At 40.2% G+C, this 144,179-nt stretch overlaps 1 long non-coding RNA gene across 3 annotated transcripts; it reads right to left on the bottom strand.

The window, feature by feature from the left end:
- Window positions 1–36,180: 36,180 nt before the first annotated feature.
- Window positions 36,181–137,017, bottom strand: LOC140738964 (uncharacterized). Of its 3 annotated transcripts, XR_012101496.1 has the most exons (5): window positions 136,437–137,017; window positions 113,193–113,310; window positions 59,612–59,687; window positions 41,844–42,166; window positions 36,181–38,333 (listed from the first exon to the last, which is right to left on the bottom strand). It is a non-coding gene; the product is annotated as an uncharacterized lncRNA (long non-coding RNA). The 3 variants fall into 3 exon arrangements; XR_012101494.1 differs by lacking the exon at window positions 36,181–38,333 and having other exon boundaries at window positions 41,690–42,166; XR_012101495.1 differs by lacking the exons at window positions 36,181–38,333; window positions 59,612–59,687 and having other exon boundaries at window positions 41,690–42,166.
- Between the last annotated feature and the right edge of the window lie 7,162 nt (window positions 137,018–144,179).

Here is a 144,179-nt window from a genome sequence, read left to right as displayed (position 1 = left end):
ATGGCTACGTTTATCCCAGTTGTAAACTTCATATATTGCACTTGAGAGTTTCTTATGGACGGAAGTAATTTATTACATGAGTGGTAGATGGTGACGATAACGTGTTACATTGTATGTAGTTACAATTCCTTGGGCTCCCATCTTGACTGCCCCTTCTTATCCACATCCCCATCTGCAAAATGACTTCTCTGCTGCAAACAACGAGTAGATGTTATTTATATTTTTGGCATCTTTGAAATGGAACATTGATAAATACTGGATGACATGTGAAGTAAATGTACAGAGTTTTTTTGGTAGTGAAGTGACAGTCAACAGTTGGGAGCTATGTTCAGCCTACTGGAGTGTTTCCAAGAGCACAGTTAAGCTCAGCCACCCTCCTTGAAGCAAGACGTATGATCAGGATATGCTTGTGCTTGCAGTGGCATGTCCCCATGATGTTGCCCTTTCTTCTTAGGCCAATCCTCATTCACTTCCTGCCTCTCCCCATGGGATTTACCCTCCTCTCCTGCCTAGATTGCTTCAAGGAAGGGATGAGGTCTCCAGGTTGCTGAGCACGTTACATATGAAGTGTCCCTTTGGAGCACAAGACTCGTATTGGAGACATGAGCCACATCTTAAGAAAGACTAGTGCCATTATCCGCCAGCATCCCTGTTGTGCTATGGCTCTCATTGCAGCAGGAACTGATAGATTAGATTCAAAGTTACAGTTTATTCACCAAATGTACATCGAAACATACAGTGAAATACGTCATTTACATTAAAAACCGATGCACCCGAGGGTGGGCCGAGGGTGGCCCACAAGTGTTGCCACACATTCCAATGTCAACATAGCAATCCCACAATGCTTGGCAGAACAACATAGAACACAACAAGGAAAAGCAGAAAAAAAATAAGGCCCGTTCCTCCCTCCCACACGTGCACATGCACAGTCCTTTAACCCCAGCCACCAGTAAACACAGAGCCCTGTGGATGTCAGGAGTCATGGAAATTGTCTTGTAACCCATATTTCACTCACAGGAAGGTGCTGCTGACAAAAGCTGTCTGGCATGGAAATTCTCTCCGAATGAAGGATTCATGTGGACCTCCAGGAAATATGATGTTGAAGATATGAGAAAGGCCCTCTTCTCACCAACGCTTATGAGGGCATTGACTGAGTCTAAACACTTGCAGTGCATGGCAATTCAAGTGATCTGCTGTGGGCATTTCACAAGCACAGGTAACTGTGGCTTGCAATCTGGAAAAACTGGCCATGCTGATTAATCCATACTCTCACAAATTCACGTCCTCTGTCCTTCTTTCATTTCTTCAATTTCACCTTGTGAGTGGGGACTATAGCCACTCTGCAGCACCCAACTACTACTACTCCTGCTACGATTGGACCTCCCCATTTAGCTGCAGGACTATCCCGTCAGGTAAGGTAAGGCATATGGATCTAGAACAGCTAAGTTCAGAACCATCAGTCCCACAAATGGAGCCTGTTGTAATGAGCCTCACTCAGAACAATAGATTACACTCTAGAAACTTTATGCTTTTCTGCTTGTTTTGGCAATTCAGTTAGAAAGATATTAATTGACTAATACTGAATGATACAATACTCTGACTGGATTATATCTGCCACCTCCTTTGAGCTGTCTGATACAATAAGTTGTGAAATCCAGTAGCCACTTAGAGCATTGCTTCACTCCATTTCAGAACAACACCAATGATTTCACAGAGCTAACACCTAGCCAAACCATATTGTGAGCTGGAAACAGTGCCATCAGTCAATTCCAGATGCATATTTAGTTTCATTATATATCTCTTCCACATTTCTTTGCTCTGCTCTGAAGCACCAGTGAGGAATAGATTGCTCTTCCCAGATGTTAAGATCTTCAAAGAACATATCACAGCAAGAAAGAGAAGCTCTCTTAACTGAAATCAAACAACATGTTTCTGTGTCTTACTTCACTGGTGGGTTCAGTTACAGACAGGCAGACAGACAGACATACTTTATTGATCCCGAGGGAAATTGAGTTTCATTACAGCCGCACCAAGTATAGTGAAGAAATATAGCAATATAAAAACATAAATAATTAAATAATAATAAGTAAATTATTCCTAGTGGAAATAAGTCCAGGACCAGCCTATTAGCTCAGGGTGTCTGATACTCTGAGGGAGGAGTTGTAAAGTTTGATGGCCACAGGTAGGAATGACTTCCTATGACGCTCAGTGTTGCATCTCGGTGGAATGAGTCTCTGGCTGAATGTACTCCTGTGCCTAACCAGTACATTATGGAGTGGATGGGAGTCATTGTCCAAGATGGCATGCAACTTGGACAGCATCCTCTTTTCAGACACCACCGTCAGAGAGTCCAGTTCCACCCCCACAACATCACTGGCCTTACGAATGAGTTTGTTGATTCTGTTGCTGTCTACTAATATGCCTTCATACAGATAAAAATATGTCCTTTGGTTGCTGCTTAGTTTTTACGAGGAATAATTTAATCACCCAAAATGATTTAAAACTATGAAACAATCTTCTATTTGAAGTACAGGCCAAATAAATAAACATTCTGGATGTTGGGAGCCTGAAGCAAAATTGAAGCAACTCAGAATGTTGGGCACCTTCCACACACAAAATGCTGGAGAAACTCAGCAGATCAGGCAGCATCTGTGGAGGGGAATGCATGGTTGATGTTTCAGGCCGAGATCTTTTGTTAGGATCTTCCACACAATATGCATTATAATCTGCTCGGTTCTCTTCACAGGTGTTGTCAGTGGCATCACAATTCATTTTGGAAGTTCAATCTTTTGTATTTAGATATAGCAGGGTAATGAATTTGCTCTGAGAGTCAACATTCCCTTCTAATTTCTTTTACAGCTGCGCGGAGCAACCATTGCTCTGAGCAGGAAAGGTTTACATGGCCTAAAAGCAGCGTGCACTTTAAAAGTTTTTTTTCTAATATGCATACTATGAATATTTAGATTGAAAAGTGATTTTATTTATTAAAGTGTACAAAGAAATTCTGTACAACAAAGAAAACCTTTTATGTTTCATAAGCTTTATCTCATCTACCGTAGATGTCGGATTATAAGCCGCTACTTTTTTCCCACATTTTGAACAGCTTTGAACACTGCGGCCTTTACTACGGTGCGGCTAATGCATGGTTTTTTTTCATGCCGCCAAAAACATTTTGCCTCGTAACAGTAGACCAATAAAATTGATGAGTAGTTCACAGAGGTCCAATGAAATTGTACGATAAATCAAGCGCACTTTCACAATTAAATTATTGTAAATCAGTCATTTGTCCTCACCCTCATCAACATGGAAAACACTTGAAGAAAAGCATTGTGCTGCCTTTATGGCAGTTATTTAGTTTATAATATTTTCGCTTAGTAATTCATTTGTTAGTAATTTCTAAGTTAGAAGTGTTTTAACTATATTTGTTTTCTGTACTACATCCCGGGATGCTATGACGTCACACCCGGTTTCGCCGCGTCTTGTGGGAAATACCGGTTTGCGATAAACGGGAAGGTGGGGGGGTGAGCGGCATTGGATCTGAGCGAACGCTGCTTTTAAGTTAAAGGCGATCAATAACTTTTCCTGGTAGGCTGCAGTATATATATTTTTTTACCAGTCGTTAGGAGATATTGGAATGTTGTTCAGTAAAAAAGTATACGCAATGTAATTTGTGTTACCGATACATATGTATATTTAAAAGTTGCCGCGTTACAGGCACAGTTCGAAAAAAAGCATTTGCAATATGTATTTGTTTATGTTACCATATGGATTTAATTAAAAGTTAAAAAATCCTCACGTGTAATATCTTTCTGTGTAAATATCTCATATTACAACGTGGGACACCTGCGGCCTAAAATCCGGTGCGGCCTAGAATCCGGTGCGGCCTGTACAAGTACAAAATTGATTTTCTTTCTAAAATTAGAGCCAGCGGCTTTTAATCAGGTGCGCTCTGTAGTGCGAAATCTACGGTATTTTCATGCAAATCCATTGTCTATAAACACTGTCCAGATTAATTTTATATCCAGATAAAAGATACACCTTAATCCTCATTAAATCATCCAAATGTTCCACTTCTAGTCTGTTCCTAGATTTACATTCACTTGAATTCATAAGACTGAATCCACATTTGCAGTCAACACTAGAAGCTTGAAATATTCCAATGATGTCAACAAGAATTGACAGTTCTTCAAATTCCTTGCTGCTAAGCATGGAGCTCAATATATCAGTGAACGTCTTATTTGAATTAGTCTTAACTTGCTCAGAAATGACAAATATTAAGTCACAGTATTGCTGCAATATTTGTGAACCAATGCTTTCGCAGTAGTTCATAAAAGTAGCTGAGTATATTTTTGTCAGTCGTACAACATTTTCTTTTCCAAATTCTAAATCAGTTTGTAATGATAACGAAATTAATTTTTCCTTGTTCTAACAATTTTTAATTCAAAAACTCTTGTTAGATTATGATTTTTCAAAAGATTGCCAGAATTCACAACACAAGCAAATGATATAAGACAGCCAAAATAACTGACAGGCACAATGGCAAAAATAAAATGTTTTGACTAGATGGTGTCCACATTCAGAACCAGTGGTTTATAAACAATGAGCTACCGACTTGCATTCTGTGGTTATTGTTACAATTTGTAAGAATGTTGTAACTTGAAGCACTGTAAATGTAAATACACTGATGGCCTAAACAGGGATGGCCAACCTACAGTGCATGCGCCAAAAGAGGTGCACTGGATGATTAGAAGTGGCGCATTGCACCCCAGTGATAATAATAAAAAAGTAAGCCTACTCATGCAAAAAGTATTAACCCAAAACCGATTTATAGAAAAAAAAATCTATAACAGGAATTCAAGTAGCTTAGAGCTAGAAATGGGTCTTACTGAGAATAAATCTAAAACTTAGCAATTATTTTAGCGATTTAATTATTTTGTGCACATCTTTTGGTGAATGTTATCTTCTTTCACATTAATCTGTTTTCAGTTTAAAAAATGTTCAATGAGTCAAACTAGGAAAGAAGGACTTTTGTTTTGCAGTCATTCCATAACTGTTCAATGCACGTTTGATACTTGTTTGATCCCGAGGCGCCAGGCGTCTGCACCAGCGGTGCGTCGCAGGTTTTTGCCAGTCAGTTTACAATTGACACTCATGCGCTACAGAGTTGTGCTTTGTTCATCCTTTGTGAACATTTGCAGTTTTCTACTTTTTAGAAAATTAAGCCTTGTTTTTGCATTCAGTTACCCAACACAGTACAAAAGAAAATGAGCAAAAGTAAAGCAGAAAGTGATAGTAAGCGTGAATTCAAAGAACAGTGGGAAAATGATTTCTTATTTATAGCGGGTCCGTCAGGAAAACCGATGTGCATTGTTTGTGAAAACACTTTCTCACATAATAGAAGACATGATCTTAATAGGCACTATGAAACACAACATCAGACTGAAATAGAAGGAAAACTGAAGCTAGTGTTTGGGTTTGAGTTACAGAAGGAATATGTGATTAAGAAAAAGGAAGAAATCAAAAGAAGACGAAACATATTTGTTAAAAGATGTTGTGAGAGTTTGGCAATGACAAGCATCCTATGAAATTGCTTTAGCATTGGCCAAAAAATGGAAGTCTTTCTCTGATGGAGAAGTAATTGTTAAGCCTTGTCTCCAAATATTTGCAAGATGTCTTGGTGATAAAAACATCAAAAGGAAAGTAGACACAATTGCTCTGTCAAAGCAAACAGTTATGAGATGAAACCAAGAACTCTGTCATGATGTATCTGAGCAACTGAAAGACCTTGTCCATGCTTGTACTTTCTTTTCTTCAGCTTTGGACGACTCTGTTGACATATGTGATGTTAAACATTTTTTATAAGAGGAATTGATGATAATTTTAGCGTCTTTGAAGAACTTATCGGTCTTGAGTCGCTTCATGGAAAAACAAGAGGATCAGACATATTTGACAAAGTAAAATCATGCCTAGAAAATCTACAACTAGATTCTAGTAAACTCATCAGTGTTTGTCCTGACGGAGCGCTGTCAATGATAGGTAAAGCCTCTGGGACTGCAACTTTGCTTGAAAAATTTTTAGGTCATCCTCTACTAAAATATCACTGCATTATACACCACTGTGTGGAAAAACTTTAAATTTACAGCATGTTATGTTACTAGTTGTGAAATGCATGAATAAAATTAGGATTAAACAGATGAGAATTCAGAGAATATTGTGAAATGTTAGATGTGGAATATGGTGATCTTGTCCTTCATTGTGAGGTACGCTGGCTTTCTAGAGGAGAGGTTCTGAGTAGATTTTGGAAACTGAAAAATACTGTTCATAATTATCTAGAAAAAAAAATGAGCCGCCTGAGGAAAGAGCCATTTTATGTGATAACAATTGGCTATTTGATTTAGCATTTTTAGTTGATGTTACCAGCCATCTCAATGATCTAAATTTGAAACTCCAGGGCAAGAACAAATTGTTTCCTAGCTAGTAAATGATATCAATTCATTCAAGATGAAGTTAAAACTATTCACCTCTCAGTTAGAAAATGAGGATTTGAGCCAGTTTCCGCACTTAAAAGAACAGAGTGAATGTGCCGAAGATAATGGCAATTTTACAAAATATGTTGAAAAATCAGGTTATAGCAAGAGTCATTGAAAGTTGTTTTCATGATTTTGCTAAAGAAGAAGACTGCATACTTGCATTTATAAACCCATTTTCACTTAGTGAACAAAAAATCATGAAGATACCTAGTAACATACAAATGGAAATTATTGACTTGAAAGCAAATTCATTATTGAACATGAAATTTGATGAGCTTCCCTCAGTCCCAAATGCTTCTGACATGATTAATTTCTGGCGATCATTACCCTGTAAACATTTTCCAGAACTAAGAAAATTTGCCCAGAGTTATATCTGTTGTTTCCGAACAATGTATAGATGTGAACAAGCATTTTCAGCCATGAAATTGATTAAAAACAAAACGAGGTCATGATTGACTGATTCAAATTTGAAGAATTGTCTGCTGCTCTCAGTAACTAATTTTACTCCAAACATTAAAAGCTTGGCGAAATCAAAACAGACTCAAAAATCTCATTAAGGTAAGTAATGTTTATCTTGTTTTTATATTAAATCAACATATCATATAAAAATGCTAAATATGTCTATATTAACATATTTTTACAAGAATTGAATGGAGGTAAAAGAGTTGTATGGCACATCTGAACTTGTGTGTGAAAAAATTGATGCATGGAATGTAAAAGGTTGGCCACCCCTACCCTAAAATGTTCAAAGTATAGGTTGTGGTACCCTATTAATTAGAAAATTGATCAATTATATTCATTAATACATAATTAATTACAGGGTATTTTATAATTATATTAATTCAGATTTCAAAATTATATTAACATTTTATAAAAGAAAATTCCAGATGCACAGCAACAAATATTTTGTGCACGGTTGCATTTCAGCTACTGAGCAGCCGTGCACACACGCCGCTTAGAGGAAACAGTGGTGCAAATAGTCTCAAAGTATCCTCGGCTTTTTTTCCCCGCAAAAACAGAAGGACAGAGCTCTAACACTGCAGAGCATGAAATCATTGGGAGGATGTGCTCATAATCTTGCAAATGTTATTAATATGAATTAAAAACTATTTAAGTAATTGAACTTCCTTTTACCATAAGGACAATAGTAACATGATAATAGTTACTCTTGAGTTGACACACCTTTCAGTTAGTAAATTATTACATAGGTCGCAGTAAAATTACTCAGAAAATCAGTAAGCTTTACACTACAGCTTTACAGGGCAATGCACTTTCTTCAAGAAAGGACATATTTTAATCGGTATAATATTGTTTATCAGAGTTTAGGTAAAGCAAAAATGTATTTGTGGGAAAAACAAACTTTTAGAGCATCATTATAGAGTAGCAGTTAGAGTAACGTTACTACACCCCTGGTGAACTGGGGGTTCCAGGTAATATCCTGTCTGTAAAGAGTTTGCATATTCTCCCCATGACCGTGTGGGTTTCCTCAGATGCACCAGTTTCCTCCCCCATTTCAAAGACATGCTGGTTAGTAGACTAATTGGTCATACTCGAATAGTTAGGTAGTATAGGCTCATTGGGCAGGAATTGAATTAAAAAAAAACATTTACTTTTCAATATATATTCCCTTTTTTATAACAAGCCTATGAATGCTTGAATGATCTGTAAAGTCATATTTCTTTATGTTCTAAACCATTTTGTTTTAATTCCCCTCATGAGTCTTTCCTGCTCTTTGGAAAGTGTTCTTGGCTGGCATGCAACTCCACATGCTTCAAGTCATCTTTAAGTGCCTGGCCAATGAATATCAGTAGCTATTCCAGCACAGACTGCATTCTATTTGCACATGTGGCTCTTCAGCTGGATTTCATTGCTGATGAAGAAGAGGTGGGCAAACTTTGGCACAATTTATCTCACACTTTTCCGATGATATTCACACAGCTTGCTGTTCCTGTATGGATGGCCAATGTTCGAATTTTTAATAGAGTGAGCATTAAACGTGAGTCTTCCCTAATCTTAGTGATTCACTAGTGAATGGTTAAATTCAGTGAACTACAATGTCCTCTTCTTTCCTGGTTTCACTGGTAACCAGGATGAAGGTTTAATATTCACATTGCAGTAGCAAAAGATTGTAAGGACAAGGAAACAAGCTCAAAGCAACATTAGCTTGACTCATCAAGTTCAGGATAAAAATTGAATTACCAAGAATTGAATTTTTCTTATTTTGCTGAAGACCTATTTTGCAGTTTGTGCAAGCTCCAAATTGATTTTCAAAATAAGATCATTGATTTGGTGAAAAACAGCATTAAGATGGTTTACACTCACACTGAGATCTGCACCATTCCTGATCATGGCCACTCTCCTGCACAATAATCAGAGAAGGGCATCAGCCCTTAAAAGTACACTCCCCAAGATAACCACACTGCAGCAATACTCACAACAGCAGTCATGAAGGAGAAAGTAGCTGCAGGAAAAAGGGAAAGAGCCCACAGATTCAGACAGTGATTTAGAAGTATGCATTTATGAGATCAATGTCAGGAGAGAGACTCTGTGTTTTGGTAAACATGAGTTTCCACACAGTAGGCTTATTCAGAAAGTCAGAATGCATGGGATCCAGGGAAGTTTGGCCAGGTGGAATCAGAAAGCAGAGAGTCGTGGTGGAGGGAGAACATTCAGATTGGAGGGACGTGACTAGTGGTGTCCCACAAGGATCGGTTCTGGGACCTCTACTTCTCGTGATTTCTATTAACGACCTGGATGTGGGGGTAGAAGGGTGGGTTGGCAAGTTTGCAGATGACACAAAGGTTGATGGTGTTGTGGATAGTGTAGAGGATTGTCGAAGATTGCAGAGTGACGTTGATAGAATGCAGAAGTGAGCTGAGAAGTGGCAGATGAAGTTCAACCTGGAGAAGTGTGAGGTGGTACACTTTGGAAGGACAAACTCCAAGGCAGAGTACAAAGAAAATTGCAGGATACTTGGCAGTGTAGAGGAGCAAAGGCATTTGGGGGTGCACATCCACAGATCCCCAAAAGTTGCCTCACAGGTAGATAGGGTAGTTAAGAAAGCTTATGGGGTATTAGCTTTCATAAGTCATGGGATAGAGTTTAAGAGTCGCAAGTTAATGTTGCAGCTCTATAAAACTCTGGTTAGGCCACACTTGGAGTATCATGTTCAGTTCTGGTCGCCTCAGTATAGGAAGGATGTGGAAGCATTGGAAAGGGTACAGAGGAGATTTACCAGGATGCTGCCTGGTTTAGAGAGTATGGATTATGATCAGAGATTAAGGGAGTTAGGGCTTTATTCTTTGGAGAGAAGGAGGATGAGAGGAGACATGATAGAGGTATACAAGATATTAAGAGGAATCGACGGAGTGGACAGCCAGTGCCTTTTCCCCAGGGCACCACTGCTCAAAACAAGAGGACATGGCTTTAAGGTAAGGGGTGGGAAGTTCAAGGGGGATATTAGAGGAAGATTTTTCCCTCAGAGACTGGTTGGTGCGTGGAATGCACTGCCTGAGTCAGTGGTGGAGGCAGATACTCTAGTGAAATTTAAGAGAGTACGAGACAGGTATACAGAAGAATTTAAGGTGGGTGGTTATATGGGAGGCCAGGTTTAAGGGTTGGCACAACATTGTGGGTTAAAGGGCCTGTACCGTGCTGTACTATTCTATGTTCTATGTAATTGGAGATGGGTAGATCCTGCTTAGGAGAAGACTCTGACAGGAAGAGTCTAGTAGAAAGAATCCTTGAATTGAGCTATATCAGAAACCTTCTTGTTCTGTCAAGGTGAACATACACATAGGCTCACACATTCTGCACACTCATATTTGTTGCATTAAGTGTCATTATTTCTAATATGTTTGTCTCTGAAGTAATCAAGTATCAGTACCACAGGTGGATGTTGGTGTACAGTAGATAGGTTCTGACCGCTATTCTAAAGTTGCTTGCATGGAACGTAAGGGCTTTTCTGTCATTTATTTTAATAGATAGAAAATTGTTAGGTAATGGTTAGTTGAGAAGTAAATTGCTTTATGGCAGTTGAAGACACATACTACAAAGAAGATCAGATGATTTCAATGGGATAAACAGATATGAATTTGATGAAAGCAAGGTTGGAGTCAGAGTGAGTAACTCCATGGTTATTATTCATAATATTCATTATTATTATTATCATCATTATTATTCACTAGCTCGACACATTGTGCTGAAAATTGCTTGTTAATGCTAAATGTTCTGTGGCTTAATTCGGCTATTTGTCCCTGTAGTGCTGACTGTAGACAGTACAGCCTATGAACCTCCCTTTGCAATTTTTATATCTATTGCATTTGATCCTCTACAGAGTCCACAGCGGAGTACCGACTTATAAAGATCACTGGTGAATCTGTTCACAATCCAGCACCTAAAGAGCCCATTCATTTCAATGGAGGTTTTTTCAGCTGGTGAAGAATAAAGGCATATCACGCCTTTTTAAATTATTTGTTTGCCATAATGCTTTTAAACTATAGCTTTAAGGACATTTTAGTAATTATTTTACTACACTCTTAATATTCTAGATACTTCTGAAAATCAGGAATATTCAGAAGCATTCCAAACACTTGTGAGTTTTGACAGATGGCAAAATTGGAAGCACCATTTTGTTGTCCACCACATGATTTTTTAATAGGTTCCAAGATATCAGGCTTCACTCAACAAGATGTCAGCCAATGAACCTGAGTTTCTGCCACTCATTATTTCTGTGTCATGAGGTTTCACACAACTTCAGCAATAGAACACTAATTATGGAGGTAAAGACAGAAGCATGTGTGGGTATATTGAAAGTATTAATATTTAGATAATTTCAGGATTTTGGATCATTATTTCATGTCTAGGGGAAGAAGAGAAAATGATTCAAGTTACTACACTATATATCATTTAGGAACTCCAGAATAACTCCAAGTAATTCTCTCTCCACTGGGGGCAAAGAGAATTCAAAGGAAGAGCCACTATAGGCTGCTTGAGTTCCAGTTAACAAACATTTATCATAACTTCAACAGTACATAAAATTCATCATCACAGAAGGAAGTAAACTGCAAAACTGTTGAGAGAAAAAGATTTCACAGGGGCTTTGATCAACCACAACGGAAGAACCTTCTCCCATTAGCATGAGACAAAGAGCGAATTCACAGGAAAGCAGCATCCATCATCAAGGACCCTCTCCATCCAGGCCATGTTCTCTTCTTGTTGCTGCCATTGGAAAGAAGTACAGGAGCATCAGGACCCACACCACCAGGTTCAGGAATATTTATTACCCCTCAACCATTAGGGCTCCTGCCCAGAGTGGGTAACTTCAACACTGAGCTGATTCCACGACCTTTGGACTCACTGTCAGGGACTCTACAATTCATATTCTCAAAATTTATTACTTATTTATTATTAAGAAATTTGTGTGCAGTTTTTCACTGATTCTGTTTTGTTTCTTTGAATTTACTGTAAATGCCCACAAGAAAATGAATGTCAAGGTGGTATATGGTGACATATACTTACTTCAAACTTTGAGAGCCAGAAACCAGAGGACATCTAATCAACAAAGAAGTTGGTGGGGAAGAGGGGAGAATTTCCTTAATTTGGAAGTCATGTTGATATAGAATGTATTGGCTGAATTGCTGGTGGAAACAAATTGAATTTAAACTTTCAAATGGAAATCTAATATCCACATTGAAAGAGAAATGGGTATTCACCATGTGGCAAGTGAAGGGTATTGGGCAGAAGAACAACAGGCCAGATTACCTCTTCCAAAGACATATGATCTTATGTAATGAAATACATCAAAGCTAGTCAAATATTTAAACCAAAATATACACCTCTCCATGTGAACAAAGTTTAGCAAGAATGCATCTAAGCGTCCACTTTAACAACTAAATTAAAGGAATTTGCTGTGATTCCAGTGGCTGTTACTTGAAGGTACATGTCTTCATAGGAAATTACTCAGGCATAATTTTTCACTGTTATAAGGAATATTTTCTTCAAAAGTTGTAACAATTTAAACTTTAAAAAACTGCTATTTGTAGAAAATTTGCTAAAATGGCCTCACGTAATATTTTTTCTCAGAATATAATGCGACTTGTTCCTGAAAACTTGGTTAGAAAGCTTTTTTCATTTGTTACACTTGTCAATTTTATTTTGCTTAACAATACCAATTTAGTCAAGTCTTCTTGATCATTTGTTTATGATGACAACAGACAGGAATCACAGGTCAGAAGCCACAACCAAACAGATGCAAGTGCATTGTGGACCAACAATTACCGAGTTAGACTTACCAGCCGGCTGTTACTAACAGTGGTTTGAGCTGTCAGTGGGACTATTAGTTACAGCTAGTTAACAGTGTCTCTGTTTAAATAGCAGCAACCACAACAACCAGCAAACATTGTTAATACTATAGCAATAGTCTGCAACATTCAGCCTAAAACAGACAGCAACTAGCATTATCTCTCACTTCTAACAGGCAGCAGTGATTAGGAAAGTCTACCAGCAATGAATAAAGTAACGCCAGGTGAAATTAACAAATTACTAAACAGCTAAGGCAAACGAGATCTCTAGACTGAACTCTGGAATGGGAGGACTGATGTATTAACAGAGATTGAGATCTTATATTTACTAGAGTGAGAGAACCTTAAAATCCTCATAGAACTAGACATTGCAGATACAGGGAGAATATTACTTATGGTGGGGAACCAGAAGTAGGAGTCACAGCCTAAGGACCTGAAGTAAACGTTTTGGGATTGGGATGCAGAACAAACTTCTTTTCCAAGAATAGCGAACCTCTGGAATCTTTTGCCACAGAAGGCTGCTGAGGCCAAATTATTAAATGTATTCAAGAAAGTGATAGGTGCAGTTCTTTAGGCCACTCTCTTTCCTCCACATCATTCAGATGGTTTGAGGCCAAAGAGAACTCCAAATTGTCAGCTGTCATGCTTAAGTAATTCCATAACTTACACAAACCTGTTACATTTTAAAGTTTTTTTTTAATTAAGTAGTTAACAGTCTTCATGTTTTTATAGTCTATAAGCATCAGACATGTTTAAAAACTTTAACAGTTCTGGCTTTGAGATTCTATACAAAATTTTGCCCTCCATCAGGGCCTTCAGGATGCTCTGGGATGTCTCAGCACCTGAGGACTTGATAAGTTTATGGGGTGTAGAAGGCCTGTTTGCTCAGGTCAAGTGGGTGCAGTTGGCAGGGTGAAGGGCTGCTCGTCCAGAAATTGTGTTGTCAAACTTGATTTGGTGGTTTCTCTTCACCACCATTCATGTCCCAGCCAAGACAGTGGAGTGTTGGGTAGAGCAGGCTTCAACTTTGTACTCTATACTTTTCTTGGATACAGTTGGGGAACGTGATTAAAAAAGAATGTTAATTCATGAGGTGTGTGATTGTGGTTCTTATAAAGCATTCTTAGTTATTGGAAACCTTCCATCTGCAGCAATTTTGTTATTACTTCTCAGCTTTTCCTGCCACAAATGTATTTAATTTTTGTTCCATGATCTGGAACAGGTGCTGTTCATTTATTAATACATGCTACGAGAAACTATTTCCTAGTATTATTCATCCATCCCATTATGGTGTTTTTAACAGTACTAAAATAGCAGGCCCATAGAATTGGATTGCTGACAGGGGCAATATTTTTGTGGTACTTTGAATTGTTTAAACATCAGTGTTGAATTTACTATAAAAATACATTTGATTTTGAGTTTTTATTTTGCAATGATCTGGGATCAAATGTTTACACAGAATCGAGTGATTGTATTGGCAACTTGCATTGAATCGAGTCAACATCAGGTAAATGTAATGTGAAAATTCTGTCAATAAAATCTATCAAGAAATTTCGTGCATCCTGTGGAGCATGTGGGTTAATTCTATATTCTTTGTAATATATACCCCTTAATGAAGCTGGAAGGCTCAATAATTTCCACAGTATAAAGATCTGGTTAAGCTGGGTCCAGAAATGAAGTGGGAAATCTTCATACTTGTTGATACCATGTACTGACATAGTTCTCATCAATAAATCCAATAAACCAGCTTGTGCATTAAAAATATGTTGATATGTATTAGCTATTGGTTAGTGGTTAAGCTGAAGCCTAAGACTAGTCAGTTATTCAGTATTTTATTTCTTACATAACTAGACAATGGCAAATAAAATGGTGACACACACACACACGCACATATATGAGTTATATAAGTGTGTGTGTGTGTGTTATATATTGTATGTACATATATTTTGCATCTATCAGCAGACTCTGATAGACAGGACCATACTAGTTTCTGCTGGCCATTACAAATAGTCCCCTTTGGTGCCTAGTCGATTAAGTGGCAGTGAGTCCTAAATCTTGTAAAATTGTTGTTAAATATGGAAATTCAGGATCTTCTATTAGATTTTGAAGTTCAGATCTGCAGATAAGTTGCCCTGAGAGTCCAGCAATGGTGTCCAGTGTCAGCATCCAGTCTTTCTGGTATTCACCAATATTATACTGAAAAAATTTCTTCTTAGGTCTTGTGCCAGCTCAAACCTGGCACAATATCAAATACTCCACAATTTCAATTTGGATTGTAAGTAAATATTTTGGATGCAAAGGTTAAAGTAATTTACTTCTTTTTAACAAAAACTTTAATTTGAATGCTCACTTCAACACCTCAGTGTTTTAAAAAATAATTTGTCATTTACAGCAATTAATTGCAACAGCTTTTAAATACACTTGAATGATCAATATTAAAGCTATTAAAAAAACTTCTTCAGCTTTTAAAGTTAACATGGTCTTGTCCTCAAGCTTGTTGAAAGTTGTCAGGGATTTGTCAGTGTCAGAGCCTTCTCACTGGATTGTAGGAGGCCATGGTACTGCTTGGATGATACACCTGGACTCTGGAGTGAAGCAGGTCAGTGAGATTGCACTTTGCATTTGAACAATGTACATGCAGGCATGGGAGGTGATGGGAGAGGGAAACCCTATCCCAGTAGGGCCTGGCTCTGAGGAAGTTTTCACTTTCTGGTAATAACTTTTCATGACTATACATTCACATTAAGTTCTTTAATTTTTGATATCAAAAATGATAGTACATTATAAAATTGCATTTAACTTAAAATTTGTCTCTACATTATCTCTGGTCATGCCTATCCTTATCTCTGGAGCTGTCATCAATGCTATGTCCCTATCAAGCATACTGATTAGCAGAGAAAAGGGATGGATTTAATTTACTCAGACCCTTTTGTACCCTCACTCATTTTGCATTAATGGACTGATCTTCAACTGTGTCACTTCCGTGATTGAGAATTCTCTCCCCCAATCTCTTTATAAAAACTTCTGAACAAAATTTGGTTCCTTCCAGTCTTCCTTGTAAGCCATTCTTTTTGCACCTTGGAGTACTTCCTTATATTAAAGGCTTCGTATAATTCCATCTTGCTGGTCACTGTGATGAAGTGCACTAAGTTTAAAAAATTTTAATACCTAGGAACAATTTGTTTAGTGATGTCATAGCACTCATTTCAGCATTCTCAGTAGGGCTTTAAATTGCTGACCCATTATATCAGCTTTATTATAGAATGAATCCCTCTACCTTGATTAAGTTTTCTCAATCATTGTCCATTTCTCCTATTGTCCACTCTCCTCTCCTATAAAATTCCTTTCTCTCTAGCCCTTGACCTTTCCCACCTACCTGGCTTCACCTATCATCTTCTAGCTAGCCTCCTTCTCCTCCCCCCACCTTTTTATTCTGGTATCTTCCTGTTTTCTCCTCAATCTTGAATAAGGGTCTTGGTCCAAAACATAGACTATCTATTCATTTTCATAGATACTGCCCGACTTGCTGCATTCCCCCAGTATTTTGTGTGTGTTGCTTTGGGTTTCCAACATCTGCTGATTTTCTTATGTTAATGGTTAAATATACAGTACCTATATTCATATAAACAAACAGGCCGATAAATTAATCATGACTGGAAAGTCAAATTATAATCATCTTTGGTATAAACGAATACTGATCTCTTTAGAAGGAAGGAAATCTTGCAGCAAATCCAAAGAAGAATTGGCAAATATTATCCATGGTTGGAAATATTGCAAAGCTGTGATGGCCTGTGAGTGTACTGATGTTTAGACTTACCTAGGGAGATGTACAATTGTTCCCTCAGTTTTATATGTAACAAAATCTCTTGTGCTTCAAATGTTACATCCTGGGTAACTACTAAAATGTTTTTATATAAATCTCTCCATTGATTACAATCAACAAATTTTGTCAAAGGCTTCTTAGCTGGCTAATTTTTGAATATATAAAAGTGACTTCAAATTAACATGGTGCAGTCTAGTCTACATAATGGACACTATAACTGAAATGTTTTGAATGTCTCGTACACAATCCATTTCAAAATTAATCTCAGGTCAAGTTACTTTATTATCAGTCAAAGGCAGAAGGCTACATAGTTGAGATTAAAGTTCTATTCCATTATAAAAAAAACTTCAGACACAGACTAATGTTTATACACCATTTCTGAGTAAACCTCAATATAGTAGAGACTATTCAACGAAACCCTGGAGATATGATTGAGTGGTAGCTTCAGAGAGTATATGGAACTGAATACTGATAAACCCTCCTGACTTTGTACAAGCTCCAATACCATTTGTAAGTATATTGGGGGGAAAATTTTGTCATATTTCCCATGTTTTGGTATAACATTAGAGCTATAATTGTGCCTTGTAATCTTACAGCATTTAGGAGACAACTGGAAGTGTCTGAAAATCGTACAGTTGCAAAGTCAGTTTTCAATGAATTTGATTCACTCCCTAGGATATCAAGGAATTCTGGGAGCACTGGATACAGCAAAGACTGCAAGCCCAGGCAATATCCCAGACTTGTGCTCTAACACTGGTCATTACTGTAGCATAGCTATTCAAGTAGTTGCAATACTGGAATCTCACCAACAATGTGGATAATTACACAGTTGTGTCCCTTTCATATCAAGCAGGAAAAATTAAATCAGGCTAATTGCTGCTTAGCCTTACCTTTAAGTTTGACAAGCAAGTTAATGCAGTAGTAAAAGCCAGTTTTTCCAGCTTCGTACTATTGCCAAAATCAAGCAGTTTCTCTCTTTCAAAGATCTCGAGATAGTCATCCACGCCCTTATATCCTCCCGCTTGGACTACTCCAACTCCCTGTATACTGGGATTAGTCAGTCGTCCCTGTCCCGTCTGCAACTGGTCCAGAATGCCGCAGCCAGGCTCCTGACAGATGCCCGGAAGAGGGACCATATTACTCCTATTCTGGCTCCCTCCACTGGCTGCCAGTATGGTTCAGAATTGATTTTAAGGTTCTCCTGTTTGTTTATAAAGCCCTAAATGGGCTGCCCCCTCCTTATATCACAGACCTTCTAACCCCTTATTCTACTTCCTGGTCCCTCAGGTCGGCCTATTTGGGGCTCCTGGCTGTCCTGTGATCTAAACTTAAGCTCAGAGGTGACCGCACCTTTGCTATTGTAGCCCCTAGACCATGGAACAGCATCCCCCTCCCTATCAGATCTGCCCCCTCCATCGATTCTTTTAAATCCAGGCTCAAAACTTACTTTTATTCACTAACGTTTGAATCCTCCTAATGTGGCTGATTTTTGGCTTGTGCCTAAGCACTTGTGTTGTTTCTTTTGTGCCCACAAGCTGTTTGCCTTGTTGGTTACGTTTGTGTTTCTTGTATTTGCTCTGATCTGTGCAGCACTTTGGTCAACGTGGTTTGTTTTTCAATATGCTATATAAATAAATTTGACTTGACTTGACTTAACTCAATTTTCAGCAAAGTGATGAGCGATATCTATGATAGTGTTGGTGAGTGATACCTACTCTCCTTAAGCCTGCTTACCAAAGTTGATTTTCACCAGAGCAGCTTGACTCCAAACATTCATACACCTTAGGTCCAGACAAAGACAAAGAAGTTGAATTCCAGTGAATGAGGAGAGCTTTGATGCTCTTGATATCAAGTCCATCTCAGCTGGAGCCCTCCTAACTACTGAGCACACCTACATGGAGTGTTGTCACGGGAAAGCAGCATCCATCATCAGGGATCCTTGTCACTCATGCTCTCTTATCACTGTTGCCACCAGGAAGAAGGTTCAAGGGCCTCAGGACCCACACCACCAAGTTCAAGAGCAGTTATTACCCCTCAACCATTAGGCTCTTGAACCAGAGGGGATAACTTCACTCAACTTCACTTGGCCATCATTGAAAACTATGGGGTTCTTCATTTAACGTTCTCAATATTTACTGCTTGCTTGCTTATTTATTTATCTATTTATTAATTAATTATTAATCATTAGTTCACTTTTTTCTTCCTTTTTATGTTTACACAGTCTGTTGTCTTTTGCACACTGTTTGCCCACCCTTTTGGTCTGGTCTTTCATTGATTCTATTATGGTTACTGGAATTATTGAGTTTGCCCATAAGAAAATGAATTTCAGGGTTGTATGTAGTGACATACATGTACTTCACTAATACGTTTGCTTTGAACTCTGGGCACTACATTTAATAGAGTGTTGCATCGGGGAGCACCGATCACAACTCCCTGTGCATCCAGGAAAAAACACATGTACATCAAGATGGTTGGAGGTTAATGATCCCAGTCCTACGATATCACTCCAGGAGATACCAATGGCAGTGTTCTAGGCATAGCCATCCTGTGGCACTTCCATGACCTTCCTTCCATCGTGATAGAATAAAGATTGATGATTGCGCTATGTTCATTTCGATTTCCATCCACCTCTACATACAGTAAGACGTTTTCATTGACACCCATACAAAATACTGTAGGAAATCAGCAGATCAGGCAGCAGCTATAGAGAGAAGCTTCAGGTTGAGACCCTTGGTCAGAACTGGAAAGGAAGGGGAGAAGTATGAATAAGAAGGAGGAGTGAGGGGAAGGAGTGCAAGCTGGATGGTGATAGGTGATAGTCATTGGGTATATTTAAATCAGAGCTTTGATTAGACTCTTGATCAGTGAGGGTGTCAAAGGTTACAGGAAGAAGGCAGGAGAGTGGGATTGAGAGGGATAATAAATCAGCCATGATGGAATAGCTGAGCAGACTCGATGGGCTGAATGGTTTAATTCTGCTTCACTGTCTAATGCTCTTATGGTTTTATAAGCTGAAGTTAGGTGAAGGGGGGAGGTAGGTGGATGAGAGTGGGGGGGGTAGTGGGTGAAGTTAGAAGCTGGGAGGTAGTAGATGGTGAAGGTAAAGGGTTGCAGATGAAGGAATCTGATTGGAGTGGAGGAGAGGCACCACAGGGAGGCAATAGGCACATGAGCAGAAGAGAAGTGGTAATATGGAAATCAGAAAAAAGAATGGAAAATGAAAGAAGGAGAGCGGATAAATTGCTGGAAGTTATAAAGTTCTTGCTGTTGAATTAATTTCCAAGCCTGATCTCAATAAATTGACTTAAATTCCATTAGCACTGTCTTTAGTTACACATTGCACTTATTAGAAGCATAATCAAATGCCTTCATGGAGTCGTTTAAGGGACATCCATGGTTATTTCAGTTTACATCTTGCCATACATAAAAATTTAATTGATAGTCCACAGAATGGCAATGGCAGGGGTGGTGGGGGATTGATTAATGCAATGAAGTTCCTGCAAAGAAGTATTCCAGTAAGCGGATACTTGGAGGAAATAAGTAGCCATATTTAACTCCTGAAACCTAAGTAAAAGCTGATATGACGCATTAAAAAACAAATAATGAAATGGCAGAGGAAAAGAAAACAGAGAAAAAGATATTTTAATGAAAGGCAACACGAGTGAATCTGCAGATGCTGGAAATAAATAAAAAACACAAAATGCTGGCAGAACTCAGCAGGCCAATTGATGAACCCTCCTGATGAAGGATTTCGGCCCAAAACGTCGTTATTACCTCCTTCCATAGATGCTGTTTGGCCTGCTGAGTTCTGCCAGCATTTTGTATTTTAATGAAAATTTGTCTGACCTTTGTAATATGTTGAATGATCCACTTCTGCTCTTACATTAACTTAATTTAAATGTAGTTCATCACAGATACATTACTTTACAAGCTTTCTTGAAGAAAAAGTCTAAAGCCTTTATTGGGTCCATGAAGATTACCAACCATGCTTAAAGGTGGGGCATTGAGTTATCAGCCGTGAAACATCTCATAACAACTGGTAAACCAGCCCACAGTGAGAATTTTCCAAGGCAATATGAGAAATTATTCCCTCCTTGTCCTTAATTTTTTAGGGGATATTTTTTTTCTCTCTTGATGCAAAACAGAAATGCAGACACAGCTTTAATCTTCAGCGTCCTCAGCCCTATACCTGTGTAAAATCACAAGAAAGGAAAAATGAACATGCACATTCATCTTCTTTAGAAATGACAGAATTCCTTACATAATCAGATTATTTACTAAGTATTTGAGGCCCTTTAATCATAGCTCTTCAACTGTGAAAAAAAAAAGGTCCTTTCTGGACACAGTCCTTGACACAGCTTAAATTGAAGGCGCCACTGTTCAGCAGGTAAAAATTAAGTAAATAGTTCAGTTGTTAAAGGCTTGATCAGTAATCCTGAGGACACAATATACAATACCCATTCAGTCTTAATTTTGCTTTATTAGAGCACTTTGTTACACAAAGCAGGAGTGAACGTAGATCAGAACGAAGTAATTATATGCAATGTTCTATAAAAGTTTACCCGAATGCAAAACAAAACATTCCTAGTCTAAAGCCTTATGTCCAACTGTTAACGTTATCACTGATAAATGTATTCCTATGATTTCAGGTTCGAAGGACACATCCATTACAGCAAGTCTAGTCTTTAAAAAACACTTTGAAGTTTAGTTGAATGTGTTTTGCAGGGTAACCAATGGGTTGCTAGATGAAATGTTAATTTTTTGGAAGTTCAAACAAAAAGCTAAAAGCTTAACAAATTTTACTCATTCATAACATTTCCATTTCAGTGGGACTTTCTATATTGTAGTGGAATGATTCAAGCCTGTAGTAGAATAAGAGCCCCGAACCTAATTAAAGTTACATAATGTTACAAATATGCTAATTCTTCATCATAAAACTCTAGTAAGCTATTTCCTTATATTTATGTTTATGAAATGTATAATGTAAGTATTGTTTTCAATTATGATTTATATTCCTACTTATTTCGAAGTGAGATTTTCAGATAGTATTATTAATTTACATAACACAACTTTCCATCTATTATTCAGTTATCAAAACAAAATTTACTTTCGTATATTGCTCTTAAAGTAAAATAAAAGTGAGAATTAAAGAGGATATAAGGACAGTCAAGTACTTAAGTACTGGCAGGAGTTACAAAACGCTTGGTCAAAGAGATGAACGTTAAAGGAAGATCTTTAAGAGGACTGAGTTACAGGCCTTAAGGAGTTCTAGAATGCATAACACAGTGACTGAATACACTGCCAAAACTGTCGAGGAAAAAAGAGTGAAGCATTCTTGGAACAGCTTGTACGAGAGCCGACCAGGGACAAGACTATTCTGGATTTAGTGTTATGTAATGAACAGGATTTGATAAGCGATCTCGCAGTAAAGGAGCCATTGGGAGGTAGTGATCACAATATGATAAGCTTTTATCTGCAATTTGAGAAGGATAAGGGCAGCTCGGAGGTGTCAGTGTTGCAGATGAACAGGGGAAACTATGGAGCCATGAGGGAGGAGCTGGCCAAAGTTGACTGGACGGATAGCCTAGCAGAAAAGACAGTGGAACAGCAATGACAGGTATTCTTGGGAATAATGCACAAGGTGCAAAATCAGTTCATCCCCCAGAGAAGGAAGGATTCAAAGGGGGGAAAGGGGCCACAGTGGTTGACAAAGGAAGTCAGAGATTGCATAGCATTAAAAAAAAGGAAATATGACAGAGCTAAGGTGAGTGGGAGGACAGATGATTGGGAAGTTTTTAAAGAACAACAGAACTTAACTAAAAAGACAATACGGGGAGATAAAATGAGGTACAAACGCAAGCTAGCCAGGAATATAAAGGAAGATAGCTTTTTTAGGTATGTGAAGAGAAAGAAGATAGTTAAGAACAATGTTGGGCCCTTGAAAAATGAATTGGGTGAAATTGTTATGGGAAACAGAGAAATGGCAGAAGAATTTAATGAGTACTTTAGATCTGTTTTCACTAAGGAAGACACAAGCAATCTCCCAGATGTATGGATGGGCCAAGGACATAGGGTAACAGAGGAAATGAAACAGATTGACATTCAGAAGGAAACAGTGATGAGAAGACTGATGGGACTGAAGGCTGACAAATCCCCAGGTCCAGATGGTCTGCACCCTAGGGTACTAAAGGAGGTGGCCCTGGAAATTGCGGATGCATTGGTAAACATTTTCCAATGTTCCTTAGATTCAGGATCAGTTCCTGAGGATTGGAGAATGGCTAATGTTATCCCACTTTTTAAGAAAGGAGGGAGGGAGAAAACAGAGAACTATCGACCTGTCAGCCTGACATCGGTGGTGGGAAAGATGCTAGAGTCCATTATTAAGGATGAAATAGTGGCATACCTAGATAGCAGTGATAGGATTGGGCTGAGCCAGCATGGATTTACCAAGGGTAAATCATGCTTGACTAATCTGTTGGAGTTTTTCGAGGATGTAACCAGGAAGTTAGACGGGGGAGATCCAGTGGATGTAGTGTACCTCGATTTTCAGAAGGCATCTGATAAGGTCCCACATAGAAGATTGGTGGGTAAAATCAAAGCTCAGGGCATCAGGGGGAAGGCATTGACATGGATAGAAAACTGGTTGGCAGATAGAAAGCAAAGGGTAGCGGTGAATGGGTGTTTCTCGGAATGGCAGGTGGTGACTAGTGGGGTGCCACAGGGCTCGGTATTGGGACCACAGCTGTTTACCATTTACGTTAACGATTTGGATGAAGGCATAGAAAATAACATCAGCAAATTTGCTGATGATACTAAGCTGGGTGGCAGTGTGACATGTGATGAGGATGTTAGGAGAATTCAGGGTGACTTGGATAGGCTGGGTGAGTGGGCAGATACTTGGCAGATGGCGTTTAATGTGAATAAGTGTGAGGTTATCCACCTTGGGAGTAAGAACAGGAAGGCAGATTATTATCTGAATGGTGTAGAGTTGGGTAAGGGAGAAATACAAAGAGATCTCGGAGTCCTTGTTCATCAGTCACTGAAGGTGAATGAGCAAGTGCAGCAGGCGGTGAAGAAGGCTAATGGAATGTTGGCCTTTATTACAAAGGGAATTGAGTACAAGAGCAAGGAAATCCTCTTGCATTTGTACAGAGCCCTGGTGAGACCACACCTGGAGTATTGTGTACAGTTTTGGTCTCCAGGGTTAAGGAAGGACATCCTGGCTGTAGAGGAAGTGCAGCGTAGATTCATGAGGTTAATTCCTGGGATGTCTGGACTGTCTTACGCAGAGAGGTTAGAGAGACTGGGCTTGTACACGCTGGAATTAAGGAGATTGAGAGGGGATCTGATTGAAACATATAAGATTATTAAGGGATTGGACAAGATAGAGGCAGGAAATATGTTCCAGATGCTGGGAGAGTCCAGTACCAGAGGGCATGGTTTGAGAATAAGGGGTAGGTCATTTAGGACAGAGTTAAGGAAAAACTTCTTCTCCCAGAGAATTGTGGGGGTCTGGAATGCACTGTCTTGGAAGGTAGTGGAGGCCAATTCTCTGGATGCTTTCAAGAAGGAGCTAGATAGGTATCTTATGGATAGGAGAATCAAGGGATATGGGGACAAGGCAGGAACCGGCTATTGATAGGAATTGATCAGCCATGATCTCAAAATGGCGGTGCAGGCTCGTAGGGCCGAATGGTCTACTTCTGCACCTATTGTCTATTGTCTATAAATGATCAAGTGGACAGAAAGTGCCTGTAAATTTAGAGAAGATTGCAGAGATCAGAAAGCCAGAAGGACAATTCCACACAATGGTGACAATTTGGTACCTGAGATGTGAGCAGACTGAGATCCAGTGTAGATCAGCATGCAAATAATGGAACAGGTGCTGAATTAGATGCGGTGAGGGAATTGACTTCATATCTACATATTCATGTGAAATCTAATCTTACTACTGACATTTTGAAAACAAATGATGCCCTCAACAGGTTAAATATTTCAAAATGACATATCCATTAAAATAATTGGCAATTTTTATTCTTTGAATAGTTCAATAATTATTGAAAACTTTCATGAGATGCTGTTGATGTCAGTCTGATATGAAAATATTAGGAGTGGAAGGCCAATGCTACCACCCACACCCCATGTTAATGCTAGGGAAGCACTGCAGGAGTTCTACTGTGCCATCTGGGACCTCAAAGCCACTCACCCCCTCCCCCCCCCCCCCCATGGTGTCTTCATTGTTGCTGGTTTCTTCAATCATGCCTGCTTAAAAACAGTCCTCCCCACTTTCTGCCAGCATGTCAACTTCATAACCAGAGGAGAGTATACATTAGACCTGGTTTAGACCAATATTCATGGAGCCTACAGTGCTGCCCCTTGGCCTCAGCTCAGATACCTCAGACCACATATCCATTTTGCTGATCCTTGCACACAGACCAGTGGTTACATGAGTTCACAGGGAGTTCAGGACCTGGCCAGTTGGTGCCACCTCAGTGCTGCAAGATAGCTTCAAAAGCACGGACTGGAGCATATTCAGGGAGGCAGCAACCTAGGATTGTCACGTCAACATTATCTGTGTTGGCAGCAAAATCTCCAGCTCCTTCATGCTGAGTACCGGAGAGCCCCAGGGCTGTGTGCTCAGTCCACTGCTGTTCATGCTGCTGACTCACAACTGCACTGCCAGAACCGGCTCAAACTGCATCACCAAGTTTACTGGTGACTCTGTTGTGGCCGGCCTTATCAGCAACAATGGACAGTTCGCTTATGATACTACCCTAACCCTCAGGTTTGGCCAGCTTCGTTAATCTAGGGGGAGACAGCCTCCGGCCTGGCCAAACTTGAGAAATCTTGTTTGGGGATGCTGGGTGATGTGTTCCCCTGTTACAAATCAGTACTACGAAATAACAAACAGTACACAATATGCAATTAAACGATTGTGCTTTATAATTTTTAATCTGACTGTAGAGTTAGTAAAGAAACAAAAAGAAAAGGGCTCATTTTAATGAAACAGTCTAATGCACACGTTGGAGCCCACTGTTTTCATGCCCGTTCGTTCTCCATCGATTTCCCCCGGCCGTCGTCGACTCCCAACCACATTCCAAGTCCGCTCAGTCCTGCAGCCTATTCTGGGATCTTCTCTCTCCATCTTCTTCTGAAACAGAAGCCCGTGAAAGCCCTTCTCTCAGGTACATAAGAAAGAAAAACACCTCCCCTTATTGGCCAGTGCACATTCCAAAGCCCCCATTATCTCTAGTCATAACCCAAACACTGCAGCTACAGAGAAACCATTACATTAGCAGTGAACCCTTTCCCAGGATGTTACACTACAGTGGTTGGCCTTATCAGCAACAATGGATAGTTCGCTGATGATACTACAGTGGTTGGTCTCATGAGTAGGGAGGAGGTAGGGAGGCTTGTCGAATGGTGTGAGAACCACAACCCGAGCCTCAACGTGGACAAGACAAAAGAGATGAGTGTTGACTTCTGGAAGGCACAGGTTGACCACAACCATTGCACATCAATGGTTCTGCCACGGAGAGAGTGAAGGGCATAAAGATCCTTGGTCTACACATAATGGAGGATTTAACCTGGACCCATAACAACTCTGCACTAATCAAGAAGACACAGCAGGATCTAGAGTTTTTGAGGAGACAGAGGTGTACAAGCTTCCCCGTTCCTATTCTAACAACTTCTTACAGGTACACCATCAAGAGTATCCTGTCTGGCTACATCATTGTCTGGTAGATAAGTTGCAAGGCTTCAGACTACAAGGTCCTACAGAGGATAGTAAAAGCCACGATGAGTTTGTTACCAGGAGCATTGCAGGCGAAAGGCCCAAAAGTTGTTGAGGATCCCTACCACCCATCCCACAATCACTTCGACCCATTACCATATGGAAGGAGGTTCATAAGCAATAGGACTAGGACTGCCAGACTGAGTAACAGCTTCTTCCCTCAGCCTGTGAGACTAATGAATACCCTGTCACCATTGAGGTCTCATCACTAGGACAGTGAGCTGTTTACTATTTACTGTACTGTTTACTGTTCACCTGTTTTGCAAAATGCATGCGTTTTGAATTTTTTTCACTTATTTATAGTAATATTTTCGTTTATGTGCTCAGTGTGATAAATTTTGTGGGTGCACTGTGGTCTGGAGGAACATTTTTTCATTTGTTTGCATATATATATAGAGAGATGACAATAAACTTGAACTTGATGCTAATAAGCTGATACAATTTCTGTGTATGCAAAACACGCACCCAAGAATTCTCACAACCCAGGTATGGTTTGAATATCTCATTGCTGTTTGACTAACTAACTGTTAGCAACGGACAATCTTGTTAACAGAGCCATTTGTACGTATATATTTTGGATTGGGTGTAATTGAATCTGCAGCGAGAAACTTCTTCTGCTGTTGTGTGATTTTTGCAAGTCACCATTTATAGGCACATCCCTGTAAGAAGCCAATGAAATAACACCAAAGCAAACTACCGCAGATGTTAAATACCTGAAATTAAAAAGAGGGAAGTGCTGAAATTACTTAAGAGTTCATGCAGCATGTGTGAAGAGAGAACTGGAATGTATGTTTCAGTTCAATGACTTTACCAGAAATGTTGCTCAGCCACTTGATTATTTCCACAGTTTTCTGTATTTATTTGAGACATTCCTTTGGCTTAGACGTGTTCAAAATAAAATCAAATGTTAATGAATTAATTTTGCTTAAATCAAAAAATTGCTGGAATAGAATATGATACATTTGGCCTGATCAAGTTGTTTTTTTTCTACATGGGAGCAGACATTCAAAAGCTGAAGCGTCTTGATTTTGATAATGACCACTAAGTTCACTGTAGCTGCACCGAGCTAATAAGTAAATTTCTTGAGAAAAGTTATTCATGGCATAAACCAGCCACAGGCACTGCCTGCTCTACGATTCATAATAAAGCTGAAGCACACACTTCTGAATTTTCCTTATGAGACTCTTGAGCACCAGAAGCCTTTGTGAACTGAAAATGCAAGTAATCTACAAGGCAGCCAACTGACACCAATGTTCAAATCTAAATTCTTATTCACTCTCACATTTGAATGATTATAAGGATGTGGTTGTCTGCTGCGGTGCACATGAAGCACACTTGAGACAATATTTCTTGTTCAAGCCATTGATGTGTTAATAGCAAAACTGGAAGGCTATGAAGGAGGCTGAAGCAAACATGAATATTGTTACATTATTTAAATACAACAATGTGGGATCAACATGAGGCTTCAAGAAAGGAATGCACTGTAAAAGGAATTAGATGTTTTATGGAAATTGCCATTATCTGGGTCCATTGTTTTCAATGTATAATTAATATAAAGCACTTGACTTTTGCTGTCTCAGAAGAAATACTGGTAATTGAAGCATCAGATGCTTTTTTTCTTATTCTTTTGTAAACATGTTTTCCTCGAGTTCTGTTGTAACAAGAATGGCAATTTGTTTACAGAAGGAAAGCCATTTGGGTTGCTGCTCATATTTAATGCCTTTACAAGTGATTCAGGTAAAATGTCACATCAGTTTCTGAATAATACCTTCGTGTTAAATGGATAAATTTTCACTAATTAATCCTTAGTTGGATGATTAATATAAAGAAGTAGCAATAGTATTTCATACTGTAAATCAGTTATGTGAATCTTTCTTTCAAAGCTTGCCATGTGACAACTTACAATACTAAATAGTCTATCAACACTGTCAGCAATCACATCATAATAGCTGTAAAACTGGGAATTGTCCCAACAGTCATAGACTACTGCTATTCATTAGCTTCATTTCATGTCAAAGAATGATCTCCTGGAATCTGAACACATAACAGGCTCTAGAGTTTAGGGAATAGCGCAGAAAGGAAAAAAACATCCAGTGAGTGGCAGTTCTGTGGGCAAAAACGCCTTTGTCAATGAGAGGGCTTGCCAGAGAATGGTTCAAACTGACAGGAAGGCAACAGTAACTCAAATAATCACACATTACAACAGTGGTGTGCAGAAGAGCATTTCTGAGCAGACAGCACGTCACACCTTGAAGTGGATAGGCTATAGTAGCAGAAGACTATGAACATACACCCACAACCTACTTTATTAGGTACAGGGGGTACCTCTTATTAACTCTTGAGTTTAGAACAGTGAAAGGATCTCCCCAAAATTCACAGCATTTTTAAAGACTTAACAGACTTGATGCATGGTGAGTGTTTTCCCTGATTGAGGAGTCCAGACCCAGTTTGAGAATAAGAGGTCTGAATTAAGGAGAAACTTTTTCATTCTGGTGGTTCCTTTGATGTTGTGGAGGCTCAGATGCTGAGTTTATTCAATACAGGAGTGAACAGATTTCTGAAAATTGAAAGAAGCAAGGGATATGGTGATTGTGTTGGCTAATGTTGAAGTGAAGATCAGCTAACAGCCAGATGACCTACTGCTGTCCTATTTCTTATATTCTTCCTTTAAAATTCCACAACATGCAGGTACAGCAACCTCTGATTGCAGAACAAACTATCCAAGATTCTGCTTATATGGTACATAGTTGGAACTATGAACTGGGGCAGAAGATTAGATTTAAATTAATGCAGAAAGTGGAATAAATGCAGTGGTCCCTATTCCTCAAGTTTTCAAAGACACAAAGTACTGTGCAAAAGTTTTAAGCACATATACAGAATGTAGCGAGACTGCCTAAGAATTTTGCACAGTACTATAGTAATGTTATGTGTTGCACTGTACTGTTGTCACAAAAAAACAGATCTTATGATATATGTGAGTAATGATAAACCTGATTCTGATATGTGGACTGAGAGTGGGAGGGGAGCAGGGAGAGGGGAATCATAGTTGGAAACACGGGAAGGGAGAGAGGAGGCAGCAGGAGACACCAAAGATCAATAAACCAATTGGTTGGAATCAAATTACCTTGCCTGTTCAAATCACCTGCTACTCCTGCCACACCTTCTCTGCCACCTGTCCCACACCCCTCCTGCAGCACACAACATCACCTTTCCCAAAATCCTTTGCTCCTGCCAGATTTCCAAACTCACTCTCCACTCCACCTTGTCAAATACAGTCCTGTGCAAAATTCTTAGGCATTTTAGATTATGTATATAAATAAATAATGTGCCCAAGACTTTTGCTCATACTGTAATTACAAATGTTACTTCATGCAGTTGCTTCAGTTGCAAAACTAGGTAAGGCAAACCCTAAGTCCTCAAAATGATGTTCATAGATTTACGTTGATAGTTCAGAGTATACATTTAACACATTCTTTTTGTTTGATTCCTATAGTTATATGTTTAGATCTAGGCAGTAGAAACGAGATGCTGCAGAAGGCTCCTCGGCATCTCCTAGACCATGTCACAAACGATGAAGTACAAAGAACCATCGAGCAGCTCTTGAGACACTACGAAGATCTACTGTTCACAATAAGGAAGAGGAAACTGCGTTGGTATGGCCACATAACAAGATTAAATGGACTCTCAAAGGCCATTCTTCAGGGAACGGTGCAGGGGAAAAGGAAAAGGGACAGTCAAAGGAAGAAATGGGCAGACAACACAGCAGAGTGGACTGGAGAGAGCTTTGCCACAACCCAGGCACATACCCACAACTGTGAGAGATGTACAGCGTCCCTACGACCCAGGTGGGTTGGAGGATCTGCAACTGTAACCGTAATCAGGATACCTTGCAGAAAGATCATTATCCAGAAGCACAATCTCTGTTTCTCCCTTCACAGACACTGCCTGAACTAAATGAATCTTGCCAGCATTTTCTCCTTTTGCTTCAGAAGGTTTTGGTTTGGCAGAGGAAGCAGTCATAGTACAACCACAACAAAAATGTGGGTGGATTAAAGTAACTGGAAGGAAATCTGCAGTCCGTGTGCTTGATCAGTGTGCAGTCATGCAATTGATTCAATTGTAGAATTGATGCAAATTCCAAGTACTCAAAGTGTTGCTCATTGATTTAGTTTGGTATATATTGCAAATAATAGCAGAAAATTCTATTATAAAATCAAAAAGATATATGCAGATGCTGGAAATCTGAAATGAAAACATGCTTTCAGGAAACACTCAGGAGCTTAACCTTATTTCCTTCTTCACAGTTAACGTTCAGGTTGATGGCAATCCATGATGAAAGCTCAGGATGTTCTCCTTAACAAACACTGTCTGACTTGTTGACGGTTACAAATACAGCATTTTCAATTGACGCCATTCTTGGAACGGCAATAGGTTAATCCACAGACAGTAGAACACTTCATTTGATGTTCAATTTGAGCCCCCCAAAAAAGGAAGAAGAATGGTTGAGCATACAGGTAGAAGAGAATGAGTGGATCAAATTTCAAACTAAATTTATTATTGAAGTACATATATGTCATCATATACAACCCTGAGATTAATTTTCTTCCAGGCGTTCACAGTAAATAGAAAGCAACAAAAAAGTAATATTAAGAAGAAGAAATAAGGTATAATTATTGAGAACATGAGATGAAGAGTCCTTGAATGTGAGTTCACAGGTCATGAGAACAGTTCAGTGATGGGGTGAGTGAAGTTATCCTCTCTGTTCAAGAGCCTGATGGTTAGGAGCAATAACTGTTCCTGAACTAGGTCCCATGGGTCATGAGGCACCTGCACCTCCTTCCTGATGGCAGCAGTGAGAAGAGATCATGGCCTGGATGGTGGAGGTCTCTGATGATGGATGATGCTTTTCTGCGACAGATATGTAGATATGCTTAATGTGGGGAAGAGGGCTTTATCAGTGATAAACAGGGCCATATCCACTACTTCTGTAGGTTTTTCCATTCAAGGGTATTGGTGTTTCTGCTGCAGGCCATGATGAAACCAATCAATATAGTGTCCACTGCACATCTATGGAAATCTAACATAGTTTTAGATGACATGCCAAATCTTTGCAAACTTCTAAAGTTGTGCTTTCTTTGTAATGGCACTTACATGCTCGACCCAGAACAGGTCCTTTGAAATAACACCGAGGAATTTAAATTTGCTGATGCTTTTCACATCTGATCCTCTGATGCTCATGATCTCTGGTTTCCTCCTTTTTGGTGTTACTGACATTGAGTGAGAGAAGTTGTCGTTGTAGTACCATTCAACCAGATTTTCAGTCTCTCTTCTATATGCTGATGTGTCAACACCTTAGATTCGGCCAACAACAATGGTGTCATCAGCAAAATTAAATATCGCATTGGATTGAAGCTATACCTAGCCTCACAGTCATAAGTCTAAAGTGTGTAGAGCAGGGGTCTAAGCACACAGTCTTGAGGTGCACCTGTGCTGATGGTGATTTTGGAGGAGATGTTGTAGCCACCCCATACTGACTGGGGTCTACAGGTAAGGAAACCCAGTTGTACAAAAAGGCTTAGGTCTTGGAGCTTATTGATTATTTGTTGAGGTAATTATAGTATTGAATGCCGAGCTGTAGTCAATGAAAAGCATTCTTAAGCATGCATCTTCACTGTCCAGATGTTCCATAGTTGAGTGAAGAAACAATGAAATGGCATCTGCTGTTGACCTGTTGTGATGGTAGGTAAATTGGAGTGGATCCAAGTTACTTCTCATGGGCTGAAGTTGATGAGTTTCATCACCAATGTCTCAAAGCACATCATTATTTCTTGGACCTAAAGCAGTGGTCCTACATACAGGTGCTCAATGACTGGTTGGGTATTTTGCTGCATTCTCAGAATTGGTGAGCTTTGTTTTACTGAGTAACAGGCCAGGGTTGTTCTTGTATGCTGTGGCATAATTGCACACTGATTGGCTTTGACAGAAGCCCAATTGCAAGATTGGAATAAATTCCTTTGTTGTTTTTGTTCAAAACCTGCTCTATTTACACTTGTGATCCCTACTAATTAAACATTAGTTCTTTGTGTTGCTTTTAAGTAGTTCCATTTTTGTTTGATTGAGCTGCTTAATATCAAGATATTTGGTACAACAATCTGCAATTTGGCAACTTTTCTGTACTGTCTAGAAATTCAGAGCCAAGTGTAATTTTGATCCAAGCAAAATCCTGATCCAAATATAACTGTTCTTGGCAGATCATTGTGTGTTTTTCAGAATTCAAGAAAAAACATGAAATATTAGAACCTCATTCAACATCTTCCTTCCTAACACTACTGTGTTCAATGTCTATGTGTTCATACATATTAAAATGTGAAGAGTAACACCTGAGAACCTGTCATACACAATATTACGCATAAACAAATTTTTCTATCTCGGATGACAAACATTGTGATATCCGACTGCATTAAACTATTAAATGCCATTTTCTTCCTGGTTATAACACTATTAAAAGCTGTGTACATACATCTACTGATGCCTCTGGACACATCTTCAGTGATGTTCCTGGAATCATCAGCTGTTTTGGGTCTTTCAACATCATACACCCTCTTCCGGGTGACCCAGCTCGGGCTGATTGTGTCCAGATGACTAGCTACTTATGACTCCATGGCTCCCCTCTCTTGAGCCACAGCCACCTTGAGGCCCTCTCTGCCACATCGGTGGTACTGCGGATGGCTCCCCTCTTCCTCCCTCCCTCGATGCCCAAATTGCTGAAGTCTCTGGCTAAAGAACGGGCTGTGAATCCCCTACAACATATGCTAGGACTTAAATAAATCAAAATCCTTGAGGAAAGAATATAATTGTGTATCCTGTGCATAACATCTCTAATACACCTGCACATTACATGACTAGACTTATTTGTACAATAAGTGTCTGATACCATTCATCAAAAATGCTACTTCAAAGTCTTGGCTGATAGACAAATGCAATATGAATAAAGTGTGTGAATAATCTTGACTGCCATCAAAACAATTAGAGAAATTACTCTGTTTGCTAAGGCTCTGACTACTGTAGAATTTACACTTGCATGTCTTATGGTACAAAATATAACATACATTATATGGTAGCATAGTACTATGTGGAGTGAAGATCTCCTGAGAAAATTATGTCTGTTTGTGCATGGTAAGTATGAGGACGTGTCTAAGATCTTACATTTGGCCTTTGCAAAGTAGCAGTCAGATCACCATTGTATACAGGTTTGATAATGTATCAGCAGTTGTCCTTAGTGAGCAGAGTGAGTCAAGTTCAGAAGAGGGTAGCTTCGAGATTTGGCTCAATCTCACTTTTTCTTATTTGCATGGTGTAAGTAGCTGGGCTTCTCCCACAGCCTTGGTTTTAGCAATGCATTCCACAGATAACTCAGTATAATCTGAGTCTAACTACTGCTTTAACTTATTCGGTCTCACTCTGTCAGAGTTATTCTTGTTGTTTTACCAGTCCCTTTTATATAATTGCATTCTTTTTGTCAACATTTCCTAGATACGCTGTTCTACAATATAAATACAACGGATACAGCAATAGTAACACAAATTCATTGCCTTAATTGAGATGTTTTGGATGCGTCATGCACTTCTCTGTGGTTTATTTATAAAATGTTCATTTGGCTTACAGTAGATCACATCTACCATCTGCCCAAGACTCACAAACAGATTTGTCTGGGTAAACCAATTTGTTTAGCCTGCCCATGCCCAAACAAACCTTATCCTTCCCCAAGTAAGGCGACCAGAATTGCACACAGTACTCCAGGTGCAGCCTCACCAGTGCCTTGCACAGTTGCAGCAAAACCTCCCTGCCCTTAAACTCTAGAAGTGAAGGCCAGCATTCCATTTGCTTTCTTGATAGCCTGCTGCACCCGCAAGCCAATCCTTTGCGATTCATGCACAAGCACGCCAAGTCCCATTGATCTCAGATGAATGCTGTTGTATCAGAGGCAGATGAGGCAAATCTCAATGGTTTGCTGTACCCAGCCTTGGCTATTAGTGGATACACCAGATGCATGGTCAGACCAAAAGGTTTTATGATTTTCAGAATGGATGGATCCATGAACTCTGGTGAGGAATAAAGGTGGCGGCATGTGCTTTTTGGTCAATTCCCTTTGTTGTTTTGACATGGGGGTTATGTCAACCTCTTGTTCCCCTGACTTAGTACACCTAATGATTAAATGTAGACCATTCTATTTGCCTTGGGAATTCCCATCCTTAATCCTGACTGCAGTTTATAAAGCACAGATGGCCGACTATAAGAAAGCACTGGCAACACTGCACAGCAGACAAGAAACAACCCATTCCGACGCATTTCAAATTATAGTCTGTGACTCAAACCATGCTGGTTTGAAGAAAACTCTGACCAATTAGCACCGGCATGTAACCTGATAAAAACGAGGTCCCAACACACTAGACCACTGCTACACTATGATAGGGGATGCCTATCGTTCCTTGCTGAGACTATATTTTGGCAAGTCTGATCATTCCTACTACCCGCATACAGACAGAGCCTAAAGAGCATGGCTCCAGAGGTTAAGACAACTAAGAGGTGGTTGCAGGGGGCAGAAGAACAGTTACAGGATTGATTTGTGTCAATGCACTGGGCTGTGTTCAAGAATTCATCTGCAGACCTGAATGACTACACCAGGGTTGTAAAAGACTTTATTAAAACAACTGTAGATTAGTGTGTCCTCATGAAATCATTCAGAGTCTTCTCCAATCAGGAGCCCTGGATGAATCATGAAATCCAGAATTTGCTGAGGGCCAGATCAGAGGCATTCAAGTCTGAAGATCAAGAATGCCACACGAGGTGCAGGTATGATCTCTGGAAAGGCATCTCACAGGTGGCGTGGATATTTTAGACTGGACTGTTTTATTTTAAGTAAAATTCCTACGTTCAGGAATCATATGCACTCAGTGACTTCTTTATTAGGTACACCAACTTGTTAATGCAAGTATCTAATCAGTCAATCATGTGGCAGCAACTCCATGCGTAAAGCATGCAGACATGGTCAAGAGGTTCAGTTATTGTTCTGACCAAACATCAGAATGGGGAAGAAATGTGATCTAAGTAACTTTGATTGTGGAATGATTGTTGGTGCCAGATGTGGTGGTCTGAGTATATCAGAAAATGCTGATCTGGGATTTTCATACGCAACTCTGATCTAGAATTTTTATGCACAACAGCCTCTAAAGTTTACAGAGAATGAAGTGTAAAACAACAACCAAATGATCAGTTCTGTGGGTGAAAATGCCTTGTTACTGAGAAAGAGGGGAATGGCCAGACTGGTTCAAGCTACAGGAAAGGAACAGTAACTCAAATGACCATGTGTTACAAGTGTGGTGTGCTGAAGGGCAGCACCGAACACACAATATGTGGAACCTTGAAGTGGACTGGCTGCAGCAGCAGAAGACCATGAATAAGTATTCAGGGGCCACTTTATTAGGTAGAGGAGGCACAGTACCAAATGCAGTGGTCACTGAACATTTGTGGTTTGAGTATTCGCCATGCTTCAGTGTCCTGACTGTAAACATCTCCAAATAACTGAAGGAAATAAGAAAAATGTGGAAGAAAAACATAAAAGCATCAGATGTTTCAAATGTCCTGTGTATATTTTTTTTTACGAACACCAAAAGTCAATCATAGTTTTACATAAATTATATATAGGAAATACAGGACTCAAATAATGGCAATTTCCATAAAACACCCAATTCCTTTTACAATGCATTCCTGTCTTGAAGGTTCATGTTGATGCCACATTGTTACATTTGAATAATGTATTGATGTTCATGTTTGCTTCTGCATTTTTGTGTGGTCTTCAGAATGATGCTATTAACTTGTCAACTGCTTGAACTAGAAGCATTGTCATGGTTCAGCTCGTGAACTGTAGGAGGCTACTGGCTCCCAGTGATGATTCAAATTAGGTTGTTGATTGTGATTTTGATTCAAACATTGATGTCATTTGACAGCAATTTATCCTTGACAGTCTAATTACTCTGTTACATAGGTGGGATAGGTAAGATTACTACATTCAAACCTTTCCTACTTTGTTCTCTCTCGACATGCCCTGCAAAACAAAGAGGCGAGTCCTTCCTTCCCAGCCCAGACTACAAATATCCTGGAATCAGGGAATGCATTTCCAATATTTTTCTTTCTGGATTTGCTCAATGGCCTATGGTATGCAGCACTCTGTAAACTGAAACCGTCTTGGGATCCTTTTCTGGTACCTGCTTTGGGAGTAGACAATGATTATTTCCTGCTTTTCGTAAAGCTGACCAACGCTACACACATTCAGAAATTTAACTTTGGCCAACTCCATTACTGAGCTGTACCACAAGGAGCCCTAGTGGCAAATTGACTCAGTAATATGGCTTTGCTGGAATTTTGAACTGATATTTACAGCATGCCTGCCAACACTTCCATTAAAATACCCAGTAAGCTCTTTTTATTCATTTGCTCTGAGTTGACCAAAAAAAAACATTGGCTGTTTCATACAAGCTCATCCTAAACAATATTTTCCCCCATATCCTTCCAGACTGGTGCCAGTGCCTCAGTTACCTGGTAAGAGACTGGGCACAAGGTGCAACTCTGAGCTGTTTTGTCTTTTCCTTAGGTTTAGATTCAGTATAAATGAGGTTAATGCACTTGAATCTTACCCATTTTGGGCTAGCACAAAGGTGGAGCTAGAAGAGCCTCATATCTCCAGTGGTACGAGCTCATTCCTGACTACGGCTGCTGTCTGGGTACAGTTTAACATGTTTTCCCTGCGACTACTACTGGCTACGCTGGTTCCTATCCACATCCCAAAAAGAATGCAGGATGTTAGTTACTATACATCCGTAAATTGTCCCAAGTATGTAGGTAAGTGGTAGAATTTAGGGAGCAGTTGTTAAGAATGTTTGCAGAACAAAATGAGTTAGGGTTGGACTCGTATCACAAAAGCCATGCCGAATACTCAATTCAGACTTGGTGAGCCAGAAAACCTGTTCCTGTGATCTAACTCTGTGATTTTATGATTCTAATTCAGCTTTCCTCTGGCACTGAAATAGGTAAGGAGCATCATCACTTCCCACTATTTGCTCCTTCCCTGATAATCAAGTTGGGAACATAAGGGATGTCTCCAATTCCATTTATAGAATAATGAATCAGAGTCAGGTTTACTATCACTGACATACAGTACGTCGTGAAATTTGTTGTTTTGCAGCAGCGGTACAGTGCGATACATAGAAGTACTATAAAATTCAATACAAATTACAAAAAAGAAAAGTATTAAACAAGTAGTGCAAAAATAGAGCGTAAAAGTAATGGAGTAGTGTTCATGGGTTGGCTCATTGTCCATTCAGAAATCTGATAGTGGAGGGGAAGTAGCTGTTCCTGAAATGTTGAGTGTGTGCCCTCAAATACCTGTACCTCCTCTCTGTTGGTAGTAATCAGAAGAGAGCACATCCGGGGAGACTGGGTTCTTTAAAACTGGATGCCGCCTTTTGAGGCACTGATTTGTGAAGTCATCCTCAATGCTGGGGAGGCGAGTGCCCGGAATGGAAGTGCCTGAGTCTGCCAACCCTCCTCAGCTTTTTCCTGTCCTGTCACAGCGGCCCCTCCATAGCAGACGGAGATGCACCTAGTTGGAGTATTCTCCACAGTACATCAGTAGACAAGTCTCCTCAAACTTCTTGTGAAATATTACACTCAGCAGATGACAGCTCAGAGCAGCAGAGCACTTCCTCGTAACAACCAATCGTATCCAGCAAGATAGAATTAACAGTGTCTTTGAACAAACACCTTTTTGTTGCTAGTGCTAAGTGGATGCAAGAGTATTGGTTGCAGAATATACTCACTTCAGAAAGCTAAAGGAAGAAAACCAAATGTTAGGATTGAGGACCATGGTGGGTGGAGTGGGGGTGGGGGAATAGGAATAGCACTCTACTGACTGTTGCATGCTAATGGCAAAAGATAAGCCCATTCTTGTCCAAAGTAAAATAAAATAATGCACCCTTTAGGCTTTGTGGTTGCTAACCACCTTTTGCTATATTAAATACAGTGATTCTAATCTATTTAGCCTAATGTCTGCACACTCGGTGATACATTGTAAGTGTTAGTGAGCCAAAGGATAAATAATAACATGGACTACATATGATCACAGTTAAAAGGTCCATTACTTCAGACTCTCTCATGCTCCATTTACATTTTAATGAAAAAAAATTGAGCAAAGCATCTCCAAAGCTCCATCTGAAATGAAAGCCAACAAATAATAGGAAAATACAGCCAGGGTTCCTGTAATATGCCAACAAATGACAGATGCCCCATGTTTAAATAGATGAAGTTGTGCTTATTGAGGTACTATATGCAAGGGTGCTGTCTTGTATATCAAATCTATGTATATGTATGTATTATTCACACTTCTATGTAGCAAATCTATTTGACTATTTATTTATTGCTACACAGGGCAGAATAAGCCCTCCCGGCCCTTCAAGCCGTGCAGCCCAGCAACTCCTGATTTATCCCTAACCTAATCACAGGACAATTTACAGTGACCAATTAACCTACCGACTGGAATGTGCTTGGACTTTGGGAGGAAACTGGGGCACCCGGAGGGAAACCCATGTGGTTACAGGAAGAACAGATAAACTTACAGACAGTGGTGGGAATTGAACCTAAGTCGCCGGTATTCAACAGTGCAAAAATTTTAAATTTTAAAAAGGTAGAGTTCATGGGTTCAATATTCATTTGGAAATCAGATGGCAAAGGGGAAGAAGCTATTCCTGAATCATTGAGTGTTACGTTCTCACAGAACTTATAGGTTAAAAACATTGCCAAATCCCCAAAAAAGGTGATGAATTATTTGGACAAACTCTGTTCTTCCTGCCACCTGAATAACTGAGGTCATCCTTCTATCTCCTGCATGGTGAAAACATCATTTATTTTTATAAGAATTACATAAAAAGAACACTTTATCCACCTTCTTATCTGAATGTTTATGTGCAGTTATCATCCAAGTTTAAGCAAAATTGATTTTCAGATGCAATTACCTCTTGCGTGAATTGTTTCCTTTGTTCTTTGGAAAGCTCGGTGAAGGCAAGTTGAAGACAAATTGCTTCAAAACCATTACAGAGGCAACAGACATGCTTGATCGCCATGCTAGAAATATGCTTTGCAATCTGATTTTCTGAACCGTTTTTGAAAGACGCTTTGTACTGCCAATACGCAAGACCAAATGAGCAGGAATATATAAAACGAATTATATCTTTGGAGATAATTATACAATATGAAAAGGCATTAAGAATGACCATATAAGTAATGAGGAGGTATTTTGTGCATGGATCTTATAAATATTGGGTTTATTTGAATGTATATCTGAGTATTAACATTGTTTTCTCTTGAATTATGTAAGTTCAAGAGAAAGGTAAGTTCTGTTGTTATTTTTTCTTATCAGAAAAAGATAAGAAAAGATTATTTGAATTGGGCGCATTATTTTAGAAACTGTTCAGTAAAACTTAGATACTTAAAAAGGGAAAGGTCCATTCCTCTAGACCAGGAGTTCCCAACCTGTGGTCCATGGACACCTTGCCGAATAATATTGGTCCATGGCATAAAAATGGTTGGGAACCCCTGCTCTAGACTCAGTGCTTCAGGTTCCTTAAATTGTTTACACTTCATTACAAAAAACTGGGGAAGTCTATTCATAAAATGAAGTTTCAAGGTCAGTGTGTCTTTTTTCCCTCCAGGTATTTAAGCCTTTGCATTACCTCAGCATTTTTCTGTATACCTTTCTGTAAATGGATCACTTAACTTTTTCTGTCATTCAGATGCTTCCTGCCTTTTGGTGTAGACTACTGCAGCGATCTACTAGTTCAGAAGAATGAGGGGGATCTCACTGTAACCTATTGAATATTGAAAGGTCTAGGTAGAGCGGATGGAGAGTGGATGTTTCCTACAGTGGAAGAGTTTAGGAACAGAGGGCACAACCTCAGAAGACAAGGACGTCCCTTTAGAGCAGAGCTGAGGTGAAACTTCTTTAGCCAGAGGGCGGTGAACCTGTGGAAATCATTGGTACAGATGGCTGTAGAAGACATGTCATTAGATAGATAGATAGATAGATAGATACTTTATTCATCCCCATGGGGAAATTCAACTTTTTTCCAATGTCCCATACACTTGTTGTAGCAAAACTAATTACATACAATACTTAACTCAGTAAAAAATATGATATGCATCTAAATCACTATCTCAAAAAGCATTAATAATAGCTTTTAAAAAGTTCTTAAGTCCTGGCGGTAGAATTGTAAAGCCTAATGGCATTGGGGAGTATTGACCTCTTCATCCTGTCTGAGGAGCATTGCATCGATAGTAACCTGTCGCTGAAACTGCTTCTCTGTCTCTGGATGGTGCTATGTAGAGGATGTTCAGAGTTATCCATAATTGACCGTAGCCTACTACATTGTGTACATTTAAAGCAGAGGTTGATAGATTCTTGACTAATAAGGGGTGTCAAAGGTTATGGGGAGAAGGCCTGAGAATGGGGTTGAGAGGGATAATAAATCAGCCATAATTGAATGGTAGTGTGGACTCAACGGGCTGATCCTACGTCTTATAATCTAATCTGCATTTAGGAAAATAAATACCGAGCCATCACCTGTTCCTCAATTGCAGATTCATGATTCACCACCTGTGGGTGAGATGAAAGTGGAGGAGAATAGGAACCATTTTGATTAGTTATTAATAACTTTAACAGACCAAGCAGTTTGGATGAACTGCCTTCCTTATCTAACTGTTCGTGTGAGCTTAAAAACAAAAAAAAATGTAGTAGCCAGAAAAATATAACTCTGCTTCTGTGAGGAAGGAAGAGAGAGTTTTTATTTGAGGTCAACAATTCATCAATTGTCTGGGGGGTTGTCAGTGTTTAGATATTTTAAGTTCTGCGAGATGCATATCTGTGCAATAAGATTGTACCTACAGATGAAGAGTCAAATGGATGTCTCAATAGGTACATTTAATGTCAGAGAAATGTATACAATATACATTCTGGAATTCGTTTTCTTCGCAAATATCCATGAAAGCAGAGGGGTCCCCCAAAAAATAAATGACGGTTAAATGTTAGAACCCCAAAGACACCCCCAACTCCTCCCTCCCACATATAAGCAGCAGCAAAGCAATGACCCCCCTCCCCACCAGCATAAAATGCATCAACGCCCCCCCCCCAGCACTCAAGCATGCAGCAAAGCATCAACAAAGACACAGACTTGCAGTACCCGTTCATCCAGTAAGTCGACATACCACAGGTTCTCTCTCTCCCTAATAAGGGAAAAAGAGGTGTCCCCGTTTCACAGTGAGAGGGTAGACATAATAAAGCAACTTGCCGATTCATAGTGTTAAAAGTCCATTGCATCGCTTTTTCCGAACTCTGTCTCCAAAGAACTTGGGTCTCTGGGCACACAGCCAGCAGCCAGCTCGTTGCTTTCGATCTTCCGTCTCCCACGATGCACCTCGTGGCGGCACCAACCTCGAGTCCGCCCACTTCCAATGCCATGAAAATCTGGCACTCTGAAGCCGCACTAGTCTTCTAGGCCGCATCCTTGGCATGTCGAGAAATGGCCGGTTGTGAGATCCCAAGAGCGGGTCTCATTCCCGCAAAGAACCAAAGTCAGCATGTAGCTCCAGGCCAGAACCCTTCAAAAGAACCCTGAAAAGGAAAAAAAGAGATATTAAAGACAAAAATTATCATGTGAAAAATGCTACATTATCATGTGAAGAATGGCACATATAGATTTGATACATGTATGTGACAGCACTCTTGTACATAGATAAGCACCATTTCAGATATTTAAGCATGGTGCAGCTTTCATTTATTGTTATATTACAGGAACTGTGCCTCTCCTTTCATACTGTTTGTTTGCTTTCTTTTCTGATGGAACTTTGGAGCTGTTCTTGCTCAACCTTTTCAACCTTTATTCATTAAAAATGTAAATGAACTATGGGAGTTTGAGTAAGGGAGCTTTTAACTCTGATAACTTGTAGTCCACATTGTTACTTATTTAGTAGTTCATGAATGTTGTGTTTCTTGAAAGTGAGAGGTGATTATGATTATAATGAATAGATACGAAAGACATCTGCAGTCTCTACTTTAATGCTTCCAGCCGGAGTTACAAATAAATAATGGAAGTATGTACACAAACAGTACACATGCCCCCGCCAATGAGGACATCTTCGGAAGGCGATGCCTCAGAAAGGCGGTATCTATCATTAAGGAGCCCTACACTGAGTGTGTGCCTTCAGGCTTCTGTACCAGCTTCCTGATGGTAACAGTGAGAGGAAGGCATGCTCTGGGTACTGGGAGACCTTAATGATGGATGCCGCCTTTTGGAGGCATCACTCCTTGAAGATCACTCCTTTGCAGGCCTTTTGTATAAAGCACAATATTATTTTGGCTGGAACTCAGTTTAGGAGAAAAATACCTGTATGACTCAATATGATTTTGAGTCTAGTCTCTCTACCTATGAAGGATAGTGAAGGCTCACAAGATTAATTCCTGCATGGAGGCTGGGGTTGAGACAAAATAAGTACAATGGGTTTAACATCTTGAGAACTTTAATGGATTTGGCCGGATAAGTGCAGGAATGATGTTTTCCCTGACTAAAGTATCTGGAGCAAGGTATCAAAGTAAAGAGTTGGACATTCAGGGCAGAGGTGAGAGGATTTTTCTTTTCATTCAGCGAGCAGTATATCTTATGAACTGTCTATCGAAAAGTAGGCTGCAGAATGTCTGACAATGCGTCCAGTATATTCAAAGCAGAGATTGATAAGGAATGCGTCCAGTATATTCAAAGCAGAGATTGATAAGGAATCATGGAAAATAGAGCTGGTGCCAGCAAATGGGGCCATAGTAAAAGTTAACCTATGATCTGACTGAAAGGCTGAACAGTGTCAAATAATCCCCTCTTGCTTCTATTTCTCATTTTCTCCACCATCATAGAGAAAGTATGTCTCCATAGATCAAGTTCACTGATTGAGATGGCGAGCTGCAGGTGACAGAGGAGAGGCACTTAGGAAGTGAACTATGTCGGTAAGGGACACGCACAAAATGCTGGCGGAACGCAGCAGGCCAGGCAGCATCTATAGGAAGAAGGATAGTTGATGACTCGGGCCGAAACATCAACTGTACTTCTTCCTATAGATGCTGCCTGGCCTGCTGCATTCCACCAGCATTTTGTGTGTGCTGTTTGAATCTCCGGCATCTGCAGATTTCCTTGTGTTTGCTATGTAGGTAGGGGGCTCAGGTTAAGATGTTTGGGAAGAGTTGAGACATTGAGAATAGTTTCAGTCCACTTGGTGTGATCATTAATAATTGATGGATGTGGTGATTTTGGAGTGAGATGATCAGGATCCTGTCTTGTTGGGAATGGAAAGAAGGTTGAGGAATTGAAAGGAGAGCAGCCATGAAGGATAAGTTGAAGTTGACTTAGCAGAAGCTAATACCAGCACAAGGTTTCATGGGATTTGATTCTTTGCAATGTGAACCATGCATTGAAAATGAAAATCAGTACAGGATTCTGAATGTTATTGTGCATATAAGACCATAAGACATCGGAGGGAAATAAGCCATTTGGCCCATCAAGTCTGTTTCACCATTCTATCATGGCTGATTTATTATCCCATTCTCCTCCCTCCTCCCCATAACCTTTGATGTCCTTATTAATCAATAACTTATCAGACTACGCTTTAAATCTCGGTTACACAGTACATTGTGGTATCAGATGTATGAATGAGTTGGAAAGAACATTATTGTGTTTGGGATCTGAGTTGTAAGTCCTTGATTTTATTTAAGCAGAATTTCCTTCCTAGAATTTTAATCACACCACAGAAAAATACTGGACTATGTGATAGAATTTTTAAGCCAGTGTCTTTAAAAAAAGTGCATATACTTATCCCAACTATGCAAAATGTCAGCAGAATCCAGTTTTCTCTGGCACAAGGTTACAGAACTATTAACGATCCATGTGCAGATGAGGTGTAAGTATCTGAATACTCTGCAGTTAAACATTATGTTTTTCACTTGTGCAATTATTCAGATGATAAAAATAAGGAAGAAAAAGCCCACTAATACTTCTCAAACTTACAAATTCATTAAGTTTCCATCAGGATCCAAATTGATAACATTATTTTTTTCTTGTTGTTCTTGGCATTTATCTGAATAGGAGCAAATAATGTGTGAATATCTGAGAAACAGGGAGTCATATAATGGTATGGAGAAGAAGGAGCCAATATAATCCATTCTGTTTTTATTTGTAGAGCTCTTCAATTAATTTGACTCCTCCACTTATGCTTTATAAGACTGTATATATTTTCCTTATGTAACTGGATAATTCTGTCATAATTTTAAGCATCTCTATCAAATCTCCAAGCTATCTTGTCTACTCTAGGAAGAATAAAGCAGCTTCTCCATTCTGTTCACAGAATTGAGATTTCTCAGCCCTGGTACCACTCTGTTAAACTTGTGGCACAGCCTCTGGAATCTTTGTAAAATGTGTTGTCCAAAGCTGAATCATCAAGGACACCTGTCATCCAGGCCATGCTCTTTTCTCACTGCTGCCATCAGGAAGGAGAAACAGGAGCCTTAATTCCCCACCACCAGGTTCATGAACAGTTATTACCCTTCAACCATCGTGCTCCTGATCTAGTGTGGATAGCTACACTCACGTCAACACTGAATTAATTCTGTAATCAATGGACTCACTTTCAAGAACACTACAAGTCATGTTCTCAGTATTATTTATTTAGTATTAGCGCAGTTTATCTTCTTTTACACATTATTTGTTCGTTAGGCTTTGTGTGCAGTTTTTCATGGATTCCATTGTGTTTTTTTGTTTCACTGTAAATGCCTGCAAGAAAATGTATCGCAAGTAGTATATGGTGTCATACAATATAGTGTACATAATTTGATAATAAATTTACTTTGAACATTAAACGTATATTCCAAATGAGACCCATTAACATCTAGAATGGAATAATATAATCTCCTTGTTTGAAATCACAACTTCTAACCCAAGTACAGGCAATTGATATGAATCAAAATTGCATCTCCAGGTGAATGTTGTAAATTGTCCACTAGTCTTTAAAAACAAACTTTTGCAATTATTCTCTATACAGTGTACTTTACATTCTACTAGACTGACTTTGTAATACCAAGGTCTTCAACTTTGCTAACAAATCTTGTATGATACATTCTCGGTGCCTCTTGTATGAAAGACTTTTTATCTCACTCCAAGGACATTGAATGTTCATTCACTAATCTATGCCTGAAGAGATGGACAGATGACCCAACCAAACCTTTGAGTTAACTCCTCACTTCCCCAACCTCAAAGCAAGTGTCAACTCAACACCACTACCTTTTCTTGGAGAGAAATAGATGGAAGCTTTGCACTTTTGTTTTTATGATGAGCATCTGCACATAAGAATAACTGGATTTATATATGTTCATTTTACGGATTTTTGCTGTAACATCACTGAGCTTCAAGGAAACTTGTCTTTGATTTATATAGCTGTTTTTCTTTACAATTTATGATCACCAGTCTCTGACTATTGTAAAACACTTCACCAAAAAACCCACTCTGCATTTCACCTAGACTTCTCAGTATACAAAATCTTGTTTAACAAACTATTTCTAGAAATGCAACTTTTTAAAAGTTTTTGTTGTATTTCTTCTAGCTAGATGCAATTTCAAGCTGAAATTATTTAACTAAACTGATTGGCATGTTGATCATTGCCGACTGATCACATCTGTATCTACAAATAAGGCAACGCCTCATGCAGGTTCCCCAATGGCTCTGATACAATAATTTCCTCACTCCTTACCAGAGCAAAAACTAAACACTGGAATTTTACTGCTTTATATTTATATTTTAGTGTGTGCAGTAGTGGGCTGCTATTGAAGGCAGTATCTGGCTCCATCTGTAACCTAGCAGTCACTGTTACTGAACTGGTTATGACTGGAAAGATCATACTTGATGACGCCCTTTTCAAGAGACCCATAGAGGGCTGCAAGCTAGCAACTCGAGTGCCTTTGGCACTGTATTTAACTCAAGTGTTAGATGTGGGATCTCATCTCTGGGGGCAAAGCAGAAAGTGCACGAGATGATTGCAGAGAGGTGCAGATTGCGTACAGTACTTTGGATCAACCTAGTCATTGGGAATAAATCAGAAGAGAATTCCTGTCCATTTAATTTGTGCTATTTACTGAATAGCCCATTCAGTAAAATATGAATATGAGGACATTGGTATTTTGAAGTATAGAAGCATGGAGCCACCTTGCAAATCCCAGGAATAATGAGCTTAAATCCATCTGTTTGTGCCTGTTATTCATCAGAACTCAAAAGTTAAATCTTCTGAAAGTCTAAGTAAAGAATTACTATTATTATATAGATATAATATATAAAGATAGATCTGGTCCTCGGGTTAAGGTTCTAAACTGGAAAAAGGCCAATTTTGAAGAAATGAGGAAGGATCTAAAAAACGTGGATTGGGTCAGGTTGTTCTCTGGCAAGGATGTCTTTGGTAAGTGGGAGGCCTTCAAAGGAGAAATTTTGAGAGTGCAGAATTTGTATGTTCCTGTTGGGATTAAAGGCAAAGTGAATAAGGATAAGGAACCTTGGTTCTCTAGGGAAATTGGATCTCTGATAAAGAAGAAGAGAGAGAGATGTATGACATGTATAGGAAACAGGGAGCAAATAAGGTATTTGAGGAGTATAAAAAGTGCAAAAAAATACTTAAGTAAGAAATCATGGAGGCTAAAAGAAGACATGACGTAGCTTTGGCAGTCAAGGTGAAGGATAATCCAAAGAGCTTCTACAGGTATATTAAGAGCAAAAGGGTAGTAAGGGATAAAGTTGGTCCTCTTGAACATCAGAGTGGTCGGCTATGTATGGAACCAAAAGAAATGGAGGAGATCTTAAATTGTTTTTTTGCATCTGTATTTACTAAGGAAACTGGCATGGAGTCAATGGAAATAAGGCAAACAAGTAGTGAGGTCATGGAACCTATACAGATTGAAGAGGAGGAGATGCTTGCTATCTTCAGGCAAATCAGAGTAGATAAATCCCCAGGACCTAACAGGGTATCCCCTCAGACCTTGAAAGAAACTAGTGTTGAAATTACAGGGGCCCTGGCAGATATATTCAAAATGTCATTATCTACGGGTGAGGTGCTGGAGGATTGGAGGATAGCTCATGTTGTTCTGTTGTTTAAAAATGGCTCTAAAAGTAATCCGGGAAATTATAGGCTGGTAAATTTGACATTGGTAGTAGGTAAATTATTGGAAGGAGTACTAAGAGATAGGATCTACAAGTATTTAGATAGACAGGGACTTATTAGGGAGAGTCAACACAGCTTTGTGCATGGTAGGTCTTGTTTAACAAATCTATTAGAGTTTTTCAAGAAGGTTACAGGGAAAGTGGATGAAAGGAAGACAGTGGATGTTGTCTACATGGACTTCAGTAAGGCCTTTGACAAGGTCCCGCATGGGAGGTTAGTTAGGAAGATTCAGTCGCTAGGTATACGTGGTGAGGTAGTAAATTGGATTAGACATTGGCTGAATGGCAGAAGTCAGAGAGTGGTAGTGGAGGATTGCTTCTCTGAGTGGAGGCCTGTGACTAGCAGTGTGCCACAGGGATCAGTGCTGGGTCCATTGTTATTTGTCATCTATGTCAATGATAATGTGGTAAATTGGATCAGCAAATTTGCTGACGATACAAAGATTGGAGATGTAGTGGACAGTGAGGAAGGTTTTCAAAGCTTGCAGAGGGATCTGGACCAGCTGGAAAAATGGGCTGAAAAATGACAGATGGTGTTTAATACAGATAAGTGTAAGGTATTCCACTTTGGAGGGAAAAACCAAGATAGGACATACAAGGTAAATGGTAGGGCACTGAGGAGTGCAGTAGAACAGAGGGATCTAGGAATACAGATACAAAATTCCCTAAAAGTAGTGTCACAGGTAGATAGGATAGTAAAGATAGCTTTTGGTACATTGGCCTTTATAAACCACAGTATTGAGTATAAGATTTGGAATGTTATGGTGAGGTTGTATAAGGTATTGTTGAGGCCAGATTTGGAGTATTGTGTGCAGTTATAGTCACTAAATTACAGGAAGGATATTAATAAGGTTGAAAGAGTGCAGAGAAGGTTTAAAGGGATGTTGTCGGGACTTGAGAAACTGAGTTACAGAGAAATGTTGAATAGGTTGGGACCTTATTCCCTGGAGCATAGAAGAATGAGGGGAGATTTGATAGAGGTATATAAAATGATGATGGGTATAGATAGAGTGAATGCAAGTAGGCTTTTTCCGCTGAGACTAGGGGAGAAAAAAACCAGAGGACATGGGTTAAAGGTGAAGGGGGAAAAGACTAAAGGGAACATTGGGGGGGGGACTTCTTCACACAGAGAGCGGTGGGAGTGTGGAATGAGCTGCCAGATGAAGTGGTAAACATGGGCTCACTTTTAATATTTAAGAAAAACTTGGGTAGGTATATGGATGAGAGGTGTATGGAGGGATATGGTCCAGGTGCAGGTCAGTGGGACTAGGCAGAAAAATGGTTCGGCACAGCCAAGAAGGGCCAAAAGGCCTGTTTCTGTGCTGTAATGTTCTGTGGTTCTATGGTTCTATATAAAGACAAAATATGAGCTGTTGAGAGTCTTGCTGTACACCACACTTCACCCTCAGGAAGGATGAATAAAATATTGATCAGATGTAAACTTATGCTCGCAGTCCAGACAGATAATGTTTTACCTGTCCAAATAAATTTTCATTTCAGGAAATTAGAAACTACTTGGGTTTGACTCGAATTTTTAAGTAACATGTCCCCTCCAAAGATCTGCTAGATCAATAGAAATTATGTTCTATTTCTCCTGAAGAGACATGTTGAATGCATGTTGAATGCAGATGAGGAAGTTAGCTGGCAGGGGATAAAGTGTAACTCAGTGTAATTCAGTGCAGCACCAAGCACTCCACTCCCCTGGAAGTACATTATAAGTGTAGAAGGGCTGAGGACAGGCAATTGGATAGTACTGGGGATGAAGAAATGGTTGAACTAACTTATAGCGTGAGCTTCAAGAGCAAAGCCTCCAGATCACAAGTTTAAAGCAAAGTTCAGAAATGCAGGTAGAAAGGTCTGTAGAGTGTGTATCAGAGCAGAAGAGAGAAGAGGTATAGATAGATAGATAGATACTTTATTCATCCCCATGGGGAAATTCAACTTTTTTCCAATGTCCCATACACTTGTTGTAGCAAAACTAATTACATACAATACTTAACTCAGTAAAGAATATGATATGCATCTAAATCACTATCTCAAAAAGCATTAATAATAGCTTTTAAAAAGTTCTTAAGTCCTGGCGGTAGAATTGTAAAGCCTAATGGCATTGGGGAGTATTGACCTCTTCATCCTGTCTGAGGAGCATTGCATCGATAATAACCTGTTGCTGAAACTGCTTCTCTGTCTCTGGATGGTGCTATGTAGAGGATGTTCAGAGTTTTCCATAATTGACCGTAGCCTACTCAGCGCCCTTCGCTCAGCTACCGATGTTAAACTCTCCAGTACTTTGCCCACGACAGAGCCCGCCTTCCTTACCAGCTTATTAAGACGTATGAAGAAATCAACAGCAAGAGATGTGTTAGAAGAATTTACTTTGTGCTGCAAGGTTAGGGAAATTGAAGAGATTTTAGGATGGAGATGACTGGTAGGTTTGCCAATGTGAAATGGAAAGGATAATAGATAGAGAAATAGCCAAATGAATTGCTGGATTGTAAAGAGAAGAATGCAAGGTGAAACTAAAGATGGTAAAAAAAAAGGTAAAACTTAACCTGTGCAAGTTAATTTAGCTCAGGAGATACTTCTTTGAGAAATGTTTTGAATTCTGAAAACACAGCATAATGGTAACAACTTACCCTTGCAATTTCTTGACCTTCCTCATTTCTTCACACAATGCTCTGCATCTTTTTAATGATGTTAGAAATTTAATAATGTTAACATGTTTTTCTTGTTCGTTTTGTCACAACCATATACACATAGAAACACGTGGAAAAGCTGTTACAGCTGACAAGGGCAATTGTCATCCATTTCAGTACTTTCACTATTGTGAATGTTGATGACTAGTAACTGAGACTCATCTATTTCAGGATAATAAATTGCCAGAAGCTGAAATTCTTATTTCTGTCAATTATTAGTGATTGAATGGGTGATGTAAAAGACACTAGTGTTTTATAAAGTAATGTTCTCGTGGATTCAGATCATTGCCAGCATAATACTGAGAGCATTACTACTTGTTATTCTGCGTGGACTAAACAGTTCATTTGGAAGGCCTCCTGCAATGCTTCAATGTATTACTGCTTCTACGGAAGTTTCTAATTGCCAATACTTAACCTACAAAATGGTGAGTGCTGAATTCAATCTTTTAAGAACTTTATTTATTTTCTTCCTGCCTGTTGAGCTCACTCTTCTATAAAATACAGCCCTTAGAAAGATCAATCAAAATGATTTTTGTAAAAGATCAAAATAGTGACATTGGATAAGCCTTGAAGAGTACAAAGATTCCTGCTGGCTTGGAGGCAAGCAACTAACTTACATAAAATAATTGGTCAAGAAGCACCTGTAGGATGACAGAAACTATCGAAGATTCAAGCAACACACACAAAATGCTGAAGGAGCTCAGCAGGCCAGGCAGTGTCTATGGAAAAGAGTATAGTCTACGTTTCGGGCCGAGACCTTGCGGGACATTCAGAATTATTGAAATTATTGAAGAATTCAGAACCATTGAAGATTCAGGCTGAGACCTTGCATCAGTCTGAAACATCAACAGTTCCTTTCTCTCTTCAGATGCTGCTCCACCCACTGAAGTTCCTCCCGCAGTTTGATCTTCCCACCATATTCCAGAATCTGCAGTCTTTAGCTATATAGTATGCACATTATTATTGTTATATTTTCCCTGACCAGAAGAGTGAAGTTTCATAACTATCAGACCAATCGAAGCAAAATAAAATCACCCCCTGTTCATCGCATGTACCGGGGTAATCGATTCCCTGTTGCTACGGGAAAATTTCTGGCATTCTGCTCTAGCAAAGACAAACACAGTTTCTGCTACTTTTTTGTAAGTTCCCTGACGAGACAATTTCCAGGCATCTTGTGTTTAAGTATGCCTGGAAGCCAAGCCGTTCATTTTTCCACTAAGTAGTCAAATACCAATCAAATTTAAGCTAGATTCAGGTCTGTATTGTGATACAAATGAATTTAGTATCCCCAGTTTAGATCTCTGAGGCAGAGAGGGCTTTCAATGCACTGACTGGGGTGGTTCAGGTGGCAGCTCACCATAAATTTCTCAAGGCCAATCAGGGATGGGCAATAAATGCTGCCAGAGAATCTCACATTCAATATATAAATAAAGAACAAAATTACATACTTTTATTCCTTCTACACAACAGAATGCTATTGTTACTGGAATTTATAATTGCTTCTGAAATTCATGCTCAACAAATAATTCAGAATCACACAATTATGTACTTTTAAACACCTTGATAAATGTTGCATTATCAAAATTTGACTTATGCTTATCATAATTTTATTAATGAACTTAGTTCTATCACAATTTAAAAGAAATCAACTTTGCATTTCCCCTAGGTTCCAGCATCCTGCCAATCTCTTACTGAATGTTATTCTTATCTCTGGTATTAAGTTTGCCTAAGTAACTGCATCATATCCCGTGTGCATTCACCAATTCTTTAAGTATGGTGTTGATGACACTTTCCTTCATCTCCTTTCACTGTTTCTATACATCTGGTCCATAAATTGAGATAAATTACTCACAGTGTAAGTAATCTGTGCCACATCATCAATATTATCACAGGGTCTGTACACTGACAAGATTTTCTTTAAGTAACAAAAGAAAAAATTAAATCTGAAACTTGTCCTTTAAACCTACAAAATAAATGCTGTTTCAAGATGACAAACTGTGAATCCTTAAAATATGTTTGATGGTTGAAGTATGAACAAAAAAGAGGGTAAAGATAGAATCATGTTTTCACTTATATTCTATGACTCTCAACATTCTCCACTGTGTAGAGAAAGAAATTTGCATTTGTTGTTGAATGCATAAAATTGTAATGTGCATGTGTGGAATGCTATTTCTGATCTAAATGGCTCTGAATGTTTATCTGAGAGTGTTCCGTTTTAACATCGGCAGATTACAATGTTTCTGACATGGCACAGGTGCAATGCTTTGTTCATAGTAACATGTGATTTTGTGTTTATCACAATGGGCAAAAGTTGTTTTCCGTTCAGTAACTCTGAATGATTTGCTAATTTTCTGGTAGGATGTAAGAAATAAATTTCTGAGGGTAAGGTTATAGTGTAATTTCAAAGTACCTGATCCTCACCCGTTACGTTAATCTTCCTATTCAAGCAGATGTATAAGACAAAAAATGTTTTTAAGTGTTTTACTCCAGGGAAATGAAGAAATATGGCAATGCCTGTTGCTTTAGCTGTTACACTGACTTGTATAACAGCAAGACGTAGTGATATATAACTTTCAGGTGCACACAATACTTGAAAATGACTGTGTGCAATCCCTCTGCTAAACTTTCCTTCAAACTCTAGCTACAAACAAATGATCTTCTGTTCTTTTAAAATTGCTTAATTTTATCCCTCACAAACTGTAATCAGCGTATTACAGCTTTGAACTGGAGATGGTAAAGAGTTTGAAGGATCAGAGGAACAGTATCTGAACTTGCCCAATTCAATTCAATATAAAATCGGTACTTAGATTCTAAATAGCTAATTTTTGCCAAATAAGAATGGATGATATTTTAATGATGAATGGAAGGAAATTCCAGTAATTACTTGAAGATAAAAGAAAAGACCAAGAGAGACTAAACGGGGGTGGTCCTGCTTGACAGGTAAAGGCTTGTTAATCACAGCTGATGTTTCAGAGGAGATGCAAGTTGGAATAAGACTGGGAAAAGAGGGAAAGAAAAAAATCAATACTGAACAGAGAAACAAAGGACTGGTGTCACTAGAATTACGGTAAATTAGAATATTGGGAGGATTTTTATCAGCAAAGCAAGATCTAGAAAATTGGAGACATGTGCGTACATAAATACATGAAAACATCTGTGCATTGAATATAGCTCTACATTCACCACCTACCATGCTCCACATAGTCATCATGTCTTGTACATCATAACACAAACACTTCCCAATTGCCCAGACCATGTGAGAACCCAACAGAAGCAAAAACAAAATACAAAACCACTGCACAAACACAAGAAAATCAAAAGGAACACACGCCAAAATGCTGGAGGAACTCAGCAGGCCAGGCAACATCTATGGAAAAGAGCAAGCAGTCAATGTTTTGAGCTGAGACCCTTCATCAGGACTCCTGATGCATTGTCTCAGCCTGAAATATCAACTGTATTTTTTTTCCATGGATGCTGTCAGGCCTTCTGAGTTCCTCCAGCATTTTGTGTGTGTTACCACTGCACAGACTGTAGCAAACAACGAGGAAATTCAATCCAGTCCCTTCAGGAGATTACAGTTGTCTTAGAAAATCATGCATTGCCAATTAATGATACAAGGTACTTACTGTTTGTGTCAGTGGAGCTACGTCCACAACAGAAACAGGTCCAATCCTTTCCGAAAAGAATGTAATGAATCACTTTCTCAGGTTCTCTGAGGGGAAAGCCTGAACAAGTTTGTCATAGGAATTGCTTCCTATTTCAGACTAATTCAACAGTTTTAGACACTCTCTGTATCCACCACATGTAAGTTCAAAACTGGTCTCAGTGTCCAGATTCAGACCTAACCATTATGATGTGCATGATCAAAAGTCAATATCCAATGTAGCTGATCATTTTCTACAGGAGGTTATCACATATGGAACCTCTGTATATGGAAATAACAGAAAAAGCCACATTGGGAAGCAAGATTTCCACTTCCCGTCTCAAATGAGTTCCATGATTGACTATGACATTTATGCTATTCTGCAATTTTGGAATCTGATCATTCAAGAAACATCCATGAATGCATGATACTGGATTTATTTTCATGAATAACCAGTATTCACACAAAACAGTGGCCTCTTCTACTGCCCAATCAGGCCGTTCTCGGGTTGGAGGTGGTACATCTCATATTCCATTTGGGTAGCCTCCAACCTGATGGCATGAACGTTGATTTTTCTATTTTCCAGTAATTTCGTCCCCCTTTCGTTTCTCTCCATTTCCATTCCCTATTCTGTCTCCCTTTTTACCCCTTCTCTTCTTATCAAACAATAGGCACCTATCATCCACTGTGAAGTCCCTCCTCCTTCTGTTTTTTCCATGGTCCACTCTCCTCTCTTATCAGATTCTTTCTTCATTAGCCCTTTAACTTTTCCACCTGTCACCTCCCAGCTTCTCACTTCATCCTCCCTTCCCACCCATCAACCTTTTCCCCCACCTGGCTTCATCTATTACGTTCCAACTTGTACTTCTTCTCTTCCCCTCACCTTCTTATATTGGATTCTTCCTCCTTCCTTTCTTATCCTGATGAAAGGTCTCACCCCAAAACATCCACTCTTTATTCCTCTCCATAGATGCCGCCTGGCCTGCTGAGTTTCTCCAGTATTTTGTGTGCATTACACAAAACAAGAAACAGCTTTCTTAATCACAAACAGCTAAAAAAAAAAATACACAGCAGTCCAGATTGAACAGGAAACTTTGCTTCATGTAGTCCACAAGTGAATACTTCATTACTGCGATCATGTGAAACGTTAAACAATTATGAAGCATCCAATGTTGAAGGACTTCTAACATTTGCGATTCCAACAAGAGTCAGGACCAGATTGTGGAGAAAGTGGCCAATGGGTAGCGACAACCACAGTTTAACAAGAGTGGCAGTAGGAATTACGATCATTTAAATCCACTCCATCATTCAATAAGTTCATTGCTAATCATTTCCCTCAAGTAACAGATTTGAATTCTGAGTATTGATTTTGCCACCAGTTTTGAAATGTATGGAAACTATTTAATGGTTACATTTCTACACTGGAAGACACAGAGTACATCATATATTTGACTTAAATTCAAAGTAAAAAATAACAATGCCCTCATTAGACATTGAAAATGCATGATTCTAAAAATATTAATTCTCATGACTGTCAGCAAAAGACACACAGCTGGCAGTAAAAAAAAAGTCTTTATTCAGCACACACAAGCTGACTGTATTTGGAGTCATCCTGGGAAGAGGTTCCATGACCCAATATTACATAACATATTTATATGCTAAAGATCAAAGGTTATTTTCTATAGCTACAATGCATTCATAATGCTTCCTTTCAGTTACATATAATTTTCAAGTGCCTAGATTTTCACACTAACACGCCCAAAATGAATGTTAATTCATTCAGTGCTGTCCCTGAGCTGGAGACATCTCAGGTCAATGGGCTGTTTCCTGGTTTGCAGTCAACCCCATTCTGCAGCTCTAGGAAGACCATTGTTCGGAGCTGCATTTTAAATTCAATCTACAGTTCACATCCAGATCTGAAGATTGGTTGCTGTTGAAATTAATATTTGCTATATTCCATAATTCCAAAATACACACTAACATTAATGACAGAATATAACCCTGCAGATAAAAAATCCTGAATAAAAAAAGTGGAAGAATGCAGACTTCTGTTCCTGTTGTGTAGGGAGGGTAATATACAACTCGACAGTGAGAGGGACTGAATGGAATATTCAACTGCTGTCAAATACATGAAGCAGAATTGCTCAAAACTTTCTCTTCTCCGGGTTATACAGACACACAGAAGACACTTAAAGATAAAGTTAGCACAGGAATGTCAGTTACAAAATTGTGCATCTCTCTAATAACTTTTCGCACTGCAACATAATTGAAATAAGAAGTTATATTTATGAGCAGACATATGAAATACTGAGATAATTCCCACTAGGGCAAAGAAGACTAAAATGGGATTTAATGGAAGCTGTTAAAATTATGAAAGGTTTTCATACTGTTAAGAGGGAAAGACTATTTCCTTGTGCTGGGTGTCAGTGATGAGAGAGCAACACTTGAAAATGCCATTAAGAGTGAAGGAGGAAGTTATAAGAATGTACGCTGAAAGCTGGTGGAGGGCGGAATGTTTTGCTGCAGATGTCATTTTAAGGCAGAAGCTGATACATTTTTATGGAGCAATTGAATGTATTTGAAAGGGAATAATGTAATGTATGGCACAACAAAGAATGAGTAAGGCACCTCTGATAGGTTTGATTTAGCAAAGAGACAACACACAGACAGCAAGGGTTGAATCTGTGACTCCAAAAATAAGGCCACAGACTATGTCTTTAAAATATCTACATACTTTTATCAGGCTCTCTTTGGAGTTTGTGCACAAAGCGTAACGGAAAGCATATCACCCTTGTAATAGTTTAAGTGTCCATTTCATCCATTATCATGATACTGATGACATCTTCCTATTTCTTGAGTAGCACACACAAAATGGAAGGGAATAAAGAGTTAACAGTTTGGGCTCAGACCCTTCATCAGGTCTGTTAATTTTATTTCTTTTCATACCTACTGCCTGACGCTCCAGTATTGGGGGGGGGGGGGGGTGGTGGTGGTGGTGGTGGTGGTGTGTGTGTGTGTGTGTGTGTGTGTGTGTGTGTGTGTGTGTGTGTGTGTGTGTGTGTGTGTGTGTGTGTGTGTGTGTGTGTGTGTGTGTGTGTGTGTGTGTGAGATTTGCAGCATCTGTGGAATCTCATGTGTTTACGCTTTCCTGTTTCCTGCAGCTTGCTCATTACAATTATTTCAGCATCCAACTAATGTTAATCACACTGTCGACTAGCTGATCACAATGAAGCGAACTAGCACCTCTTGGAGAGGTAGGGTAATGTGAATGGATTGGGTACTTGCAGGAGATGAATCTGAACTGGAATGCAGTGAGAAGTGGCACAGTTTATGAGGCAGTAGCCTCCTATCCTTCCTCAAAATGCAATGGGGGCCATGGAGGAGAAGTAGGAAAGGAGGGGAAATATTCTTTATCAGCAGAAGTAAAAGGTCTTCCAGCCCAGACTGGGAAGTGTGTAATCAGCTAAATGGGAATGCATATTTCAAGAGTTCAATTACCTCATTAAAGTGGACTCAGTCGGTGAACCAAGCCTCAAGTGACACATTCAGTCAGCTTAACTTTGGTCAGAGTGTGCAGAAATAGATCTGTCCCTTCCTCTTCTTTTCCTTTCCAATTAATTCTTGGATTCTGGTAGTAGCAGCCAGCATTTATGCATCACCCCAAGATGATCTTGAGAAGCACCTCAGACCTTGTGGTGAGAGCACACCCGGAGTGGAGTTGGGAAAGGAGTCCCTGAATTTGGACCCAGTGACAGCTTAAAGCGACTATGATTTTGGGGTGAGCTGCAGCCAGTGACATCCTAAACATCAGCTGCTCTTCTCCTCCCAGGTGGTAGAGATAGTAGTTTTGGGAGGTGTTGGTGGGAGTTATGTGACAGTGCAGTGTGCAGCAGAAATCCTCACAGCACTCATGTGAATACTGCATCAGAGCAATTCTTCAGAGGTTGCCACATCAGTCTCTGGGGTCTTCTATATAGCTTGCAAGCAGCAAACGCAAGTAGGATGTGCATTCTTCCTGCCAGTAGTATTACATAAAGTGTTCCTTTCCCTGAGTCCAGGGTCTGAGCTGTACACCAAAGTAACCAGATGCATCATCACATGGGATTTGAACCTCGTGGCCACTCTTTGGGTTGCCACGGTGGCTTGAAAGCAGCTGGCACAGACAATCAGTGTAGGATTATGGTACTAGTACTGGAATTAGCATCTGAATGCCCTGTATAGTTCATTGCCTAGGACCACGCCAAATGAATGCTGAAGGGGATGTCTAGTTAACATGCATTCAATCGCACCCTGCGCCATTACCGAAGTCAACTGTCCGAGAGAAGAAAGGTGATTTATTTTTTACCTGTTGGCCTTTGGGAAGTGCAGATAAAATATATTTGGCTCCCTTTGACATGGTAGTATGAGTGCTGTCTTTTATTCAAAGTGGATGGCAAACTTTGATATCATACAATTGTTTCCAGCTCCAAGCTGGAAGGGACCAATTGCATTGAAGTTCATATAGCCACAAGCCTTTACCAGTCACTAGCAAGGCAATCCTTGCCCAGCTTTGAGGTTGCAATTGGTGCTGACAGCATATTTCATCAAGGATGTTGTTAGCAGTTCAATTAGGTATCAATCAATGACATCTCATACATTATTCCTTGGTGATTTTTGATCCTTCCGGGTAGCAAGATTCCTTTCCCAGCAGCCTCTCCTGCTCTGCATCCCTTCCCTTCATTTTCCCAATCCGGATAGCGAACAGAGGGACACACGTGACTGAAAACAACGGATTTGTTCAGAAGACTCATGTGTTAAAAAAAGAAATTTCAGATGCCGCCACTTCAGTCTCTGGACCTTTTATAGCTTGAATCAACAATAGGAAGCAGCAAACACAAAGAGAATTGCGGCGTGTATGAGAAGAAATCAGTCAATAAGTACGCTTTTGCTCATTCATGATCACTTTAGGTACTGCTGGGGTAAGGTTCTCCTGTAATTTTAAGGGAGCGTGTTGACTACGGCAGTGAATTCAAAAATGGGAGAATAAGAGGGGCCCAACTGGGGCATATGTCTTCCATCTAACCTTCTAAAGAGCATGTGCAAGCTGTGGACGCACACCTTCCCCTTCTGACATTACACATGTACAGTCCTTCGAAAGCTGACCAGGTTATTTCCCTTTGAAACAGTGCCTTATAATGTTTGACATCCATCTGCAGTTACTCAGGTTTTCTGGTACTGCATTGATCTTGCAATTCTGAAGCTGACTCGTAAAACATAACATTCTCCTTAAATGAACATTAAAAATTAATAGTTTGGTACTGAAATGATTTGTACTGTAAAGCACTATCTGTTAAGGAATGTATAAAAATGTATTTACACTTATTCATGCAACTATTATAGAAATGTATCATTTCATATTGTTAGATAGTAAATTACAATGGCAAAATGCAGTTTGCCAGAGCTACCATTGCACTGACAATGCAAGGCTGATTCTTACAGGTCCTCACCTAGGTGCTACATCAACTTCTGTGCTTCAGTTCCTGGGGAGGGCCACTGCTGGACCACAATAGGCATCACCCTGCACTGGAGAAGAGAACCAAATCTTCAGATAAAGAGAGGAAATGCTGAAGAAAAATATTAAAGAAACAAGTCCTGGTCAAAATTTACCTCTTTGTTAAAGTTCAGAGGTCATTTAATCAGTAATTGGTCTGAAGTTGTATGTTCATAATTTTTAAATGTATTATAAAGAGTGGATGGGTAGCTGGTTTTCTATTGTTTTGCTTAACCTCAATGTGTCCAAGCACCAACTGAACCAGTGTGGATAACTTCAATCATCTTAACTCTGAACAGATTCTGGTAATGCCCCCACTTCATCAATCCCCATTCCCATTTCCCTCCCTCACCTTATCTCCTTACCTGCTCATTACCCCCCCCTGGTGCTTCTCCCCCTCCCCTTTCTTCCATGGCCTTCTGTCCTCTCCTATAAGATTCCCCTTTCTCCAGCCTTTATCTCTGTGGTGAACTACATATACCTGTCTGGACACGCCCCCCCCCCCCCCCCGCTGACTGCTCCTGTGGCTCCTCCCCCTGACTGTGGCTCCTCCCACGGACCCCGGTATAAAGGCGATTGAGGCCTGAGCCCTGACCTCAGTCTCCAGGATGTAGCATGGTGGTCAATTGCTGCTTGTTCTTTCTTCCAGTCAATAAAATTGATGCACCATCAATAACTCTCTGAGACGTGAGGCGAGATATCGGCTGGTACAGGATATCATAGTTTGCGGTGGAGTGTTCTATTCTCCACCTACAACTATGATATCCTGTACCAGCCGATATCTCGCCTCACGTCTCAGAGAGTTATTGATGGTGCATCAATTTTATTGACTGGAAGAAAGAACAAGCAGCAATTGACCACCATGCTACATCCTGGAGACTGAGGTCAGGGCTCAGGCCTCAATCGCCTTTATACCGGGGTCTGTGGGAGGAGCCACGGTCAGTGGGAGGAGCGACAGGAGCAGTCAGCGGGGGGGGCGTGTCCAGACAGGTATATGTAGTTCACCACAATCTCTTTCACCAATCAACTTCCCAGCTCTTTATTTCACTTCTTCCCCCTCTCCAGGTTTCACCTATCGCCTACTACCTTGTATGTCTTTCTCCCCTCCCCCACCTTCTTACTGTGACTTCTAATCTTTATTCTCCAGTCCTGATAAAAGGTCGGGGCCTGAAACGCTGACCGTTTAGTCTTTGCCAGAGATGCTGCCTGGCCTGTTGAGTTCCTCCAGCATTTTGTTTGTGTTGCTCAGATTCTGCAACCTGTGGACTCACTTTCAAGGACTCTACAGCTCATTCAGAGAATTATTTGATTTTTTTATCCCGGGATTTGCATAGATAGTCTTCTTTTGCATGTTGATTTTTCATCAGTCTGTGTGTGTGGTTTTTCATTGATTCTATTATATTACTTTGTTTTACTGTGAATGTCTGCAAGAAAATGAATCTCAGTACGTATATGGTTACATACATATTCTTCGATAATAAATTTACTTGGAACTTTGAACCTGGAATTTTGAAATTCCTGCCATTAGCTTTAAGGACACCTACAATGAGTTGAAAACCATCAAACATAATGTTACACTGTTACATTTTATTGCACTTTTGGGAGCGGGAATGGAGGAATATTACAAAACTGACATGTGAAACATATGAAAGTACAATTTTTAGATGCTTTACAGGAAGATTTGGGCTATTGGACTTTTTCTGAACTGGATCAGATTTTTGTCTCAATCTGTGAGAAGTCTGGTAATGATTTGCCAACAATATGTTTTGCAGAGGAATGGATCCGAGACGTTATATGCAGCAAAATCACACCTGAGGATAATTAATGCTACTTTCCCCTCACAATCTGTTTGGCTAAATTGAATCTCCTACTGTAAGTGTTTCACCTTGACTACTTGCTTGAGTTTTCCAGCATCTGCAGATTTCCTCGTATGAGCAAGTATTGTTTATTCCAAGCAAGGAGCATAAGTCTGGAAAACATGGGGCTTGAGAAAGAATCATGACAGGGTTCCTTTGTTACCTTTAGCTTCTGGAGAAAAAGCAAAATACTTCAAGCAAAGTATTATGGTCAAATACAATATCCTTTCCGTGATTTCCAAGCATAGTTGGTGTGCAGTGGCGTAACTAATGTTACCTCACATCTCCAGCAACCTGGATGTAATTCTTACTTGTAATGTAGTCATTGGGAGCTTACATACATTTCCTGTGACTGTGTGAGTCTGCAGACGTTTGGCATGTCATCAAAAATGCTGACAAACCTATAGGTGTGTAGTGGAGAGTATATTGACTGGCTGCATCACAGCCTGGTATGGAAACACCAATGCTTTTGAACAGAAAATCCAACAAAAGATAGTGGATTCACCCCAGTACATCACAGGTAAAGCATTCCCAACCATTGAGCACATCTCCATTGAGACCGTGGTGGGTCTCATCAGCAAGAACCACGAGTCAGCATACAGAGAGGAGGTGCAGCGGCTAACGGACTGGTGCAGAGCCAACAACCTGTCTCTGAACGTGAACGAAACAAAAGAGCTGGTTGTTGACTTCAAGAGGGCACAAAGTGACCACTCTCCGCTGAACATTGACGGCTCCTCGGTAGAGATCGTTAAGAGCACCAAATTTCTTGGTGTTCACCTGGCGGAGAATCTCACCTGGTCCCTCAACACCAGCTCCATAGCAAAGAAAGCCCAGCAGCGTCTCTACTTTCTGCGAAGGCTGAGGACAGTCCATCTCCCAACCCCCATCCTCACCACATTCTACAGAGGTTGTATTAAGAGCATCCTGAGCAGCCGCATCACTGCCTGGTTCAGAAATTGCACCGTCTCGGATTGCAAGACCCTGCAGCAGATAGTGAGGTCAGCTGAGAAGATCATCGGGGTCATCTGTACCTCATAATACGTTTAGCAATTTATCCATTTGCATCTTGAACTTTCATTTTGCGACAGTCCTTACCCAGAAAATAGTTTTCAATTTCCTCAGCAACTCTGTTGAGCATAAAAGGGATCTAATTGAATTAAGACATTCAATCACAATATTGGGTTGGATTGGAAAAGAAGTGATTTGATTAATATAAAATACAACTTAAAATATCTTTTGCACAGAATCAGGGGGTGTGGGTGCACCATATGTGCCTGCACAGCATATCTACTGTACAACTGCTTCCACCACAGACAGACATACTTTATTGATCCCAAGGGTAATTGGGTTTCGTTACAGTTGCACCAACCAAGAATAGTGTAGAAATATAGCAATATAAAACCATAAATAATTAAATAATAATAGGTAAGTTATGCCAAGTGGAAATAAGTCCAGGACCAGCCTATTGGCTCAGGGTGTCTGACACTCTGAGGGAGGAGTTGTAAAGTTTGATGGCCACAGGTGGGAATGACTTCCTATGACGCTCAGTGTTGCATCTCGGTGGAATGTGATCACGTCACTGCAGGCTTCAGCACGGCCCGATGCCTGAGCTCAGCTTGCATCAAAACTTTGATGATTTTCATCAAGAATTGTAATATCACACAAAAGATTTTCAAAGGAAAATTGAGGATTTTGTTTTGCTGTTGTCAGTAAGAGAGAACAGTTGGCTTGGTCAGAGGTACTGACTAGGGGGTTGTACTGTAATTAAGTTTGCTTGCATGTGTGCACAACAAACACCTCCAAATTGTATGCTTATTATAATTGTTATTGATGTTTATAGACCGACAATGCATCTTACCATCCCTTTCCCTCCCTGCAAACTGAGAATCAAACAGGGAAAATGAAACAGAAGATGTCTGTATTTCCCAACTGAATATGCTGAAGCTCTGAAAATAAAAAAAAAATCACGTAGCCATTTGGCTGCCCTGCACTCATTGTTTTCTCCACTGTGATCCATGGCACGGTCTTCTTTTGAGAGATAATGTCTAGCTCATCGGTGAGTCTCAGACAGGCCGGGGGCTCCACCAGCTCAAGGGTCAACTTTGCAAGCTGGGAAATATACCCATTAATGCAGTAGGCTTATTAAAATAAAGAAATCAGCATCAGAGGAAGTTAAGTACAGCATTTAATTAATTAAGTTGGTGTTTTAATTATTTGTATTTGCATGGGTGCATGCATGTGTATGTGTTTCTATGAAGCAACGTTCAGGATGTTAATAAGAACTTCAAGTCTATGCTTTGCACACACACCAAGCGCTATATGTAGTGGAAGGTAACAGTAAGAGTGCATCATCTCGTAACAGCTCCAATACCGTGTTCAAGTTTGCTGACAACACCACTACTGTTGGCTGAATCAAAGGTGGCGATGAACCAGCAGTTAGGTGTCAAAACGTTCGGATATGGTCCTAGTGTGGAGAGAGACACACTGAAGCGGGTCGACAGTTAACTGACTTTAATGAGAATATAAAGGAAAAGAAAAACAATAGACACTAGTCCAACAGGGCCGTTACCTAAAACACTCAAAGTTAAATGCCAACACTGCGGCTGGAAGCAATAGCTTGCATACTCATGGGTTCGCAAATCCCACAGCAGAGTCCGTGGTTGTGACAGTTGGAGGGAGACTGAAAATCTGGCTGAATGGTGCTGCAACAACAACCTCTTTCTCAATGTCAGCAAGATCAAGCAGCTGATTATTGATTTCAGGAGGAAGAAATCAGAGGTCCATGAGCCAGTCCTCATCAGAGGATCAGAGGTGGAGAGGGCCAACAATGTTAAATTCCTCAGTGTTATCACTTCAGAGGACCTGTCCTTGGCACAGTATATAAGTGCGATTGTGAAGAAAGCACGGCAGCACTTCTACTTGCTTAGTAGCTTGTGAAGATTTGGCATGTCAGCTAAAACTTTGATGAATTTCTGTAAATGTGTCGTGGAGAGTATATTAACTGCCTGCATCACAGTGTGATGTGAAAGCACCAATGCCCTCAAACGTAAAATCCTACAAAAGTAGTGGATATGGTCCAGTTCATCACAGGTAAATCCCTTCCCATCATTGAAGCCACGTCGCAGGAAAGTAGCATCTATCATCGGGACCACCCCCCCCCCCCCCCCACCCAGGTCACACTCTCTTTTCGCTACTGCCATCAGGAAGAAGGTACAAGAGTTTTGTGTTCCCATACCCTATGGATTCACTTTCAATGACTCTTTCCTCCTCTACGCCCTGTATACCCATGACTGTGTCACCACCCACAGCTCTAATCTGCTAATTCAATTTGCCAATGAGACTACGTTGGTTGGCCTAATCTCAAACAATACTGAGGTGGCCTACAGGGAGAAGTCATCTCTCTGACACAGTGGTGTCAATAGAACAACCTCTTCCTCAATGTTGCAAAAACAAAGGAGCTGGTTGTGGATTACAGGAAGGATGGAAATGGGCCAACCCCTATTGATATCTGGGGTAGAGAAGGTAAACAGCTTTAAGTTCCTCGGCATCCACATCACCGAGGACCTCATGTGGTCTGTACACACCAGCTGTGTGGTGAAAAAGGCAGAACAGCGCACCTCAGGTGGTTGAGGAAGTTTGGTATGGGCCCCCAAATCCTAAGAACTTTCTACAGGGGCACAATTGAGAGCACCCTGACAGGCTGCATCACTGCCTGGTATGGAAACTGTACATCCCTTAATCGCAGGGTTCTGCAGAGAGTGGTGCGGACAGCCCAGCACATCTGTAGTTGTGAACTTCCCATGATTCAGGACATTTACAAGGACAGATGTGAGAAAAGGGCCCAAAGGATCATTGGGGACCCGAGTCACCCCAACCACTATCTATTCCAGCTGCTACCAACTGGGAATTGATACCGCAACATAAAAGCCAGGACCAACAGGCTCCGGGACAGCTTCTTCCACCAGGTCATCAGACTGATTAACTCATGCTGATCTGTGTATTTCTTTGCTACATTAACTGTTCTGTTCATTATAAATTACTATGATTGCACATGGTACATTCAGACAGAGACATAACGTAAAGGTTTATACTCCTCATGTATGTGAAGGATGTAAGCGATAAAGTCAATTCAATTCAGCTCATCTCACGATCTCGATAATTATTGCTTTTGTATTTGCAGTTTGTTATCTTTTTCACATTGGTTGAAAACCCAAGTTGGTGCAGTCTTTCATCAATTCTATGATGATATGTATTCCATTATCAATTTATTCAGTATACCCACAAGAAAAGTAATCTTGAGGTTGTATATAGTGATATATGTACTTGGATAATAAATTTAATTTGAACTTTGAGCCTACCAGTTTACCTGCTACATCAATGTAAGAGTCTGTGGTTCTGAAGGTGGCCTCATTAGCAATCTCAGAACACAGAAAAACACACTTTGGAAGCCAGGCCTCCTTAATCCTTGCTGCTCATGAAGGTAGGTATTTGTGTTTTCACTTAAATATTTTAATTTATTTCAAGTAATGTTTTTAGGCTTCGATTTATTTTTATGATGTGCTGGGTAATTAGAATGTTTATGGTCATCACAAGTATTTATAACAGTGAAAAGCTTTGAGCCTGTGCGCCAGGGGTGGGGACTTTCTTGCTGTCAATACCACCCTTTCAGATCTGCGGCTGGTGGTTTGCTGAACAGAAAATTATTGCAGTAGGTTTACACCTTGAAGTTACAGGATGGTGTCCTTAATTAAAGGTCAGGTGTTAACTTTGCTTTTCTTTCCATAGATGCCATCTGATTGTTTGAATATTAGCAGCAGAATTTGATGTTTTTACTTCTAACTGTCAGAGGTTTCACTGTATTTTAATCTGATTCAGATGTACATTACTCTCATTACTTGATTAGGCAAGGGAGTGGAACCCGGTGTAGTCTTCTGCTGCTGTAGGCCATCCACTTCAACGTTCGACTTGTTATGCATTCAGTGATGCTCTTCTGCATGTATATTTATTTGAGTTACTGCTGCCTTCCTGTCAAATTTAACCAGTCTGGCCATTCTCCTCTGACCTCTCTCACTAACTAGCCACTTCTGCCCACAGAACTGCTGCTCACTGGGTGTGTGTTTTTTTGCACCTTTCTCTGTAAACTCTAGAGACTACTGTACACAAAAATCCCAGGAGATCTACAGTTTCTGTGATACTCAGGCCTTGCCTGGAACCAACAGTCATTCCATAGTCAAAGTCACTTTGATCATAGTTCTTCCCCATTCTGATGTTTAGTCTCATCATCCAAAGGACCACTTGACCGTGTCTGCATGCTCTTATGCATTGAGATGCCGCCACGTGATTGGCTGAATAGATATTTGCATTAGTGAGTCGGTATCCAGGTATACCTAATAAAGTGGCCACTGAGCATAATTTCACATTATATTTTTCAGATTCGGCCCTGGGTTTGTAGAAGAATGACGCAGAGCCAGGGTGGAAAGTGAACAAGGTGAAATCAGGCTTGGGTAACCATTCCTCCTTTCTTCATTCCCTTCCCAAAAAAATATCCTGCTGGTTCTGTCAAGGCTTATACAAGGGGAGTGGTGGTGGTGTGTGGGTGAGTTGCACATGTTATGAAGCATCACGCTCACTTGCCACAACCCTTGTGCATGGATAGAAATAAACCATAAAGGGCAGAACACTACTTTCTTTATGTTGCTTCCACCCTGTTTTTCTCCCCCACCCTACTGCCATGCAAAGGCCAGTTTTGCCCTTGGGCTTTTACCAGGAATAGTCAACTGAATCTCATGCAATACGTGGCAATTTGATTTATTAAAGAGTCCTGATGAAGAGTCTTGGCCCAAAATATTAATCATTCATTCTTTCCCTCCATAGATGCTGCCTGACTCACTGAGTACCTACAGCCTTCTCTGTGTGTTGATCCTGATTTCCAGAATCTGCAATCTGTCTTGTTATCCAGTTTTGTTACAAGTCCTGCTTTCCGTTGTCTTTATTTAATACATTCAAGGATCACCATAAAGGATCCATCAATCTCTTCAATCTTTGTATTTTTCTCCCAATACTGATAATTATTTCATTATAAACACAAGAAAATCTGCAGATGCTGGAAATCAAAGCAACACACACAATATGCTGGAGGAACTCAGCAGGTCAGGCAGCATCTATGAAAAAGAATCTTTTCCATAGATGCTGCTTGGCCTGCTGAGTTCCTCCAGTATGTTGTGGGTGCTGCAGTAATTTCATTAGATGTGTTCATCATTATTATCTGTGTTTATCATTGTTGAACATTATTTTCAGAACATATTTTCTCCTCAAATCAATTTACATTCTTTAAAATATATTTCGTCATCTCCATAGATGCTGCCAGAATTGCTGATTTCCTCCAACATTTTGTGTGTGTTGCTCAAGATTTCCAGCAACTGCAGAATCCTTTATGTTTTCAATTTTCCATTGTTTTGTTTTTTTTTCTTTTGTGTTTTCCTTCTCTCTTTTGGACAACTTCCACAAATGCTCTGGCAATGAGGAGGAAACTCAGTTCGATCCACTGGCAGCAGGTCAGTCATAAATGAGGGGGTACAGCAATGCCTCATCTTTTGTTCCAGAGGGAAACGCCTTAAGCCACGGTTAGGCTTCAAGCCACAATTAGGCCTCTTTCCATGCCCAAGCAAACTTGATCATGAGAAGTCAGAACTAGAATCCTAAAGATCTCATTCCCTGGTTTAACAGGAAGGAAATTTGAGCTTGGTGAGTTAACACTTGTGCACGTATTTCTGATCACTGAAAAATAAAACTAGTAACAAAACAGGAAGTAAACCAGGCACCTGCAATAACACAGATTCAGAGATCCAAACAAATTTTATTTCCCCGGCTCCTCATTAATGGCATTTTACATCATCCTGCCTTCATTTATCTAGTAAATAAGTAAATTTACTGTGGGTGAAAATGATGTTATTCAAATCACCAGGCTGACATTCCAGAGCACAGATGAGTTCTTTCACCGCTAAAATGGATAACGATAGCAGTTGTACAATACTTTCTGAAAATATGGTGATTTATTAACTACAAAGTTTTACACTTTATGAGTCAATACTGTTCTGTTTGCATCACATACTTTATTTTTAATTTATAGATGAATAAAACTGATGCGTATGTAAAGACCTTCTCTAAAAGATGTAATTACCATGTAAATATGCTTGTTGTTTGAAAGAAAATTAAGAATTTCAATCGGTTTTGTTATCTCATTATTAATCTAGATATGTAATTTGTTAACGGTAAAGAAGTCTTTAATTGTTGAAATTGTATTTGTTCTGTGCATTTAAAGTTTATTTTTTGCTTTACAATTAAACAGGTCTATTAGTTGTATTCACCTAGTTTACAAACGTATGTATATAAAATACTAATTCTTGTTCTGAGGTGGTATGTACCAATTGGCTCAGCTCTTGTATCTATTTGCATAAGAACAAGCTGGGCAAAAGAAGGAAACTTTGAAAAAGAAGGATGTTATATTCAATATGTATCTGTGAATGGGGATTTAGAATCAAATAGTGGCTCAGTTTTGATGTTCTAATCTTCTTCTCTGGTTGATTTTGGGGAAGTACTGACAATACAAGTCTATCCATTTTACATGTAGCTGCACAAAGACCACTGTGGCTCGGCAGAGTTAGGAGGCTCACCGGGGCAAGTTTACTTAGTGCAATATGTCTTGTGGGTCCTATTGCTGTACCTTTTCTGCAAGGACACACTTTAGTATAATTTCTACCTATCAGTAAATGGTAAATGGTAGGGCATTGAGGAATGCGGTAGAACAGAGTGATCTAGGAATAATGGTACATAGGTTCACTGAAGGTGGAATCTCATGTGGATAGGGTGGTGAAGAAAGCTTTTGGTATGCTGGCCTTTATAAATCAGAGCATTGAGTATAGGAGTTGGGATGTAATGTCAAAATTGTACCAGGCATTGGTGAGGCCAAATTTGGAGTATTGTGTACAGTCACCGAATTATAGGAAAGATGTCAACAAAACAGAGAGAGTACAGAGGAAATTTACTAGAATGTTACCTGGGTTTCAGCACCTAAGTTACAGAGAAAGGTTGAACAAGTTAGGTCTTTTTTCTTTGGAATGTAGAAGGTTGAGAGGGACTTGATAGAGGTATTTAAAATTATGAGGGGATAGATAGAGTTGACGTGGGAGAGTAGGGGAGATTCAAACAAAAGGACATGAGTTAAGAGTTAAGGGGCAAAAGTTTAAGGGTAACACGAGGGGGAACTTCTTTACTCAGAAAGTGGTGGCTGTGTGGAATGAGCTTCCAGTAGAAGTGGTAGAGCCAGGTTCGATTTTGTCATTAAAAAAAAAATTGGATAGGTATATGGACAGGAAAAGAATGGTGGGTTATGGGCTGAGTGCAAGTTGGTGGGATTAGGTGAGAGTAAGCATTCAGCATGGACTAGAAGGGCCGAGATGGCCTGTTTCCGTGCTGTAATTGAAGAAGAGAAAAAAAGGGAGATAAAAAGAAAATGCACTTCTCTGAACTTTCCTTCTGAAATCAGTCACAGAGCCTCAGTCTCATAAAACACAAAAAGTAAGCCACTCACTGTTTCTTTTGAGACAATTTGTGACTATTCATCTACTTTTTGGAACTTGTCCACTTGTGAATACCTGAAGTGTGAACTGTCTTTGCAAACCCAAAAAAAAGTATCCAAACCCATCCCTGTTCTGCACGTGCTTTCTGTTACTCAGTTACTTCTCAAATGAGATTTGCTGCTTAGCATTTATCCTCACTAGTAATAAAAGTTCCAGTTTATTAATGTAGTTTAATAGTTTAAAATGTGGCTCTTATGACTGGATATACATTGAGATTGAGCGATTAAAATTTATCACTAATACAAGTAATCTTATTGGGGAAAAATGTGGAACAAAAATTCTTTACTCCATGTACTGCTGAACATGTAAATTATAAATACCCATGTTTCTATGGCAACTAGATAAGATGAGGAACAATACCATGAAGTGATAAATGATGGTGATACGTCGGTGTAGTGAAGAAAACACAGTCTCGGTGCAAAGGAAAGCAGAGCTAAGAAATGAAATGGCAACGACTTTTTTTCCCTCTAATTGAAGCCGACAGTGGCTCCAGCCATTTACTGAAGAATTAGTGAATGATCATTCTACTGGATCCTGCTCACTGCACGAGGCAAGCTTATTACTAGGGCCATATACATGCTTTCACTTTATCTCTCTTTCATGGACAAAAGATCATTCATTACCTGCTGGTCACACACAACACACTGGGCAAACTTCAAAAATAAACACTGCCCCTAGCACTGGGTCCCAATTTTGCCGTGACATTTTGTAGTCATTCTTAATTAACAAAATAAAGTCTCCTGTGTTTGCATGGCTGTGTCTCTGGTTGAAGAGAAATGCAGACTGTTAATCTCAAGTTCAGGTGGAAAGGTAGGTTAGAACTAGTAACCTTTTCATTGTTTTCTATGAGGCCCATGCCTCACTGAGAATGTCACATCTCTGTTATAAGCAGCTTGTTTAAGTCTCTGCCTGCCTCTAACAGCAGGGGGCTCTCACAAATTTCACTTGGCAATGTTTGCTACTGGTGCCAGACAGACTGACTAATGAAAGGGCTGACCTCTTCCTTTGCCAATGTAATCACCAATAACAATATAATGACAAGCTGCTTCATTTGCTTCTTTTAAATAAATGTTTTCTTAGATGCACATATGCCTCAGATCCTTCTTAGGGTGAGAAGTGCAGGAAAGCAGAATGATTCAAAACTCTGAAAATCCGCTGTCTCCGAAATTGAGACCAGAGATCATAAGACAAAGGAGCAGAATTAGGCCACTTGGCCCATCGAGTCTGCTTCACCATTCCATCACGGCTCATTTATTATCCCTCTCAACCCCATTCTTCTGCCTTCTCCCTGTAACCTTCGATGCCCTAACTAACCAAACCTATCAACCTCTGCTGTAAATATATTCAATGTCTTGGCCTCCACAGCCATCCATAACAATGAATTCCACAGATTCATCACCCTGTGGCAAGAATTTTTTTCCTCATTTCTGTTCTAAATGGATGTCCTAGACTCACCCATTATAGGAAATATCCTGTCCACATCCACTCTGACTAGTCCTTTCAATATTCAATGTTTCAATGAGATTCACCCTCATTCTTATAAAAATTCCAACATGTAGAGTCAAACACTCCTCATTTGTTAACTATTTCATTCTTGGAATCATTCATGTGAAACTCCTCTGGACCCTCTCCAATGCTACCAAATCTTTTCTTCAATCTGGGGCCCAGAACTACTCAACATAGTCCAAGTGCAGTGTGATCAATGCTTTGTAAAGGTTCAGCATCACATCCATGCTTTTATCTTTTCGAAATTACTGAAATAATTGTATTTGCCTTCCTTACCACCGCAAGTTAACCTTTAGGGAATCCTGCACAAAGATTCCCAAGTCCCTTTGCACCTCTGATTTATGAATTTTCTCCCCATTTAGAAAATAGTCTACTCCTTTACCAGCAGACACTTCCCTAAGGTATATTCCATCTACCATTTACTTGCCCATTCTTTCAGTATGTCCTAGTCTTTCTGCAAGCTCTCTGCTTCCTCAACACTAACTGCCCCTCAAAGTATTTTTGCATCATCTACAAACTTGGCCATAAACCCATCAATTCTGTCATCCAAATTGTTGACATATTACATGAAAAGGAGCGGTCCCAATATCGACCCCTGCGGAGCACCACTCGTCACCAGCAGCCAACCAAAATAGTCCCCCTTTGCATCTTGCCTGTCAGCCAATTTTCCTTTTGTGCTAGTATCTTTCCTGTGATACTATGGCCTTTTATCTTGTTAAGGAGCCTCACGTGGGGCACCTTGTCAAAGACCTTCTGAAACTCCAGGTAAACAACATCTATTGACTCTCCATTGTCTATCCTGCTTGTTATTTCCTCAAGAAGTTCCAACAGATTTTTCAGGCAAGATTTCCCCTTAAGGAAACCATGCTGGCTATGGCCTGCTTTATCATGCATCTCCAAATACCGCGAAAACTTATCGTTAATGATGGACCACAACATCTTTCATAGAAACATAGAAAATAGGTGCAGGAGTAGGCCATTTGGCCCTTTGAGCCCGCACCGCCATTCAGTATGATCATGGCTGATCATCCAACTCAGAACCCTGCACCTGCTTTCTCTCCATACCCCCAATCCCTTTAGCCTCAAGGGCCATATCAACCACTGAAGTTAGGCTAACTGGCCTATAATTTCCTTTCTTCTGTCTCCCTCTCTTCTTAAAGACTGGAGTGACATTTGAATTATTCTAGTCCTCCAGAACATTGCAGATTCAAGTGATTCTTGAAAAATCATTACTAATGCCTCCACAATCTCTTAAGCTACCTCTTTCAAAACCCTGGGATGGAGTTCATCTCTGTCCAGGTCTTTCAGCTTCTCAAGTACCTTTATACTAGCTTCTGTCCCCTGACACTTGGGAACTTTTGGCATACTGTTAATGAAGACTGATGGAAAATGCTTATTAAATTCCTCTGCCATTTCTTTGTCTCCCATTACTACCTCTCCAGTATAATCTTTCAGTGGTTCAATATTCACTTTTGACTCTCTTTTACTCTATATATCTGAAAAATAGTGGTATTTGCTTTGATACTATTGGCTAGCTTACTTTCATAGTTTATCTTTTCTCTCCTTATGGTTTTTTTAAAATTGTCTTCTGTTGGTCTTTAAAGCTTTGCAATCCTCTAACTTTCCTCTAATTTTTGCTATATTATATGCCTTCTCTTTTATGCTGTCTTTGACATCCCTTGTCAGCCACAGTTGCCTCATCCTCACCTTAGAATACTTCATCATGTCGATGTATCTATTTTGTGCTTTCTGAATTGTCACAAGAAACTCCAGCCATCTCTGTTTGCCATCATCCCTGCTAGTGTCCCCTTCTATCCCACAGCCTAGCTACTGTACAGGGGCCTGTAGATAACTCCCATCAAGGACTTCTTATCCTTTCAGTTTCTTAACTCCACCCTAAAAATTTCTACATCTTCTGTTCCTATGTCACCTCTTCCTAAGAATTTGACTAAATTTTATACCACCCCACCCCTCTCCCTACCTGCCTGTCCTTTTGATCCAATGTGTATCCTTGGATGTTAAGCTCCTAATTCTGATCTTCTCTGAGCCACGACTCAGTGATGATTACAACATCATATGTGCCAATCTCTTACTGTGCAACAAAATCTGCCTTATTCCACATACTGCGTGCATTCAAATATAACACTTCCAGTACTGTATTCATCATCCTTTTCAATTTTGCCTGCATGTTATACTTCAACTTACTTGACTGACTGCAATTTTGCCCTATCATCAGCCCGTCCTCCCTCACCACCTAACCATACACTGCATCTACTTTTAAACAGCTTGTCCCATTCTTAGCTCCATCACTTTGATTCCCATCCCCCTGCCAAATTAGTTTAAACTTTTTAGCATCCTTCTCGAACACTGAAGTCCTTGATACTTACATGATAATCCTTGTCTATTTTGATTGCATTATAATTTGTCTTCTGTTTCTTTTTCATTAAATGGCCACACTAATTGTGGGTGTGCAAAAGTTTCATGTCAGATAGGATGTATTGTAGGTTGGATTAGGTGGATAAAGAAGCTAGGGGTTCAGTTTCTTTATTGTGTTCTCTCTGTTAATATCAGATTGGATTTAATCATTCATTCCAAAGCAATTGACCAGTGGACATCTGTGTGAATGGTACACTTAACTTTGGATCTATCAAATATATCCATCGGAAAATGTGTCCTGATAAAATGTATAGTTCTGGACAAAAGGAATGATGCAAATTTTAACAATAGCATATCTTTTAATAATACTTATAAGGAAAATTGGTTTCATTTAAGAAAAGCAATATAAATATGAAATTAACATCTGGAATCAAAGTGAAAGATCACTTGATCATTTGCTTATAATAAATTCCAGACTAAACAATATTGTAACCTGACAATATTTATATGCAAATTGTCTTTGACCTGTATAATTCAATGGTTCAATTTAATATCAGAGAATGTATACAGTATACAACCTGAAATCCTTATTCTCTGCAGACACCTATGAAACAGAAGAAAAGCCACAAACAACAAATGATACAAAAAACTGTAAGGACCCCAAGGACCCCTCCCATGTATAGTATCTCTAAGATTTGCAGAGTGCATTAAAAATTGTGGTTGTTATAGCATTCTCTTTTAAATAGCATAGAGAAATAAGCAAATTGATGAATGTAAATGCTTTTGAGGAAACCTCAAGAGCTTTCTAGATACCTGTAAGCCACGGTTTTACTTTTGGGGTGGCTCCCTGACAGGTGCAGTTTGATAGCCCCTGGCATATTAACCCCATGATGTTTTCTTATTTATTTGTTTATGAAATGCATTCAGCACTGGCAATGACATGACAACATGTGTATTGGGTGGCCAGTTTATTAGGTACACTCGTACACTTGTTCATGAATGCAAATATCCAATCAGCCAATTGTGAGAGAGTGGCGCAATGCATAAGAGCGTGCAGACGTGGTCAAGAGATACAGTTGTTTTTCAGATCAAACATTAGAATAGAGAAGATATGTGATCTAGGTGACTTTGACCATGCATTGATTGTTGGTGCCAGATGGGGTGGTTTGAGTATCTCAGAAACTACTAATCTCATGAGGATTTTATGCACAGCAGTCTCTAGAGTTTACAGATAACGGTGTGTTATGACACCAGCCCCCTCCTTTGCAAGAATCGCAAGAGCCCTAGTGAAGGGGGGGGGGGGTCAATGACCCAAGAGAGAGAGAGACGTGCTGAATACCATGTTCCACCGGGATGCAGAATAAAGCGACCCTGACTATTGTCTCATGAAGACCACATGTAAAGCCCTCGGGCAAAGTGGGCTGGTTGAGAGAGAGATTGACACCTACGATCCCGTGAGGAAGTATAAAGGAGGGTCTGGGGGGGAACGACCCCTCCAGATGCACCAAGGAGACACGATAGCGATCCCGTCATTGCGGGAAGCCATTTTGAAGGAAGCCACGTGCGTTAGATTCCGAATCGGGAGTCTGTGGCTGGAATCACGGACAATCGCTTTTAACTAACAACAGGAAAGCCTGCTCTCCTGATTCCACGGCTTTGCTTCGTAAGGACCTGGGCAAGTGTTCCTTTTCTCACCAATCTCTCTCTCTCTCCAACACGGGAAACTCAGCGGTTCCCAAAAGGCTGAAGCCTGCCGACTTTCGAGTGACTGTTATATTTTTCCAAATGGACAAGATATTATCCCTTAGACAACGATAGAGCTTATTTCTGATTGATCATTACTATACCTGCGCTTTAGATTGAGTATTGACGACTTATGGTATCTGAATGTTTGTATTAACCTTACTTTTGTGCTCCTATATAAATAAAAACGTTTAAAAATGGTACCATCAGACTTCAGTGGACCTCTCTATCTTTGCTGGTAAGTGATCCAGTTACGGGATACGTTACAGGTGCAAAAACAAACAAAAAAAAACATTTAGTGAGTGTCAATTCCGTGGGTGAAGATGGTTTGTTAATGAAAGAGATCTGATGAGAAAGGCCAGACTAGTACACACTGAGAGTGAAAATAACTCAAATGCATCCAGGGCAAGTACTCAAAGTGTGCAAACATTTTCAATCTCTCCCTCTCCCAGTGTGTAGCACCCTCCTGCTTCAAAACATCCACCTTAGTCACTGTACTAAAGGAAACCATGGTAACATGTCTGAACCATTGGTGTCCTGTCGCACTCACCTCAATCATAAGCAAATACTTTGAGAGGCTGGTCAAGGACTACATCTGCAGCTTGCTACCACCCAAGCTGGACCCACTACAATTTGCCTACCATCACAGCTGATCAACAGGCGATGCCATAGCCACAGGACTACACACAGTTCTCACTCACCTGTAGAAGAGGGATGCTTATGTTAGAATGCTGCTCTTGGACTACAGTTCTGTGTACAACACCATAATTCCCCCCAAGCTTGACAAGAAGCTCAGAGACCTTGGCCTGCATCTTGCCTTGTGCAGCTGGAACCTGGACTTCCAGTTGGATCGCCGGCAGATGGTAAGGATGGGCACCCTCACCTCTGCCCCTCTGCCCCTCAACACAGGAGCCCCTCCAAGGCTGTGTCCTGAGACCCCTCCTCTACTCCTGATATACCTGACTGTGTTGTCACGTACAGCACCAGTCTGCTGATCAAATTTGCAGATGACACGACATTGTTAGGCCTTATTTCCACCAATGCTGAGACAGCCTACAGAGGAGATGTCAATGCCCTGACACAGTGGTGCCAAGAAAACAATCTCTCTCTCGATGTTGAAAAAATGAGGAGTTGATCGTGGATTACAGGAGGAATGGAGACAGCTAGGCCCTACTGACATCAATGGGACTTGAGAAGGTGTACATCAATTGAGAGGGTGAGTAGTTTCAAACTCTTTGGTGTACACATCACCGAGGATCTTAACTGGACTGTACATATCAGCTGTGTGGTGAAAAATACACAACTGCGTCTCTTTCACCTCAGACGGCTGAAGAAGCTTGGCATGAGTCTCCAAATCCTCATGACTTCCTACAGGGGCACACTCGCGAGCATCCTGACTTGTGGCACCGCCCGGTAGGGGAATTGTACTACCCTCGATCGCAGGGCACTGCAGAGAGTGGTATGGACAGCCCGGTGCATCTGTGGATGTGAACTGTCCTCTATTCAGGACATTTACAACAGTAGGTGCATAAGAAGGACCCAGAGGATCATCAGGGATTCCAGCCACCCCGACAACAACTGTTTCAGCTGCTTCCATCTGGCAAATGATACCGTTGCATTAAAGCCAGGAGCAACAGGCTCCAGGACAGCTTCTTTCAGCAGGCCATCAGATTGATCAATACACATTGATCTGATTGCTTATCTGACTGTAGGTACCTGCATACAAAACAATTATGTATACAATCTCAGCGTTTGGCCAATATCCTCCCACATCTCTCTTCCTTATTGCTTAGACATAGCAACAGAGACACAACAAAAAGATTTTTACTCTCTCATGTTGTGAGATGGATATAAGAAAGAAGATTCTAATTATAATACAATAGTGGTGTGCAGAAGAGCACCTCTAAACGCACAATATATTGAACCTTGAAGTGGATGGGCTACAGCAGCAGAAGACTACACTGAGTTCCACTCCCCTACTTTTGAAGGGGCCACAGATGTATTGTCCATCCATAGGTAGCTGTACACCAGGGAGTCAGCTAATATTCAAACACACTATTGAACCCAGAGTTTTTTATAAGCAGATCAGGTAAGAATAACAGATTTCCTTCCTCGAAGGGCTTCAGTGAGCAGAGAAGGTTTTACAAAAATTATGCAGCTTATTAGCGTCAATTATGGAGTCCAAGCTTTTCATTACATCATTAAAGAAGGATGAGAAGTTCAATTAAGTGTATGGCGTCTGTGGATACTAAATATTTCCAGCTTGTTTCCGATGTGGAAGGCAAGTGGATTGGAATCTGAACCAGAAGTAGTTTGAAGTTCAAAGTAAATTCCTTATCGAAGTACATACATAAATGTCACTGTACACCACCTTGAGATTCATTTTCTTGTGGGCATTCACAGTAGGTACAAAGAAAAGCAATAAAACCAACAAAAAGAACCATACACAATAAGATGAACTAACAACCAATGTGCAAAAGAGGACAAACTGCAAATGCAAAGGGAAAAAAACAATGAAATAATAATAATAAATAAATTAGAATAAATATTGAGAACATGAGGTGAAGGGTCCTTGAAAGGTTGTAAAAACAGTTCAGCGATGGGGTGAGTGAAGGTGACTGAAGTTATCCCTTCTGGTCAGTAGCCAGATGGTTGAAAGGTAATAACTATTTCTGTAACTTCTTCCCAATGACAACAGTAGGTAGATAAGGAAAGAGCCCAATATGGATGCCTCATTTATCCAGAATCACACTGGACAATTTTCTATATCATGGGTAACTAGAGTAATGCAAGAGGGTGAATGTATTCTAGAATGTAAACTAAATTACTGAGAGAAATGTGTGTAAGTATGCATGATTACCAATACATACTTTCAATTGTAGTAGAATTACTAAGGATGTGTTAAAATGCAATATAATGATTAACCATAATTTATACTGCTACAGCAACTTGAATTTTTACCATAATAACATTTGTATGTAGTGGTCAAATTCCATGGGCAGAAAGTTCTTGGAAACTTTTTCAACCGCTGGAGATGAGGGTAAAATGAACATCCTTTTTATACAAAATGTACTTTTGTTCCATAAAAATAATGCACACAAAATATCCTGGGAATTTCTATGGGTATCTTCCACGTTTGACTTACAGGTATTTTGTAGAGGTAGTTTATGGCTATTTCTTTTTGGGAAACTTCCAGTTGGCACCAAACTTTGCAGAGAATGTGATTGGTATTTCTTTGGAATTTTGTAGTAGGATTATCAGGGGTACTCTTAATCCTCAAAACTGTGTTTTTTATTTGGGTGGAAGATTAACATTTTTAAAAATCTTGCACCTAAACTCAAACCATTTTGAATGTGTTATTTCTGCTTTTGGCAAATGTGGGTCAAGGGACTATAAACCAAAGAGCTCCCTGCAACGAGTTGTACGTTACTTCTTTTCACTGCTCCTGTGTCGGTCAGTTTTTATCTCTTCCTGCACTCACAATGGACAGCTCGGTTTCCTGAGCCTTGAAAAACCCAACAGCTAGAGTCTCCTCTTCTGATCAAGGCACATGGTGTCGACTTACCCAGCCCCAGCAGACTCACTTACCTGGGCAGCATCGTTTGGCAAGGATGGCGTGACATCAAGTGCAGACTCAGTAAAGCTAGAAATACCTTCAGATTGATGAGCAACCGAAGCCGGTATCCACATCACCAGAGCTTTGTTCTGTCCACACTCTAGAATAGGTCGCACGACAGAGGTAATTTTGCCAAGCTGCCATCATCCCACACCGGAAGATCTTCCTTATTTTCTGTCCAAGAAAGATCTCCAACCTTTCCCTGCTCCTTCTGTATCACCAAGAGGACATGGCCACAATCACCATGAGGAAACTCTGGGGATGTATTTGGCATATGAGAAGAGAGGACAACTCCATAATCAAGACAGCAGTTCATTAGGCCCCTGAGGGGCAGAGGAAATGCAGGAGACAAAAGACAACTAGGTGCTGTACTGTAGGTGCAGAAATGAGGATCCTGAACTACACCTGGGCATAATAAAGAAGCTGGCTAAAGACAGACAGAGATGGAGGGCCGTCATTGCTGCCCTAAACGCTAGTAGTGTAACAGTCTGTGAGTAAATAAGTATTGGTCAAGGAGAGCTGTTTGGAAATTGTAGTGGCTGTAGCATAACAAATAGCCAAGAACTCACAGGTTGAGTCTAATTACAGCTCTAATGACATATTTAAGTTTGCTGATGACACCACTCTTGTCCAAATTAAAAGTGATGATCATTGAAGGCATCCATTAATCTTGCGAGACCATGGATCTGCGCCTGGAAAGGCTTGCTTCAGTCTGTGTTGGTAGAGCAGCATCCGTTGTGGCTGTAGAGGCCCGCACGGGAGTGACAGACTCGGCTGCAGCGACTGCACTGGAAGGCGCTGTCCTCCGGTGTTGCCTTGGTGCTGTTCTTTCGGCGAGTGCGCTTTTCTTCAGCAGCAAGCCTCAGCTCCTCTTCTCTGCATAGTTCCAGCCTCCAGCGAGAGCAATCACTTGCAATGTTGCATTGTTGGAGAAGGGTGAAATGGCTGGGTATCTGGGTGCAGGCCAGGACCTCATTGTTGGTGACTCGATCAGTCCACTTGATGTCCCGGATGTGTCTCAGGCTGCGAAGGTAGAAGACGTTGAGAAGCTGCTCTTGTCTGAAGTAGAGACTCCAGGTCTCGCTGCCGTAAAGCAGTGTGCTGAGGACGCAGGCCCTGTAGACTGCAACCTTGGTGTGCGTCGTCAGCTTTCTGTTTTCCCAGACTCTCTTTGTCAGGCTGGCGAATGTTGAGGCTGCTCTTCCGATCCATCCGATCAATAGAAAGGTGGTGATAAGTCGGCATATAGGAGGGAGATTGAACATCTAGCTGAGTGGTGCCACAACAACAATCACTCACTCAAAATCTGCAAAACCAAAAAATAAATCAGCAAAAGCAAATAAGGAAGAAATGAGGGGTCCATGAGCCAGTGCTTATTAGGTTCGAGGTGGAGAGGACAGTAACTTTAAACTCTTAGGTGTTATCATATCAGAGGATCTGTCTTGGGACCAGCACATGAGCTGCAATACACAGCTCGAACCACATCATCAAGTTCACCAATGACACGATCGTGGTGGGTCTCATCAGCAAGAACGACGAGTCAGCTTACAGAGAGGAGGTGCAGCGGCTAACGGACTGGTGCAGAGCCAACAACCTGTCTCTGAATGTGAACAAAACAAAAGAAATGGTTGTTGACTTCAGGAGGGCACAGAGAGATCACTCCCTGCTGAACGTCGACGGCTCCTTGGTAGAGATCATTAAGAGCACCTAATTTTTTGGTGTTCACCTGGCGGAGAATCTCACCTGGTCCCTCAACACCAGCTCCATAGCAAAGAAAGCCCAGCAGCGTCTCTATTTTCTGCGAAGGCTGAGGAAAGTCCATCTTCCAACCCCCTATCCTCATCACATTCTACAGGGGTTGTATTGAGAGCATCCTGAGCAGCTGCATCACTGCCTGGTTTGGAAATTGCACCATCTCGGATCGCAAGACCCTGCAGTGGATAGTGAGGTCAGCTGAGAAGATCATCGGGGTCTCTCTTCCCGCCATCACGGACATTTACACTACACGCTGCATCCGGAAAGCAAACAGCATTATGAAGGACCCCATGCACCCCTCATACAATCTCTTCTCCCTCCTGCCGTATGGGAAAAGGCTCCGAAGCATTCAGGCTCTCACGACCAGACTATGTAACAGTTTCTTCCCCCAAGCTATCAGACTCCTCAATACCCAGTGCCTGGACTGACACCTTGCCCTACTGTCCTGTTTATTATTTATTGTAATGCCTGCACTGTTTTTGTGCACTTTACGCAGTCCTGTGTAGGTCTGTAGTCTAGCGTAGCTTTCTCCGTGTTATTTTTTTACATAGTTCAGTCTAGTTTTTGTACTGTGTCATGTAACACCATGGTCCTGAAAAAAATTGTCTCATTTTTACCATGTACTGTACCAGCAGTTATGGTCGAAATGACAATAAGAGTGACTTGACTTGACTTGACTTGACATCTGACCTATTTCAAAGGAGGCACAGCAGTGCCTCTACTTTCTTAGAAGTTTGCACAGATCTAAAACTTTGACAAACTTCCATAGATGCACAGTGGAGAGTATCCTGACTGGTTGCATCACAGCCTAGTGCCCAAGGACGGAAAAGCCTGTGGGAAGTAATAGATATGGACCATTCTATCACAGGAAAAACCCTCCCCACCACTGAGCTCATCTACAAAAGTGAGCAGTCACAAGAAAGCAGCATCCATCATCAGGGACCCCCACTACCCAGGCCGTGCTCTCTTCTCGCTGTTACCATTGGGAAGGAGGTACAGGAACCTGAGGACCATACCACAATTTTCAGAAACGGTTACTACCCTTCAACTGTACTCGAAACAACACTGAACACGACCTATGCACTCACTTTCAAGGACTCTGCAGCTCATTTTCTCAGCATTCGTTCATTTATTTATTTGTTAGTTAGCTTGTTGATTTATTTATTTATTTGCACAGTTGCTTTGTACATTGGTTGCTCGTCAGTCTTCTCTGTGTGTCATTTTTTATTGATTCTGTTGTATTTCTTTGTTCTACTGTGAGTAGCTGCAAGAAAATTAATTTCAGGGTGATATATACATTCATACATACTTTAAAAATAAGTGTTTGCTGAGCATTGAACAGATTGTGACAAGAAGTAATTTGTTAAAAGGAAGGATGAACTACATATGAGACTCAGGCCAGGTTTTTTTTCCGAGCACCATATGTGCCTCATAGGAGAAGCTCTTCCCGCTGCAATCCCAGGCCCTCCTGTTTCCCTCTCCAAAGCTTAGATGTTAACAAGTCTTGCACAGATATACCAAGGGGAATTTGATGACAATGGGGGGAGGAGGGAAATAAAATATGATGACTGAATAAAGGGTGCTTTATAGTTGACGCAGACTTGGTGGGCAGTGTGCCTTATTTTTGTGTTGTCTCACTCTTTTTGTCTCTCTGTATTTCTAGATGGGTGGTGCTTGGAAAAGGGGGTGGGTGAGTGAATGTGATTATTGTGTGCTGAGAAAATGAGGAAGTGATTGTTTCCCAAATTTCCAGAATTAACATCCTTTAAAAAATGTGGTTCCTGCCATGGAGCGAGTTGCTGGATAGACTGAAGCCCTTTTAGTTAGAAAGCCTGTTCTGCTAGGCCCAAACCTATCGATTAGTATTTTGGTGGCTTGTCATAGTTGGAGAAGAGAGGGCAAAAAAGCAATTATGGAGCCATATCATTTGTGGGGTAGGGGGGATGTGGCAGAGATTGTGCTCAGGATGGTGGGAGAGAATGTCAATTGATGATATGGAGAAAACAGTTACTATATGGGGTTGAATAGTGGGATGACCATTTGATCCAGGAGAAAATATTTTTGCCCTTTGAGTGTTATGAAGGTGCTTCACTTGTGTTTTAAGTACTTGACCTATTCTTAGTGAACAGAAGTCCTGAGGCTTGGAATCAATAACTGTTAATCGGAAGGTAGATACTCTCATTATAATTAAATGAGCAAATTACCCATGTTTTTAAAATGGCTGTGAGCATATCAACATCCGGTGCTTATCTTACTACAAGTGTGCTTCGTTTAATTTTTGATGTCTCCCTAAACATAGGCCTTTGGAAAATTTAACACAGGTGATCAGACCATGACTGTAGGGTAGGACCATGCCCCTCCTTACATTAGACCACGACCCTTTAATTGGACTCCACCTCTGCGATTACTGACCCAAGAGGCAAGCCCTTAATTGCTCACTCTCCCCTGATAACTGACCCTTGCCTTCATTTCCCTCTGATTCTGCCAATAGCTTTTGTTGCTTTAATGCATGCAATCAAACATCAGTCTTGCCCCTACTTGCTATCTCTGTCTAGAGAAGCATTCTCAGTCAACATTGTGAAGGGTAAACCATACTGTCATTTGTGGGAGTTCAAAGTTCAAAATAAAGTTATTATCAAAGTACATATACGCCACCATATACTACATTGAAATTTATTTTCTAACAGGTATTCACAGTAAAGCAAAAATAAACAATACACTCAATGAAAAAACCTGCACAAAAAGACTGACAATCAATATGCAAAAAAGATAAATTGAACAAATAAAAAATAAATGAATAAACAATGAATACTGAGAACCTGAGTGGTAAAGTCCTTGAAAGTGAGTCCATAGGTTGTATAATCAATTCAGAGATAAGCATGTAAATTGTAAGAGCAACAATGTAATTACGTAGTACTTAATTGGCTGTAAAGCTCCTTGGAAGCATACTAAGGGCAAGGTCTTTTTTCCCATTGGGTCAGATATTGGAGCACAGGATGATCCTTAAACTCATCAATTAAGTTATGTTTCCTGCAAGCCACACTGGAGATGTTAACATTCAGTATTGATATCAAATGCTGAGTGAGGAAAGAACTGTTAACTCACATAGATACCACCATAATGTCTGAGTACTCACTATTTCGTATCATAAACTTCCTTATCCGACACCAATGATTGAGCAAGTTTGAAAACAAAAAAATACAAGCTGCTGATGCTGGAATTCTGAAGCAAAGACAGAAAATGTTGGAAACACTCAGATCTATAATTATCTGTGAAAAGATGAATAATATTAATATTTCAGATCAAACAATAAGCAAGTTTCCTGGTTGGGACATTGAAGGCATAGCAAACCATCCAACTACAAAGAATCTGGGAAGTTTAGCCATCTGCAGTGACATTATGTTAATTTCAGAACACCAGAGCCACGTTGCTTTCATTGGTTACTGGGAAATGTGACTAGTACCTTGGGTCCACTCTTCCCAACTCAGAAATAAAATTCCAGTAAATATCAAAGACAGCAAGCTCAAAATTAAAAACTTTAAAGAGCACATCCAAGAAAAAGAAATGATGCAGCATATTAAAAATAAAACATGCTCAAATATTTTATCTGAAACAGAAAATAATATCCCAGGGAGCTGTTTTCCTTTATCTACTGTATGTTCTGTTCCTCCTGCAGGTGAGAACTGATTGAGAAGAGTTATTTAAAAATAAATATAACATCTAGTAATTGTTCATTGCCGAAAGCCACCTTTGTGACAGCACTTACACACTGAATGTGGGCTCCAAAACATTTTGTACATTTTGACCCTTGGTCAATGCCAGAAGTCATGCCTGTGTCCAGACCATGGATTCTTCTTAAAATACACTGTCACTTAACATCTCTGCCACATGTGGTATAACCTGAATGTTTAAAGGCTAAGATGCACTTCAGAATTGTATCCATGTGTTTCAGGAATGACATGTCATTTAAAGATTCATGATGTGAACGGCATTTTTATCCACAGTGGCAGTGACACTATTATTTGGTTAGAAAAAGCTTACTTGATGACAAAAGTAATTTATTATTCATCCCACTGGAGACTGAGCATCTTTTCCTAATCCCTTTTTTCAAACAGCTGTTTCATTATTTATCTATTGACCATATTTTAAAGTCTCTTTCTTCCATCTCTGTGTAATTCTTTGACACACAACTTGCTTCTCAAGTGAGAGGACTTAAATTCCTAAACTGCTGTTTAAGCTGCCTTTCAACTATCTATACCAATGCAATCAACTTACTCACGAACTTATACTTTCTGATTTCCCCTTTCCCTCTATTTGCCAATTATGGTCAGTGAGGACTGCGACAGGCGGTTGCCCTTGTATATACATAACTTAATACACATAACAGATTTTTCAGAATGATTTCAATTCAGTTCTTTCAAACTAATAGTTCTTAGTCTGATATTATATTCCGTCTGGGTAGTGTCCATCCTAATGGCATGAACATCAATTTCTCCTTCCAGCAAAAAAAAATCCCTTCCTGCCCTTTTCTTCAATTCCCCACTCCAGCCTTTTACCTCTTCTCACCTGCCTATCACCTGCCCCTGAGTCCCCTTCTCCTTCCCTTTCTCCTATGTCCACTCTCCTCCTATCAGATTCCTTCTTCTCCAGCTCTTCACCTTTCCCACTAACCTGGCTCCACCTATCACCTTCTAGGTATCTATCTTAATCTCCCTCCCCCCTATCTTTTTATTCTGGCATCTTCCCCCTTCCTTTCCAGTCCTGAAGAAGGGTCTTGGCCCAAAACTTCGACTGTTTACACATTACCATAGATGCTGCCTGACTTCTATATTCGTCCAGTACTCTGTGTGCGTTGCTAACGGACGTATTACATATATGGAACAGTTTTTCAAAGGTTGTCATTATATTTGAGTCAGGTGAAGAACTGTGCCATTTTTTCACCACATTAACAACTTAGGCATATGAAGAATTAGTTACCTCACTTTTTTGGGTGGGGGTGTTGAAAACTAAACAAATCAATATAATTATCACTCAATTAAAGAAATGACATGGAAAATACACCAATTCTTGCAAATGGGGACAAATTTATAGATAAGCAATGAGTAAAAGAAACATTTCATAATGTTTTAAAGGTAACTATTAGTAGATCTGCCATTGTGTTGCCAATAATTAATTTGGGACATTGAATGTAGTGTTATGTTATGGGCAATGTTGGCATCACTTTGTGTGTCACTAAGGTGTTGGCTATTGTTATTTGGACCTTGGGAGCATGATTGGACAGGTTATATTTTGAAATGTGCTTTGTAGATTGTGCTCTGTTAATCTAAAATGATTGGGAGGCACGGCTCCTTCAGAACCCTTGGAAGAATTGATTGTGGTTCTCAGTTCCTTCATGGCATTTTCCCTCTTACTTGCATCTCATCATCGACCTGTTGTCTCTTTTGAATTCTCTCTCTTTTAATCTTTCCACACTCCCTATTTATCTTGCCTCTTCCACTCAGCATTCTTTCTCCACTTCCTTCCCTCCTTTCCTTCCGTAACTTACCCTTCTATAGCATTATATTTACCACTTAACTTTCAAAAATAGATTATGCTGTCATTACTGCTGTTAGTCCTCTTTGAACATTGGTTCCTGTGTTACACTGCACAAAGAATGTAAGATATTTAATTGGTCATGAAATGCATCGGGTGTTCTGACATTTTGACTGGATGCTACATTTCCTTCTTTGTTTCTCATTTTCTTCATTTGCAGGTGTGTAAAAACCATGAAATCAAAGAATTTTGTCTGTCAAAATTTCCTTTCACCGTGCTGGTGGCCGTATTGCAGGATCTTTATGGAAGTGTTGAATCATTTCAACTATCAATCACTTTCAGTTGATTAGAAGAGAATCACTTTGGTCAAAGAGATCTGTTTCTCTTTTACCCTGCTAAACTTTCTATGGTTTCCTCTCTATTTCACTTGGCTAACTGTTACTGGACTAAGAATTGTTCCATGCTGGACAAGGTGCATCAGTTTATTGCCTGGCCTGAGGAAGTGTCAATTGGGCAAAAGGGTCAGGGATGTCAAGCACAATAGAAAAAGCCCTGCACACTGTGGTGGAGTGAGTGGAGGGATTTTGGCAGATCAAGGGTTACAGGGAGTGAGAGGATGGGTCCAAGACCTGAAATGTTAAGCGTTTCTTCTCCTTTAACTACCACCTGGCATGCTGACTGCTTCTAGCATTTTCCATTTTTACTCTTGTTGAGAGATGTCAGGAAGAAGGGCCAGTCCGTTATTTGGAGTGGAATCGGGACATCAATGTCCAGATCAGGACATTGGACATCTAGACTTCACAGCTGTCTATTGGGTAAGGGTGGATGCTCTGATCTTATTGTTGGGGAAGGAGGTAGGGTGGATAAATTCGAACCACATGAGGTGAGGGCATGGTAGTTGGTGCAGTCAGAGTTAAGGAGACATGTCCCCCTTAAATTTCATTGACCTATTTCTGCATTTTGTGGCATCTAAATATGCAATGCATATCATTTGATACCACTTGTTGAGTCGGTGGCTTTCTGGGTGTAAGAATATTGTGCACAGAAGCAGTTTAGTGCAGTAACTAGAATTTACTTCCTGATAGCGCAGAAGTATTGTGCTACATGACTAGAATGTCTGGGATACCTTGTCCCATTTAGTCCCACCCGCCCTGCCTCTATTTCTGCCCTTTCTCACTAAGGAGCTGACTTGCTAGTTGCAAACAATTCTGCGTATTTGTATTCTGTTCCCTAGTTTCAGAAAGTGCTGTCATCACCCTTCTGCTCAAAACATGCAATTCCTTTGCTTTTTAAAAATGAACAACTATCCCAGATCTGGCTTCCCTTACTCGAAGAATTCCGGAACATGACGTATCCCAAATCTGTGCCTCCTGCACCTCAGCAACTTGATTCAATCCTTTAATTGGCTTTGTGTGAATTTCTACCTGAACACATGCATTGTGTGCATAGGTGTGGCGTTACATATATATTACAGATACACATATACATCGACCCATTAACACAAGCGTATCTGTGCCGATTACTTTGAAATTTCAATAAAGATCCTGATTGTGATGTTTCTTGTCACTGTCATTAATTAGAGTTACTTGTCAGTGCAACCACCACCTGCACACTAACCAATTATCAGACTATGAGATGCATTAAAAGCTCAGATAACCATTCTGGAGTGGCACAGTGTTATAAACAATCTCACTAAGCCTGTGATTAGAGCACTGGGAAAATGCCTCAGCATCCAGAGAGCCAAAGTATGTCCAGAAAGGTCCAAGGTTGAAGGGTTCGACTGTGTAAGATATCATCAATTATTGTTTAACACATCCTCTTTGTTCCAACTCCTGACTGTTCAAATATCTTTATTAATCCACAATAAATCATAATTTAAAATTCATTGTTAATCCTATATTCAGACAGACTGGAGATTTCATAAATCCAGATTTATGTAGTTAAATTATGCCATCTGTTAAGAATTTTAAAGCTATTTCATTTTGAATCTCAGAGGTTTAAAAAGTTGAATGTTTCCATACTGGAAAAAAGAATCAAATACCAGTGGGGTAACATTTGCTTACAATGAGGAAACAACACAAATAAAAACAGCTTCCAACTGTTACCAAACAAGAAACAACCAAAATAGAACTAGCACAATGCACAACATGGTTTAACAGTATATCTTGAGAGGATGATGTTCCCACAAATTTTGAAAACATTTGAAGGAGATGCTTTACTGAAGAGGACACCAAGCAGAATAACAATCTAATCTCAATACCTTAATATAGTCTCATCACGTGACAAGCCCGTATTTGCTGTCAGCATCTGTAGTGATTGCAGATGTATCTGTACAATTGCTTTCAACTGTCCTCTTTTGTGACTCTATTCACAAACCTCCTCGAAACAAGCTCTCACAGCTTTTAGTAAGAAAGCTTGAATATTTTGCACATAATATTGTTGATGGAAGTAGTGATTTAACAATGTCACAGCTTAATTGGTCGCAATTACCGTAGTTGCATTTTGTGTTGTCTTGAATTTATAAACAACAGGTGTTAAACTAAGCAATTTGATTTCTCACACTTACTCCAAGTGACTCTGAGCCAAACTGATAGTAAATTAAAAGTTTGCATGTAAATAAAAATCAACTCTTGAAGAGGAATTTCCAGCCAAATCGTTGGCTGTTTATTCCTCCCGAGAGTCATTAGGCATTTCTTGAGTCATTTATTCCACTGTGACTGGTAATTATGAGGCTATCCTAAAACCTTATATCATGTGTGTTATTTTAATCAGTTTACAACTTTGTATCATTTTCTTCTTCCACTACAGATACCAATATGGCATTTGTTAATCTGAAGTTAACTTTTCCTACTTCCAAAGTTCAAAAGCTTACATTTTCCTGAATTATCACTTGGCCAGACAACCTTAAGTTGGATGTATATTACACTGGTACAGTGCCCAAAGTCTCCAATTAATAATCTTTTAGTAAGAAATAGAAATAGAAAAGAAATGCCAAGATTCCTCTTCAGACACAGTTCTTCTTCTGCCAAGCTTTTGAACTTTTGTCTTGTAGTTATTTGTTGTATAAATATTTATATGGCTGGGTTTGAAGACCAAGTCCTGATTTTTTTTTTCAATATCAGGGGCATTAGTGGATAATTCAAACTACTGGATGAAAAGAAAACAATGATGATATTTAAACTCCAGGTTGAGTTGTGCCATGTGATTCAAATTATTAAAACTCAGGGTCAGGCTATGTTTTATAATTGATTCATTGAGTCCAACATTGCCAAATGATTGCATCACATCTGTAAGAATTAAGAAAAGAGCATACAGTATAAAAAGAAAGCTTTTGGCCCACCATTGTCTGTGCTGACCATAAAAACAATACAAACTAATCCCATCTGCCTGCACTTTATCCATAGCTCTCTATTCCCTGCCAATTCATATGTCTTTCTAAATGGCTCCATGCATGTGTCTGCCTAAATTCCTCTTTAGTACTGTAATTGTATCTGCTTCTACTACCTTCCCTGACAGTGCACCTACCACTTTGGGTGCATAACAAAAAATGCCTTGTAAATGTCTTTTAAAGTTTTCCTCTCTCACCTTACACCTTTGTCCTCTAGTGTATGACATTTTCACAATCAGAAACAGACACTTGACTACCTACCCCATGTCTGCCTCTCCTAACTTATGGCAGGTCGCCATTTAGCCTCTGCTTGCTCCAGAGAAAAGAAACCAAGTTTGTGCGACCTCCTTTTCTAGCTATACACTCCAATCAAATCAATATCCTGGTGAATGTCCTCTGCATTCTCTCCAAAGTCTCCAGTGTTGAAGACAACTGCAGACAATACACCAAGTGTGTACTTGACTTCTCTACTTTTATACTTAGTGCCCAGATCGTTGCCATGTGTTGAGGGCCTGCTTTGCAGATACAGCAGCCAGAGAAGCAGAGGGAAGGAGCCAGAAGCTTATTTTTTTAAGTTGTTTCAGATTTGCTAAGTATATGACAACTCAGCCAATAGAAGGAAGGTAGGGTAAGCTGGAGTGGCTGTGTGAGAGTGGGCTGCTAAGAATGGGGTACTGAGGCTTTGAGCATTCATTGAGGAGGCACTTGTGAGTGCCAGCTAAGACCAGGTAAGGTTTTTATTTTCCTGATGTTCCGAGACCTTTGACCTATTGTAGACAAGACAGCAGTCAGGGCAGTGGAATGCTCTTCCTGCACAAGGTGGGAAGTCAGGAAATCTCATTGTCTCCCTGATGACTACACCTCTGGGAAACTCACGCAGCTGCTGCTCTTGACAGACCATGTTCAAGGAACCGGAGGTGCAAATGGATGCACACAGGATTATCTGGGAGGCTGAGGAGATCACAGATGAGAGTTTCACTGAGTTAGTCACATCTCAGATGCCGGCTATAGATAGTTGGATCTCCACCTGGAGAAGTAGGGGGAGTAAGCAGAGTGGACACTTCAACTATTCCTCTTAGTAATAAGTATGCTTCTTTGGATGCTGTTAGGGGATGACCCGTGAGAGGCCGCACTGTGCCTGGCTCTGATCAAAGAAAGAAGGATAAAGTCAGGCAGAGCAATAGTGACAGCGAACTCAATTGTAAGGAGAGTAGACAGGTATTTCCATGGCTGCAGTCAAAACTCTGGAATGGTGTTTTGCCTCCAAAGTGCCAGGGTCAAGGATGTCTCACAACAGGTACTCTGAGAGGGGAGGGCGAGCAGCCAGAAGTTGTGGTCCATATAGATACCAATGAAATAGACAAGGATGAGGTCCTGCAGAGGAATTTTAAGGAGCTAGGTAGAGAATTAAAGCGCAGGGCTTCCAGGATTCTATTATCTGTATTTCCACCCATCTCATGTGACAGTGGGTGAAAAACAGATACAGTCTGCAATTCATACATGGTTACGGAGTTGGTACGGGAGAGAAGGTTTTAGATGTATGGATCTTTGGGCTCTCCACTCAGGAAGGTGGGACTTATAAGAACAAGATATCTTACATTGGAACTGGAGGGGAACCAATATCCTTGCTGGCTGGCTTGCTAGTGCTATTTGGGAGGGTCCAAACTAGTGTGGCAGGGGTATGGGAAGCACAGAGGCAGGGAAATAGGTGACAGGGTTGAGGGTAAGAAAGCCAGTATGACAAGTAGGACTAAAATATGTGTAGGAGTTGCATTACTGATTTGGGAGAATGTCACAGCTGTACTCAGAGAAGATGCACAGGAGGGCTTATCCATTCAGGCAATTTGAGTGGAGCTCAAAAATATGAAAGGTGCAATTACACTTATGGGATTATACGACAGCTGGAGGAACAGATATGTAGAGAGATTGTGGAAAGGTACAGGAACAACAGGGTTGTTGTAGTGGGGGACTTTAACTTCCCTAGTATTGATTGGAACTTCCTTAATAATAGAGGCTTAGAGAGGGTGGGATTTCTTCAGTGCATTTAAAAGGATTCTTGAAATGATATGTGGAGGCTCAACTAGAGAATCATATTAGAACCTGATAGACCTGATGCTGGGTGAAAATTTCAGAAATAATTATCACAACTTGTAATTTAAAGGTAATTATGAGTACAGATAAAATTGGATCTTGTGGGAAGGTATGGCATTATTGGACAGGAGCTAAGAGGTATTGAACTGAAGCAGCTGCTGTTGGATAAGTCCATGTCTAACATGTTACTTGAAGAGCAGCTGATCAGAGTTCAGGAAAAACACATTCTGGGAAGGAGTAAGAAAGTAAGGGAACTTTGGACGATCTGAGATGTCCTAAATTTAGTCAAAAAGTAAGGGAATCTTGGATGATCTGAGAGGTCCTATTTTAGTCAGAAATGTTTAGAAAGCTAAACTCAAACTGGGCCCTTCTGCAATATAAAGATAGCAGAAAAAGTGCTGAAGCAGATGATTGGGAAAGGCAAAAGGGGTCATGAAGTCTCCTTGATGAGCAAGATCAAGGAGAATCGCAAGGCACTATATACTTGCATTAAAAAAATAAAGTAACTAAGGAGAGGGTAGGTTCACTCAAGGAGGGAATTTTCACTTGGAATCAGAGCAAGTGACTGAGGCATTATATGCGTACTTTGTGTCACTAATTACCAAAGAGAAGGATTTGATGGATTGTGAAGGCAAGGTGGGGCATGCTAATGTGCTGCAACATGTTGAGATTGAGGAGGTGGTACTGTGCTTCAGAAAAGCATTAAGGTGGAATTGTCCCCAAGGCTTCACAGTGTATCTCACAGAATATTGAAAGAAGCAAGTGAGAAGATCTCTCAAGCTTTGATAAAGCCCTGTGTGTCCTTACTAGTAGCAGATAAGATCCCAAAGGGTTGGAGAGCAGGAAATGCTGTTAATTTGTTCAAGAGAGCAACTAGGAATAATCCAGGAAATTATAGGCAAGTGGGTGTCACATCAGTGGTAGAAAATTTATTGAAGAGGATTATGAGGAATAGGTTTTGTGTAAATTTGGAAAGGCATGTTCTGCTTAGGGACAATCAGCATTGCTTTGAGCAGGGCAGGTAATGCCTTCCAAACGTGATCAAGTTTATTGAGGAGGTGACAAAGATGCTTGATGAGGATAAGGCACTACACATTATCTGCATGAACTTTAGGGAGGAACTTGATAAGGTTCCTCATGGTAGATTGATTCAGATGTGAAAAATATATGAGATCCAGTGTTAATTGCAAGCTTAGATTCAAAACTGTGTTGTCTATAGAAGACAGAGTAGGGGTAGAAGGCTATTATTTTGCCTGGAGGTCTGTGATCAGTTGTGGTTGGCAAGGATTGCTGCTGGAAGCTCTGTTCTTTGTGATATATGACAATGATTTGGATGAAGATGTAGATAGGTGAACTAGAAAGTTTGTGGATGACAGTAAGATTGGTGGACCTGTAAATGGTTTAATTTTTCCTGATAGTATCTATTATTTCCTTAAAATATCTAAGAAACATTTTCTGGTAAAGCCTTTGATTAAAAAACAAATGAGTCCTATAGATGGTGGTTTATCTAAAAACTTACAATATTGTTGACTACCATCCAGGATGGTTCAGGCTGTGAAATCTGTCAGGAGTACATTCTGAAGGATTCACATGTTATTTTAATTATAAACTCCACAACTTTCATTGGCTTAAATAAGAGAGAGAAGAAGAAGGTACCATGCCCGTCTGTGTCCCATGATAATTTTGGACATAAGGATACACAGTGCAGGATATTTATGTATACTGTATATTTTCAAACAAAATTTTCTATCATGGACTAAAGTTGTGTTTGGGTTATAGGAGAGGTTGGAAGAAGAGGGAGCAAAAAAAAAGTAGTCAACACAAAGTATACTGAAGAATGCTGTGGTCAAATAACACGTTCAAATAAGCTGGATGAACTCAGCAGGTCGGGCAGCATCTGTTGAAAGGAGCAGTCAACGTTTACCACATTTCTTACCACCATTCAGGGCCCCAAACAGTACTTCCAGGTGAGGCAACACTTCACTTATGAGTCTGTTGGGGTAATCTATTGCATCCGGTGCTCCCGGTGCAGCCTCCTCTACATCAGCGAGACCCGACGCAGATTAGGGGACCGCTTCATCGAGCACCTCCGCTCCATCCACCACAACAGACCGGATCTCCCGGTTGCCACTCACTTCAACTCTGCTTCACATTCCCATTCGGATATATCCATATATGGCCTCCTCTACTGCCATGATGAGGCCAAACTCCAGTTGGAGGAGCAACACCTCATATACCATCTGGGTAGACTCCAGCCCATTGGTATGAACATCGAATTCTCCAGCTTACAGTAATTCCCTCCCTCTCCATTCCCCCATCCCACTTTCACTCTGTCTCCTCTTCCAACTGCCTATCACCTCTCTCATGATTCTGCCTTCTTCTACTACCCATAGTGCTTTCCCCTTAGATTCCTTCTTCACCTCTCCTGCCTATCCCCTCCCTGCTTCCCCTCCCCCACCCCTTGATCTTTCCTCTGATTGGTTTTTCACCTGGCACATTCCACCCTCTCCTCACTTTCTTTATAGGGCCCCTGCTCCCTCCTTCTTTAGTCCTGACGAAGGGTCTCGGCCCGAAATGTTGATTGCTCATTTCAACGGATGGTGCCCAACCAGCTGAGTTCATCCAGCTTATTTGTACGTGTTATTTTTTAAAAAAAAGTAGTTATGGATATGGATGGGGCAAGTGGATCATCCCAGATGGGCAACTGGTGGTGCAGATTCCAAAGGCAAGAATTGGGTTCCTTTAAATACAAAACTACGAAGACTAAGTCATTCAATGTAATCGCTACTGAAAGATAATCCTGGGTCATAACGGAATATTCCCCTGCAATGTCATTAAAAGAAATATTACCTGGGGAATGGCATAATTTGACATGCCCCTGTTGTGGAAAATGCAACTGGTGCACAAGCATAACTTACTCCACAAAGTGCATGGATAAATTTTTGGAAGGATGCAGACTGATCCAGCAGTGGTCGCTGTTACATTTCAGTCTGTGGCCATCCTCACTGAGGTAATCCTGAGGTAATTACTGTTTGGTGATCTAAATTTCTAAGCCTAAATTCCTTCAGCAGCTGAGAAAATCTGAGAGGAAGGACAACTGGTGCTCGGATGTAGCAATCTTGTCTCACTCTTATACCATGATACAGAACATCTACAGACTATGTATTGATCATTCTATTTACCAAGAGAGTTCTATACTGTAACCAAAGCAGCCCCCCACTTGTAGACATGTCAGATACCAACTTGAATAAATCTGGGCAAGAATAATAAAATTTAAAAAGTTTATTGTTAATGGGGGAATGGCAGAGTGATTTAGAGATCGGAGACTGCTGAATGTAACATTCTTACTATGAATGCAAGAGTTTCCTTCAGATGCTCAGATTCCCTCCCACATTCCAAAGGCACATGGGTTACTAGGCTAATCGGTCTCATGGGTGTAGTTGTGTAGTTTGGACCAGTTGGCTTAAAAGAACCTATTACCATGATGTCTCTCTGAATAAATTAAAAAAAAGAACAAAATAATCCCAACCAATTCCTCCTTCACATCATCAGCAAGTAATGACAGAGGACCCTTACTGGTGGTAGTTGGAAGAGATTGCATCAAACATGCGTAATTGAAGTCCCTGCCAAGAATGTGAAAGTTGTTGGAATGGCCATTTCTCGTTTGTTAATTATGATGCTCAATCCATTGAGTGTTAGCTTGACATCTGTAATTTTGGCATATAATCTACAATCAGGATCTCTGTATAGAACTCTCTGGGTAAGTAGAATGCTTGGTACATTATCATTAGATGTTCTGTATCAGGGTACAAGTGTGAGACAAGATTATTACATCCAAGCATCAGTTGTCCTTCCTCTCTGGTTTTCTTAGCTGCTGAAGGAATGTAGGCTGAGAAATGTGGATCACCAAACAGTAATCATCTCAGGAATACCTCAGTGAGGATGGTCACAGACTGAAACGTAATGGTGACCATTGCTGGATCAGTCTGCATCCTTCCAAAAATTTATCCATGCACTTTGTAGAATAAGTTATGCTTGTGCACCAGTTGCATTTTCCACAACAGGGGCATGTCAAATTATGCCATTCCCCAGGTAATATTTCTTTTAATGACATTGCAGGGGAATATTCCTTTATGACCCAGGATTATCTTTCAGTAGAGATTACATTGAATGACTTAGTCTTTGTAGTTTTGTACTTGAAGAAACCCAATTCTTGTCTTTGGAATCCATACCAACAGTTGACTATAAGGGATGATATACTTGCCCCATCCATGCCCATAACTTCTTTTTTTTTGCTCCCTCTCCTTCCAACCTCTCCCAGCACCCAAACAGGACTTAAATCCATGATGAAAGATTTTGTTTGAAAAAATATAAAAATCCTTGCTCTGGGAATCTTCGTGTCCAGCATGATTACTGGCTACAGACTAGCATGGTACCTTCCTCTTCTCGCTCTTACATAGCCAATGAAAGATAGGGAATTTATGATTAAAATAGCGAGAATCCTTCAGAATGTACTCCTGCCAGATTTCACAGTCTGAACCATCCCAGATGATAGTCAACAAACTATAAGTTTTTAGATAAACCACTATTTACAGGACTCACTTGTCTTTTAATCAAGAGCTTTACCAGAAAATATTTCTTTGCTATTTTATGGAAACAATATATGATATCCAGAAAACTTAAACCTTTTTAAACATTAATATCATTCATCTATAAACATGATAACTTCCCTCTGAGTTACAGTAACTACACCAGTTTGTTTTTAAGTTCAAAGTATTGTGAAATCACTAGGTAATAGACTGAAGCTTACTCTCTCCAGGGAAGCTTATTGATATTTCTGCAATCAGTCAATAAATTCAAGGCATTGCTACCATTGTGTTCCTTCACCCAGAGATGATCTTTAATAGAGCAGAATGATTTCTCTGTGCTATTACTTGTAGCAATTCACTTTTAAAAGTTAGTTGAATGGATCATTTTCTCTGTGTGTTGGACAACAAACTAAGGTTTTCACTAATGAAGATGCTGTAAAGACAAATCCAGCTACACTCACCACAGTTACTGCACCTTCCCTTCTGTGGGTGTGGAGAAATAATAAATAAAATATAATTAACATAGAAATTAGAAGGTAAGTTTTGACAGATTGCTTCCATTTTAATCTGATATGGATTCTTTAATATACTTCTTTGCCACATATTCTTGTTAAAAATGATTTAGGAAAAGCAGTCGATGTTTCTGGCCAAGAACCTTTGTCAGGATCTTGGCCTGAACCATCGGCTGTTTACTCATTTCTACAGATGCTGCCTTCCTGCATGAGTGCTGAGTTCCTTCATCATTTTGTGTGTGTAGCTGTGGATTTCCAGCATCTACAGAATCTCTTGTGTGTAAAACATGTAGTAAGTATTTACTATTTAAATTTATTTGGGCTGTGTTATTCCAGTTCTGTCTGATTCCTTCTCTGCAGCTCTCCACACCAACATAATCCAAAGTGAAGATTAGTTAAGATCACAAATATTGAAAGGTTCTTTGGGACCAGCTAATATGCTTTCCAATTTCATTATCCTGATTTTACTGAAGTACTGAAAAATCTTTCCTTTCCAAGTGGCTGACTACTTCTTCCTTACAACAAGCACTGAGACTAATTTGTATTAAGTTCAGAATTATTATTTTAGAGTGACTCAAAACGTAATTGAATACATAAGCAGCTCAATTTTGCCTTCAGATTTTATAGCAGGTGGTGTATATCAGATGTGCATTCAAAGAGAATGAAGACGAATTTTCTGTCCTGGGAAAACTGTTGTAAATATACCAGGCATCACTAGAGGTAAGGTTAGCACAGAATTAAATATTGCTTCACTAAAGTTGCAACAGGTCTTGACCTATCAAAGGTATCATCTTATTTAAGATCAAATTAATTGGCAATTGGATTATAGACAGATGAGTTATCCCACAAAAAAACCAAAATTGCAATTATTAATTAAAATAATACAGATATTTCAGTATAGAAAGCTCATGTAAAATCAGAAGCTGTTTATTTGTCAGATTTTGAAAAGTAATTTGCTGACTCTGAATGACCTACATAAATATCGTCACTTCTAAAGGTTATACAGCAGTCACTCATTAGGATTCTCCATAAATAGCAAAGGATCATCTAGTTGACGGGCATGCAAGTAAGATCAGACAATGCAAATATCATATAATTAAGACATATATTACCATGACTATATGAAAATTATTATGATGCCACTATATCATTATTCTGCTTCACCACTTTGTCTGGTTATACACAAAAAAAGACTAACGTTGGGGGTAATGACTACTTCACCATGATAGCTTCATACTTACAGAATTTTTAATCCAGCTCATATGCCATGGTATAATGCTGTTGACTTCTATTTTATAGTTCATTATTACCATTTCATAATAAGAGCATATTGGGAACAAGCAATATGAATGGTAGGAAAATACTAGTTGTGTCATGGCTGGTACACTCCATGAAGGTTAAATCATTATGCTTAGTCATGTTTCCCACCACCCTGCACCTCCAATGTCTACCCAATATCTAGTATGTTGCATATACTTCATTCAGGTAATCAAAGAAGAGAGTCTCCTTCAATGCCTTGCCTCTGAATAATGGTGAGAAAATTTCTCTTCGGTAGAAAATGGAGCTAAATTGTTACATTTATAGAACAATCACCTTAATTTGCAGACATGGCCAACAGGCAGCCTAGTGGCTAGCACAATGCTTTACAGTACCAAGTTCAATTCCCGCCGCTACCTGTACAGAGTTTGTACGTTCTCCCCGTGACTGCATGGATTTCCTCTGGGTGTTCCAGTTTCCTCCCACAGTCCAAAGATGTACCAGTTGGTAGGTTAATTCTGTCACTGTAAATTGTCCTGTGGTTAGGCTAGGATTTAATCCGGGGTTGCTAGGCGGCATGGCTCGGAGGGCCTTTGACATTCCACGCTGTATGTCAAAAAAATCAAAAGCAATAAGGATGCTATGATTAAATAGGAAGGAAAGATACATTCATTTACAAGCTTAACAGGAATTAGTTCCTGGAGCTTCATTACAATCAAACTGACACAAAAGCATTTGCAAGGTATCCTTCTATTCAGTCATCTGTGCACAATTATAGAATGTGATTATGCAGTAATTTTGATCAATGGAGCACAGATTAACCTACAGATTTGTCAGACTCTGTGGATTAACCAGGCTTCACTGGTCAAGGGGTACCCCAATGATATCTCCTCGTTAGGTTGACCCTCACCTTCTAACATGGAGCTGTCTATTGACCTGCTGAATGTGGGCTTTTATTTTACTGCCCAGAGGCCATCTGTTTCTCTTAAAGTAATGTAACATGTTGGTATTGGTCAGGAACTAATGATTGACTCAGTACAGACTTGACTGAGGAACTTTACTGATCCAATGAGGCATGACTAATGATGATTCCTGTTATCTATTTTATGGATTCATTGTATTAACACTTTGTGAGCAGGGGATCTGTGGATATTGAGGGCTGAAGCCTAATTTACACAGTAAACATACCAGCCTTATTTTGCCTAGATGGGCTACCTTGTTTGTTTTTTTTTGTAACAGAATTACTCTATTACTCTGTGATTTAAAAAAATCATGGAGGCTAGGATTTGCCTTAAAACAGAAGATTCTGGAAATGCCTGGCAAATTGAACATTATCTGTGGAAAGAGACAGATTTCAGACTGTTGACCTCTTGTGCTGTTAGACTTTCTGTTACGATAGTTAGTCTCTTATTGACAGAATTCTTTGATCCTCAATGGGATTTTGCTTCTTTGCTCTTGAATATTCCCTTGATGTTTTGGGTAGATGCCCAGAACCTGAAACATGATTAACAAAATACTTTCCTGGAATAGTCTGCCTTGGAAGCTCTGCTAAGTTTCCACCAGGATAAGTTGTTAGTGGTAGAGATGCCTAGTAAATGTATCCCTGGGTGATATCTCCACGTGTGTATCGTACTCTGCTTCCAAAATTCTTTCCATCGAAGTCAATGAAGTGATGTTAGATGCAGAGATAACAAGCAGACTCAACCATATAATGCATCTATTAAATTAAAATAAAAATGGCAAACGCTGTCAATCTAAAGTAATCAAAATATTTTAGACATAAGAAATTCTGTAGATCCTGGGAATCCAGAGCTACACACAAAGTGCTGGAGGAACTGGAGGAATGGAGATTAATAAAGTGCCGATATTTCATCAGGAATGGAAGGGATGGTGAAGCTGGTCGAATAAGAAGGTAGGAGGAGGAGGAGGAGTACAAGTTAGAAGGTGGTGTGAGAAGTCAGGTGAGGGGGAATGTAGGTGGGTTGGCGAGGGAGGGATGAAGTGAGAAGCTGGGAGGTGATTGGTAGAAAAATTTAGAGGGCTGAAGAAGAAGGAATCTGACAGGAGAGGAGAATGGACCATGGCAGAAAGGGAACAAGGAGGGACATCAGAGGAAGGGGATATGCAGGTGAGGAGAAGAAAATATTTTGAAAATGCTCAGCAGGTCAGGCAGTCTCAGTGGGAAAAATTAAAGCTAATGCTTCAATTTAAAGACACATTCTGATCTGAAATGTTAACTTTGTTTCCCCTTCTATGGATACTGACTACAATGCCGAATATCAAAACATTTTCTGTCTTTACAAAGCATTCAGTATTGCTGTTTGACATTGAATTTCAAGGAAACTTCACTTCTGGAATTGTTCCAATATGATTGCAAGTAGTTTTATGCCTGCTGTTGTGTGGTTTGACACAGGCCAATAAAAGCAATATACCAAGTGGCATGATTTTTGTTATTGCTGCAGTCTGAGTACCACTTTGTGTTACTTTTTACCTGCAACTGCCTGCCCACTGCCCACGTTGTGTATTAATGGATTAAATGGCATGTATTTTGAAATTAAGTTGGCCAGTGTAGCATGTGATGATAGTGTGCCATAGTTTGCTCATGGAATGGCTTCAACAAATTACTACAAAAATGTTCATGTCTCACTGAAAATGATGTTATGGTGTAAGCAAATATATGTAAAGCAACGGCTGGGAAGAAAGCTAACACTGGGAGTCAACGACTAGACTGGGACACACTTTACTGAAAGCAAGTTCCCAGGCATGGTGTTTGTGTTTATGGAGTTGGGTCTCAGATCACCCGTGACTTTAAAGACCGTCCAAGTGCGATAGGCTGGGAGAGTTTCCTATGATCCAATACTCCTCTTGGAGACTCATACATGCAGTTGGTATGCGTGTTGGTGATGGAAATACAATGATATGATATACTTATATTTCTCTGCCACTGAAGTGGATTAGACTTGCATCCTCACATCTGAACTTAGAGTCTTTAATTGTCTTTCCTCTGCATCCCAACTCTTATAATAAGTAACGAGAGAAAAACTGCAGATGCTGGAAATCTAGGCAACACACACAAAATGCTGGAGGAACTCAGCAGTCCAGGCAGCAACTATGAAAAAGATTTATACCTTACATTCCTTATACCTTATATTCCATCTGGGTAGCCTCTGATATAAGGATCAATTTCTCGAACTTCTGCTAATGCCACACCCCCTCCCCATTACCATTCCCCGTTCCCATTTCTTTCCTTATCTCCTTACCTGCCCATCACCTCCCTCTGGTGCCCCTCCCCCTTTTCTTTCTTCCGTGGCCTTCTGTCCTCCCCTATCAGATTCCCCCCCTTCCCCAGCACTCTATTTCTTTCACCAATCAACTTTCCAGTTCTTTACTTCACCCCTTCCCCACTCCCGGTTTCACCGATGACTTTGTGTTTCTTCCTCCCCTCCACCCTCCCCCCCCCCACCTTCTTACTCTAACTCCTCAGCATTTTTTCTCCAGTCCTGATGAAGGGTCTCAGCCTGAAACATCGACTATACTCTTTTTCCATAAGATGCTGTCTGGCCTGTTGCATTCCTCCAGCACTTTGTGTGAGTTGCCTTTATAATAAGTACTTACTTAGCCAAAAAATCCTGAGAGTTTCTTTATGATGTATTTTCTTGCTGGTAAAACACTGTCTTTGTAAGTAATTAACCATTTATAAAGCATTTATAACCTCTTCGACCTGCATTGGAAATGTGATCCATATACACAGAACAAATGAGACAAAGGACTTATTTAGATAAAAAGAACCCATTAAAAAAGAGACCAACAAACACCCAATATGCAGAGAGAGAAAAAACAAATTGTGCGAATAATAAAAGTAAGCAAGTAAAATTTAGAACGAAAGGGAGCCTCAGACATGAGGCCCAGGGCAGCTGGACAGGCCCACAGCCTCAGCCTCACTTCAGCACACAGTGGAGTAAACATTGTGGAACCACAGACACGAAGACCTGTATACATAGAAATCATTTTACACTCAGTCGTACTACAAATCCCTGCATTGTGATCTGCGTCCAGAATTTGTCCCATTAATACCTTGCTTTTAATATCTGTTCATTAAGCCAGTGCTGGCCTCCGAAGAAGTCCAGTGGCAGGAAATCCCTGAGGATGAAAGAATCATGTGTTTTCCTGAAACATCGCATTCTAGAAAGGAATTTTTTCTCATGATCTACAACTAGCTGCAGATTGTGTTGGTTGCTGCCTACGCTCATTGGAGTCCAATAATAGTTTCCAAGATGCCAACTTCCCTTCGATAAATGGATGGAAGTGAATTTATTTCTTGGTGAATATATCGCAGCTCTAGTGAGCAGTGAATTGGCAGAGATCTGCTGTAGCAGATGGTATGGTTAGATGGTTTGGAATAGTTAGAAAGTAGTGAAAGCTAAGAGTCAATATAAACGAGAGAGAGAGAGAGAGAGAGAGAGAGAGAGAGAGAGAGAGAGAGAGAGAGAGAGAGAGAGAGAGAGGGGAGAGAGAGAGAGAGAGAGAGAGAAAGAGAAAGAGAGAGAGAACGAACGCCATCCAGGCATGAGAAGGCTACAGGGAAGTAAGAAGGGAATGGGATTGAAAGGATTGCTTTGTTGGGAACTAGCATGGATCTAATGAAAAGATTGCTCCCCTTCAGAATAGGACTATATAAGTAGTCAAAATATTCCAGAATATCATTCTTCTCAGGAATGAATCTTGGAAAATTTTGGCCTACAAATGCCTTATTCATTGAGAGGTCCTAAAGGATATGAAGTCTCTGAAGACTCTGTGGGAATCTGCTGTTCAGTAATGGGCATGTCTTTGCTCCCATCCTGATCCAATATGAATGCCCAGTTATGCCTATCACGATGCTTGCGCTAACAAAATGTTGCTGGCGAGGTCCCTGCTGAACCACTTATGGAATGTAGGAAAACACTGCAGAAGATACTCACCTTAGGCTTAAGCACACACCTCAGTGCTTGAGCAGCTTTTGTTCTCAGTTCTGAAGCTACCTAGTGACGACTCCCCATATAAGCAGTGCAAGAAAACTACTGTGACCTGCCCCAAGTTCTATAGAAATCGTTCCACCACAGCTTTTAGGGCTTTATGATCCAACTAATGTCAGTTTAAGTGTTACATAAATGATAATATCACCAGATGCATCCATGATACTGAGAAAATGTCATCGTGCTCATCTGGATTACAGCTGGATATGCCTGGTCCAATCTCATGATTGGCAAAATTTTACCCAGAAATGGCTAAAATCAAAATTTGCAAGATTAACATATTAAAAATAACCAACAGAGACAATATTACTTGATGCCTAATCAAATTATTTTTAAATTTTGAAGACAAAATGAGAAAATATGATCCAAAAAAAGCAACAGATGACATCAAAATCTGATTACTACCACAGAAGAGACTTAAAATACCCACGCGCAACATTGTTCCCTCCATGTTTCAATCAATGGATCTGGGGTCGAGAGGGTGAACAGCCTCAAGGATCACTGAGGATCTCACGTGGTCTGTACATACCAGCTGTGTGGTGAAAAACACACAACAGCATCTTTTTCACCTCAGACAGTTGATGAAGTTTGGTATGGGCCCCCAAATCTTAAGATCTTTCTACAAGGGCACAATTGAGAGCATCGTGTCTGGCTGCATCACTGCCGGGTATGGGAACTGTACTTCCCTCAATCGCAGGACTCTGCAGAGAGTGGTGCGGACAGCCCAGCACATCTGTAGTTGTGAACTTCCCATGATTCAGGACATTTACAAAGACAGGTGTGTAAAAAGGGCCTGAGGGATCATTGGGGACCCAAGTCACCCCAACCACAAACTGTTTCAGCTGCTACCATCCAGGAAACGGTATGGTACTGCAGCATAAAAGCCAGGACCAACAGTCTCCGGGACAGCTTCTTCCACCAGGCCATCAGACTGATTAATTCATGCTGATGCAACTGTATTTCTATTTACCTAAGTCTCCATAATTACAAGAATCTGATTTGTTGGATATCATTTGAAATTGAATTCCTTAGTGAAAGGTTCCATTAGTAGAATTTATAATTTATTTTTGTTACAAAAAGAGAACCTATCACTAAAGATTAAACAAGATTGGGAGAGAGAACTTAGTATGACCTTTGTTAATGAAGATTGGCTTTGAGTCTTGAAAAACATAAATTCTTCTTCTGTATGTGCCAACCATTGTTTAATTCAATTTAAAATTGTACATCATTTTTACTTAACAAAGGAGAGACTATCTAAAATATTTCCTAGTATAGATAACTATTGTGATAGATGTAAAACTGAAATAGCTACTTTGTCACATATGTTCTGGTCATGTTCTGCATTAATCTTTATTTTCTACAATCTCTAAAGCTTTGAAAATTAATTTACAACCTAATAGACTGACTGTTCTATTTGGAATAGTTCTGCATCATATTCAGGGTATCTCATTTTCAGATCAACATGTAATCACATTTGTTACACTAATGGCAAGAAGGGGTATCTTATTAAAATGGAAAGATATTTCTTCCCCTACATTAATTGAATGGTTTTCTCAAGTGATGATATGCTTTCGTTTGGAAAAAATTAGAAGTAGAATTTTCGATCCTTGATTTGATTTTGAGAGAAGATGGGGTTCATTTGCCAAATATTATCATTTAATTTGAATTAAGTTATATGGTATCCTTCCAATTTTTTTTAAATTATATATGAAATGGCGGTTGATGACTTTTTAAAATATATTTAGATGATGGTCAAATGTATTGCTCCAGGGGGTTGATTCCTAATGGGTGTTTTTTTTGTAGTTAGTGGGTTTTTTTTCCTAGTTAGATGGGGTTCTTTTTTTCCTCCTTTTTCCTATATATAAATTTTTTTTCAATTTTTATATTTTAAGATCAGTTTTTTCTTCAGCTTTATTAATTGTATACATATTAATCTGTTGAAGTTTTGTATCATTTTATAGCTGTTGAAGATTATATATCAATAAAAAGATTCTAAAACTGAAACTGTATTTCTATGTTATATTGACTGTCCTGTTCTACATAATATTTATTATAACTTAATATAAATTGCACATTGCACATTTAGATGGAGACATAACGTAAAGATTTTTATCCTTCATGTATATGAAGGAAGTAAGTACTAAAGTCGATTCAATACAATTCCATTTTGAGTGAGCTTTACCTATTTCAACAGCAATTGTTTTAATGCTGATTCTTACAACTTCAAGAGTTATTGTGTTATCTAATATTGTTAATGCCACAGCTCTACGAAGAGAGCACTTCTCACTTGTCAATCATTGTCAGCTTGGCAATCACTTATTGGGGGGAGGTTGCCAAAAGCACTTCCTTTTCTTGTCCTCCACTATTTTGTCTCTGTCATTGTAGGGAAATCATCTAATCAAGTTTATAAAAGACAAGCATTCACTTTGTCAGGCTTAAGAATAGCTACTTCCCTTCACCCATTTGGTTATTGAAGCAACCAGCATAACTTTAATCTCTGCAGTTTTGTGACATTTTGACTACTTTGACCACTGTGCACGACAATCTAATTGTGTGTTTTCTTGTATTTTGATTATGTTTATCTTGTGAATACTACTTAAGTGGTATTCCTGCTGTGGTTTTCCTGCAATTAAGTTTTTCATTGCACCTACGCACACATGAACTTGTGTATATAATAATAAACATGATTTTATACTTTTGCGTTTTGACTGTATGACCTTCTATGAATAATCACAGTCTCTCATTATCCAATCCTGAAATGTTTAGAAAAGGAAAATAATACAGATATTCACTTAAGATGAATATGCTGAGTCCTTTTTATCAAGAGATAGCTATAGTTGAATTCAAAAGCAACAAAAGTAAAGATGATTGAAATAGCCAAGAGTATGTCTAAACTCCTTTAGTAGTACATAGAGTGGATGTGGAGACAATGTTTCCTATCATGGGGGAGTAGAGGATCATAGGGCACTGCCTCAGAATAGAGGGGCGTCCATTTAGAACAGAGATTAGGAGGAATTTCTTTTACCGCAAGTGGTGATTCTGGGGAATTCGTTGCCACAGGTGGCTGTGGAGGCCAAGTCAAAGAGTGCATTTAAGGCAGAGGCTGACAGATTCTTGATACGTCAGGGTGTGAAAGGTTACGGGGAGAAGACAGGAGAATGGGGTGGAGGGGGAAATGAATCAGCCATGATCGAATGACAGAGCCGACTCGACAGGCTGAATTGCAGAATTCTGCTCCTGCGTCTTATGATCTAAATTTGACATCATTCTGCAGCATCTGTGCTTTTGGAGCTAAAGCCAGACAATTATGATGTTACTGTTTATTTTGCTTCTCCACCGGCAATGCTATTCCTATGCATTCCAATAGTCTCGTCAACAAAATGCTCTCTCTTAAACCTACCTTTATTTCCTTCCCTCTATTTTGCTTTCTCTTTCTAGCTTTATCATGAATCCTCCAACCTACACATCCTGCTGAAGGAAATTTTAACCCCAATCATGGAACTGGGGGAAGATTTGGAAACGCTTTAAATCCCAACATAATTTTTCTGGCTTTACATTTGATAGGTCAGATTTGATTTTAGAAGTTAACCCTCTTTGAGAAGGTTACTGGAGTGTTTCTGAAACATGCATTCTTCATACTAACTAAAAAGAGCTGAAGAGAAATGAGGCTTTATGAGTAAAGTTTGTACTCTGTTGGCTTGTATGATTGCATCCACTCTCAGCAACTGAACAATTAAGGAACAGCTATTGTCATAAAATTGTTCATTAATTACCGAACTATGCAGCTAAAAGAAGAAGCAGAATGTGTATTCTCAACACTCATATTACCAATAATAGTCCATACTCCTTCTTGAACCTTTCAATATGTTTATCCTTTGATTTAGCAATTTAACACACACATTACTGCTCAGTACATTGGGGACCACTGTGCTGCCTCTTTACTGACTTGCAATTTATGACCACGGCTCAACTACTGTCCTGCACAGTTTTCTTAGGAGGGAAATCCATAGCATCCTTAACATCAATCGAACATCACTCAACAAAACAACACTGCAGAAATGATAACCATAAGTCACTTGAGCATAGTTCTTAGTTTATGATATCATCTAAGCTCTTGATTGGATTAATATCTTAGAACTGTTTAAAATTTATATCCATTAATCTCCACAGTACTATTTAGCTCACCAAGGGGCTGTAAAATATACTATCTATAAAATATTCTTAATTTATCGGTAAACCCTTATACAAATTACAGTAAGGAAATGCAAACCTCCTGTAGCTGAGGCCACTGGTGTGCTCTTACTACACACAAGCATATCTTCAGTACAATGATAAAATTGATCTAAAGTTGTTTTAGTAACCAAATGTACTCATTTGCTCTTTTCCCCTTTTCAGTCCCACCATGAAGACTAGGATGAAGGTTGACTTGAAACATAGAATATTATAGCATAGGATTCACACTTCGGCCCATGATATTGAGCTGAACTAATTAAACTAATGCCTTCTACTTCACTTAATCCCTCCTTCCCACACATTTACCACATCGCTCCCTTCTCGGAATATGCTTGTGCCTATCTACGAGGCTCGAGACTGCTCCTATGCTTTTTGCATTACTGTCACCACTAGCAGTGCATTCCCCCTACCACTCTCTAAGTAAAATAAACCTTGACTCACACATCTCCTTTGTGCTTTCCCCCCTCACCTTAAATGCATGCCCATTTCAAACCTGGGAAGAAAGATATTTGCTCTCTACTCCACCTGAATTATGAATCATGATTTCATAGACTTCTATCAGATCTACACTCAGGTTCTGCTGCTTCAGAGTAAACAGCCCCGGCTTTGTTTTCACTGAAGCTGAGGTGCTTCTCTGAACAATCTTAGCACACTAACTTCCAATCAGCAGCTGCAAAATTAATTATATCCATCTTCCAAATGTGCATGAGGACATTAATAAACTTCATGTACTTGCTGATCTAAAAGACTAATATAAATTCAGCAAATCCACTTTCTCTTATTGACTGGCCCTAAACAAAAGAACTGGGATTAATAAATTGTATTTCTGTCTTTGATTTCCACTCGTATTGGAGGAGTACAAGATTGCTGAATAAAACTTTACAATTCCCATTGTTGAACTACTTTTTATCATTATAAAATTTAGCTTTAATTTCTTTGTCAAACAGATAAAATTTCATATCAATTTGCAATGCAATACTCAGTAATCATTCTGTAACTTTCATCATTCTGTGATGCTCCTCCTACAACCATGAATGCTATAGAAAAATACTAAATACATTCTGGTAGCACTTAATAGATAAATTTAATTCAAAAATAAATTTAATAAATTTAATTTTACAAACCTTCCAGTGAGTGTATTAAAGGCACTGCCTGCTCTTAACAATGCAACGGATTAAACTAAACACAACCACCAATATCTGCACAGATAAATGTGAAAATTCAGAAATAGGCTGTTCAGTTCTCTATGCTATTATCAAAACTTTGCCAAAAGATATTAATCAAATGCCTTTGCCTATTGAATTAATGTCTATTGGAGTAATCATTGCTGACAAATAATATCTCTAGCTCTCTAAATTTATGTGTGGTGTCCCTTTTCTTCTGAAGTTAGTAAGTTTCCTTTTTACTTTTCCTGACCAGCATGCTTAACTCATTTTTAATCCATTCTGATTCCCTTAACTCTATTGCATTCTGCAACAGTTTAAATCTAATTTATGCTCCCTGGTTTGGATTCTGCATGACTCAGTGAAAATTCCTCTGACTGACTGGCTGGAGGGGATTGCTGTTTCTTGTCCTGTTCACAGATGTGACAGATGGCCCGTAGAGGACATGGCACCATGGTGGATCAGAGAACACCTCTGCTCAGTAGTCAGCAAAGACTGCATGCAGAACTGCCAGGGAGGTGAGCAGCAACGCACATTGCTTCACAGCTGACCCCGAAATTTGGTCTGTTATTCTGCTTATGGGAGAGGCTTTGGGATAATAACAGTTGTTTTGGTTTCTCCATAAGTATCATCTTTTTTTTATTTAGAATGGAGTAAATACAAAGATTAGGTACAGCTGGAAAACTTTGACGTCAGTGTCAATCCATATCATCAAAGTAAACTCAATGGTTTTTAAACCCAGACTTTGAAGTGCTAACCTCACTACACAATTGTGTGACCTTCCATCCCCAATGACAAGGCTCCCTGATGCCTCTTGAATAAGACTGAGATTGGAAATGCAATTGCTAGAGACAAAATTCAATAATCTCACACTAATGAGTTATTTTAGTGGGGATCTATCCAACCAACATGTTCCAGCCATATGTGTTGGGTTTGTACTGAAATCCCAGGACCAATAGCTGATCTTCTAACATCTGCACTACCCAGTCTTTTTGAGCATTCAACAGTGATTTAGCCAATGGCCTCCTGGACTGTCATTCTGCCTTCTAGTGATGGCTACATCCTTCAGCGTTTCAAGCATGTGGTAGGCTCTATTCTCCATTCTTTTGAGCAGCAACCAATCGTAACAGGGTCATCACGAAGCAGATAGGAAGACAGATTCTGGAAAAGTCAAGTCAAGTCAAGTCAAGTCAACTTTTATTGTCATTTTGACCATAACTGCTGGTACAGTGCATAGTAAAAATGAGACAACATTTTTCAGGACCATGGTGTTCCATGACACAGTACAAAAAACTAGACTGAACTACGTAATAAAAAAAACACAGAGAAAGCTACACTAGACTACAGACCTACACTGGACTGCATAAAGTGCACAAAAACAGTGCAGGCATTACAATAAATAATAAACAGGACAGTAGGGCAAGGTGTCAGTCCAGGCACTGGGTATTGAGGAGTCTGATAGCTTGGGGGAAGAAACTGTTACATAGTCTGGTCGTGAGAGCCTGAATGCTTCGGAGCCTTTTCTCAGACAGCAGGAGGGAGAAGAGATTGTATGAGGGGTGCATGGGGTCCTTCATAATGCTGTTTCCTTTGCAGATGCAGCGTGTAATGTAAATGTCCGTGATGGCAGGAAGAGAGACCCCGATGATCTTCTCAGTTGACCTCACTATCCACTGCAGGGTCTTGCGATCCGAGATGGTGCAATTTCAGGCAGTGACGCAGTTGCTCAGGATAATAATAATAAAAGTGTAATCATTACAAGGTTGTTGTGGTGGGAGATTTGAATTTCTCAAATATTGATTGGCACCTCCCTCGAGCAAGGGGTTTAGATGGGGTGGAGCTTGTTAGATGTATTCAGGAAGGTTTCCTGACACAGTATGTAGATAAGCCTACAAGGGGAGAAACTATACTTGATCTGGTTTTGCGAAAGGAACCTGGTCAGGTGTCAGGTCTCTCATTGGGAGAGCATGTTGGAGATAGTGATCACAATACTATCTCCTTGACCATAGCATTGGAGAGGCATAGGAACAGACAAGTTAGGGAAGTGTTTAATTGGAGTAAGGGGAAATATGTAGCTAAAGGGCAGGAACTTGGAAGCATAAATTGGGAACAGATGTTATCAGGGAAATGTACGGCAGAAATGTGTCAAATTTTCAGGGGGTATTTGCGTGGCGTTCTGCATAGGTACATTCCAATGAGACAGGGAAAGGATGGTAGGGTACTGGAACCATGGTGCTCAAAGGCGGTTGAAAATCTAGTCAAGTGCTGCTGGCAGATCATCATTTCAGTGAAAGGAGTCCTTTGGTCTGCTTGAAAGTTGTTGGGCTGCCAGCACATTGAGGTATCCATGCTGTGACTGGGAAACTCCAGGCTGCAGGAGTACTTGCTGAGGGATGCACGGAAGTTTGGTGCAGCCAACGCAAGGGCTCAGTGGGGAAGGACCACAGTATGGGGTTCTTCCTCTACCGGACAAGGAGGGGCCGGGTTGGGTGAGTCTTCCATCTCAGCGGGCTACATGAATTGCAACAATGCTATTGATAATGAAAAGGTTGATTCTTGTAAATAATATTTTATCACAAATTAATTTATTTTGATATATGAAAAAATACAATGTATGTTAGAGAAGGAACATTTTAAATTAGAATTGTAAAGATTTGTTGTGCAATTTGAGCATTTAAGCTTCTCATTCTCTCACCCTCTCACACATCCAGCAAGTCACGTATGACTGTTGTGGGAAAGATACTGCACAGTCAAATAGCAGAAACTGAAACTAAAATAGTTTGAAAAGATTTTATTTGACAAGCTTGTAAACAATGGATAGACACCTTGCAATTGATGCTTCTGGTAAATTAGAAAGCATTTTAATGTAGTGGTACTTATTGGTTTATGAGAAAATAGTGAAGCAAAGAAATCTTTCTGGTGTGGTTGTAAAATCACTGACACCCATCAACTACTAGCTGCTTCCCCACCATGTCATTCGCCTTTGTCAACTGATTCAAGCAAGCCTGGAACTTCAAAGGCTTAATAAATGCAACAACAGAAGACACTTTGGAATGGTCATACAAAAAGTGCTGATAGACCATAGGAAGAAGGAATGCCCTACGAGCTGAACACAACTAAAATGCAGACATAGAAGGCAGTAAATGTTGGGTTTGGTGCCCTGGAAGACCATGCTTATTTGGTCACTGAATATATTCAATAGAAGTTTGGATGCAAAGGGAATCATGGGGACTGAGTAGGAAAATGGACAAGGTGCTTGATCTTAGTGAATGGCAGAGCAGATTTGGTCTCCTCCTGCTTCTATTTCTTGTGTTCTTGCTCTGTTTCAGTAATACCAAACATATATGTTCCGCTCTTTGTGCCCTGGTATAGAGAGAAACAGCAAGCACACGAGCTAAATCCATAGTCCTTAGCATCTGGGAATCCCTTCCTGTCAGCTGTATTATGGCGATTAGCTCAGGTTTCATGTCAAAGGAGTCATGGACCTGTGCATTGGCTCATCTTATACATGGAGCCCATAGAAGAAAATTCCATATTTTGCAGACGGAAATACCAAATCGTTCTTGTAGAAATTGCGTCACCTACATTGGATTACATGAAAGAATTTCTAGGCTATATTTCAAGGAAAAATTAATATTCTGCACAATCAGAAGGTTTATAACTTAGCAATTGTTCACAACAAATGGGATTGTGTGCATTATTTTGAAATACATAATTCTGAAAACTTTGTGTTTGCTAGTTTTCATTTAAAAATTATAATCAAAATTTTCAGGATGTTTTAAATTCAACTTGAACAACTATTTTCCCTCATTTTGGGAACTCTACCTTTTAAAATCCACTTCTGTCTTCAGTAACTGTGTTGTTCCTTTGTGTCAAGTTCTACAGGTTTTCAGCACTTGTAATCCCAAAGGACTCGTGAAAGGCTTCTGGTTAAGCATGTCACAGTTATTTCCTTTGTCTAAGCAAACAGTCCCTAGTGTCATCGCTGTCTATTTTCAAAATCCTCTAAACTATTACCAAGCATCTGTTTGTTTTTAAATCCCAGTGGTCACCAGCAAAAGGCACGGGCATCCTTGACACAACTTAATAATTTTTTAAGTGCAGCACTGGTGGAATCAATAGGTCACTGAAGCATGAATGAAATTTGTTCACGGTCCTGGTTCTTCCCTTTCTAATTAAATTCTGAGGAGTTTGATGTTAAGAAGTCAGTGTAAAAGTTTCCTATGGTGAGACAGAGAGTGAGTAGCAGCCGACACAGAAGACACTGACCTTAATTTGCTAATGCAGGGCTCCCAGGCTCCCAGCTCCATCAGGAGTGATTAGTAAAGACAAGATGCAGCCTTTAGCAGGCAGATATGGGGTTAAAGGTCACAGTCAGTCTGATAATCTGTAAAACAACAGAATTTTTTTTGGGTGAGAGGTATGGGTTTAAGATACAGTATCAGAAGACATCCTGACATTAAGAAGCATCAACAAACAGGATTCCATCAGGAACGATTGTAGCGTTTGTCCAAAGTTCATTCAATTCACAGAAACCATCACAGACAACGGGAATGCTGTATCAATGATGAGAACTTTGTGCTGATATAGGCAGAGAAAGTGATGGAACTGAGTTCAGGTTAAGGAGGGCCAAGAGGCCTAAGATTAATGTTCTCTGTGTCAAATGTCACTAGGTGCATACAGTTAAACTGACATTTCACACAGAACAATGTTCTTTTTATGTAATTTCAACAGCAATTAAAATATTGACCTTTTTCAAAAGAGGGTTTTTTTCATGTGGGTTTGTGATATGGTTTAAACTCAATAGAGGATTGTTTGCCAATTCAATCTTACGCTATTGCCCTAGGCCTTAATCTATTTATTTGCATTTTTATTTACAATTCTTCACTTCTGCTCGTAATGTTGTCTACTCTGCAGAAGGTTCCTTCTTCTTTAATTGCAAATACTTTCAGTGCATTGTTTCATTCTTGAATCCATGAGGTTGCAGTCATTGTTATTTCCAGCCCTAATTATCTATCATTCTGTCTTGCTCATCAGACAAACCCTGAACTATGAACTTATTTGCTTAGTGTTCCAACACGGAGATCTCCTTTAATAAGAGCAACCATATGCATTCTCTGAGGGCAGAACGACTGAAGAATTAAAATGAAAACTATTATACCTGGTATGCTTTCTTTCACAAAGCTTTTATAAAGGTTTATGTTTTGACAGGAGGGCTTTAGGGGGTGAAACTGATAGTATAAGTACCACACATGTACTTTGATCAGCATAGTCCTGTAAATCTCCCAAAGTCGCTCTTGCATTACTTACAGTAGAAATTAAGCCCATAATTTTAAGACTATGTTTTATAGAGCTATTTTTGTAGATGATTTTACCTATGAAGCAGCAAAGCATTATATTTAATTTTTATTTCCATGTTAAGAATTTTAAGTTGAAATCCACTTGTATAAACAGTCTGATTTGTTCCAATTAAATAAATCTCAGTGACTTTATAAAGGCATCAGCTTAAAAGTGAGCTGTTTTGGTGGTAGGTTGTACACAGAAAGTGAGCAAGTGAGGCAAAAAAAGTCTTCTCCTGTTTACATTTAGAGATTACCCTTTATCTATATACCTTCAACCTCTGTTACAGAGTTCAGCCTGGCTCTCCACACTAATGAAGAGATAGCTACTCCCACAGAGGCTTCATGCGCACGGCTCTTAACAGAGAGAGCCAATTCGAAAGCCATGGTTCCATATTCTGCATTATATGTTATGACAGAACAATTGTTCAGATTGTAGTCTGCTCATGATTATTCTGGAAGAAATTGGAAATACAAGTTGAAGTATGGTGCCACTCAAATGAGCATGATGGTTCAAGCCAAAAATACTGTCAATCATTCAGTTTTTGATCCTGCTTTTTAGCTCTACCCTGAGCTTTAGCCCCACAGTAGTATTTTGTGTTTTGAATACTTCTCCAACTGAATTAACCTATTGTCTTTTGTTGTGATTTATATTTCTGAATAATCGCATGAGGATTTTCAGGTGATTAATAGAAATCATGTTGTGGAAAGTATTTATCTTAGAAGTTATATGAGACCTTAGGAGCTCATAGACTCAACAAACTTGCTCCATGACATCAAGCCCAGTCTAAATAAAACAAGTTTTAGTTAAATATGATCTCAACGCTAACTGCTAAGCGTTCTTACCAAAAGAAGATAGTTTCTTACCATATTTTTAATTAATATATGTATTAAACCTTATAAATAAAAATTGCACCATTAAGCAATGTTTAATGTCTGTGAGTTGACAACAATGGCATCTAAATTGTGAAGGAAGTGGAGAGGCCCTTACTTGAGTATCTGCAACAGGGGATTTTGTTACAAGATAGAATATAAAAGATTTAGGATGAAGAAAGAGAAACTTAAAATAAAGAGTTGCAAAACTGTGAGTGGAGTTAGTAATCACTGCAGAGAATCCTGTCAGCTTTTAAGTAGATGTTAGGTAACTGGTACTGAAATGTTTCAACGGGTGATCCCATAAGATTCATACCACAGATTGTACGGAAGACGCACAGCAAACTGGATTACTTGAGCCAAATGGCCTGTTATTGTTCTGTGGTTTCAAAGTAATTGTATTCATCTTTTTTTAAAGCTCCTCAGCTATTGTCTCAGCATTAAGCACAGAAATTCGTGCCAGTGTTATGAAACATTTGAGTTAAGCTACTATAGCTGTCTGGAGTCTTTTCATCCTTTGGAAGTCTATTGCAGTCTACTTAAGCACGATGCTAGATTATACCAATTATTCTTGCCAATGTTCTCTACTATTTTGACAATCTGTTCCAAATGCACCCATAGCTGCATTATATTATTTGTCTTTAAGTGATCGCTGCCAGTAGTTTTAGACTTTGCTAGTTTGCATGCAGTCTGGAGTTGTTCTTGCTGCACTACGCCAGTGTGTTGGTATGTAGATTTACCAGCAGCCCATTCCAATATGGTTATAAGTAAAAGATTTAGGAAGGAGAAAGCACTGCCTATTGTGCTTGAAAAGAATTTAATTGAGGAAAGAAATTTAATTGAGGAAAGAATTTAATTGTGGAAAGAATTTAATTGAGAATGCATGAAAACCCCTACAACTGTATGCACGTCAGTGATGTCTGTGTGTGCCTACATGTGGTTCTGTGTTTAATTTGACCATTTTTACATTTTATGTCTCACACTGTTCATTCATTCATATTTTGTTACATGTTCCATTTTAGAATGACATTACAATTTAAAGAGTGTGACAAATATTTATTACCTTGGTATATAAATCCTTTCTGCTCCAATTCGCCTACCGAAGCAACAGGTCTACAGCAAATGCTATCTCCTTGGCTTTTCACACAACTGTGGAACATCTGGACTGCAAAGATGCATACATCAGGGTGCTCTTTATTGATTACAGCTCAGCATTTAACACCATCATCCCCTCAAAACTAATCAGTAAACTCCAAGACCTGGGCCTCAAAGCCCCCTAGGGCAATTAGATCCCGAATTTCCTTACTTGTAGACCCCAGTCAGTATGGATTGGCAAACACATCTCCTCCACAATCTCCACCAACTCTGGAGCACCACAAGTATGTGTACTTAGTCCCCTGCTCTATTCGTTCTAAACCTATAACTGTGTGACTAAGTACAGCTCCAACACCAAATACCAGTTTGCTGATGACACCAGTATTGTGGGCTGTATCGAAGGCGGTGATGAATCATCAACAGGATGGAGATTGAAAACTTGACTGAGTGATGTAATAACAACAACCTCTCACTCAATGTCAATAAGACCAATGAACTGATTGTAGACTTCAGAAGAGGGAAACCTGAGGTCCATGAGCCAATAATCACCAGAGGATCAGAGGTGGAGAGGGTCAGTAAGTTTAAATTCCTGGGTGTCACTATCTCAGGGGACCTGTCCTGGATCTATCATACAAATATTATTGCAAAGAAAGTATGAAAGCTCCTTTACTTTGTCAGATATATGTGGAGGTTTGGCATGGCATCAAAAGCCTTGGAAAACTTCTGTGGATGTTTGGTGGAAAATATGCTAACTGGCTGCATTACTCCCTGGTTTGAGAACATCAATGCCTTAGAGAAGAAAATCCTAGAAAAGATAATGGATTTAGTCCAGTATATCATGGGTAAAACCCTGCCAACCATTGAGAATATCCGCATGAAACGTTGACATAAAAAAGCAACATCCATCATCAAAGATCCTCACCACCCAGCCCATGCTCTTTTCTCACTGCTCCCATCAGGAGCCTCAGGACTTGCACAGCCAGGTACAAGAACAGTTACTACCCCTCAACCATCAGGCTCTTGAACAAAATGGGATAACTACACAAATTTAAGGACTCTTGTTTTGCTGTTATTTCATGCTCATTATTTATTACTATTTATTTATATCTGCCTTAGCACAGTCTGTTTACAGTTAGCAGTTCCTGATGTTAACAGGTACCTTTCGAAAGATTTGCTGAGTTGGCCCATAAAAAAAGGATCTCAGGGTTGTATGTGGTGATATGTACGTACTCTGATAATAAATTGTACTTTGAACTTTTATAAAGGATGTTGCATATTCCAAGAGTTTATTCATTTTTTTACAGTTTGTGTTCCTATTTAATTTATTTATTTATTAGACACAGCATGGAATAGGCCCTTCCGACTCTTCGAGCTGCGCTGCCCAGAAAGCCCCGATTTAACCCTAAAAATCACAGAACAATTTAGAGTGACTAATCAACCTACCAAGCTCTTTGGGCTGTGTGAGGATTCCAGAGGAAGTCTATGCGGCCATGGGGAGGACGTACATTGATGTGGAAATCCATTTGATGATTCTTATATGGTTCTTTACATACGATCTGATTAATGGAATTCAAATGACCAGTATTAGTGTAGCTTGTGGTCTGATGGTTGCCTGTGGATTAAGTAGCCGGCCTTTCACTTGTTGCCAAAATACGACTTTTTTTTTGCTTTAAGCAACCAAAGAATTTAAGAGATAATAACCCTAATGAAGGGCTTATATTTTATCAAAGCACTTATTGATGTTTTTCTGATTAGTCGATAAGGCCATAAGACCACAGAGGATAGGAGAACAATTAGGCCATTTGGCCCTTTGAGTTTCCTCCACCATTCAAGCATGGCTGATCCTCTTCAACCCCATTCTCCAGCTTTCTGCCTGTACCCTTTGATGCTATGGCCATTCAAGTATCTATCAAGATCTACGTTAAGTACTTCCATTGTCCTGGCCTCCACAGCTGCAACGAATTGCACAACTTCACCACCCTCTGGCTAAAGAAATTCCTCTGCATCTCTATTTCAAACGGAAGGGCACCCCTCTATCCTGATACTGTGCCTTTTGTCCTAGACTCCTCCACCATCCTTTCCACATGTACTCTGTCTAGGCCTTTCAACATTTGAAAAGCTTCAATGGGGTTCCCCCCTCATCCCTCTAAATTCCAGCAAGTACAGGCCCAGAACCATCAAACGTTCCTCATATGATAACCCTTTCATTCCGGTGATCATCTTGTGAGCCTTCTCTGAACCCCCTCCAATGCCAGCACATCTTCTCTTAGATAAAGAGCCCTAAATTACTCACAATACTCAAGGTGAGGCCTCACTGGTGCTTTATAAAGCCTCAGCATCATATCCCTGCTATTGTATGCTAGGCCTCTTGAAATGAATGCCAACATTTTATTTGCCTTCCTCACCACTGACTCAACCTGCAAATTAACCCTTAGGGTGTTCTGCACAAGGATTCCCAAGTTGCTTTGCATCTCAGATTTCTGGGTGTTCTCCCAGTTTAGAAAATAATCTGCACACTTAATTCTTCTACCAACGTGCATGACCATGCATTGTCCAACATTGTATTTCATTGAAACATAGAAAACATAGAGCACAATACAGGCTCTTCGGCCCACAAAGCTGTGCTGAACATGTCCGTACCTTAGAACTACCTAAGCTTTACCTATTTTTCGAAGGATCTCGGCCTGAAATGTCAACTGCTCATTTCAACAGATGCTGCCTGACCTGCTGAGTTCATCCAGCTTTTGTACGTGTTGATTTGACCACAGCATCTGCAGTATACTTTGTGTTACCTATTTTTCTAAGCTCCACGTAGCCATCCAGGAGTCTCTTAAAAGATCCTATCATTTCTGCCTCCACCACCCCTGCCGGTAGCCCATTCCACACACTCACCACTCTGCGTAAAAAAACTTACCCCTGACATCTCCTCTGTACCTACTTCCAAGCACCTTAAAACTATGCCCTCTCATGCTAGCTATTTCAGCCCTGAGGAAATGCCTCTGACTATCTACACGATCAATGCCTCTCATCATCTTGTACACCTCTATCAGGTCACCTCTCATCCTCCATCTTTCCAAGGAGAAAAGGCTGAGTTCACTCAACCTATTCTCATAAGGCATGCTCCCCAATCCAGGCAACATCCTTGTAAATCTCCTCTGCACCCTTTCTATGGCTTCTACATCCTTCCTGCAGGGAGGCAACCAGAACTGAGCACAATACTCCAAGTGGGGTATGACCAGGGTCCTATATAGCTGAAACATTACCTCTTGGCTCTTAAACTCAATCCCACGATTGATGAAGGCCAATGCACCGTATGCCTTCTTAACCACAGAATCAACCTGAGTAGTAGCTTTGAGTGTCCTATGACCCCAGAATCCCTCTGATCCTCCACACTGCTGAGTTCTGCCGTCATTTTTGACCTACCAAAATGAACCACCTCACATGTATCTGCGTTGAACTCCATCTGCCACTTTCTTGCCCATTTGTCTAATCTGTCTAAGTCCTTCTGTGGCCTTCCTGTTTCCTTAGCACTACCTGCCCCTCCACCAATCTTCATATCATATGCGGACTTGGCAACAAAGTCATCTATTCCATAATCTAAATTATTGATATACAGCATAAAAAGAAGTATTCTCAACACCAACTGCTATGGAACATCACTAGTCACTGGCATCCTACCTGAAAAGGATCCTTTTATTCCCACTTACCCTTCCTACCAATCAGCCAATACTCTAACCATGCCAATAAATTTCCTGTGATACCATAGGCTCTTAACTTGGTAAGCAACCTCATGTGTGGCACCTTGTCAAATGCCTTCTGAAAATCTAAATATGCAACATCCACTATATCACTTTTGTCTATCCTACTTGTAATCTCCTCAAAAAATTCCAACAGGTTCATCAGGCAAGGTTTTCCCTTAAGGAAACCATGTTAAAAATTGTCCTATCTTAATCAGTGTCATAAGTACTCCAATACCACATCCTTAACAATTGCTCCAACATTTCCCAACCACAAAGGTCAGGCTATAATTTCCTTTCTGCTTTCTTGAAGAGTAGAACGATATCTGCGATTTTCCAGTTCTTCGGAACCATGCCAGAGTGCAGTGATTCTTGAAAGATTGTTACTAGTGCCTCCGCTATCTCTCCCGCTACCACTCTCAGAACCTCAGGGTGCGGTTCATCGAGTCAGGGTGACTTATGCACCTTTAGATCTTTCAGCTTTTTGAGCTCTTTCTCCCTTGTAATAGTAACTGCACTCACTTCTCTTCCTTCACACACTACACCATTTGGCACACCGCTATTGTCTTCCACAGTGAATACTGATACAAAATACTCATTTAGTTCATCTGCCATCTCTTTGTCCCCCGTTATTATTTCTCTAGCCTCATAGTGGTTCTATATCCACTCTCATCTCTTATTTTTTACATTCATGAAAAATCTTTTACTCACCTCCTTGATATTGTTTGCTCACTAGCTTTCATATTCATCTTTTCCCCCTTAATGATTTTTTTAGTTGATTTCTATGGGTTTTTAAAAGCTTCCAATCCTTTATCTTCCCGCTAATTTTTGTTTTGTTGAATGCCCTCACTTTTGTTTTTACATTCGCTTTGACTTCCCTTGTCAGCCACGGTTGTACTATTTTGTCATTTGAGTATTCCCTCAATTTTTGGAATACATCTATCCTGCACCTACCTCATTTTCCCCAGAAACTCAAGCCATTGCTGCTCTGCTGTCATCCCTGCTAGTATCACATTTCAATTTACTTTGGCCAACTTCTCTCTTATACCACTGTAATTTCCTTTACTCCACTGAAATATTGCTAGATTAGACTTTACTTTCTCTCCAGCATATTTCAAGCTGACCTCAGCCATATTGTGATCATTGTCTCCTAAGGGTTCTTTTACCTTATGCTCCCTAATTGCCTCTGGTTCATGAGATAAAATTAGATTATTAGATTTAATAAAGTAATTGAAAAGTAACCTCTCTTTTTAATTCTTCTACAAGGATCTTATGATAATCTGGTGTAAACTACAGGATGAAGGAAAATCAAAATACCATTTTTAATAAAACTATAAAAGCATTACAACAGCAATTGACTCAAGAAACTATCAACAGAGAATTTACAATGTGGGTGATGGAGCTGAATTCAAGCATTGGTAAAGACACACAATGGGGTTCCAACAATTTTTATTCTCTATCTAAAACCTTTGATGAAAATAAACTTCCAAAATCACTCCAGTAAGTGACACTTCCTGCTTCCTGTTCACATAATTCATTATAACATTGACAATGCTAAAATGTAATAACAGCTCTTAATTCCATTATTTTTAATGGGTAATATTCCATTGTCTGCTATTCAGGTCTCCTAGTCCTAGTGCTATACTGGTTAAAATCATCCAGATTTGCTTCCCATTTTCACTGAAAACTGAACAAAATCACAAGAAGGGTTATCACGGTGCGTATTCATGAAGTTTACAGGGAGAGGTTTATTCATTATGATTTTTTTTAGTCCAAGCGGCTTTATTACAATTATCAAAGTTCTCTTTATTCTGTAGTATTACTGAATGATGTTAACCATACTAAAGGAGTTACAAGTGGAATATTAACATTGAAAATTCATCGGATGCTAACTAGCATGTTGATTGCAGGGAAGTAATGCAGTTAATGTGAAATGGTATGAATAAGCTATAAAGCAGCATGAATAGACAGATGGAACAGATCTGTCTCCATTTTACAGCCATGAAGGATCAACGCTGCCAAGGACCAAGGACAATAAAACTACAGAAAGAAACCAATTAGCAGTTAAATTTGTATAAAGTAAAAACTCAAGGGTACATTTTATTATTTAAAGTAGAAATTGAATACAATGCTTTTATAGCCTTTGTAGAATTGCCAAAAAGATGTCAATAATGTACTGAGATTAAAAGGTGAAATGGCAACTCACGCTGGTTGAAAAAGAGAACAATCAGTAACTGTTTCTGGAATTTGATGGATAATACAATTCTGCATATTTTTGTATGTCATAATGCAGATGAAAATACAAGTAGTTTACCAGTATATTCAATTACTTGCCTGAATTCATAGCAGTTTACTAATTCAGTCCCATGATTATCACAGAGACGAGGAAGATTTTTTCTTTATCAATACTGGCAGACATTATTTCAGATAGTAGGCAGCTTTCTCCAGAATGTGCATCAGTTCATTCTATTAAAAGGCTACTATTTCTTTTAGTAAGAGATATGGTACAAAATGTTGTCTTTTTTTTTTAGAATGAATGTTCTCTATTAAATGTCACATTGCTAATAGCAGGATTACAAACCAGCAGTATCAGTCTAAATAAATGGACCTCTTCAGCTTTCCCGCAGTCAGATAACCAACAATGTGAGATTAAGAACACTGCCCAAGCTGAGCGAACAGTGAGCCTCCCAAAGATTTAAGGTAAAATCCTCTCTCTGAGTCACAAAGATAGAAATGTTCAAGGTGTTAACTGCTGTATAGTAAAACAAAATGGACAGACTTGAAGGACAAACTTGAGATATGGGCCACAGTTAGAAAGCCTGGACTCATTCTCTGCTGAGGTTCACATATGAATAATCATTCAGTTGAGGGTCAAAAATGTTTTCTAATATGATGCCTTACTTCAGAAAAGAAGTCAATTTTGTGTTCAGAAGATAAAGTATAGGAAGAGAAAGTGAGAAAGAATAAAATGTTATTAAGCAAGGGAATTATGGATTTATTTCAACAATATTTAGTGTTTTTTGCCATAGATCTCCTATTATAGGCCAAAGAAGTATCTTTTATTTGATAAATATGTATGGTTATGTGTCATAAGTAAGATAGAGGGGTTGCATTTAGGTTCGTACTTGCTTAGTTACTCAAACATTAAAAATGTGATGTCCATTATATCCTGTAGTGGCGGTTATCTTCTACAATGTGTTACCTTGTAAGAAGATAGTAATTCAATTAATAATGTTATTCAGATTGTGAATTTGAGTCATGCAAACTAAGATGTCACAGACTTCTTTGCCCACACTAATGTTCCATGTAATAAATGAAATAAATTACCATCTAACTGTGAATGAAACATCTATGGAAACTACCTTAACTAAAGGAAAGAGTATCGTTGAGAAAAGATGAGAAAAGATAGATGAGAAAAGACTGGATAACCAGATATGTTTCCTGTGGTTAACTTATTCACTGCCTTAAATAGATCTAAGCATTTATTAATTAATGTGACAATTTTATTGGAAATATGGAGGCAAATTCACTTCTTCATAATATTCCCGGATACTTATAGCAATAACAAAAAAAAAATCAGGTGAGGTAGAAATGCAACTATAAAAGAGCACAGCTGGATTTAAATCCACAGATGGACAATTGGGCTGAATCCATTTGGAATGTGCTTTACGTCCTCATCCCCGAACACTTACACATTTGCTATATTCAAGCAGGGAATTGAATAGCATTAAACATTGGAACAACAATGTGCATTATAAAGGGTGACTTTGATTTTGAGCAGAACAACCATTACTTTGGATTATTGCTCATGCTGCCTTAGCTTGCACAACTACCTCAGAGTCCTACTAACAATTGGATCTTCTTTTGAGAGTATTGGACCCATGTCTAGGTGTGTCTTTCAAAGCCTATCTACGTCTAGGAAAAATTCCTCAAGGAAAACATTGCACTTTCAAGCCGCAATGCTCTGCAGTACTTCAAAATTACTTCATCTTTCAACGTGCTGAAATATTGTCTGGCAGATAAACAAATGCTCCAAACAAAAGCACCATTATAGCGTTTTTACTTTCCCTTCAAATAATGTTTAATTTGAACTTTTTGTGACCCAACATTTTAGCCAATCTCATCTTTCCCACTAAAGTCAAATACTTATAGTAGATCTTTAATGTGATGGCCCATGTAAACACCTGAATTATTGCAGGTCTATCAACCCAGTGACTGATTATAGTTTTGTCTGTCCTCACAACAATCAGTGGTCGATAGATCTCAGCTGCTCAAAGCAGAATAAAATGCTTTAGATAAGACACCAAACATACAGTGATCTGTGTCTTTGATTTGTCAGTCACATGGTTTAGACTAAGTTTAGTCTCAGTATAGTTCAAAGCCATTTGCTTTAGCAAGTTGTCCTGTATGTAAAGCCATGCTAGTGGTATTCTCCCCCACCCCCAATGCTGTGACCTAGTGGTCACAGCAGCTCATGTACTCATCTGTTGTCTTGATATATTCATGTTTAAAGGAGAGCACTATCCAAAAAATGCAGACATTTTAACAGAGCTTACACCGGGAAGCTGAGTGACCCTGCACTCTCTGAAGAAACTAAGGCTGACAATTTATTGATAACATCAAGTGACACTTTAGTTTCTCAAAGGACAGAGCATGACTACTTCTAGGGTGGTCGAACATGACAGAAACAGTTAGGAAACAACATTTCCCAGAACCTGTTTCTTCTAATGCTTTCACAATTGCCACTTTTATTTTCTTGACTGAACAAGATCAATATCTTTCAGCATAAAACTCTTGGAAACAAAGCCTGTTAGGTCCTAGTATTGACTATGTTTAGTGTTGATAGAAAAGGTGAAGTTGTTTTTCTACAAGGCACACTTTCAATGCACTTAATATTAACCAAAATTACTTCTACATCAGCTGACAGTGAGTCTACTTGTTTGTCAAGATAGCATGGTCCTAAAAACAACAAAGAACCCATTTTGGGAAAGTCCCTAACATTTTGTGACATTACTCAGAGATAACAGATCTTCCATTGTGAAGACTCCACATTTAACAGAATATAATTGTTGATATTGTTGATACTATATTGCAATTATTAGAATCAACAATTTTCAACATCAACAATATCAACAATTATATTGTAATTATATTGTATGTAATTATATATATATGTATTATATGTAATTATGTAATTGTATATAATTAATTATGTAATTGTATTGTATATATAATAAGAGAAAAATAAAGTTCCCAATTTTATATTCCAATTTTTAAGTTCCCATAAGTTTCAATAAAAAATTGCTGGATCAAGAAGCTATTTTGAAATGGAACAAAACCTAATTATTGAAAGTATGCATAACACACTTAAAATGCATCAGAAAAGTTAAGTTTAATTTAGTTTAATTTTAATAGGCATAGATAAAAGGCGTGCAGATTTATCCACTCACCAACATTAATTTGTCTGGTGAATAACAGGAATCAAAAGGCTATCAAAAATGTGAATCAAGTATGATAAATTCAAAATTAAAAGATGGTATGGGAATAAATTATAATGTAATTATTTATGAACCTGCAGACTCAAAATTATTTTTCTTTTATTCAGTAATAGAAATACTGTGTATTAAGGAACAAATATATTTTTAAGGGATAGGTTGAGTAGAAATATGATGGGGATAATGAAGTAGCAGTTTAGAGAATTCTTCACATCAGTCTTCAGAAATGAAGACTTTGGAGATATTCCAGATGTGCTCAAATTGTCTGGGGAATACATAACACATGTGAAGGTCGGTAAAACATGTGTTATAAAAAAGCTCAAAGCCTTAATATTTACAGGATACCTGAATCACATGAGAAACACACTGGAATCTTTAGGGAAACAGGAAAGGTTTTGGCGAGAGTTTTTAGGAGCTACATAAATGCAAGAACTTTATCTGAGGACTGAATGAGTATTGAATACATTCCTAGTGTTCAAAACTGATTGAGACCAGTTAGACTAATGCAAGAACTGCAGAAAATGGTCAAAAGCATTTTTATGAAACTTATCAATATTAATCATAAAAACAAAAGCCAGAAGGAACAGCCAGTTTTCCTACAGATTAAAACATAAAATCAAAGAAGCATTTCATCAAGATACAAAGGATTCTCAAAGAAGGTCAAAATGTTTAAAATTAACGATGAATCAGCTGGAATGATGAACTGGAAACCAACCAGGCAATAGAAAGCATAAGGTGATAAAGAGAACAATCTTTGTGTAGGATGAGGATAATTATGATAATTTTCCAGTCTGGTCTATTTTTGATCTCCATATGTTTACACTTTCCTTTAAGAATTGGTGGAATATATCTTATAATGTTATTTTTTTCTTCTGATGAGGCAGCAACATTGTCAAGCTGGAGAGCATACAGAAGAAATTTACGAGGATGATGTCTGGACTCGAGGGCACAAATCATAAGAACAGGATCTATCCTCCTCAAACCATAGAAGTTTATAAAATCATGAGGGATATGGATAACATCATTGTCTTTTCCCCAGATTTTCCGGTAGTCCCAAACTAGAAGTCTCAGATACAAGATCAGAGGGGAGAGATTTAAAAGAGACTTGAGAGTTAAGTTCTTTTCATGGTAGGTAGTGAATACGTGGAATGAGATGCCAGTGGAAGTAATCAGGATAGGTACATGGAGTGGATAGGATGTGGAAGATTATGGGGTGAGCATGGGTAACTGGGTCTGACAGCTTCTCCAGATGAAACCATCCATTCCCAGGGAGGTAATAATTCTCTTCTGCACCCTCCATCAGGTCTTCACATCATTCCAAATGGTGATGTGATATTTTAGTCAAGACCTTACCAACATTTACAAGGATTTAATTTCAGTTTCTTGCTTTTGAGATCTTTGGCTCTGTTTACGAAGCTCAGGAACCTCAGTACTTTGTTAACTGCTCTCCTAATTTATCGACTAGAAATGTTCAGTGGAAATCCACTGACAAGGAAAAACAGATATTGTGGCGACCCACTTCCCAGCGCACTCGAACCGGCTCACAAAGTGGCGTGCGCCGGCATTGAGGCCGGTCCCAAAAAGGGCACCAAGCCTTCTTCACCAGCAAGGGGAAAAGCCCATGCGCGGGACGGGACTGTGAATAGGTGCCCCCTACAGCATTCCCGCCCGGGGAGAGCGGGAACAGGAAGGCTTTAAAGTGAGGCCGCGAAGTTTGTATAAACCTCTTTTGCAACTGCAGCTCACCGACTGCGTGTCGTTATTTCAGCGCTGTGTGTAGCACACCACTACAATTGGTGACCCCGATGGCACAAACGATATTTGAGCCGAAGATGAACGACGCCGCATCTGTTAATGAAGTTTCGTTAAAACTGCCAAGCTTCTGGACGCTGCGACCTCACCTATGGTTCCAGCAAGCAGAAGCCCAATTCCACATTCGGCAGATAACCTCGGATGCCACAGGTTACTACTACGTGGTGAGCTCCCTCGACCAGGAGACAGCCGCCCAGGTTGAGGAGTTCATACAGTCGCCCCCAGTGGACGGCAAATACACAGAATTCAAAGCCCTGCTCATAAGGATTTTCGGACTCTCACGGCGCGAGCGAGCAGCCCGCTTACTGCACCTGGATGGTTTGGGAGACAGGCCGCCGTCGGCTTTGATGAATGAGATGCTCTCCCTGGCTGGAGGACACAAGCCCTGCCTCATGTTTGAGCAGGCATTCCTGGAGCAGCTGCCCGAGGACAATCGCCTGCTGCTGTCTGACGCGAATTTCAGCAACCCCCGGAAGGTGGCGACCCGGGCAGACGTGCTGTGAAAAGCCAAGGAGGAGAGTGGGGCGTCCATTGCACAGATCACCAGGCCACGCTCCCAGCAGCAGACCAGACCAGGCCCGGCCGCAGAGCCCACTAACCCCAGGGGCAGGGGTGAGGAGACCAACAAACAATGGTGCTTCTACCACCAGCGGTGGGGCGCAGAAGCCCGCCGCTGTAGCCTGCCCTGCAAGTTCCTGGGAAACACCAGGGCCAGCAGCCGCTGATGGCTATGGCGGCTGGCCATCAGGATAGCCTCCTGTATGTCTGGGATAAGCAGTCGGGACACCGCTTTTTGGTCGACACCGGAGCCGAGATCAGCGTCTTACCTCCGACGAGTTACGACACCCGCAACAGAGAACCGGGTCCCACCCTGAGGGCCGCGAATGGCAGCACAGTCAAGACCTACAGCACCCGTACGGTGCAGCTACAGTTCGGCTCCAGCCAGTTCACGTGGGACTTCACACTGGCCGCCGTAGCCCAACCGCTCCTGGGAGCGGATTTTTTGCAAGCTCACAGCCTACTGGTCGACCTGCCAAGGAAGAGACTGGTCCACGCCAAGACTTTTCAAACGTTCTCCCTGGGTGAAGCCCAGTTGCCGGCCCCACACCTAGACTCCATCACGCTGTCCGACAATGACTTCACCAGGGTCCTGGCGGATTTCCCATCGGTTCTGGCCCCACAGTTCACGGCAGCCATGCCCAGACATGGCGTACAGCACCACATCCCGACACAAGGACCACCCCTCCACGCCCATGCTCGAAGGATTCCCCCGGACAAGCTCCAACTGGCGAAGGAGGAGTTCAAGAGGATGGAGGAATTGGGGATCATACAGCGGTCTGACAGCCCATGGGCCTCCCCCCTGCACATGGTGCCCAAAGCGACAGGGGGCTGGAAACCATACGGCGACTACCGCAGGCTGAACGAGGCTACAACACCGGACCGCTACCCTGTGCCTCACATTCAGGACTTTGCAGCAAACCTGCACGGCGCACGGATCTTCTCCAAGGTAGATCTCGTCCGGGGATACCATCAAATCCCGATACATCTGGACGACATCCCCAAACCGGCACTTATCACCCCGTTTGGCCTTTTCGAGTTCCTCCGCATGCCGTTCAGCCTAAAGAATGCTGCACAGACGGGGCAACCCCTCTGCCCGCCAAGGTAGAGGAGACGCAGTCCGCCATTTCCCCCAACCCAACACAATCAAAGGCCTGCAGGAATTCGTGGGTATGGTGAATTTCCACCACCGCTTCCTCCCCTCAGCTGCCCGAATCATGCGCCCCCTGTTCGCCCTGATGTCGGGTAAGGGCAAGGACATTACCTGGGACGAGGAGTCCGCCGCCGCTTTCGTTAAAACCAAAGAAGCCTTGGCAAATGCCACAATGCTAGTGCACCCCAGAACGGACGTCCCTACCACCCTCACAGTGGACGCATCTAACACAGCAGTCGGTGGGGTGCTGGAACAACTCATCAAGGGTCGTTGGCAACCCCTGGCGTTTTTCAGCAAGCACCTACGACCACCCGAGCTCAAATACAGTGCTTTCGACCGGGAACTGTTGGCACTATACCTGGCAATCTGGCATTTCAGGTACTTCTTAGAAGGTAGGCCCTTCACCGTGTTCACGGACTACAAACTGCTTACCTTTGCGTTCACGAAAGCATCCGACTCCTGGTCGTCCCGCCAGCAGCGACATCTGTCCTACATCTCCGAATACACAACGGACGTCCGGCATGTCTAGGGAAAGGACAATGTAGTGGCGGATGCTCACTCCAGACCTAACATCCAAGCCCTGTCCCAGGGGGTAGACTATGAAGTGCTGGCAGAGGCGCAGCAGGCAGACGAGGAGATCCCTAGTTACAGAACTGCAGTCTCCGGTTTGCAGCTCCAGGACCTCCCCGTAGGCCCAGGTGAGAGGACCCTACTCTGTGACGTCACCACTGGCCAACCCCGCCCTGTCGTCCCGGCAGCCTGGCGGCAGTGCGTTTTGAACTCCATTCACAACTTAGTGCACCCCTCCATCAGGACAACCATCTGGATGGTAGCCAACAGGTTTGTTTGGCACGGACTCCGCAAGCAGGTCAGTGAATGGGCCAAAACGTGCATGCACTGCCAAACAGCCAAGGTGCAGCGGCACACCAAAGCCCTGCTGCAGCAGTTCCACCCCACCCGCCGGCGTTTTGACCACATTCATGTGGATATCGTGGGCCCCCTGCCAGTGTCGCGAGGAGCACGGCACCTCCTGACTATCGTGGACCGGTTCACCAGATGGCCAGAGGCGATCCCGCTCACCGACACCACCTCCGAATCTTACGCCCGGGCACTGATTGCAACCTGGGTATCTCGCTTTGGTGTACCGGCCCACATTACCTCCGACAGAGGTGCCCAGTTCACCTCCAGCCTGTGGTCAGCTATGGCCAGCCTTTTGGGGACACAGCTGCACCACACAACTGCCTACCACCCACAGTCAAACGGACTAGTGGAGCGTTTCCACCATCACCTGAAGTCGGCTCTCATGGCCCGCCTCAAAGGGCCTAACTGGGTGGACGAGCTTCCCTGGGTCCTGCTCGGAATCCGCACGGTGCCCAAAGAGGATCTGCACACCTCGTCGGCCGAGTTGGTGTATGGCGCACCCCTGGTCATCCCAGGAGAGTTCATACCAGCCCCAAGGGGGCAAGAGGAAGAACCTGCAGCAGTCCTGGACAGACTACATGAGAGGCTCGGTAACCTGGCCCCCATACCCACTTCACAGCATGGGCAGAACCCGACCTGCGTATCCAAAGACCTGCAGAACTGTAAGTTCGTTTTTGTACGACGGGGCGGACATCGGGCACCGCTACAGCAGCCCTATGAGGGGCCGTTTACGGTGATCAGAAACAACGGGTCCACATTCGTGCTGGACGTTGGGGGGAAAGAGAAGGTTTTCACAGTGGACCGACTCAAACTGGCCCATGTGGACTTGGTGCAGCCGGTCGAGATTCAGGCACCGCAGCGCAGAGGCAGACCTCCCAAACAGAGTCCGACCCAGACTGTGGACATTGGGGGGTGTATCGCCGGTTCTGGAGGGGGGTTATGTGGCGACCCACTTCCCAGCGCACTCGAACCGGCTCACAAATCGGCGCGCGCTGGCATTGAAGACGGTCCCAAAAAGGGCGCCAAGCCTGCTTCACCAGCAAGGGGAAAAGCCCGCGTGCGGGACAGGGCTGTGAATACGCATTCCCACCCGGGGAGGGCAGGATCAGGAAGGCCTTAAAGCGAGGCCGCAAAGTTTGAATAAACCTCCTTTGCAACTGCAGCCCACCGACTGCCTGCCATTATTTCAGCACTGTGTGTAGCACACCACTACAATTTGTTAAAATGTGCGATAACAGGAACATGAAGACTTGTTAACAAGTATAAAGAAGTTAAAATATATATATAATTTGAAATAACCATAGGAAAGATATGGACTGTTTAGAGAGGTGCAGAGGAGATTTACCAGAATCAATGTTCCCTCCATTTTTTTTTTCAGCTGTTGGGACTAACCATTGCTCTGACAGAAAATTTTAAAGCAGCCTGAAAACAACATAGCACTTTAAGTGTTTTTGTAATATGTATACTATGAATATATAGAATGAAAATTGAAAAAAAAACACATACTATGACATACTATACTGTGATATCATGTGACAGGCACAAAGGTAAAAGTAAAATGTTTTGACAAAACAGCATCGGCATTCAGCAGGCAGGCAGCTTATTGACAATGAGCTACTGACTTCCATTCTGTGTTCATTGTTACAATTTGTAACAGTGTTGTAACACTGACAACGTAAACATATTGTAGCTCTAAAATGAGCTTGTAAAAGTTGTGATATGTTTATTATTTAGAAAATTTATGGATTATATTCATTAACACAGTTAATTACAGAATATTTCACAATTATATTAACATTATATAAAAGAAAATTCCAGGTCTGCGGCAACAAAGGCTCTGTGCACAGGAGCATTTCAGTTACTGCACGGCCATGTGCCCGCACCGCTTAGAGGGAACCGTGACCAAGATGCTGCATGGATTAGAGAGCGTGTCTTATGAGGAAACATTGTGTGAAGTAGGTCTTTTCTCTTCGGAGCAAAGGAAGATGAGAGGGGACTTGATAGATATGTACAAGATGATAAGACGTATAGATAGAGGGAGCAGCTAGAGACTTTTGACGAAGACAGAAATGGCTATTATCAGGGTACGTAACTTTAAGGTGGTTGGAGGAAAGTGTAGGGGGGGATATCAGAGGTAAGTTTTTTTTTTGCACAGAGTGGTAGGTGCAAAGAATATAAGGGAGATACATAAGGGAGACTTAAGAGACTCTTAGATAGGCACATGAATGCAAGGAAAATGGAGGGCAATATGGGAGTGGTGGGTTAGATTGAACTTAGAGTAGGTTAAAGGGTCAGCGCAATGACATGGGGTGAAGGGCCTGTACTGTGTTGCTCTGCTTTATGTTCTATGCTGTATGACTCTTGGAAATGTAAAGCTGTTGTCAGTAGAGCAAATCAAATATTATGAAATTTTGACAAACTTATTTAAAGTATAACGTTGCCTTAATCTTTTCAGGGTCACACATAAGGCAACTTTCAAAAATTGTATTTCAAATTTGCTCCTCAAATTATGGAAAAAAATAATCTGTATTACAACATGTTGTGGTACATAGGAATCTGAAAACAGTGCAAGTACAGAAAGGAATGAGGAAGACTAATAAAATTCATTGGTCTATACTTAGTGGGGCATAGAAGAACGACAGGTGAGCTTATTGAAACAAATGAAATTTTAAGGTGCATTGAGACTTGATTCCTGGGGTGATCCAGATGGTTTGGAATAAAAGATGGCTCATTTAAGATGGAGGTGAAGAGGAATTTTTTCTTTTCAAAAGTTTATGAATATTTGTTAATTCTCTACCCTAGAAAGCTATGAAAGGGGAATCATTGAACATACTGAAGGTGGAGATCAACAGTTTTAAATTACAATGGTGTCGAGTAGATTGAAGAGAGAGCAGCTGGGTGGCATTAAGGATGAGACTGGAACACCAATTTGCCAAAGATCCAGAGCATTCAATATATAAGCAGCAGGTATGGAGTACACCTGGACATTTTCTTCTGCTTACATATTGAATGCTCTGGAACCTGGTCCTCTAAAATATGAGAACATACTTACAGGAATTTCTATTTCAATTAGAGAAAAGAAGGTCAAAACAAATGAATTTAACTTGCAAAGTGTTTGAAGTTAATGTTGATGGACACACAAGAGGCTGCTGATGCTGAAATACAGAGCAATAAACAATCCTTTGAAAAATATCAGTGGTTCAACAAAGTGGTGATAAATTGCCGTAAAGGTGTGGAGCCCTGATAACAGCCTGAGGATTTAAAACTAGGCAAAGATGTTCTAGTCAATATATTTTCTACTAATTATTTCTCCCACAAGACCAATAACCAGTGGTAATAAATTGCCAAAAGAATTAAAAGACATTTTATTGTAGATAATTGTTAGGACATGCAACAATGATGGAAACAGAAAGTATTGTGAGCATTACAAGGGTATGTTATTTTTAATTGGCTTTACCAAGTCCATGAAATATGTAAGCATGACTAAAGTAGCTGGAAGGAGTTATCTAAAAGAATGTGATTTAAATTAGCATGCATCAGCTCTAATGCCATATTTAAGTTTGCTGACAACACCACTGTCATTGACCAAGTCAAAGGTGACAAATCGGTGTATAGGAGGGAGATTGAAAACTTGATTGAATGGTGCCACAACAACAACCTCACACTCAAAGTCAGCAAAACCAGAGGGCTGATTATTGACTACAAAGGACAAAACCTGAGGTCCATGAGCCAGACATCATTAGGGGACTGGAGCTGGATAGGATCAGTAATTTTAAATTCCTTGGTGTTATCATATCAGAGGATTTGTCCTGGGACCAGCACGTAAATACCATCACAAGGAAGACACAACAGTGACTCTACTTTCTTAATCGTCTTCGTAGATTCAGCATGTCATATAAAACTTTGACCAACTTCTACGGATGCACAGTGGAGGAGTATGCTGTCTGCTTGCATCAAGACCTGGTATGAAAGCACCGATGGCCATGACCAGAAAGACCAGTGGTGGATACTGCCCAATCCATCACCGACAAAGCTCTCTCTACCATTAAGCACATCTACAAAGAGCACTGCCACAGAATGCAGCATCCTTTATCAAGCACCCCATCATGCAGGCTGGGCTCTCTTCATGCTGCTGCCATCAGGAAGGAGGTACAGGATCCTTAGGTTCCGCACCACTATTTTCAGGAGCAGTTATTACCCCTCAACCATCAGTCTCCTGAACCAGTGCGGATAACTATACTCAGATCAACACAGGTTTCACAACTTTCAAGGAGTCTACAACTCATGTTCTCAATATTTTGTGCTTACTTATTTATTTTTTTAATTTGTGCATTTTGTCTTCTTTTGCCCATTGGTTGTTTTTAGACTTTGTGTGTGGTTTTTCATTGATTTATTGTATTTCCTTGTTCTGTTGTGAATGACTGCAAGAAAATGAATCTCAAGGTAGTACATAGCAAAATATACTCTACATACTTTGATAATCAATTGACTTTGAAATTTGAACTTCGATGACTCAATTTTAAATAATTGGAAATGGATTTAAAACAATATATGGAACTATTTTCTAGATTGATTAAGTTACAGTAGTAACTTCCTTATAAACTAAAAATTTTTTAAAAATCAGAATGTACTTTTTCACATCATTTCTTAATTTTTGGAGTCCCCTCCTTGAAGGTCAGCAAATGAACACAATTAGCTGGAAATCCAGTTGCTGATGAATTCTCCTGAAGGTGTGGAGATGGACCCTGATGTTAGACTGAGGATCTAAAAGTAGAACAAAGACTCTATGTGCGCAGGACCCTAGTGTTCATTTTACTACTACGTCGGCTCAGGCCTAGGGGGCCAGTGTCGGGCATTTTCCTTTAGCAGAATTTATTGCTTCACCAACCCCTGTCATCAATTCCAAGTGAATCATAAGAACTGGATATTTTCATGTTTCCCTCTAAAAGGTTTCTATCCAGCACAAGGAGATATCCTTAACTATGATACCAGCAGAGAACACACCTTAAATATTCCATGTTCCCAGTTGCAGAAAATGGTATCTAACTGTTCCCTCCCATAGCTTCGTTTCTTTTTTATTCCTCCAGCATGAATGCTACTTATGCATCAATGATGTGGTCAATCTGCTCATACACTCTGCTGTCTTTATTCCTACGCACACAGGCTACTTTTTCATTGTATGTAAACTGCTTTGAGATAAATTCATGGGGCTAGTACTTGGGAAACTGGGAGCTATTCCATTAAGAGGGGTAGTACCATAATTGAATTGGGACCAATGTCTTTCTGAATCAATAACTAAGACTATGTTGATAACACCTTAAGCTAATAGTTCGGGGATGAGAAAGTAGATAATCTCTGGGTGAAGGAAAATTCCAAAAGTTAAAAAGAATGGGCAAAGCAATGGCAACAACGGGTAATTATGACCAGAGTCCATCAGGATGGCACAGTACATAGAAACATAAGCTACTCTTTCAAAGCAACCAGCTCCCAGGGCATGCCCTTTTCTCACTGTTACCATCAGGTAGGAGGTACAGAAGCCTGAAGGCACACACTCAGTGATTCAGGAACAGCCTCTTCCCCTCTGCTAACTGATTCCTAAATGGACATTGAACCCTTGAACACTACCTCACTTTTTAATATATATTCTTTCTTTTTTTTTTGCACAATTTTTATCTATTCAATATACGTATACTGTAATTGACTTGCTTATTTATTTATTATTATTATTTTCCTTCTATATTATGTATCACATTGAACTGCTGTTGCTAAGTTAACAAATTTCACGACACATGCCAATGATAATAAACCTGATTCTGATTCTGATTCTGAAACATAGAAAACTAAAATTTCATTACCTTAATTTATATAAAATTTATAATAAAATTGATAAATTAATGGTACAAACAGAAATAAATGGACAAGTTCCAATTCTTCTTCCGGGAGCTTTTTTGCACCATGACCAAAATTAGGACTTAAATATTCCAGGCTGCTTACTGTTCAGAACAGAAAGACAAAATGAAGGAAAAAGTAGCCTTGATTCTAAAAACAAAATGAGATTATGGGAGTGGAGAAGAAGCATATTAACTTAGAACATCAAGAAATCAAGAGGCAACATGGAGATCTGAGGCAGAAATAATCTTTTCAAGGAAAGACAGCAATAAATATTGTGAATGAAATGAGTAAGGAGTGTTACGTTCCCCAGTAACCGGGTAATTTTCCAGCAAAGATAGATGGATCCACCGAAGCCTGATGCTACTATTTTCAAACGTTTTTATTTATAAAGGGGCACAAACGTATGGTTAATACAAAACATTCAGATCATATACGTCGTCACAACTCAATCTAAAGCACAGGTATAGTAATAATCAAACAGAAATAAGCTCTACAGTTGTCTGGGGTAATGTAGATATATATTGTTTACTGGATATTTAAAAGTCTTTTTGCGGTCACTGCAGTTCCACCCGCTGCCGTTGTCGTGGTGTCGCGTTGGTGCACTTTTGTTAGAAAGAGAGAGAGAATGAAACATTTACCCGACAGGTTTTCCAACCTGTAGGAGGTAGTCGGAAGTCTCGTTGGAGAATGGACTCTCATCTGTGGCTTCCCCTGTAGCTAGGCCGTTCTTCCGTGGTGAGGTCGCCAATCCCAGGCAAGGGAAGGACGCACACGAACCCCACCACCGGCTGTCGCTCTCTAAACGCAGTCGCAGGAATTCTCGCGTATCTTCTGGTGCGTCTGGCGCCCCGCCTCGGCAGCCCACCTTTTATCTGGACTGGCAGGGTTGTAGATGTCCATCAGGGTAGGGGGGCGAGGCAATCCTTCCCCCATCACCCATCTCACATTACCCTGAGATTTTGCACGTAGGCCAATTCCTTATCCCACAAAGGTGTCTCCCAAGACAATGGCTATGTCCGAGGCTTTTGTCTTGTTGAGCGACCAGCCCACTTTGCCCGAGGGCTTTACACGTGGTTTTCATGAGACAATAGTCAAAGAGTCGCTTTATTCTGCTTCCCTGGGGAACGTGGTCTTCAGCACGTCTCCCTCTCTCTCTTGGGTCATTTGACCCCCCCTTGACTAGGGCTCTTGCGAATCTCACAAAGGAGGGGGCTGGGGTCATAACAGGAGTAATTGATGATTTGCTGGTGGCTTTTATAGAATAGTGACCATGATCAGTATTTTATGTGTTGATTGGAAGTGAATTAGTTCAACCAGAAACCAGAGTCATTAATCTGGATAAAGCATGTTTGGATGAGCCTCACCCCTGACACCAGAGTCAGTGAGTAGCTGGGGTGTGGGGTTCCAGAGTCAGAATTCCATGTGGGCAGGAAAACAAAGTGTGGTAATCCCCTGATATCGATGAGATCAGAGTTTGAGGCTTAGTGTTCAGGATACTGTCATCGACAAGTCCAGAGTTCGAGGCCTGGTGTCGTGTGATCGGTAGGTCCTGTGGTTGACGCCCACGGGTCAAATCGGAAGTCTGGAAGTCGAAGCCCATTGATCGGTGCTGTGAGTCTGCCTGCCTCAGTGCATCCTCTTCGGTAGTTGATGGCCCAACGTCTGTGTCTCTTAGTCCAAATTTGAGTCTGCTGGAGGCTGGAGACCAAAGAAGGTGACTGCCTTGGTGTTAGAAGACTGCGTACATGCATGTGGGAGTGAGGATCATAGCTTGTTTTGCTTTTGTTTCGTGTTTTTCTGTAAGCATTCTGGGTATGCTTATGCTGGAATGCGTGGTGACATTTGCAGAATGCCCCCAGCACAATGATGGGAGTGTTGGTTCTAAGCTCAAACAATGCATTTCATTCTATTTTTCAATGTATACATGATAGATTTAAAAAAACTGGTATCTTGGGAAGGTATGAGACATGAGAGGATTATGATAGACTAAGAGGCTATACTGATATGGAAGACAATAAGTAAAAGGTAACATCAAAGAATTTAATACATATTCTTTTATTAAAGAAGAAAGAAAGAAAATCATGTTACCACAGCTTTCAAAGGAGGAAAATGCAGTATTCAATCACAGGAAAAGTCTTATAATATTGCCAAAAAAGTACTAAACATGAGAATTAGAAAATAAAAATAATGAGAACCAGCAAATTCGTAACAAGGCATTGAAATGTAAAGTAAAAGTTAAAATATAGGCTGGCAGAAAGCATGAAGCAGGCTCCAGGAGCTTCTAAAGAGATATAAAAATGGAAATACTTGTTGAACATAATATGACCCCCCTACAAAAGGATAAATTACACTGACAATTAAGGAAATAGCAGGACAATTAAATAAACAAACTTCTAATAAATATTGGAGACTATTGGTCTTGAGTAACTGAGGAGCACAAAGAAATTAATATTATTAAAATAGCTAGTATTAAAATTAAAGACACAGAAGGCAATAAATCACTAGGGCGATGACGTATCCTGGGATTTTGATGGAGATGCTTATCAACATTATGGATACACTGACAGCAATCTTCCAAAATTCCTTAGATTCTGTAACTGTCCTCACAGATTTGTTTGTGGCAAATGTATTGCGCTATTTTAAAAAGAGCAATTGGAGACATTAGAGCACTATAGAGCTATTAACCTGAAATGCTAGAATCTACACTCTGTGGCCACTTTATTACACCTGCTCATTAATGCAAATATCTAATCAGCCAATCATGTGGCAGCAACTCAACACATAAAACATGCAGACATGGTCAGAAGGTTCAGTTGTTGTTCTAACCAAACATGGGAATGGGGAAGGAATGTGTTCTAAGTGACTTGAACGTGGAATGATTCTTGGTGCCAGATGGGATGGTTTGAGTATCTTCGAAACTGCTGATATCCTGGAATTTTTATGCACAACAGTCCCTAATGTTTACAGAGAATGGTCCAAAAACAAAAAAAAGTCCAGTGAATGGAAATTCTCTTATTGAAAATGCCCTGTTAATAAGATAGGTCAGGAAAATAGCCAAACTCATTCAAGTTGACATGAAGCTGACAATAACTGAAATAACTTTGACGGTGGTTTGCAGAAGAGCATCGCTGAATGCACAGCTCATTGAGCTTTGAAGTATATGGGCTACAGCAGCAGAAGATCATGAACATTGGTACCTCCTAAGACTAAAAAAGTTGCCACTAAGTGTATTATGTGTGTTAAATGGTTGTTGTGATGCACCTAGTGCGGTAGTGTAGTGGGTAGTGCTCATCGTTCTTGCTTTCATCTTCTACTGCTGGCTAGCTGTCTTGTGAAAAGGAGAGCTGAATGCATAAGTCTGTCCCTGCCTCACCAACATCAAGCCTCATGTAGTGCCTTCTTGCTGGTGACACATGGAAACAGAACTCCTTTCAGACTCAGAGGACAGTGGGCTTGGGGTGGTCTGGCCCTTGCACACGTAGCATGCAGGCTCTTCCGCGAATGAATGCAACCTGGTGCTCATGAACCAAATCCCCTGCTATGGGCAAATAGCCCCACTGCTTTGTGGGCAGCCTTGGGAGAGACAACAGCTACAGGAGTAACCCCAGATGGAAGATCTGGAGAGGAGCCCCTGAGGTGGCTGGACGTCACCAAATATCCTTCCGGAAGCTCCTGCAGCCGAGCTGGTGCCAAATGTATTGCTTCATAAGCTTTCTTTTGGACTACACTGGTGAGGTAGAGAAGGGGATCTTGATGACTTGACATCCCACGATCTCCAAACCTTCTGCACAGGCTGGACCCACAGCGCACAATTTCTCCATTGTCCTTTGAGAGAGACAGATGCCATCAATCAATCAAGTGCATTATTAAAAATATTATTAAAAATATGGTACCAGGGCTCTTGAAGTCAATGTGGAGCAAAGTTAAGTTGGAAAAATCTATTAGAATCTTTTGCGGGTGTAACAAGCAGAAAAGATATGGGCAAAAGTTTTTCAGAAGTGTTTCTGAACTTCCAGAAGGCCTTTAATAAAGTGACACAAACAAAGTTGTAATTAAAGCTCGTGTTATTAGGGGTAATATTTGGGTATGGGTGGAAAACAGAGAAAGCATAAATGGGTTAAGATAGGGAGACTGTAACTGGTGGAAGGAACTCAAGGTCTCATCTGTTCACAACCTATGTCAGTGATTTGGACAAGGGAGTCCTGTAAAATAGCTGTAAAGAGGCTTCAGATGGATATGAACAGGCTAAATGAATGGGCTAGTATACGGCAAAAAGAACATAGTGTAAAAAATTATGATATCAGACACGTTATTAGGTGGGATTTGAACTTGGACCTCTGGATTGCTATGCTGGCAATTTAACTGCTTTGGCAGCATTAAAGAAACTGAGACTATAGCTTTGAGTTTAAAAGTATGGAAGGTGATCTCGTGGAAATGTGCAAATTCTTAAGTGCCTTTGTCAGATGGGTACAGAGATGTTGCTTTCCCTTACTGAGTTGCCTAGAACCATGTGCACAGTTTCCACGCAGTGTTTGATCCGCTACTTTTCGCATTAGATGTTAATAACTTGGACGTTGGAATAGATGGCTTTGATGACAACTTTATTGATGACACAAGGATAGGCAGCGGGTCAGCTACTGTTGAGGAAGCAGAGAGTCTGCAAAAGGTCTTAGACAGATTAGGAGCGTGAGCAAAGAAGTAGAAGATGGAATATAGGGTAGCGAAGTATATGTTCATGCATTCTGGTATAAGGAATGAAGGTGTAAGCTATTAAACTCCTTTTTGCCGGGTGTCTCTAGTGAAGTGGCTCTTTAGCCCCTTGCTAACAACCACTGGACTCAGCGGTGAGAAAACCACCTTTCTCAAAGTCCATACATCTAGGATTGGTATGACTTGGGTCCCATCCAATGTTGGGATGTCTTGACCACAGGAACGCCAATCTGAGTGAATACTGTGTAAATACTGACTCATGCAAGAAATAACAGATTGTACACTGCATACAATTATAAATAAAGCACCTTTACAAATTTCAGCTTTATCGAACAGTTAGTATGGAAAATGAAAAGAAAAATGTAATATAATGGGCCCATTACAGTTAACAGTCCAAATGTGCGCAGAGGTTGGAGCTCATTTTGAAGTTTTCTTTAGCTCATTCACTGGAACCACAGTCTGCATGAAAGCACACACCACCTCCTGAATGTTGCTCAAAATCCATCTAAAGAAAAAAATGGGCTCCCCATGGGAGTATCGGTCCTTCCTCCTTGAAGCCAATTATCTGCACAAAGCACCTTGTGCAACAGATGGCATCCTCAGCCATCTTTCCCCCATCTTCTCCCAGCTCCTGCCTAAAAGCCTTCGACCCACACCAGTGTCCATCACAAAAATCCCTTCATCCAATGTTCTTTAGAACCTACTCCTAATTCCACCATCCTGATTGGCTGACAAAACATTTCTAAGTTGAACAATATAGCCCTCTGTCTTTAGGTCAAACTCAAACTTGCAGATCAGACTGCTCTTAGAGAACTGCTAAAATGAAATACCTATAACAAAGCAGTAAAAAACTTAACCAGAATGTTAGAGATCTTTTATAAATGGGGATCAAATTCAGAAATCAGTGGGAAAAGGGACTTTGAATTCCTAAAGGTTAACTTGAAGGCTGAGTTGGGGGTAAGGAAGGCAAATGCAACGTTAGCATTTGTTTTGAAAGAACTAGAATATAAAAACAAGGATGTCATGCTGAGGTCAGATCGCATTTGGGGAACAGTGAGCAGTTTTGGGCCTCATATCCAGGAAAGGACATGCTTGCATTGGAGAGGGTCCAGTTGAGGTTTATGAGAATGATCCTGAGAATGAAAGGGTGATATGAGGAATGTTTGATGGCTCTGAGCCTGTACCCACTGGAGTTTAGAAAAATGAGGAGGGAATCTCATTGAAACCTTTAGAATTTTGAAAGACCTAGTTAGAGCGGAAATGGAAAGAGTATTTCCATTAGTGGGAGTGTTTAAGACCAGAGGATGTCGAACAGAGATGAGGAATTTCATCAGCCAGAGGACAGTGAATCTGTGGAATTCATTGCCTCAAATGGCTGTGGATGCAAAGTCATTGGATATGTTTAAAGCAGTGGTTGATAGTTTCGTAATTGGTAAGGATGTCAAAGGTTATGGGGAATGGGCAGGAGAATGGTGTTGAAATTGGTCAGAAGACTTAGTTCTGTCTATAGTCTAGACATTCCTCCACTCACCTTGAAAGGATGTCCTTTGGTATTAGCCATTGCCACCCTGGGCAAGGTTCTGGTTGCCCCTTTTTCTATGCCTTTTTTAATCTTAAGCACCTCTATCAATTTGGCTCTCATTCTCCTTCACTCTAAAGAGAACATCCCTAGCTCACTCAGCCTTTCCTCATCAGACACATTCGGTCATCCAGGCAATGTCCTGGTAAATCTCCTCTGCACCCTCTTTAATGCTCCCACATCCTTCCTATTATAAAGTGACCAGAATTTAACACAGTATTGGCCTAACCAATTTTATAGAGCAGCAACGCTACCTCATGGCTCTTAAATTCAATTGAATGACTAATGAAGTCCAACACACCATAAGCCTTCCTAACCACCCTAACAACTTGCATGTCGCCTTTCAAGCATTTATTGACTTGGACCCCAAGCTCCTCTGTTCCTCACTGCTAAGAATCCTGCCATTACCCCTGTCTTCTGACTTTAAATTCTACCTTCTAAAGAGTATCATTTCACACTTTTCCTGGGCTCCACCTGCCAGTTCTTAACCCACCTCTGCATCCTGACTGTGTCCTGTTGTAACCTTCAAGTCACCTGAAAACGTCCTAATCCATCATTTCCACTTCCTCAAGCAAATCATTATCAAAATCACAAAGCAGGGGACCCAGCAGAGATCCCAGTGGAACAGCACTATTCACCAACTTCCAGGCAGAATATGTTCCATCTACTATCACCCTCTGCCTTCTGTGGGCTGGCCAGTTTGAAATCCATGCTGCCTGGTTTCCGTACACCTCATGCCTCATGGCTTCCTAGAACCAAAAAGTCTGCATCAGTTGGTGAATCTTTGAAACTAGTTACCAAAAGAAGATGTGGGTATTCAGTGTCTAAATCAGAGGTTCCCTTCCTGGGGTCCACTGACCCCTCGGTTAATGGTAGGGGTCTATGACTTTAAAAAGGCTATGAATGCTTTAATGTATAAAAAAATCTAACCTCCTCTACCTTGAATATACTTAGACTCCAAGTATATTCAAGGTAGAGAAGGTTAGATTATTGTGTGTTAAAGGATACAGGATTAATATACAATAGGGTCAGTCATGAACAGAAGAAATATCTGAAACACAATGGGCTGAATGGGCTGCACTTGCTCAGCTGAGATGAAGGATTATATTATTTTGTAATAATCAACTGTATCTGGCATATTCTGGACAGAAGATTATGAAATCTGGACACCTCTGTTGCCTGGATTGGAGAGCATGCCTTGTGAGAATAGGTTGAGTGAACTTGGCTTTTTCTCCTTGGAGTGACGGAGGATGAGAGGTGACCTAATAGAAGTGTATGAGATGATGAGAGGCATTGATCATATGGATAGCCAGAGGCTTTTTCCCAGGGCTGAAATGATGAACACAAAGGGGCATAGTTTTAAGGTGCTTGGAAGTAGGTACAGGGGGAGGTACAAAAAGTGGTGGGTGCGTGGAATGCTCTGCCAGCAATGGTGGTAGAGGTGGATACAATAGGGTCTTTTAAGAGGCATGAAGGGCAGAAAAATAGAGGGTTATGCGGTAGGAAAATTCTAGGCAGCTTCTAGAGTAGGTTATATGGTTGGCACAACATTGTGGGCTGAAGGGCCTGTAATGTGCTGTAGATTTCTATGTTTCTAAATGAACCTGAATTTTTTGATGGGATGAAGGATTGTACCTGAAACTTTCTATTAAGAAGATGGATTTTACCTGAAGTAATTTGTTGGCATGAATGATTATACCAGAAAATGTCCTTGGTATGACGCTAGTAGTTGAAATATTTTGCTTGAATCAATGATTCCACTTGAAAATTCTGACGACGGAATATGTTGTATAATTGCATCTGAAGTTTTGTGTTTGGAGGATGAATTGTATCAAAAAGGTGACGATCCTCTACTTGGGTATTAAAGTTAGTACTTCCCTGGTGTCTGTGGCTAAAACAAATTGCTCCTTAATTTTGGAAGAAAATAGAAGATATTAATAGATGGAGACACCTGCCAGCATCAGTCCCAGCCCATATATCAGTCATTAAAATGAACATCTCACCCCACATTAATTTTATCAGCTCAATGATCCCACTTGTGCCTCCAGCAGGATATTAGCAAAAACTGGACTTCTTACTACGATGCTATGTT

The sequence above is a fragment of the Hemitrygon akajei genome, chromosome 14 (assembly GCF_048418815.1).
Source record: "Hemitrygon akajei chromosome 14, sHemAka1.3, whole genome shotgun sequence".
Classification (NCBI taxonomy): Eukaryota; Metazoa; Chordata; class Chondrichthyes; order Myliobatiformes; family Dasyatidae; genus Hemitrygon; species Hemitrygon akajei.
This window is presented reverse-complemented; position numbering and strand designations above follow the sequence as displayed.